The 137270-nt window shown below is 52.5% G+C and overlaps 8 protein-coding genes and 2 long non-coding RNA genes across 13 annotated transcripts; 8 read left to right on the forward strand and 2 right to left on the reverse strand.

Annotated features, from left to right (window-relative positions):
- The first annotated feature begins 24101 nt into the window (after window positions 1-24101).
- HOXC13 (homeobox C13) lies at window positions 24102-31971 on the forward strand. Its single transcript, XM_059081819.2, has 2 exons — window positions 24102-24834; window positions 30391-31971. Exons 1-2 carry the CDS (start codon window positions 24102-24104, stop codon window positions 30645-30647), a joined length of 990 nt encoding a protein of 329 aa, XP_058937802.1. The 3' UTR covers window positions 30648-31971.
- Window positions 31972-40133: 8162 nt separating this feature from the next.
- On the forward strand, window positions 40134-41724 carry HOXC12 (homeobox C12). Its single transcript, XM_059081821.2, has 2 exons — window positions 40134-40743; window positions 41486-41724. Exons 1-2 carry the CDS (start codon window positions 40134-40136, stop codon window positions 41722-41724), a joined length of 849 nt encoding a protein of 282 aa, XP_058937804.1.
- A 16788-nt stretch (window positions 41725-58512) lies between these two features.
- HOXC11 (homeobox C11) lies at window positions 58513-60982 on the forward strand. Its single transcript, XM_059081818.2, has 2 exons — window positions 58513-59197; window positions 60424-60982. The coding sequence occupies exons 1-2, from the start codon at window positions 58513-58515 to the stop codon at window positions 60654-60656; spliced, it is 918 nt and encodes a 305-aa protein (XP_058937801.1). The 3' UTR covers window positions 60657-60982.
- Window positions 60983-68492: 7510 nt separating this feature from the next.
- Window positions 68493-70106, reverse strand: LOC131766969 (uncharacterized). Of its 2 annotated transcripts, none has more exons than XR_010836013.1 (2): window positions 69972-70106; window positions 68493-69119 (listed from the first exon to the last, which is right to left on the reverse strand). It is a non-coding gene; the product is annotated as an uncharacterized lncRNA (long non-coding RNA). The 2 variants fall into 2 exon arrangements; XR_009338605.2 differs by lacking the exon at window positions 69972-70106 and adding an exon at window positions 69197-69786.
- A 231-nt stretch (window positions 70107-70337) lies between these two features.
- On the forward strand, window positions 70338-75528 carry HOXC10 (homeobox C10). Its single transcript, XM_059081816.2, has 2 exons — window positions 70338-71262; window positions 74407-75528. Exons 1-2 carry the CDS (start codon window positions 70512-70514, stop codon window positions 74682-74684), a joined length of 1029 nt encoding a protein of 342 aa, XP_058937799.1. The 5' UTR covers window positions 70338-70511; the 3' UTR covers window positions 74685-75528.
- Window positions 75529-84315: 8787 nt separating this feature from the next.
- On the reverse strand, window positions 84316-85335 carry LOC136792355 (uncharacterized). The gene is made up of 2 exons (XR_010836014.1): window positions 84992-85335; window positions 84316-84563 (listed from the first exon to the last, which is right to left on the reverse strand). It is a non-coding gene; the product is annotated as an uncharacterized lncRNA (long non-coding RNA).
- On the forward strand, window positions 85199-88686 carry HOXC9 (homeobox C9). Its single transcript, XM_059081833.2, has 2 exons — window positions 85199-86019; window positions 87778-88686. Exons 1-2 carry the CDS (start codon window positions 85482-85484, stop codon window positions 88020-88022), a joined length of 783 nt encoding a protein of 260 aa, XP_058937816.1. The 5' UTR covers window positions 85199-85481; the 3' UTR covers window positions 88023-88686.
- Window positions 88687-94628: 5942 nt separating this feature from the next.
- Window positions 94629-97841, forward strand: HOXC8 (homeobox C8). The gene is made up of 2 exons (XM_059081837.2): window positions 94629-95205; window positions 96589-97841. Exons 1-2 carry the CDS (start codon window positions 94770-94772, stop codon window positions 96879-96881), a joined length of 729 nt encoding a protein of 242 aa, XP_058937820.1. The 5' UTR covers window positions 94629-94769; the 3' UTR covers window positions 96882-97841.
- Window positions 97842-102204: 4363 nt separating this feature from the next.
- HOXC6 (homeobox C6) lies at window positions 102205-115933 on the forward strand. Of its 3 annotated transcripts, none has more exons than XM_067010657.1 (3): window positions 102205-102746; window positions 113694-114039; window positions 114773-115933. In XM_067010657.1, exons 2-3 carry the CDS (start codon window positions 113886-113888, stop codon window positions 115078-115080), a joined length of 462 nt encoding a protein of 153 aa, XP_066866758.1. In that variant the 5' UTR covers window positions 102205-102746; window positions 113694-113885; the 3' UTR covers window positions 115081-115933. The 3 variants fall into 3 exon arrangements, with proteins under 3 accessions (XP_066866758.1, XP_066866757.1, XP_058937819.1); XM_067010656.1 differs by lacking the exon at window positions 102205-102746 and adding an exon at window positions 104748-104831; XM_059081836.2 differs by lacking the exon at window positions 102205-102746 and having other exon boundaries at window positions 113562-114039.
- Window positions 115934-118240: 2307 nt separating this feature from the next.
- HOXC5 (homeobox C5) lies at window positions 118241-120470 on the forward strand. The gene is made up of 2 exons (XM_059081838.2): window positions 118241-118750; window positions 119451-120470. The coding sequence occupies exons 1-2, from the start codon at window positions 118297-118299 to the stop codon at window positions 119663-119665; spliced, it is 669 nt and encodes a 222-aa protein (XP_058937821.1). The 5' UTR covers window positions 118241-118296; the 3' UTR covers window positions 119666-120470.
- Window positions 120471-137270: the final 16800 nt, after the last annotated feature.

Genomic DNA, 137270 nt, shown 5'->3' on the forward strand with positions numbered 1-137270 from the left:
TAGAAGGCAGGAACAAAGTAGAGTCCACCCTTCTGCTACTTTTAGTGCTGCTTTTATTTTTGTCAATGTGAAAGGCAGGTGTGATAAAGACAATGAATTGACTCAGGCTTCCACTCCTCTAGCCCATTCAATGATTTGTAAGCATTTAGTTCCCTGATTTCTTCCTGTTTAAAATACCTAGAGAGATTTCTTTTCAGTCCTGAATCCTGACTCATACAATGACTACTGTACTTCACATAACCTAAGATGATATCAAAGATAAGAAGTGCCATTATTTTACTGACATTAAAAAAGCCATTACTGGGCTTCCCTGGTGGCGAAGTCGTTGAGAATCTGCCTGCCAATGCAGGGGACGTGGGTTCGAGCCCTGGTCTGGGAAGATCCCACATGCCGCGGAGCAACTAGGCCTGTGAGCCACAACTACTGAGCCTGCACATCTGGAGCCTGTGCTCCACAAGAGAGGCCATGACAGTGAGAGGCCCGCACACTGCGATGAAGAGTGGCCCTCACTTGCTGCAACTAGAGAAAGCCCTCGCACGGAAACGAAGACCCAACACAGCCAAAAATAAATAAAGTTATTTTTTTTAAAAGCCATTACTGCAATTAAACTAAGACAAATTGTTTCTTTTTCTAAATTAATTAATTAATTTTGGGGTGTGTTGGGTCTTTGTTGCTGCATGCAGCTTTCTCTAGTTGCGGCAAGCAGGGGCTACTCTTCCTTGCAGTGCACAGGCTTCTCGTTGCGGTGGCTTCTCTTGTTGTGGAACACGGGCTGTAGGTGCGTGGTCTTCAGTAGTTGTGGCACGCGGGCTTCAGTAGTTGTGGCAGGCAGGCTTCAGTAGTTGTAGCTCATGGCCTCTAGAGCGCAGGCTCAGTAGTTGTGGCACACAGGCTTAGTTGCTCCGAGGCATGTGGGATCTTCCTGGACCAGAGCTCGAACCTGAGTCCCCTGCATTGGCAGGCAGATTCGTAACCACTGCGCCACCCGGCAAGTCCCAACAAATAGTTTCTTTACACTACGAACTTTTTGCTACTTCAAGAGCCAGTTCAGACTTTGGACATAGGTTTTATAATTTATTTATTACTCTTGTGTGTTCATTAGAAAAGAAAATAAAGAATTCCCTGGTGGTCCAGTGGTTAGGACTCCGAACTTTCACTGACGAGGGCCTGGATTTGATTCCTGGTCAGGAAATTAAGATCCCACAAGCCATGTGGTGTGGAAAAAAAAAGAAAAGAAAAGAAAATATAAGGAAAATAAATGTGTTAGGGCACTCCTGAAACTTCTTCACATTCAGAGTCCATATCTTCTGAATGTCTTTTAAATTCCATGCCTGTCCATATAATGGCATCCTCTGTGACATCAAGAGCATTTCATAAGAGTGCTCCATATATATAGCCTCCAGAATTTGTTCAAAGTCACTGTTATATCTTCTGCAAATTTTGATGCATATGAACAGGCTGTGACAACTACATCAAAAGAGCTGCCTAGTCCACAGCAATTGTAGGAAATATCCTGATTTCAGATATGTTAAAATGTGAACAAAGCTCATCTTAGAACTGATAAAATATGGTATATTTTTCATATCTAAAAATCCTACTAGATTCTTTTTCAAATTAGTCTGTTCTTTCTGATATTTTTTTCTTATTAAAACTTATTCCTTTGTATCATTAATCATATGAACATGCTTATTTTATTATCTGGATCTGGTGATGTATTATCTTCAGTTCTTAGGAGTCCAAATCTATTTGATGTGTCTGCTGACATTTGTTCTTTCTGGTGGTTTCTTTGTGCCTTTGCAATTTTGATTTATGAGTTTATCTTAAGCAAGACTTTATCTGTAGGAATACTGTATAGCCTGGTTGAAGTTTTATATGTTTGCTCCTGCCAGGCAATCAAGCCTGGGATCACTTTTTTTTTATATAAGTTTATGTATTTTATTTTTTATTTATTAAATTTTGGCTGCATTGGGTCTTCGTTGCTGCGCGCGGGCTTTCTCTAGTTGTGGGGAGCAGAGGCTACTCTTCTTTGCGGTGCACTGGCTTCTCATTCAGGTGGCTTCTCTTGTTGCAGAGCACTGGCTCTAGGCATGTGGGCTTCAGTAGGCACGGCGTGCAGGCTCAGTAGTTGTGGTTCACGGGCTCTAGAGCACAGGCTCAATAGTGTGGCGCACTGGCTTAGTTCCGGATCTTCCCAGGCCAGGGCTGGAACCCATTTTCCCCTGCATTAGCAGGAGGATCCTTAACCACTGTACCACCAGGGAAGTCCCAAGCCTGGCATCACTTTTAATATTAATTTCTCAGCTAAAGAATTCCTACACCATGCAGATGATAAAAAAATTTGAACCCCAAACTGGCATGAAGGGAGGCAAAAAAAAAAATCTCATAGGAGAATGTGTTTTGATATGTTGGAATTCTTTTCCAGCCCAGAACCCAGACCAAGGTAGATAAACTTCTTTGTCCTTTCCCTTTACCAGGCAGCAGATATTTTTCCTACTCTTCCTTTTTCTTCGGGCCAAATTTTGATTCCTAATCTGATATGATCATTAAAACCTTAAAAAAATAGTGAGTACTGACTGGAGAAATGGAATACAAATTGCTTAATCTAGTTAAACATATCAAATTAGAAGAAATAAATAAGCTCAAATAAATCTAAAGTTTGTATTCCTGTATTTATAATATTTAAAAATTAACATTCTGATTGGTGTTTAACTTTAATTTTTATTTATTTTTTTTGTGTGTGTGGTATGCGGGCCTCTCACTGTTGTGGCCTCTCCCGTTGCGGAGCACAGGCTCCGGACGCGCAGGCTCAGCGGCCACGGCTCACGGGTCCAGCCGCTCCGCGGCATGTGGGATCTTCCTGGACCGGGGCACGAACCCGTGTCACCTGCATCGGCAGGCGGGCTCTCAACCACTGCGCCACCAGGGAAGCCCCTGGTGTTTAACTTTAAAACAGAGCAAAACAAGACAAAAAAACCCAATCCTTTTGGTTACCAAGATCAGCAACCACTCCTAAATATGACATAAGGAACCTCCAGGATCAGCTCTCTCATTTACAGTTCAAGTTTTCAGTTCTCTTCTTATTTTTGGTCCCTTACGAGTCTTTCCTTTCTTTCTAAAAAGCTCAGCTATGCATTTTAAAATATTTTATATTTTATCCCATATTTCGAAGTGTTTTATAGTAAAGCATTTTTACTTGCTATAATGCTGGAAACAAAAGCCCATTTTATTAATATGTTCTACAAAATTTCCGTTTAATAAATGAGAAAATTAAGTCTCAGGGAGATTAAATCATTTCTCGAAGTTTACATAGGTGACAAGTGGTGGAACCAAGTTTAAAACTGATGTTTTGTCTTTAAACCCACGCTCTTAGCATTGAACCACAGCTAGACAGCCTTGCAATTTTCAATCTGCTGATACTCCAGTGATCATTTCCATACTTCCAGCTAATTGAATGATTACATTCTTATGCATTATAACAGAGTTAATTTGTACTTTATAAAAATGCCACTATGCTTCAGTAAGTGGTATTGGGAAAGCTGCTCAGCCACATGTAAATCAATGAAATTAAAACACACCCTCACACCATACATAAACAGAAAATGGCTTAAAGACTTAAGTATAAGACATGACACCAGAAAATTCCTAGAAGAGAATATAGGCAAAACATTCTCTGACATACAATGGTGTGTTAGTTTCTGCTTTATAACAAAGTGAATCAGCTATACATATACATATATCCCCATATCTCTTCCCTCTTGCGTCTCCCTCCCTCCCACCCTCCCTATCCCACCCCTCTAGGTGTCATAACAATGTTTTCTTAGATTAGTCTCCCAAGGCAATAGAAATAAAGACAAGAATAAACAAATGGGATCTAATCAAACTTATAAGCTTTTTCACAGCAAAGGAAACCACCAACAAAACGAAAAGACAACCTACAGACTGGGGGAAAATATTTGCAAACGATGCAACCAACAGGGCTTAATTTCCAAAATATATAAATAATTCATACAACTCAATATCAAAAAAACCCCAAACAACCCAATCAAAAAATGGGCAGAAGACATTTCTCCAAAGAAGACATACAGATGGCCAATAGGCACATGAAAAGATGCTCAACATCACTAATTATCAATATTAGAGAAATGCAAATCAAAACTACAATAAGGTACCACCTCACACCGGTCAGAATGGCCATCACTAAAAAGTCTACAAATAACAAATGCTGGAGAGGGTGTGGAGCAAAGGAACCCTCCTGCACTGTTTGTGGGAATGTAAATTGGTGTAGCCACTATGGAGAACAGTATAGAGGTTCCTTAAAAAACTAAAAATAGAGTTGCCATACGATCCAGCAATCCTACTCCTGGGCATATATCTGGAGAAAACCTAATTCAAAAAGGTACATTCACCCCAATGTTCATAGCAGCCAAGACATGGAAGTAACCTAAATGTCCATCAACAAATGAATGGATAAAGAAGATGTGGTGTATATATACACAACTGAATAGTACTCAGAGTGAAAAAGATTGAAATAATGCCATTTGCAGCAACATGGATGGACCTAGAGATTATCATACCAAGTGAAGTAAGTCAGAAGGAGAAAGACAAATACCATATCACTTATATGTGGACTCTAAAATATTGCACAAATAAACTTATTTACAAAACAGAAGCAGACTCACAGACAGAAAACAAACTTATGGTTACCAAAGGGGAAAGGTGGTGGGGGAGGGATAAATTAGGAGTTTGGGATTAGCAGATACATATTACGATGTATAAGATGGATAAACAACAAGGTCCTACTGTATAGCATAGGGAACTCTATTCAGTATCTTATAATAAACCATAATGGAAAAGAATATGAAAAAGAATACATATATGTATATATATTTATATATGTATATATGTGTATATATGTGTGTGTGTGTGTATATATATATATAGAAAACTGAATCGGGACTTCCCTGGTGGTGCAGGGGCTAAGAATCCTCCTGCTAATGCAGGGGACACGGGTTCGAGCCCTGGACTGGGAAGATCCCACATGCTGTGGAGCAACTAAGCCCGTGTGCCACAACTACTGAAGCCTGTGCACCTAGAGCCTGTGCTCCACAACAAGAGAAGCCGCTGTAATGAGAAGCCCGCGCACCGCAACAAAGAGTAGCCCTGCTCACTGTTACTAGAGAAAGCCCGTGTGCATCAATGAAGGCCCAACGCAGCGAAAAATAAATAAATAAATACATTTATTAAAAAACAAAAAACTGAATCACTTTGCTATATACCAGAAACTAACACAACATTGTAAATCAACTATACTTCAATTTTTTTTTTTTTTTTTTTTTTTTTTTTTTGCGGTACCCGGGCCTCGCTCCGCGGCATGTGGGATCTTCCTGGACCGGGGCATGAACCCATGTCCCCTGCATCGGCAGGCGGACTCTCAACCACTGTGCCACCAGGGAAGCCCTATACTTCAATTTTTTTAAATTTGTAGAACAAAAAAATAAGCCACAATGAAACTTTGATGAATTTTTTAATATTCTAGTTTTTAAAATAGACAATAGACTTCTGGGCTTGGAAGCCAATTTAAAAAAGTATCTTGTCCATCCTCTTGCTTCCAGACAGAACCATCCTCCAACCATTAATCACAGTCTTTGCTAGATGATAATTTCCCTGGGATCTAAGGTGCTATAGAAGACAAACTATAAATTCTTTTAGTCAAACTCAGGCTTAGCGAGTCTCACTGGCATGGTTTTTCTTCCTTGTCTGAACTCATTCTCTCCTTCTGCACCTTCAGTCACTCCTATTCACAGGGGAGAGACAAAAGAGCTTTCCTTGTCCTCTTTAAATAACATCTTTGCCCTCTCCCCATTAGTGAGTAACCGCAAGCCCCTATGGAATCACTCAAATCCTTTAAGCTTTCCCTTCTTTCTTCCTTTTTTGTCATGAATTTTTTTCTCAGCTGTAACTCCTGGTGAGTTATCTCCCATTAATGATGCTGACATACAGAACCCAGATAAAGTGCTATATAAATGCTAAGTAATCACAGCCAGTCTTGGCTTTGTGATGCAGGTTATCTCAGACTGTTGTGTTATGGGATCAGGCCCCTGTTGACATTCAGGATGAAGTTTACCAACTGCAGACTTTTCTTTTTCTTTTTTTGCAATGGCATATTATGGCAAGTGCCAGTGCTCTACTAGGAGCCCTCAAAAAAGAGCATGCTATTATTTGATAGTTTGTATGTTCAACATGCGTACATATGTGGAACATTATGGCATACTAATAGGTTTTCAGAATGTGGCTGCTCTGGGAGACCAGAACAAAGTCTCTGTGTTGGGTATTGGGATAAGGGTAGAGAGAGATCTAGAGAGAAGAGGGCCCGAACACTAATTCTGGAGGAAATGGGCACACATCCATAACACAGAAAAACAGTCAATCTGCTTAAAATGTTTTAAAAAAATTGTTTTGACTACCCAATGCCAAATGGCCAACGTAACTGATTTTTTCACTGACTTAACTAAAGCCTTCCATTGTGTAATCTACCATCACAATCTCCAACATCTGTGTGGAACAAGTGACTATAGACCTATTCATTCTCAGGTTCATTGTTCATACGACACCAACTCAACTCTTGAAGGGTGAAAATTTCTGTCATTAACCCTTCAGTCCTCACAATATCAAAAAAGTTTGGAATTTTGTCATTAGAAAACAGAACCAAAATTATTTGGGCATTTGTAGACAACTACGATCATCTTCTAATTTTCTTTTCCACCAAATTTTCTGGGCACCTTGGATAACATTGTATGATATATATATATATATATATATATATATATATATATATATATATATATATATATATATATATATTCTGACTATAGCTAAAATATATAAATATATTCTAAGACTATAGTTAGAAGGAAGCTTAGATTTTATAAACAACTTTCACACTTAATGGATGAAGAAACAGGGTCAGAGAGAAAGTGGCTTGCCAAAGGATACTCTGGGGACTTCCCTGGTGGCGCAGTAGTTAAGACTCCACGTTCCCAATGCAGGGGGGCTCGGGTTAGATCCCTGGTCAGGGAACTAGATCCCGCATGCATGCTGCAACTAAGAGTTCGCATGCCTCAACTAAGGAGCCTGCATGCCACAACTAAGACCCAGCACAGCCGAATAAATAAATATTTTTTTTAAAAAAAGAAAATATCTTTCTTAAAATAAAACAAAGCATACTCTGTATTAAGTGATAGACATGGATTAATAATTCATATATTTTGATACCTACAGGATTCAGTGCACTTTCCTCTACAGCATACATGCTAATGCAGGTTAAATATCGGACTAATTTTTTGTAGCTCTTTAAACAGGCACTATGGTGCTTGAAGTAGTTGGTTAGGTGTATTCTTTCTTATAGACAAAATAATAGATAGGATGATTTAAACACCATTTAAAGTCCGTTATTCTCTTAGTATGTGAAGTGGATAACAGTTAATAACACTTAGGTCTCTATACAGACCTGAAATGGTGTATCTTCGAATATGTGCATTTCTAATATATATATGAATGTTATTCAGTGTGTGTGCATGTATACTGAGGGGTTAGTATTACATTTTCCTCCATGGATATATATTTCTCAAACTTTATCATCTATCTACCTACTAATTTAATGCACTAGTCTATTTGTTGGTGCGTCTTTTGTATACTTTTCTAAAGTGTTCAAGAAGAAACACAATCAGAACATACAAAGACATGTACCTGCAACCTTTTTTTTTTTTAGAATACTTTTGTTGTTGTTGTTAATTCATTTTATTTTTGGCTGCTTTGGGTTTTGCTGCATGCGGGCTTTCTCTAGTTGCGGCGAGCGGGGGCCACTCTTCCTCACGGTGCCCGGGCTTCTCATTGCGGTGGCCTCCCCTGTTGCAGAGCACGGGCTTCAGGCACGCGGGCTTCATCAGTTGTGGCACGTGGGCTCAGCAGTTGTGGCTTGCGGGCTCCAGAGTGCAGGCTCAGTAGTTGTGGCGCACCGGCTTAGTTGCTCTGTGGCATGTGGGATCTTCCCGGACCAGGGCTCGAACCCGTGTCCTTTGCACTGGCAGGTGGATTCTTAACCACTGCGTCACCAGGGAAGTCCCCATGTACCCACAACCTTAAACACACACGGAGACATATAAAGAGTCACACGCTACCACACATTCCTTGGCTCTTCCCCGGATACTCCTGCTATAGCTGGAAGATATTATTGCTACTTCATGCTGGAACTGGTGAAGCAATCTGCCTTTTCTGTTGACCTTATGTTTCTGACAAGAGATGACTGCATCCCCCTCATATGCTTGGATATTACTTCTAAAAGGTAGCCAGAACAAAAGCTTCTCCTCTTGTCAGCATTATTGTCACAAGCACCTTTACCCAGAAATTCATGTTTGATTCATCTTATCCTGCCAGATTTATAATTCAACAGTGTCCAGCCTCTTCTCCCGTGACTTCGTGTTGCAGAATTTCTGCTCAACCAGGCTCCTGTACTGCCCACACCAACACATACCTTGTCCTCTCCAGTCTCTACACTGCACAAGCCATTGCCCAATCTGGGACACAAGTCTTTTCCCACTTCTGCCCTCAGCCCCTTTTCATTTCTCCTCCCCAACTCTGAGCAAGCGACCCTCCTTGGGGATTACTCTCTTGTCTGATTCCTTCAGCTGCAGCTCCCGCTCCTCCTCCCCCTGAACTGATGTCCATCACCTCTCCTGTCTCTCAGTCTTCTCATCTTTTTTTCTGGGTCCTAAGCCTATGTTCCATCCCCCGCACAGATGGAATAAGGCTCCCTGTGTGCAGGGAACAGCCTCACCTCTTGTTTTGTGGTGTCTCCTCTCCCAGTGCGGGGAAGTGCCTTGTTCCTGATAAGGGTGTTGACTGACAGGCTGGCTAGGGTAGAAGCTCAGCCTTAATCCCTCTCTTATCTCTTTTCTTAATTAATTTGATGTGTTTGGCATCAGTTCTGATGCTTGAGGGGTATTTTCTAGGAGGAGAGGAGTGTTGGAGGCCTTGCTCCTGTTCTTTCCCTTCCCAAATAGACTAGTATTTCAACCTGACAGCTCCCAGCCGGTCCTCTGGCGGTGGAGCATTGAGTGTTTATTTTCCTGATGTTTTTATTCCAAAGTCTTTGCCAGGGTCATGTTGTTGAAAGTCTGCCAAGTGACAGCAGCCCCTGACCCTGCTACTGAATCTGACACATTTTACAGGTACAGCTGTTGTCAGAAAATTATAGAAGCCAAAAGCAAAAAAGAAGGGGAAAAAAAGGGGTCTTGAGAGGTCATCTTGGACATGCCCCTCTCTCTAGTCTAGTACTCATCCATTTCTGCTCAGGTAAATTAGAAAAGATCTAGTATTCAAAGTGCTACACAAGGGAACTGTACGTCACACTCTTCAATTTCCACTCCATTGTCTAACAGCCCTCACTGTCAGAATAATATGTTTCATTAAAGAGACCCACTACCTCTTCTTTTGAATGTAAGTCCCTTTCCACTTCGACTGTTCCCAGAAAGTGCATGATGACGAATATAACCAACTGTACACTTGAAAAAGTGAATTAGAAGATTGGACACAATCTAGAGAAAGTGGATCAAGTCGTCCTCCATGAGGGATAATTCAATATTTAACCCAGTCTACCATTCTTTCCAAAGACCAGGCTAATTTCCAGACTGATTTGGTTGTTATCTGTGGACATCTGAAATCCCTCCTGGCTCACAATGGTAAGCAGGTTTCCAAGTTTAGATGAGTCTCACCCATAGATTTCAATGCTCTTTTTCTACCCACATCCTGCGCTATAGCTCTTTGCCCAGAGGATGCCACTCAATAACATGCACACTTAATTAGGTCTGTGTAATGCCAAGCAACTGTTTGTAAGCAGGAAGAAGATGTCACCTGGCTAATTGATCCACTCACTACCGTATATCTAGATATTTGGAAATAACCCAATGAAGGATTGAAGTTTTTCCTTTATCAGCATGTAGACAGGCCTAAAATCCTACAGTCGAGCAGTATCCACAGACAAAGTTAACTGCATCATTAACACTTCTGCCTTTGGCAGGCTGTGGCCGGACAGGCTTTCTCCCCACTGGTGACCCCAAGTTTGGCCTCAATGTCTTGGCACTGGTTATAAAGAGGGATGCCAGTGTCTCAAAAATGCCAGAGAGTCTGACAGGCATTCTAACTATCTGACTTAGCTGCTTTGATTTCCATAAGAGAAGTGCAATACATAACAGAACTTCAGGATGGAGAGGGCCCAGTTCCTAGTATTGGAAAGGACAAAAAAATAGGAACTCATTTCCTGAGAGTGAGTCTAGTCTATAATCTAGGGAAGAAGATGGGGGTAATTTGGGTGAACCAGTTCAAGGCAATGTATCCTCATTACCTTTGGAGAAATGCTTTCATACCAGCCACTTTTGCAGGGGACCAGTTGGGGCCATTTCTACACAACCTAGTGAATGAACGGTGATTCTTTACTCAGATCTGGAAATATATCAAACCAATAATTCAGAAAATCTACTTAAAAATCTTAAGTTGTCTAGATCTACACTCTCTTGTCTATATGTCAAATTAAGTAACTAATCGCCAAATTTCTGCTTCATTTGGTGCTATGTAGTTTCCACTACAGTAGCCCTGATCTAGTTAATCTCCACAACTCAAAATCACTAAACATTGTTCAAACCAACCCCCTACTCTCTCCACCTCTTGAACCACTAATTGATCTGAAACAGCAGCTGAAGATGCAGCCGGTGGGGGGGGGGAAGAAACCCAAGGTTAAGAAATAAGCCCAAATCACTCCCTCCCTCCCTCTACAGGCATCTAGGCTGAAGCAATTCTGAATTAGGGAGAGGAGAAGATTTCACATTAAATCAAACTCAGGGTCTTGAAGATACACTGGACTGGACAATCTAACTACAGATCTGAAATTGTGTATATGACTTGAAGCTGTTTTCGGATTGTCACATAAGAAGAGGCAGAAGAGTCTTAGAGCCTCTTAGAGTTTTAATCCCAAGAAAGATTACCTACCATCCGTTGACACTTATAAGGGATGATGGAAGACAAAAATCAAGTTGTATTTTGTCTGTAAAGAGCATGTTAGTCAAGAATAAAATCCAAAATGTACAGTGGAACAAACACAAAAGAAGGTTATTTCTCCCTTGGGTAAAGTCTTAGGCAAATGATTCCTGTCAGTGGGCAGTTCTCCACATGTGATTCAGTGATCCAGGCTCTTCCCATGTGAGTCTCCACTATTCCTTAGGGCTCAAGGTCAGTATCAAATGGAGGAAGGGGACAGAAAGCATTGGGAGAGGGGATGGAGACACATCCACTTGTTAAAAGCTTTGGCCAGGAAATGGCATATACATTCTATTGATTAAAACTTAGTCACATGGCCACATCAAACTGCAAAGGAATCTGGGGAATGTAGTCCACCTGTGAAGAGCTACCAGATTTTGGGAAAACAGTTGCTATAGAGACCAACCTGGAAAATTCTCGAGAAGAACCAATGGTTCAACTACTATAGAGAGCATCTTTGTGTGAGAATACTACTTTCTTCAAAAGGAAGATCATCACTCCCAAAGAGACTTTTTTTCCAGATGGTGTGTGTTGATGAATGGGGAAGAGAAAAGATGGGGAGGAAAAGAGAGGACTCCTGTGAAAGGACAGAGGTGATCGCCATCAAGAGGCCATGAAGATAGATGGGATCCTGTAGCTTGCCTACCTAGACCTTCCACTCTCAAGAGACTGGTTTCTTTTCCCATGGAACTTCTGGCCTCTTGTGTAATGAAGTTCTGCCTGAAACCCCTGGGTCTTGGGGAGCCTGGAAGTGGACACAACCCTAAAAAACTTTTTTGTTATTGAAAAGAATCTAGTAAAACTTACCACTGGACACAGACGTCAGAAAAATTCAGTGAAAGCAGAAGAATTGCCTGGTCTTTCAACCCTAGACAAAATCATATTTTACACTCGATTAATTCCAAAACTGGATTTAACTTTTTCTAAGTGTTTCATTCTGGTACGATCAGAAGACACATCTGGCAGGGACGAGGTCATCTCAAGAAGAGTTTGAATATTTACAATTAAAAACAAACAAAACAAAACAAAACAAAAACCACTCGCTTCTCTCGAAGTCTCACCCCTGGTGGGAGCAGCTTTTAGGAGCCGTCACCGAAGGCAAAGTTTCCAGCAACTTGATCCCCTCTGTTACCTATATTTCGAGCCCCTAGCCCGCTATTAAAAATATAAGGGCATCTCCATTCTCCCCCAGACGTACCATTGTGCAGCGACACTCACTACCTTATTCATGTATGTGTGAAGTGAGTGTTTTCCGGTCCCCCTAGTTGCCCTGGAGTTTTACATTAAGCGCCCTTCCCTGCTGAGTTTCTTGAGATGATCTGGAACGCACGCTGGAAAAACACACTGGGGGAGCGGGGAAGTCTGTCAAATCCCAAAGCAAAGAGCAGCCGAGCCTTGCTAAGTAAAATGAAAGAGACTTAAGGAGGAAAGAATCCGTTAGTGTAGACACTTAGGGGTTGATGCCATAAAGGAGCAGGACGTCGGCGTGTGCAGCTCTGGGGGTTCCAAAGCTGCGAAGTGCGGTCTTTGGAGGCGTCGGGAGTCAGTAATCCCTCAGTTCACTCTCGCCGCCCCTTCTTGCGCATCCACGCGAAAGCTGGGTCCAAAGGCTTCGAAGATCTGGTGACCCTGGTGCTGCGCCCCGCGGGGGCGGGAGACCGGTACCCGCCGTAGGCGGCCGAAGCTCCGACGCTGCCTGGACAGGGGGCCGATCTTCTGGAAAAACGGCTTTGGGGAGCGATCGGTCCTGGAAGGGCGAATGCGGGAAAGTGACTCGGTCCCCTAAAGTGGAGACGTTGCAGCGGGACCCAGCTTCTGGGAAGTTCCGCTAGGAATGTTTGAAAATACGTTTCTCCCCGTTCGAGGTGTTTTGTTTTGTTTTGTTTTTTCCTTTAAATCGATTCCCTTCAAAAAAACAAAGATGTGAACGGGCAGGCGCCACCTGGTCTGGGAACTGAGCTTGTGACTCCTGAAGATTTCGTGTGGTTCAGGTTGAGAAAAGAACCTGACGTCTGCCTGGAACTGTGCAAACCGTCTGGGGCTCCTTCGGAGAGGGACGTGCTCTACCGCAGCCGCCCAAAGCCTCGGAAGGTTCCACGGAGGCCGAGTCGGGACCGCTGGACCCCAGATCACCGTGGGGGGGGGGACGGAAAGGAAACACAAGGCACCACAGCCCGCACCCCTCGAAGTCGCGGTCCCGAAAGCGCGGGCCAAAGCACGCGGCTGCGGGGCGGGAAGGGGAGGGCGAGTTCTCAGCCCAGAGCTCAGCTTCTGCCATTTCCTCCGCCTGATTTCGGCCGGAGGAGGTCATCAGTTTTCGAGGGCAGATCGGAAGGCAATATTCCCGAGCAATTTGAACGGCCCTGGGAGAGAAGAAAAACAATTGGACTGAAGTCTAAAATAAAGATCCGGAGCGAGATGATGACCCCACTGGATTTTCCGCGGAGAATCCCCACCCCTCCGTTAGCGTGTACCTCCGAGCTGGCTCTGTCCCCGAGGGCAGAAAAAGGGGTCTTTTAGGCCTTGAGATGGAGGACTCTCCCCCGCAGCTTTAGATTCTTGAAACTGAAGCTACCTTGTAACCAAGGCAGATTTTGAGGTTGTTACAGATAGGTTTCCTGTTCAATAGCGTGGACCTCATTCTCCAGGTTCACTGTTTGGGGCGGGTCACAGCCTGAAGGCTGTCCGTGTGAGTGGGGGGACAATACTAGAAAACGCCGTCACAGCGAGATTGTGAAAACATTCCCACAACTCTTCCTCTCAACTTTTGATTATTCGTGCAATTCAGGAAGAGGAGAACTCTGATTGCTTGTGGAGGCTTATCGTCCCTGGCGAGGAAAAAAGAGGAAAAAAAGGAAAATCTATAATAGAGACCGGTGCAGTGTGCTCCAAGATGTTGGACCGGGTCCTCTGTGCATTCTTCCTGGTTTAAAAGGACAGAGTCTGCCTTTCTGGGGCATCAGTTCCTCAAAGGATATTGCTTCTGTTGCAATAAAAGGCATAGAACTAGATATAGTTATCAAAATGCACATGTATGAAGGGAGAGAGAGAGAGCGCGCGCTAGAGAGAAAGAAAACGCGGGTTTTCTCCTTATGTCAATGGAAAACATATTTCCTGGCCCTCGAGGTATTTTTTCCAGGACGATCAAAACTGGGGTAGGACCAGCCCATTCCACATAATTCTTAGGCTGAATATGCACTTGCAGAGTGAATTTGGGGCGTCACTCCACTTGACTTCAACTGGCACATTCAGATCCCTATTCCTAACTGGGCAGAGCATCTGAGAGATCCCTGCCGGGTTCAGATCCTAAGGAGTGAGCCTTAAGAGGCCAACATGGAGACAGGAGGGATGTCTCTGGATCTTGCAAGAGGCACTCTTCTGTTTGCACCCAGAGGGCCAGAACCCAGGGACTAAGTGAGCAGTCATCTTGAGGGGAGAAGGGATGGGATTGGCCTTTCTTCTTCCTAGGACAAATCACATTTGGGAAACTTTTTTTTTCAAGGGTGGGGCTAAGCTTTAAAAGGTAGTGAGCCTGCTTTTCTTGCAATGTTTGAAAAGAGAAATTCACCACTGTTTATGAGCCTGTTCCTGCTAGTTAAAGTACGAAGTATTCTAAAGGAAAAACTTAATATCGGAAATTTGTAGAACTACAGTGCATCATGTTTAGAAGTACAACTGAAGCATACCCAACTGTATGGGGATACTGTCATCATGAGTTTCTACATGGAACATGACTCTGCCACTTCATATGTACTATATGAGCAAATGGCAACAAAAACATAGCCACCCAGAATTTAATACTGAGATCCCTAACATCTGAATAATTTGCTTTCCTCCTTTACACTTTCACCAACTGAGATCTAGCCAGCTTTGCAGAAGTCTGTTCTCATGGCTTCCCTGCCTCTGGCCTGCAGCCCATCTACCCATCCACTTCTCCGCACTTTTTTTTTTTTTTTTTTGGAACCAGAGATTCTCTCAACTTTTTTTTTTTGGAGAAATCTTTGTCAGTGTATGATTAAACACACACACACACACACACACACACACACACACACACATACACCTCACTTCTCTATCCCAAGACCGGGCATAAGGAACAGAAAATAGGGCGAGGGTTTCTTTCCCCATTTGGGAGGTACCCTTTCCACAGGAACAAGCAGACAGGCAGAGAAAGAAGGGAAAGCTCGCTGATTCTTGGTCTTGGCAGTGGTGGTTAGCAACAAAAAATCCGCAGTTAGGATGTTTCCCTGTAGATAAGCACCGGAACTCCTGGAGGCACAGGGTACTAACTTCCAAAACCTCCAGATCGGTTCGCAGCTTCACGTCCCTGAATGCCCGGGCACCCGCGCCGGCTCACGCCTCCCCACATGCCCAGGGCTCTCCGGGATCTAATTAGAGTCTGCTCTGCCCCGCAAAGAAAAGTACCCACCTGTGTGCTCAGCTATCAGTGCCCATAGAGCGCACGCCAAGTGCATCAGTCGGGATTACGGATGTGATTGTGCCTGGCTCGCCGGTTCTGCTCTGGCGCCGCGGTCCCTCGTCCCGCCGTCCTCCCGTGTCGGCCATTGGCTGTCCTGTGTGGAAGCGGCTTTCGCCAAGCTTCAGTTTAGTCGAAGTTAGTGAAATCCAATACTAAATAATTACTACATGGAAAAACAAACAAACAAACAAAACAAAACAAACAAAAAAAACCCCTAAAAATCAGCCTGTTATAATTAACGAAAGAACTCTCGAAGACCTGGGATAAATCCAGAAAGAAAAGAGAAAGGAATTAGATGCTGGCGCCGTGAGCCCGGCGGATCCAGGCGGCGCTGACTGCTCTGGCTGCGGGCACTCGCCATCCAGGCTCCGGAAGTGACCCGAATCTCCTAAAAATCTGCGCAGAGAAAAAAAATGCGCTGAAAGAACAGTGCCAACGCCAGGATTCTGCCAGATTTGGCGAGATGGCAGTTTGGTTTCTGGCAGGCGCATAATTCCGCTAATTATGCCTGGGGGGAAATGGGTCTGAGAATTATATACTGCAAAGTCGTTCCTGGATATCCTCAGACATGGTGTCTTTATTCTCTCTTAAATATAAGATTTTTTAACAAAATCGTTAATAAAAAAGAATTTCTGCCTTACATATGCCTGAATACCATGTCTGCTTAATAGCTTTCTGCATCAGAGAAAACACTGGTAGAGGTAGATTAACAAACCTGTGTGTCTGTGTCAACATATATCTTTACCCACAAAACCATAGGTCCACCAAACCCCCCCCACACATCTCAGCAATGGCATAAAGACAATAAAGGTTTTAATTTTTTAAAATTTAAACATGACTATGTTTCATATTCAAGGGAAATATTCTTAAATTTTTTACAAAGATTACCTAATTAGATAGCGATGGGTATCTGAGGGCACAGATCTTATGTTAATATTTATCTAAAGTCCCCTTAACACCGAACAAAGCCTATGTTATATACTTATTTGTCTAGAGATGATAGGTCTGTAATAGATGAGAGAAATAAGTCTGCATTACTTCTTTGGAGAGATATTCATTAATAAACCAAGCACTGAAAAGAGAGTTACAAGTGCTTCAAATCACAAATGAAGATTCTAGCAGAAAAGGGTCTTCCTAAGGCCTCAGAGTAGAAGAGGAATTGCACAAGGTTTCCTTAATGCCTTAGGAATAGCATCTCTGCAAAAATGTAAGGATGGTCTTTTTTCCCATTTTGCTTATAGTGGCTCAGCTGAAAGAGAGAAGGCCCCTACTGCAGAGAGCTGGAGTTGGAGGATTCGAGGGGTCTTCCCCAAGCTCAAATCCTCACTGTATTTCCTTTTCTTTCACCGTCATCAGCCTGCCCTCACCAGCACCCCTGTCATGACCAACCTGTAAATGTCTCCATGCTAGCACAATGCACACCCATCACAATACATGTTCCCCCAGCCTGTGTACTATCCAGTAGTGTACAAAAACCAGGACTCAATAGTCATGCTCCCCAGAAATGCTGAAGGCCATCAAGTGCAAGAAGTCTGAGGTGGTCTTTATACCTTGAAAGATATTTCTTCTTATCTGAGTTACATTTTCTCTGACTATGCAAATGAGTGCAGCAATCTTTGCGAAGAGAGAAAATGGATGTCCCCATCTTCCTTTCTAGTTCTTTAGATTTCATCGACTTTGCTGCATGTATGTATGAAACAACACCACAACCAAGAGAAAAAATTCTTCTAAATACTCCCTAGAGAAGGATAAATTTGGGTGAGAGGGAAGAGACTGTGAGGGAGAGAAAATCTAGCAGCCCCCTCCCTAAGAATATCATAGGGATAGTTTCCCTCCAGTAACTAATATTTCTCCAAATTATATCTTTTTAGGAAGGTGGAATTATTTGCCACCAGTAGGAATCTTGTCCCAAGTACCCAGACATTCAAGCTCCTTCCTGCATTTTTGCTCCATAGATCCCAAGCAAGATTGGCTATTTTAGCAAAGAGGGGTTTTCGCCCTTTAGTTGAGTCTTAGGTTTTCATTTCCCTCTTTTTTGGAGACAGGAAAATTAAATTTTCTTTCTTTTGGTAAGGCATCTTTTGAAGGTCTTTTAATTTCTGGTGTCCAGCTTAATTATTTTCAAATTACAATGATTAGAATGTATCTTCTGCTGTGACTTCTGAAGGTATCTGGTCATGGGGAGAACTAGGCTGTAATCCATTTAGGGTATAATTTTTCTCCTTCCTCATAATGAAATATACTTACATCCTCTACCATCTGCCTCTTAGGACCCACTAAACTCCAGGTCTCAGCATCATGGTGGAATTGAGGGCAGTATTTCACCTAGTTAGAGATGAAATGTCCAGTGCTTCAGCTATGTCTTTTATATTTAGTCATTCTTATATAAAAGGATATATAAGATAAACAGTCCATTTTGATCCAGAAGAATGCTGTATTGAGGTCTACAACCTCCTCTGAGAAAAATGTTATTTTCCATTATCTTCTTTTAAAGTAACTGGAAATCCTAAAGAGACACACAGAAAGAGAGAGGAAGAAAGAGAGAGAGAGGGAGGGAGGGAGGGAGAGGGAGAGGGAGAGAGAAAGGAAGGAAGGGAAGGGAAGGGAAGGGAAGGGAAAGGAAGAGAAGAGAAGAGATTGATCTGTCTCATTTCTAGGAGCCGCAAATTTAAACTTTAAAAGATGGAGGAAATGATTGAAAGTGATAAATACCTTTTCCAAGCATTCGGTTTGTTGGCTTTCTGACCAAAAGGGCCCGTTGTTAGATCTCTGAAAGGAAGCCAAATCCAGCCCCCTGCAAACACTCCTCCACCTCTTCCCCAACCCCCCTCAACTCCCTTGTCTAACTTGAAAATGAACTTGGACTTCCCTCTCAGACAGGCCCTAAAACCAGGAGAGATTTTATTTGTCTGTTTTTGAAGGGCTTCCTAAAAGGAGGAGGTGTCTGGGGTGAGGGGAGGGGAACAGAGGTCCCTCTCCCACTGCAGGGATGGGTAAGGGTAGGGGCTCTGGGGAGGCAAGAAGCCGGGAGAGATACTTCGTTAATTTCTTAACTCTGTGTTTATTCCCGGAACTTCTGTCATTGGGGGTGGGGGGAGGGCAAGTGACTGGCTGAGATGCTGCTGAAAAAGAAAAGGGAGTAGGAGGGATGAGGATTAGAAAAGGGATGGGTCTGGGGAAGGAGAGGGTGAGGAGGGTTGGGAAGGGTCTCTGTGAGGAGCCTGGCAGGGCTGAGAGGACAGCGATGGAAGCAGTGGAAGGGTGAGGGCTGAGGTAGGGACCCTGGAGGCCACTGGAGGAGGCTTCCTGAGACTTCCCCATGGAAGAAGCAGTTACCTGATCTCCCCACTCAAACACAGAGCACCACAGGTGTGATTGCGGGCAGGCTGGAGGAGAATCCAGGAAAAGATTGGTGATGGCAGCCTAAACCCCGACCCTCAAGTAGATCCCTGCAGAACCATAGAGGAACGTTTGATGTGACTTCCCAAACCCTCAGCCAACACTGCAATCCTAAATTGACAGCAGAAGAGAGTAGATTTCCCTGATGTCTAAGAGAGGGAAGTGAATAGGGCCTGGAGGAAGGCACGTTTGGGTTTGAGAGCAGAAAACTCTGAAACTAGGAGCAAAGCGATGCCTCAGCACATCCTGGTCCCATCTTCCTCAAGCTGGGGGCCCAAGGAGGAAGAACAATAAATGTGGAAGATGCCAGGATGGCAGCTGTTGTCCAGGAGGTGAGTCTCAGACTGGGAGGAGAGGCCTGGGTGGCTCTGCTGTGAGTCCAGGCTGTGGGGGTGGAGAGATTAAAGTGGAGCAGGTTCCAGAGGGATCCAGGAGCCTAGCAGTGGCATCTGCATTTGCACACTCCTTGGGCCACCCCCAACCTTTTAGAGCCAAGGGAGGTGGAGGGAAAGGAGGCGAGGAGGGGACTGGGCAGGGCCAGGGAGCCCCAGGATCAGCCACTTTTCTTTCCTTCCCCACCAGTATCACCCTTTGTGACCCAATAGGAATTAATTTCCTCTGAGTGTGTAAGGCTCTCCCAGCTCAGTCACACTCCCAGGGGACTCTCTCATAGTTCCACCTCCCCACCCCGGAACTCCCAACCCTTCCTGTAAGTGACTTCTCTATCCCAAACATCCCTTTCTTTCCTAGATAGCTCAAGCCCTATGTCCTCAATCTTCCACAAATCTCTTCCATCCTGCCTGCAGCCCGTATCCTGGACAGGAAAGGGCCCCCCAAACTCTATGCCCGCCCACCAAGGCCCCAAGTCTGGGCGAGAATCCAGACCCCATGGTGGTAAGGCTCTTTGTTCTCCTGCAGCCTCAACCCACCCCCTCCTTTTTTTAAACTGGAATTTCTCCCATAAAAAAAAGCGGGGGGGGGGGGACAGGAGCTTCAGAGCTTCAAGCTCTTTTTTTTTTTTTTTTCCCCTGGGCAATATGGAGGAAAAAGAGGAAAGAGGGGGAGGAAGGGAAATCAACTGATGTTTGATTTCCAAAGAAGGCAATCTGGGCACTGAATAAGGGGCACACCAACCTCATTTCTCTCATCCCCTTCTCCCTACCCTGGCATTCAAGCTTCACCCAGCCCTCGAGTGTGTACAGCAACCTTGCATGCTTCTGCTGCAAATGCTGCTAACTTACCCCTCCGACTTGGTCTCTAACACAGCGGGCGAGGAATTTCACCCCTCAACTTTAGAAAGACACAGACATCTGCCTCTTCATTTTCCTGGGGATGTCTAAGTAGAGAGCAGGATGAGCATATAAATCAAGTGTGTATCCAGAGAAATAAACAGACCAGCAGAGATCTTTTATTTGCATAGAGAGGATTTCGGTGAGGGCTGGGTATTTTCATGAATACACTTGGGCCGTATCCACAAGGGCATGTGCTGGAAGAGTGCATGGAGCCTGCCCACGATCACAAACCCAGAGGCCAGGCGTGTGCACACGTACACCGTGCAAACACACACACACACTTCCAGTGAGAAGGCACATTGAGTATCTCCTTTATATATTGGTCCCTCTGAAAACAAGAATTTTAGAGTTGAACTTAGCGGGGAACTCAGTCCATAGAGGAAGCTGAGGGCAGAGCGGCTCTCCTGACCTCGCCATCACAAATGTCCCTTTGAAAAAAGAGCGGAGAGCGCAGCCCGGGGCTTGTCGACGGGGCTAGAGGGGCCGTTTTGCATTTTCCTTTGGTGTGATGAAATGCTCCGTCCTTTCCCGCACACATCAACATCACAGCTAGAGACCGAAGGGTCACATTCCTCTCAACCAGGTCCGCAGTCCAGCTCCATCGGCCCACCCGCGAAGGCCCGGGCGGGGCGAGGTGTGGCTCAGCGGCAGGGGCTGAGCGCCGAAGCCCAGGGTTTCAGCGCCCGGCTTTCTAGGGCGGGATCGCCTCATCGCTTCGGCGATGTAATTACTACGTTTCCAGTAGTGCATATTCTCCTGGAGTGTTTAATTTGGTTTTATTTGTGGCTCAGCGAGATCCACATTTTGTTTTTTCGGGGGAGGAGGGAGAAGCGACCCCAGGCTTAAAGTTAATTAACCAACAAGGCTCTACTTCGAGGAGCCCGCCCGCAGGCTCTCGCCTCGTCGCCTCCCTCCCTGCTCCGGGGGCGCCCCAGTCTTGGAGCCAGCAGTTTTAGTCGCGGAAGGTCTTGGGGAACCCAGCGAAATCGTTCAGAGCATGCGGACCCTTCTCTGGCGCTTTCAACGCCCTGAGTCCTGAACTTTCGGCTCCAGCCTTCCCACTCTCAGGTCTCTGGGGGGCCTACATCTTCTTCGGCTGGTCTCCTTGACGAAGGGAACTTTTCCCTCTCTTTCCGCTCGTCGCTGAATTTTGGCCGCATAAAGCCCCTAATAAATGGAGTTGTAAAATTGCTGGGTTAAATCTATATCTCATTGCAATAGGAATAGTTAATGCCCTTATATAAACCTGGAAAAGAACCTACTATTGATTTTATTTATTGCTGGGCTGCCTGCACCCAGAGCCTTTCTGCTGTCCTGCCCCTTACTCCCAAAGGCTGAGGGACCCGTCTTTGGGTTCTGGCCCGTGAAGACGCATCTGGCGTTGAGCTACACCATTCCCGGACCCGGGAGGGAGCCCCAGGAACGGGGTGGCCATTTCAGGCCCTTTGTTTCGCCCGGCTGCCCCACTCAGCCCAGTCCACGTCGCCCCGGGTTCTCCACGCGGAACCGGACCCCGCACTGCACAGGAGGGGAAGCTGCTGCCTCCGCACCACCCCACACCTGCGGAGAGAAAAAAAATGGCAGACCTCTCCACCCACCTACCCCCACCAGGCAGGCGGCAGGCAGACGCGGGGGCCAAGGTCACACGACCCAGTCTAGACTAGCCAGGCTATGTTTGCTTTCCTCCTTTTACCTTGACCTTGGAACTCCGGAGGCAGAGAAGCCAGTTTCCTAGCCAAGAGCCGGCTCCCAGCAAGACCCACCTTCCCCTCCACTCCTCTCTCTTTCTTCCACCATCATCGCCCTCAACACACACTCAAGCTAGCCTGCTCATGTTCCAAGCTTCCTGATATATTTTTCCTCCTACTGCCAGCCCAGCCCAAAGCCTGCTTTCTGGAACTCTGAGGTGACCCTTCCGAATGAAGATCACCCTGATAAAGATTGCGTCTCTTATCCTAACCCACGCCAGGGCGCTCTCCATCGTCCACCACCACCTTGCCCCTACCGGTAGAAGGGAGGCGGCCCGTGGGCCAGATCTCAGTACAGACCTGGCCATTTGCTCTCAAGTTGAAGGGATTCAGTGGGTTCGGCTTAGCCCGAGGCTATTTCCTGGCCACGGCCTGTGCACGGTCTGGACAGGAGCACCCAGCATTTAAAATCTTTGGCAGAGGCAGGAAAGAAGGAGATGCTGTAGCCCCTCTACCCTTTTTCCCCTCTCTCTTTATTACCTCTTCTCCTCAGGGAGGCCCTGTGCTGAAAGGGAACTTGCCTCAGTCCCACGGAGATGCTCTCTGGAAAGGGGTGCCTCTATTGAGGCACCAAACTGAGCACGGGAAGCCCGACAAGTCTGGAGATTGGGAGGAGAGAAGAGGGGGGCTTTTTTAGAAAATTAGTAAGTTGGTGTTAATTTTTTCTTTGAAAAGATTGGGTAGTTTCAAAGCATGGAAACACTTCACGTTAAAAGGGGGTGACCCCAAGAATGCTATGGGAGCTAAAGTTGGGGTTATCCAGCTGGGAACTGCGTTGATCCCGGCTCTGCCTGGCCCCTCAGCCTATGGCCGGCTCAACCCAGGCCGCCGAGGGCGGAGGCGGATCCGCTGGGCTGGGGTCGGGCCTCCTGGGGTCTCCCAGAGCAGCGCCCGGGAAATGTCCCTCCAAAGGGGCAGCGCTGCCGACTCTCCCTCATCCCACGTTTCCTTTTGTACACGGATCTGAGAGCGCGTGCTCTTCTTGTTCGCATCAAGAGCTTTTCAGCTTTCCTAGACCGAATCCCTGCTCCTCCTCCCCCTTTTCTTTGAAAAATCTCACTCCGAGTCTTTTAATTTCTATTGTATATTGAAATACCCGTCTATTCTATTGCCCCCAGTTCTCGTCTTTATTCTATTCTATTGCCCCCATTTCTCTCCTTTATTCTATCTCAATTTTCCGTTGAGAGCATCCCACCCTCCATGTGATGATGTTTGTGTTTGGGGGCTATTACATCCTCCTAGCCTTCTCTGCTCCGCTGGAGGAAGACCTGCGGGCAACGAGCCTAGAGAGGGTCCCTCTTAGACAACTGAGGCTTTGGGGAAAGTGGCTGAAAGTCGGAAATGGAAACACAATCCCGGCATCAAAGTCTTGCTGCTCGGTGTTGGGTTCTTTCCAGCCGGAGCTCCCAGGGAGCCAGCCAAGGCCAGACCCAGGGCTCCCCACGCCCTGCCGGTGCGCTTTCGCCTGCTTTCCAGTTTTTTTATTTATTAAGAAAAAAAAAATTACTGTGTCTCCCCGACCCCTAGCTCCAAGCCGCAATCCAGTCACAGCGATCTTTTTGGGTAGGAATCATTCTGCCCCACACTCCTCCTAAGCCTAGTGGGAGGCGCCCAGGAACAGTCCTGGTCTTGCCAGACCCCTTTGCGTCGGCCAAATTCAGCCTCCCCCTCCTCATTCTCCGTCCTAGAGGCCAGCCAGGGGGCGTTGCCCTGTCCCTTTAAATCTCCCAGCTCCCTCCTCTTTGCCCCTCCTGAGAGCCAATCAGCAGAGATCTCTTCCCTTTCGCCCCGCCCCACCTCTAGGGGTGGGAACCCCAGGAGACCCGGCCAGGGCATCACGTGCACGGGTGGCGTCACGTGGGCGCGGGAGCTTTGCAGAGGGGAAGCTGGCGGGAGCCGGTGATTTCTTAATGAAATGTCCCCGCATGCGTAGAGGGCATGTAGGGAGGGAGGTGGAAGCACCAGGAGGAGGAGGAGGGGAGGGGTAGAGAGAGAAGGGAGGAGGGATGGGGGAGGGGAAAAGGGAGCGAGGTGTCTCCCCAGCTCGCAGCCTCTGGCAAGTGGAGTTTTTAAAAAGCTCGAGCAGATCATGTCATGACGACTTCGCTGCTCCTGCATCCTCGCTGGCCGGAGAGCCTTATGTACGTCTATGAGGACAGCGCGGCGGAGAGCGGCAGCGGCGGCGGCGGCGGGGGAGGCGGCGGCGCGGGCGGCGCGGGGGGTGGCTGCAGCGGAGCGAGCCCCGGCAAAGCCCCGAGCATGGACGGACTGGGCAGCAGCTGCCCGGCCAGCCACTGCCGCGACCTGCTTCCGCACCCCGTGCTGGGCCGCCCGCCGGCTCCCCTGGGCGCCCCTCAGGGCGCCGTCTACACGGACATCCCTGCCCCGGAGGCGGCGCGCCAATGCGCCCCGCCGCCGGCTCCCCCCACCTCGTCCAGCGCCACCCTGGGCTATGGCTACCCTTTCGGTGGCAGCTACTACGGCTGTCGCCTGTCGCACAACGTGAACCTGCAGCAAAAGCCTTGCGCCTACCACCCGGGCGATAAGTACCCCGAGCCGTCGGGCGCCCTGCCGGGTGACGACCTGTCCTCTAGGGCCAAGGAGTTCGCCTTCTATCCCAGCTTCGCCAGCTCCTACCAGGCGATGCCCGGCTACCTGGACGTGTCTGTGGTGCCTGGGATCAGCGGGCACCCGGAGCCGCGTCACGACGCGCTCATCCCCGTCGAAGGCTACCAGCACTGGGCTCTCTCCAACGGCTGGGACAGTCAGGTGTACTGCTCCAAGGAGCAGTCGCAGTCCGCCCACCTCTGGAAGTCTCCCTTTCCAGGTAAGGAAGGGGCCCGAGCGCCGCCGCCAGGGACCCGTCCCAGCCCCGCCTGCCCCGGGGCTCCGCGCCCCAGCCACCCCCGCCGTCTGGCCCCGGCGCGCCGGCTCTGCTGGGCTGCCGATGGAGCCGGCCGGGCGAGCTGCGCTGAGGAATGCGCCGGGGAAGAAATCTGCTCCGACACGTTCCCCGGAGCTGCCGGGCGGAGAGTGAAGCAATCACAGGCGCCCGAGCGCCCGGCCGCCGGCTCCGCTCCAGTCGGGAGCTTGTCTCCTCCTCCCCCAGCGGGCTCCAGTCTCACGCGCGGCTCTTGGCCTCCTAAACCCGCTTCCGGACAGGAATTGGGGGGGGGGGGCTTGGGTGCCTTGGAATCCAAAACCACTAGGACGAAACGCTCAACCCACCGATTAATTGGGGGGGAAAAAGAACCCCCAAACATTTTGTTTGCCTGAATGTCCAAGATCATTCAGGCACTGCAGGCACTGGACAGTTTTTGTTGTTGTTGTTTCTAAATAGGGGTCTAATTTGCCGGGAACTACAGAAATGTAGGATGTTTTCTTTTTTATTTTCTTTTCTTGATTTATTTTAAGAATTTGGCCACGAATTTCCTGATTGTTAAAGGAACAAGAGAGCTAAAATCTTTGGAGAGGGTGTGGAGAAAAGAGAGTTCACATCCCTCTCCTGGATTATAAAATTCTTTGCCTCTCTGGTGTACTGAGCTCAAATCCTGTGGGTGTTCGCACTACCAGCTCCCCCAAATGCGGGGGAGAAAGAGAGTTACCCATGCGTTAGACACAGGGGAGTGTCTCTCTTAGAGGAAAGTGAGGATGAGGGCAGGGTGGGGGAGACCTGCTTTGGAAGGATCTGAGGTCCAGGCCCAGGCGGGGGACCCCTCTGTATTGTCTGGCTCCATATGCGGTGGGGGATTGGAATTTACTGGTGTTCTGTTCCCTTTCCAATTGAGGCTATCTCTGAACAGGAAGGGATCCTGCAAACCACCACCCCCCACTCCACAGGGGAAAAGACCAGTTCCAGGTTTCTCAAAACCACATCAGGAGCTTCGTATTCAGCTTTGTGCTGAGAAATCAGGATTCAGGGTCTAGTGAATCCAGAGCTTGAGTCTGCTCTTGCTATATATAAGCAGAGCTCAGTGGGAGAGAGCTGACTGGCTCCGTTCTGATGCCTACAGGGGTCCTGGGGGCCCAGAACAGCCATATATGTCTCCCCATACTGCCCAGAGCTCCCCCGCTCCCCAGCTCTACATGTGGACCCAGGGACATTTTCATTGGGAAGTATAGACCTGAAGACCTCCTAAGGGTGGGCCTGAAATTCCTCTGCATCCGGGATTGAGGCAAGGGCAGATGGTTAAAAAAAAATTACTGAATGATGTTAGAAAGTGTAGCAAATAACATTCTTGTAAATATTATAAGATGACTTAGTATAACACAACTGACCAAGGTGGGACCCACACTAGACACCCAATTTCTGGCTGCCAGAAGATTTAGGATGATAGAATTTTAGTACATGGTGTCATGTGTTACCTACTCTGCATTGACTATTTTTATATAATATGATTTCTGTTATTAACCACCTAATATGAAACACATAATAACACTTTTCTAGAAGATAGGCAACTCACATGTAGGTGTACAATAATGTGTTGTGAAGATATGGCCCTTTAATTTCCCATCTCACCCAGATGGGAAGCTGCTTAGGAGATGGGGGTTTAGCAGGAATTCCTGGAGCATCAGTAGCTGGTAGCCAACGGGCCATACTAAGGGGCTGAAGGGCAGAGGGGCAGATGCCCACCAAGCCCACTGTGGGCAGAGGCACAAGTCTAGAGCAGTGGGTGGTGGGTTTAGTGTGAAGAGGGGATGAGAGGGAGCTGCTCTGGCATTGCTCTGTATGCATGTGGAGCAAGGTGGGAGTGAGGGATTGGAGAGAAGCTCAGAAATATCTTTGAGCAAAATAAACATCTTAAAGATTCCCAGAAAAAAAAAACTAAAAGTAAGCATCTTTTTGTCACAGCCTCCTAGAGAAAAATATCTTTGACATAAAAAAATATATAGCCCAACTGAGATTTAATACACTTGCAAATTATGGCATGGAAGTGGATATTAAAACCCAGTGTATCTCAACAGCTATGTGCTCACACACTCCCGATGTGGAAATAGAATCGGGCTGGTGTATCTCAGTGAGTGCAGAGGTCCAGGCAAAAGGCAGATGAATAAGAAATTATCTTCAGACACCCTCCATCTTTCTACCCACACAGAGCTCTTTTAAAGTAGTGAGATTTCCAGATAACTCTGTCTATGCAATTGTGGTTTGTTCAGTAGCATCTAGGCATAAACACTACTGTCTCTTTTCAGTGCCTCTGGCTCTGAGCGACCTCATCTATGGCAGTCTGGGCTGGTGTGGGAGATGAAGGCAATTGTTCAGAAAGATCCAGCTAATTAGGGCAAAGATGAGTTGTGGCTTCTTCCTTCACCCAATTATCTAGACCCTTGCTTCTTTGCTCTTTTTTTTTTCTTCCTATAGTGCGTATAGACAGTTTTTAATTTTGACAGAGAGAAACAGAAATTCCAGGAGAGAAGCAGAGAGGAGGGGGCGGGGTGGGGGAGACAGGGAGAGACAGAGATAGATAGGATAGGGGGAGAGAGTAAGAGAGAGAAAGAAATAATGGGCTCTTTGGGCCATACTGGAAGTCTGTACTGACAAGTCTTTGGAATTTGGTTGAGAAGAGTGGCTAGGATTTCTAGCTGAACAAGGTCCTCTTCAGAGGACCAGAGCCCTGTTTTGGGAGTGGGTGGTCAAGAGCCAGTGGGCAGTAGGAACATGTACACAGGACCCCAAGAGAGAGCTATGGCTGAGCATTGATCTGATTTTTATCTGTTCCTCAGAAGTGTCTGTTAGGTTCCCAGGTATGAAGTGGGGTGTGTGTGGGGTGTGTGTGTGTGTGTGTGTGTACACCCACATGCTCTGAAGGGAGATTAGGGAAAGGTTGATTGTAAAATTAATCACCAAGTCCTCTACTTACGTTAGGCAGCATAGACACAACTCAAGGCCTAAGCTTCCAGATGTTTCCACATCTGCAGATCCCACTTCCTTTCCAGACAAGACAGCAGACAATGAAAGGGGACTTCTTTCAGAAGGCAAGACTGAAGGTATTTCCCCAGTTGGCCAAAACAACCAGCCCTTAGGTCTGATCCACGAAAAACTTGGCCAAATCAACACTTGGCATTCTGTAGAGAAAAATAACCAATTTAGACCAGTTATCTGCTTTTTTTTAACTGATTTTTTTAGGGTTTGTTGATTAAGCCTCATTGGAAATTTGTAGTTGGGGTTTAGGAGACCCAAAATTGGGTAGATAATTGTGAGCATTTCCAGAAAGTGAAGTTTAAAAAAATCAGGGACAGTTATCTGGTTAATTCAGGGACCCAAACCCACTTTTATCCCATTTGCTCTCCAGGAAAAAGGAGGTATTTTAAAGCTAAATTGTACCAGGTGGTTTCCATTTTAGAACTTACTGTGTCATTATGTTGAGCCCAAAAATCTGGGTTTAAAATCTGGCTCTGCCACTTAAGTTCTTTTACCTACTCTGAGCCTCAGACTCCTTATCTTGTAAAATGGGTTTAATAAAATAAGACTGGAAAAAATGTTCCGAGGATTTAAAAAAAAAAGCCTCATGGTATCATTACTGACCCTCTCTGTTTTACTCTTATTCCAGAATCATCAATTTCTCAAATCATAGTTACATCTGTAAGAGTAAGACACATTTGAGAACTGAGAGACTTTTAAAAATTATCTTGTGCAAAAAAAAATCCTTTTTAACATAAAGGATCTGCTCTGCTAAATTGAAGTTGTTTTGTTTTGCAGATTAAAAACAAACAAACAAAACTTGGCCTATTCCTACACAGGCAGAGGAAAGTGACAAGTCCAACAATTTTCCTGAAAAATTGTCTTCATGAAGACAGCCAGACCAGGCCATGGAACCCCCTCTCTCCCATATTCTTTCTGCGTACTTTATTCTCCCCCTGCATTTGATGGTGACCTTTTCTCTCCCCATCCTGTGTAGACAAGGGTCCCTGAGAGAGAGCAGACCCAATGAGAAAGGGTATAAGGAAGGTGTTTCATGAGGGCGGGGTGGGGGGCAGTGAAAATAAGCATTTCAGGAGGAGCTTTGTGTCCTCATTCTAGAGTATGTCTACACTTCCAAAGGGCAGTAAGAATGAAGGGGAAATCTCAAATATTCAGTCCTACTCATTAAATCCTGCATGAAGAAGTCTGCCAATTACGTTTTTAAAAATTGAAGGGTGAGTTACTCAGATAATTTCCCTAGTCCCCTACTTCCCCTTGAAAGTGTTGCTATGATCTTTTTATTGACAGAGGTGAGGGTGGAGTGGAAGGGGGGATATAAGTGACACATATTGCCTGTGACATTCTCAGAGCATGAAGAAATTGAACTAGTAGTGGGATGACAGGGTGTTTAGAATTTAGGATTAGGGTTCCTGCATGGGGTGGGGACAGTCTCCTTCAGCCTCAGAGGAATGACAAGGATAGCAGATTGGAGCAGAATTTGCTGTTTTGGTGAGTGGACATTTATGGGGGCAAGGGAGGGGCACTGATTTCTTTTTATAGAAGACTTACATGAACAGCTGGTTTCAACCCAAGAAGGGTTGGTGTCTCCTCTGGTGGGTCCACACCCGGGTGTGTGCCCACACACACCCTAGGGACCTGATTCCCTACATCTCAGTGCTAGGACTTCCCACCTTGGATGTTACTAAGTGGCTCAGAACACTGGAGTCCTAGAGATTGGCTCGTAGGCAATCTGGCTTCACCTGACCACTTTTCTTCTCTCTAGCTGTCGGTGCTGGCCTCAGATTCCTAGTGCAGAGCCAGTGACCACAGGCAACAGGCCCCACTTGGGGGTCTGTGCCCACTGAAACTGTCTCCCTGCCCACCATGCCCTCTCTCAAACATATAAAAGAACACCGTCTGCTGATAATGGGGCAGAGTGTAAACTGACCCATGCCCAAATGATCTAACTGTAGGAAAGAGGGGTTTTCCTGAATACCTGCAATCCTGCAGGCTAGCAGACTAGGGTGCAATTTGGAGAGACCCCTCTAAGAGAACAAGGATTCTAATAAGGAGTGCTGTGTAGAGCCATACAAGCTCTACACAAGCTGAGGCAAAAGGAAAAATCAGTAATACTGGTTCCGTATTTATTTAAAATTTTCATATTTTGTTCATCATGGATTTTTGGGCATTCATTTGTATATTTTAAAACATTGTGTTAAAATATCATTTATCTTGGTTACTGAGTTTTGGGCGCCCCCTCCTTTAAAGTTTGCACCAGAGGCAATACCTCAGGGTCCTCACCTAAGTCGTGGCCTTGCTAATAACAGAGGTGCAAAAGATTTGGGGACAATCCGTCAGCTCCCTTTGAGTCCCTGCCCAGAACCTGCGCCTCCGCAGCCGTGCAGGCTTGAGACCCCTCGCAGGGTCCTGGGTCCAACCATGCAACTCACTTCCTGCCGCCCGCCTTCTCTCTCCCCCCAGACGTGGTCCCCCTACAGCCCGAGGTCAACAGCTACCGGCGCGGGCGCAAGAAACGCGTGCCCTACACCAAGGTGCAGCTGAAGGAGCTAGAGAAGGAGTATGCGGCCAGCAAATTCATCACCAAAGAGAAGCGCCGGCGCATCTCGGCTACTACGAACCTCTCGGAGCGCCAGGTCACCATCTGGTTCCAGAACCGGCGGGTCAAAGAGAAGAAGGTGGTCAGCAAATCAAAAGCGCCTCATCTTCACTCTACCTGACCGCCCACCCAGCCGCCCGCCCCGTCTATTTATGTCGCCGATTTGTACCATATCTGAACACACCCAAGGACGCTTTTCGGGTACAGACAAATATTTAATGTTAACCAGAAAGAGGAACCACTCCGCTGGGAGGCAGAGGGTATCAGAGGGTGTGCTCTGCCGCCCTCTACTCCCCACCCCATCCTCAACCCTCACCCCTATGCAGATGGCACCTACCCCGCCTCAGCAGCTTTGGAGGTGGGTCCGGGCGGGCGTGGGAGGAAGGCAGCCTTCCTCCACTCCCTCTGGCCGTCGCCCCTCGCCTTGCCAGAACGCTGAGTGGCACGAAGAGCCCAATCATTCCAGCCAAAGCAGAGTTGGGGAACCCGGAATGACCCCATTTTTGCCTCATCCTTTGCCGGGGCAGGTAGATGACCCCCCCGAGGGTGCAACCCCGAGCAGGACCTGGCGAGCTCCTACTTTCCTTCCAGTCCTTCCTCCTGTTCCCTGTCCCTCTGGCACTCCTTAGTTAGGCAAGATTTCCCAGTTAAGATTTTTCTGTGCATATTTTAAAAGTCACATTAATATAAATGATAAGTATTAGGGATCTGGCATCGTGATTGGAGTACAGACAGCGCTTAGGTTTTCTTTCTTTCCTGTTTCAACAAAAGCTGGAATTGGTTAAGGAGCCACCTACCCTTCTCCCCCACCTGGACCAAGGAACTGAGTTTCTGAGGAGCCACCTTTGCCCCCAGGGCCTCCTCTGTTCTGCTTCTCAAGCAACATGCGGAAAGCCAGGGAAGACAGAAACTCCCACCATGCTGCTAAATCTGTCTTCTCTCCTTCTCTGTCTCTTTCTCTCTCTCTGGTGAGGCTGAGGATCAGGCCAGGCACAGAAGCAGAACTTTTTTCTAGGGAACGGACAAGCTTCTCTTCCAAGGGGATGGAGAGTGGGTCCCCCAGCAGATTCCCTCTCCAGTCGCTTCTCCATCAAGGCAGTAGCTGAGAAGGCCTCACATTTTCACTTTTACTCATTGTCCAGAGGACAGCAGTTTTTCTTCCAGGAGGCCAAAATAGCTGGCTCCCAATTAGCCAGCTAACGTAGACGCTGCCTGACATTTCCCTCCTCAAAGGCCAACTTGGTGCTGGGGGATGGGGGCTCACCTTCTCCCTTCCCACTGGTGCATTACAAAAGAGTGTTCTTTTGAAATGTTCATCCAAAATAGGCTTTTTAAAAATGTTGTGTATCTGTATATAGTATTGTGATGTCTGGATGACAATGTACTGAATGCAAAAAGGAAAAAAATACCACAAACCTGTTTTTAAAATAAAATCTTTTTTTTTTGCCTTGATTTTATTGCTCAGATTCCTTCTGAAACTCCTTCTATCCACTGGCTCTTGGGGTAGGTTCTGTTGCCCTGACTCAGCCAGAATGGGCATGGGGAAGAGTAGAGAGAACACTCCCAGCTGGATAGAGCCCACGTTTATATTCTGCTCCACTTAAGTTTTTTAAGTGAGGTATTCAGATGGTTGATACTATCTAGACAGGAGAAAACCCTTTCCCATCCTGATGCCCCAAATAGGTGAGTATGCTGGGGAGAGAAGGATGTGATCAGTGACTGAAAAGGCCTGGGAGCAGGTGAGTGGGTTCACTTCAGTTAATAGAGCTCAGAGCTGGATCTCTGTGCTGAGAAAGTGGTGTCCCAGCTGGCGACTGGATGCTGTGGTGGTGGCAGCGTGGCGGCAGTGGGGCGCTAATCTTAGGTTCTTGAGGCTCTACTGCCCCCAGAGGGTCCCAAATCCCTCCAGACAGTTCAGAGCTGGAGCTGGGAAGGGGTCCCCTCAGTCTGCCCTGCTGGGAGGCTGCTGCCAGCTCGGCATTCCCAAACTGCTCCCTTTTCCTCCCCACCAACCTATGCAAGCGGTCGGGCTGCTAGGACCCCATGGGCCCCCAGTTCTCTAAGCCAATCTCACTTGTATTCTCCAGCATTCTTGGGAACCCCAGTCTTCCAGGCAATCAGGAGCCCTGTAGACTCTGCCACTAATTTGTTTTCCCTGCCGTGTCTGTCTGTGCCTATCTCCCTATCTGGCTGAGTTAATGAGATCGTTAAGTTGTCAGGTTAAGAGACTTTTAAAAAGCGATATAGCCTAAAACAATGTTATCTCAGATTAAATCTTTACTGCAGCAATTTTTATTTATATATAATATTTTTTCCGCTCCTGAGACACAGACTGGAGGCATTGGGTTGGAAATCAGAGTTCTCTGATCTCACTTTGCCTGATGGCTGAAGTTCTTAAATTTTTATTTAAATAAATGTTTCAGGGGTGTGTGTGTGTGTGTGTGTGTGTGTGCCACGCACGTGCGCGCGCGCGCGCACACACACACACACACACACACACACACACACACACACACAGAGGATCTGAGAGACAAAGAGCCTGAGGAATTCACCCTCTGTGGAGGCTCCGCTACTGATATGGCTGCCAGTCCTGTTCTACTCCATTTCAACTCTGGGTTAACCACCAAAGAATCCCACACGGGGCAGTACAGATCTAGGAGGGAATAGATGAATCCCCCAGGAATAATGTTCATTCTTAATTCCATCTCTCCTTTCTCTCCCCACTCACCACCTTAACCTCTCTCTACAAAAAACCCTGAGTCTCTCCTGAGATGGGAAGAATTGAAAATTAAATGTGTGTGTTTGGTCAGAAAAAGGAACTGAGTAGACAAGAGACCTGGGGCTCCCTTGATACCCCACCCCTCTTGACTTGGGGGGTACATTGGGTAGTCCCATGACACAGCCGTAGAGTCAGTGGAAGCTGGAGGCTCAGTGGGGAAAGAGAATTCTATAGTTCTCCAAGGCATCCTTCTACCTCTGCACACAAATGCACATGAGGGCAAATGAGCGAGTCTTCCCACATGGAGGGATACGCCCTAAGGCCCCAGAAGGGGGCGATGGAAAAGAGAAGAAAGCTTGTGCAGGCTCACTGGGGTTGCACTGGGACACCAGTGACCCAAGCAAGCACTGCAGTCCCTCTGAGTCCCTGTGAGCCCCAGTGTGCCACAGGGTGTTTCAGATGCCTCCCATGCCTGGATCAAATGTGCCTGGATCAATTTTGGAGATGCCTCTTCCATAAAAGTAAGCAAGCGTGAGAATGGAAACTCCTAGGTGAGACAGGTATTGTGTGAGTATGTGTTCTGGGGAGACACACACTTCCCAGAGTTGGGAAAAAGTATGATTCTTTCCCTGATTGTGTTGGTTCCTTACCTTTCCTTCCTCTGAGAGTTGGCATTCTCATTGGGGAACTGTGAGACATTCCCGTGAAGGTGTGTGTGTATGTGTGTTTGTGTGTATGTGTGTGTGTGGAGCCTCTGACCAGTGCAGAATTTCCTCAGCCTTTTCTGCCTGTGTGTGTGCACGTTTAGCAACATTGTCAGCCGGCACTGATCTCAGGGTGTAGAGTGTGTGTTCTTTTCTTTATGCAAATCTATAAAAAGCCTTTCTTTCCAAGGCCAGTCTCCTAGTGTCTGTGTGAGAGTGAGGATGCAATAAATACGCAAGGGGACAGAAAATGTCTGAAGGATTGGAGGCATCCCCGGGAAATGGACAGCTCTTCTCTGGGACTGACCTCAGTCCTGCTATCTTTCTCATAATCCGATGACATCCCTGGCTCCTCGTGGCTCCCCGTGGCCAGGGCTGGGCGACCTGGGTGAGCTGGAGCCTCACAGGACTCTCCATCTGGAGGTCTCTCTACCAGGCTGCCAGGGAGGGCTGAGTTAGATCTTTTCCTGAGCTTGGGGAGAAAACCCCTTTCCCACCCACATCTTAGTCCTCAGACCTAGGGCTAGCAGAATGGGCCTTTCGGCCGGTAGTCAGTCCCACAGCCAGGAACCCACCTGAGGGAGCAAGGCCAGCAGTTCTCGGGAGATCCCTCCACGACTGTCTCCAGACCATCTGCTCCTGAGGCTTTTCGACAGGCGGCTCGGTCAGCAGGCCCGTGTGGGTATAAGGCGGGGGCAGCCCCTGGGACACTCTCCGTCTCTCAGAGGATTGAAGCTGGGGACCCTGCAGCAGCCCCCTCTGTTCAGAAGAGAACTCCCCACCCTCGGATCCACCTGGGTCTGACTTGGATGGTGTCAGGAGCCCACTCCTCAAAAAACTCCAAGTGCCGGATCAGGCAGATGTGTATCTAGACCTGCGCTGGTAGAGGATTGAGGGGCCCTGGGGAGCCAGGGGCTTCTGGGAGGAGGAGGGGGCCAGAGCCTTTTCGCAACCAACCAGGCTCTTCCTCTTTTAGCCTTGACCGTGACTAGGTCTTTCTGACCTTGACATCACAGGGAGCACAGGGAAGGGGGGAGGGTGGAAAAGGCCTTGATCTTCCGGTGGCCAGAGAAGGGGAGGGCCACTCACCCCCTTGACGCGCCATCCCCCTTCCCGCCAGAGCCTACCGCCTCTGTTTACACACAGAGGTGTCGTCTCCAGTCTAGACAGGGGCGCTAATAACGCCCATAAAAGGCGGCCTCTCCAGAGATGCTCTGCAACTCGGCTCCCGCGCGCCTACCGCTGGCTGCAGCCTCCGCCTCCTCCGCCCCGCCCTCCTCAGATACCTCGGCTGGGCTTGCGGGCCGCCTTGGGAGGGGGGGACCCAGAGGGTTTCTAGAGGCTGAGAACCCCCGCCCCGCACCCTTCTGAACCTCTTCGGTCTCCAAAGGTAAGTGGACCCCCGCTCTTCCAGCCCAGCCAGCCTCGGAGATAGCGCATCCTCCCACCCCCACCAGCATCCCGGGCCCGTTGCCCTTACCCCAATCCGCCCGTGCCCAGCGCCACACCCGCCCCCGCCCCGAACTGGAGGCTTGGATTTGGGTAGCAGTTGGGTAGCTGGGCAGATCAGACCCCAGGCAGAACTCCGCCCCTCCCCAGTGCTAGGCCTGGTCAGAGGCCATGGTCACAGGGAGCGGCTGGCTGTGGGGCAGAGGGCACTCTGGGTAGTCCTCACCCCATACTGAGCTTCGAGGTCCACGGAGACCAGGCCCTGGGCTCCCCATACTTTGCTGGCAACTGTAGGTGTGGCGTTTGTGGAGAAGGTGCTTTTTTTTTTTTTTTTTTTAAATAACTTGGTCCCCACACCTTTCCTGACACTCAGTAATTCACTAGGTGGAGGAGATCCTCTGCTGGCGAGGGGGGAAATGTCAGAACCCCGAAATTATTTAACTATTAGTGCGCCGAAAGGACAGTGAAAATGGGGGAAGGTGGCTCACTTAGGGATGCTCAGGTGAGAGGTGGAGGGATGGTCTCCCAGATGTTCCTGCCTGGGACCACCCCCATCCCTTCCCCATTTCCTGAGTGGTAATCGGGCGGGCTGGGATCTTGTGGTGGGAGGGGGCCAAGTGGAGCCACTGAATGCTTGGAGGAGGTTAGGACGCTGCTGACCCCAGGCTGCTTGTGTGAGCCTGAAAGCCTGACTGGACCCCCTCACCCAAGGTCCCTCTCACACCCCTCTCCTCCAGGCTGCAGAGCCCTGGAAGGCAGCACAGGGGAAGGGGCCTCCTAATCTTCTCCTTAAGTCCTAGGCACCCGTAAGGGGGCCTGGGAGCCAGGTGGGCTCGGATCCCTGGATTGAGCTGGTGAAGCGAAGAAAGAGGAGTCTGAGCCCCCTACCTCCACCCGTCAGCCTTGGCTGAACCCGACAAAAACCTGCCCCAAGCCTAAGATGCCCTAAAGGGGCGACACAGAGAGAGCCGAGGGGTCGGGCTGGGGCCCAGACCTTCCCCACCCGCCGCTTTTCATCTCGCCTCTCGCGCCCAGCCCAGCGCCTGCTCACCTCCCTTCAGAGACCCAGGGCCTGCCTCATGTGCCTACTCGGCCGAACCCTTTTGCGCAAACTAGGCAGTGACCTTGAACTGGGCCGCCTTGGCCTCTCGACTGATCCGGGAGAAGGCAGCACCGCGCGGTATAATTTCGACCTCGGTTTGTCTGGGGAGCCCGAACACTGCGGCTCACAGCCACTCCGCGGCGGCCTAAGCCTCCCGCAGCTGCTCTGCCCCTGCCACCAGAGCCGGTGTAGATTTTATAATAACTCCTCTCGCCTGGCTCGGCGGTGGTGGGGACTCGAGGACCAGCGCAGAGCCCGCGAAGACGCAGGAGGGACGGAGGCTTAGACAGAGTCGGTGCGGGAGAGGCGGCGGCGCATCCAGCTGGTGGATGCGAGGAGGCAAGAGGGCTGCCGCGGGTCTTCACGGAAAGCCTTGGACCACATCCTGGCCTTCAGTTTTAGTTAACCCCTGAGTTAGTGAGCGGGGCATGGTTGAGCCAGGCCAGCTGCCGCAGGAACCTGTGGTCCAGGGGCCAGCAGGCAGTCCACCTCTTTTAATCTCGTGATTTGATGAATGTGCGGAAGAGTGGGCGCAGAGATCGCTCCGCGAGTCCGGAGCCTTGCCAGGCCATTACAGTTTTCCATGTGAACTGCGAAGTGCCGGCGGATTAAACCCAGCTAGAAGCCGCTGCCCGGAGCCTTCGGCTGCTGCGAGTCCTAAGCATTCTCCTCACCAAGTCCCCCGTCGGCTCCTGGAGAGCGGCTCTCGCCGAGGCTGGATTTAGATCTGAAGCTTTGCACCCGAGCCTCCCGCCGGTCCCGGGGACCCAGGCTGGGAGCGGAGCTCTGCAGCCAGTTAGTCCGAGTAGGGTTAAGAAAGGGGCGCCTGAGCTGCGTGTGCGGCGGGGAGCCTTAAAGGCGCACAGAACCGCGGTGGTGCACGAGGAGGCTGGGCGCCTAGACTGCCTGGGTCCCCGCCGGGGTCCTGATAACCCCTAGGTTCCTAGTGATCCTCGAGTAGCAGGACACTGGGGATGTGAATTTTGCTGGTGGTCCTCGGCAGCTCTCCCCTAGAGGAATCAGGTCGGCTGCACGGAAGGAAGAGGGGGAAGGAAGAGGGGTTTGTGCTTGTGCCAGTGCCCAGGGTCCGAAACCTAGGGAAAATGGTCTTTTTTGATGGGGCCAAATCGGACTGGGAGAAACTGCGTGTCTGGAAGAAGGAAGTCCTCACTCCATCCTCATTTCCCCGGCATTGCATCTGCCGCCCTGTGGCCGCCTCTCTGCGTACTCAGCGGCCTGGCCGGGAGGGCAGCGAGCACAGCTCCGGGCCTGAGATTTTCGAGCTGGCGAGGGATGCGAAGAGGCTAAGACCTTCTTCCTGGCGTCTCCCTTCTAGGAGATTGGAGTCATCTGGGAGGGAAAAAGAGAATGGGGAGAAACCTCCACCGCACAAGGACTAGTGATTATCTCGCAAAGCTCAACTCGGCCTCCCCCACACCAACAATAGCGGTTGAGCGCGAGGCCTGGAGGCCTGGAGACCTCGTCGCCGGCGCAACGCTCTGATTGAAAACAGCAACGATATTAAAGTCACACCCTGTTTATCTTTATGACCAAAAATAACCCCCAAATAAATTTTTTAAATTAAATATTCAGTAACGCTCATTAATGCATCTTGAAGAGAGGGCATAAATAAGATGTTGGAGATGCTGTGACGTGGATTTTGCAGCCCAGGGATGCTCCTCTGTGCAGCCGCGCAGCCCCTTAATCAATTAGGCACGAAAAGGCCAATTCAGGCTGTCTCCTGCCCGCTCCTCGGCGCCCCGGCTCTCGTGGTTCTGACTGAAGGTGACTGCGCGGGGCTGGCATCCCACCGCTTGGCTTCGGTTCTGGCAAGTGGGCCCGGCGCGGGGCGGGCTCCTGGGGGTGCGGGAGGGACCTTGGCCGGCCAGGGCCGGGAAGGGGAAGAGGGGCGAGGCGCGGGTGCCGAGCTGCGAGCTGTGCGGGCAGGGCGACGCCCGCGCGGACACATTTCTGTCCCAGCTATGGTTTGGGATATGAAATCGCCCGGGGAGCTGTGGAATTCGAAGAATCTGCGTTTCTCTCTGCCATGTCCTGCAGAAGAGAGAAAAAGAGGGAGATGAGAATCTTCTGCTTCGGTCTGCTTTTGTAGCTTCCGCTCATTCTCAGATATTTAACTTTCACCCACATGGGTTTCTTTCTCCCATATTCTCTCTGACTCACGTCTCTCTAATTTTCTCCAGATCTTCTGGTGTTCTCTCATATTTAGACTTTTGCTGAACTATTGATCTCACCTGGTATTACTTAAAGCCACGCTTTTGCTAGGAGCCCAAAGTAATCACATAGAAATCTGAGTATTTTGTCTACTAGAGCCCAATAGAATACACCTAGTTTTTGAGGGTTTTGTTTCCTTTTTCATTTTAATCTCTTTGGCTGTGTCTGTGGACTTGGTTGAGACCGGATTGTGGTTTCCAGATGTCGATTAATTTCGCCTACGGCCAGCGTTGGGTTCTCAGCCTTCTGTGGAAGGAGCTAATGAGGTTAGCACCATAAAAATAATTTTAAACCCCCAACAAGATAATTCTCTGGCATTCTTTCCCTTACTCCCAGCACACCTATTGGGCTGGGCACTGTTATTTGATGGTCCCAGTGGTATGCTAGGCTGGTTCTGGGGTGTGAGTGTCTCCTCCACAGTGGGAATCAGGAGCCTCTTGGGCCAGCCAAGCCCTGCTGGGAGCCCAGAGCTTCTTGCTGCAAAGTCTCCAAGAGACCCCCCCAGAAGCCCCCATGACCCACAGAAGTCATGGGGAAGAGTAGTTCAGCCCCCAGATTTTCAGGAGCAGGCAGGCAAGTCCTCGTGGAGCTGGGCGCTTCCTTTTTCTACTGCTTCTGCCTCTCTTCTGCATCCCTCCTCAGACGGTGAGTGAAGGTGTGTGGCTGGGTGGCTCCCAGCTGGAGAATGGGGAAGACCCAGCATTAGTAATCCTCCCTGAGCCCTTCCTGGAGGAGAGGACCCCAGTGTCTCCCTAAATTCCTGGGGAGAAAGAGCTGAGGAAAAGGAGCGCAGCAGCGGCAGGGCTGGGAGAAACAGCGGCAGGGAAACCTGTCTTTACCCCCACTTCGCCTCTACTGTAAATAAACCCCGAGCCAGAGGGCTCATCCGTCTCCTTAAACAGCCAGTAAACTTTATATGACACAATATCTAATAGTAATTTATTGGGGAGATATTGTAAATTCCAACGGTTTTAGTTAATAAAGGAGCTAATTAAAGAGGAACGGGCTGTGTTCGGCCAGCTGTTGGTGAGAAGATAATACATCTGGGGGGGTAGTGTAGGGTGCAGAAGCGTGTATGTGCGGGTATTTTTGGTGTGGCTTTTTTCCTCTTGCCCCGTGTCGGGCGATTGCCTCGATCTCTGCGTTAGGTTTTATATGATTTTTTAAAAACCAGAAGCCAGCGAATAAATCTGCCCCCGCGGTTCGTTCCCTCCCCCCCCCCCCGATTGGGGAAGGGGGAAGTTGGAGTTGGTGCGGGGTGGGGGGATTCTCTGTCCCCACCCATCCCCCTGGCGGCGGCGCCCACGTGAGGTGGACGGCCAATGGGTGGCCGGTGCAGGTTTAACTATGTTTAATGTCAGATAGCAATAAAGTAGAAGCTGCCGGTCGGGCCCCGCGGAAATGGGCGAGCATAATCTCCTGAATCCCGGGTTTGTGGGGCCGCTGGTGAACATCCACACGGGAGACACCTTCTACTTCCCCAACTTCCGCGCGTCCGGGGCGCAGCTGCCCGGGCTGCCTTCGCTGTCCTACCCGCGCCGCGACAACGTGTGCTCGCTGCCCTGGCCGTCGGCGGAACCGTGCAATGGCTACCCGCAGCCCTATCTCGGCAGCCCGGTGTCGCTCAACCCGCCCTTCGGCCGCACGTGCGAGCTGGCGCGCGTGGAGGACAGCAAGGGTTATTTCCGCGAGCCGTGCGCCGAGGGCGGCGGCGGGGGCCTGAAGCGTGAGGAGCGCGGGCGCGACCCCGGCCCAGGAGTCGGGCCCGGGGCAGCGCTGCTGCAGCTGGAGCCGTCGGGGCCGCCTGCGCTCGGTTTCAAGTACGACTACGCGGCGGGCGGCGGCGGTGGCGACGGTGGCGCGGGACCCCCGCACGACCCGCCCTCGTGCCAGTCGCTGGAATCCGACTCCAGTTCGTCCCTGCTTAACGAGGGCAACAAGGGCGCCGGCGCGGGCGACCCCGGCAGCTTGGTATCGCCTTTAAACCCCGGCGGCGGCCTCGCGGCCAGCGGTAAGGATCCCGGCCCATTCGCGAGGCTACTCCGGACGAGACGTCTGACGCGGCGGGGCGGGGGGCAGTGTAGGACTGAGCTAGGGCCTCCTGGGGTGACAGACTGTGTGGTGAGGAAGCGCTTCTTTAAAAAAAAAGGAGTTGCGGGGGAAAGACCTATAAACATGTAAATATCCCCGTGAAAGAACTAGAGATTCCCTTTTTCCTCAGCCTGCGGCTGGAGGGGGCAGGGAGCTCCGGAGAAAGGGGATTCTGACAGATTTCCCCAGGCGTGGGGGGGTGGGGACCCAGAGCCTGGTCCCTGCCCTCCCAGGGACTCTCTTTCCACCTTCCCACAGGTCCCCATTACCTACTTTTTTAAAAAGAAAGGCCAGCGGTTGACTCTTGTCACTCGCTCACGTCTATTCTAACTAATCAGGACCCCATCCTGGAGGATGTGAGAGGAAGGGGCCAGGATATCGTGGAGAAGAAGAGGTTTGGGGAGAAGTGAGAGGATAGGAATTTAAAAGGTTCTGGGATACTGCAGTGAGAAGTAGGGGAGGAAAGGAGAAAGAGTGAAAGGGGGAAAAGAGATTGATGAAGGCAGAGGAGTTGGTGGGGATGGGAATCTTCCTAAGAGAGGAGAGGAAGAGCCTGGGGTCGGGTGTTAGGCCAAGATGAAAGGGGCTGGGGAAGGACCGACGGTACTGGGCTTGTCACCTCTTGGTCCCCTGGCCAACCCTGCTGGTTCGTCTCCACCCAGGCGCGCCCTGGTACCCGATCCACAGCCGCTCACGGAAGAAGCGCAAACCCTATTCGAAGTTGCAGCTGGCGGAGCTGGAGGGCGAGTTTCTGGTGAACGAGTTCATCACAAGGCAGCGCCGGAGGGAACTCTCAGACCGCTTGAATCTTAGTGACCAGCAGGTCAAGATCTGGTTTCAGAACCGCAGAATGAAAAAGAAAAGACTTCTGTTGAGGGAGCAAGCTCTCTCCTTCTTTTAGGGGCAAGACACGGGCACCAGCCCCAGACTGAGCCTGTCTCTGGCAGAGAGCAAGAGGGGGCACTGCCTGGGACACAGTCCCCGCTTAGAACGCCAGGCGTCTCTGGCAGGTCCTCCTGGGACTTCCTCTTGTCTGTTTTGTTCGTGGTTCCCTCCCACACACCCCCAGCAGACCCTGCCACGTCCCAGAGAGAAGGGAAGAACCCAGCCAGGGAGAGAGGAAGCCCAAAGCTGCAGGCAGTGGGTAGGGGCAGGGAAGGCTGAGGCGCTGGGGAGGGGCTAGTTTGACGTGGGACTTGGGCGTTGGGCCTCCGTCTGAAGATCTGGAGGAAAGGTGACTCAGGCGTCCCCTCCCACCACTTTCCTTCCGTGGTCTTAGGTCTGTCTGCCTGCAGGAGTAGGCGAGGGTGGGGACAGTGGGACCAAGGCTCTCAGAACTTGCAGTTATTGGGGTTAGGAGAGGCTGAAAGGAGGGAGCAAGAGTGCAGGATGGGCGGAGAGCAGGGAAGGGGTCCGGGTAGCTCTGGGAGGGCAGAAGGAAGTGGGGGGGCCTAGGAGGAAGTGTGGTTTGGGAGAACAGAATGATCAGCAATGTCCAAGTCCGCTGGGGTCTGGGTCCTCCAGGCCTGGACGCAGAGCAGGCCGAGGCATAAGCATTTGGCAGACTCGGCTGTGGACAAGGTGATGATCAGGCTTTTGTCCCCTCTAGGGCAGGCTACCGGAACCGTCTCCTGGTCCCCAGCCCTCTCCCGAGCCCCCTGCGCCCATTCGCTCACAGGTGTGCTGCCATCCACTCTTCCTGCCGCTGAGGCGGCTGCCGACCGGAAGCCGCAAGCGGGGAATTGAGAGCTGAGTGGACGCAGCCTCAGGTTCAGTAGCCACCCCAGGGACCCCCCACCCGGCCCAACGGGAAGCCCAGGAAGCTGTAAAAGGAGCTGCGAAGCGCGGCATTGATTGGCCGAGAGAGTTTCTGGCAGCCGCTGCAGATTCTCCCTTCGCCGCTGGCGTTCATGGTCACGGCCGCCGGAGGCTGGACCTGCGTAATTTACGAGGCGAGAGGGGAATCCGCCCCCACAAGGGGCTACCGGCCGCGGAGGCCCCCCGCTCAGCCCGGGTTTCCCAGGCTGGTGACAATGAAGGAGGGCGCGCTGCAGCCCCCCACCCAACTCCTTTCTCTCTTTTACCCACCCCTACTCCACCTGCTCCCCACCGGCGCCCTTTGTCTCAGGATCCGCTGTCTCCGCCCCCAGGCCAGGGAGCCGCAGACTAGGAGGACCAGAGCAGGGGGAAGGGCACATCCCCAAAACCCATTGGAGGCCAGAAAGTGGCTTCTCCAGCCGAGGGCCTTTTATTCATAGCCCCCTTCAGGCCCCAGCCCCAGCCCAGTAGATCCCAGGCTGGCTTCCGAAAGAGAAGCTGTGAAGGAGCCCCCCTGCCTTCTTGCACTGTGTTTTGATTCCCCTTGGTGAGTCCCCCAACCTCCCATCTGCTGACCCACCCTTGCCAGGAGCAAGAGGGGGAGAAGCAGGGGAATGATGGGAGTTAAGCCCAGCGTGGACAGTGTGAAACTGGCCTGCCAGCTTGGAGTTCTTCCCACCTGGGGACGGTCTCTCCTTCCACACTCTGGAAAGGCAATCCACTCTCCCACCAGCTTCAAGTCCCTGTGAAAGATTGTACAGAGGCATGGGCAAACATATAGGCACACAGTACAGCACTCGGCCCACACCATTCTCCTGACTGTACTTGCAAACAGGCCGCCTCATATCCCCAAATACAGTCCTGCAGAGTAGCAGTACAATCACATACCCTCATCCCCCACTGGGCACCTGACACACTTCCCCACCCACATTAACCTACGTACAAGTTTGCAGAAATCACCACCGTTCCAGCTGTCTGCACACTCCCCTGTGGGCTGTCGCTGGGTATGAGGCACTCCCCTCTTTGCCTGGTCACCCATGTACCACTTCATACAGCCCCTCCTGTGACCTCTTGGTCTCTGGGGTGCTGGATTTGAGTTTCACCACTCCAGCCTGACTCTCCCAGCTTAATAAAGGAGACCAAAACACTCCAAAAGGGGTGGGGGGACAAAGATATGCAATATTCTCTTCCTGTCGCTTTAAACTTGATTTCCTTTCGTGAGCTTCTCTGTCAATCTGTGTCCTGTTCTCTGTGTCTGTTGCTAGTACCTAGTGTGATTCCTCTGGGTAGATGCCCTCCTTTCCTCCCTCCCTGGCTCTCTGTAGTGTGCCCTCCTATGCAAACGTCTGTCTCTAGCACGTTTTCCCTTTATATAGTCCTTGTACAGAGTTGCTTCATCATATTAATATTAATAATAATAATTAAAACATGATGGTATGATGATGTGATTTTTTTGAGAGAAAAATTTTAAACGGGCTCCATACACATGGTCTCCTATGCCCAGAAAGAATGGGATCCCCAACCTCCTAGCTGTTCCCCCACTTTATTTTTTCCAGCCCAGGTGAATAATAAAAATAATAAACATATAATAATAAAGGAAGAGCGGTTGCAGGGGCAACAAAAATGTACAAGCAACCAAGATCTGTTGATGAGCTGCCATCTCCAGTCCCAAGCAATTACTAGCAGAGAGAAAATTGGGGGGGGTGGTAGATTAGTGGGGAGGAGAGGGATATCTGAGGAGTCGTGGGGTTGTAAAAATAATGTGGACAGCCCGGAGGAGGCTGAAACTACCTTCAGGACCACAAAAAGGAAGTCTGAGCTGCAAGATCTCCAAGAAGTGAAGCCAGGGTAGGGGCAAGAGCTGGTTGGAGCTGGGATGGTGAGATTGCCATGGGGTAGGGGCAGGGGTTGGTGGGTCCACACTTCACCCTGATGGTTCTAACCCTGTGGCTTCACTCTGAGAGCACATTTTGTGCACTGCAAGATGACTGGAGAGGGTACTAAAGACCCCTTGAAGCTGGTGAAATAGGCTCCGCCTCTGTCAGCTGCGGCCCCTCCAGGCCATGACAGAGAGAGGCCCAGGTCCAGGCCAGAGTCTAGTCTCAGCTGAGCCCATGAGTCCTCTGCAGCTCCACCTCACTCCTTCCTTATGGATGGGATGCCCTCCCTCTGCCTCCACCCATGAGCCTCTGATCCCCGAGTTTCCCTTTCTCACAGCCAGGCTCCAATCACGGAGTCTCCTCCAAATTCCCCCTCCACCCTCCTGGGCCTGCTCCGGGATAACAAGAGCCCCCCTCTGAGCCCAGCCTCCTGAGCCACGCCTCCTGCCCTGAATTCTTTCCTTCTCTTTCTCCCCTCCTTTCTTTACTCCTGCAACTAGGAAAAGTAGCAGATTTAGACCAAATCCCATCCTCCCTTTGCCCCAATCCCCTGCTGAGTATGCATCTGAAGGATTCAGGCAGGAAGGAGATCCCAAGCTTTGGGAGTACTCCTATAAAGGGCCCACAGAGTTTAGGGGAGGCTGGGGACTGGATAGCTTCTGGCAGCCTTGAGCTGGTGGTGTAGGGGAGGGACTGAGTGGCTGCCCTTGAGTCTGAATAAAGGTGGGGGGAGGTCTGAATCCCAGTGAATCCAGGCGAGAGCCTACCCTCTTCTTAAGCCACATCTATACAGGAGGAGTTAATAGTGAAGGCATTTCTGACTAAATAGGAAAGAGGGAATTTAGAGAGGTCAGGAATAACTGGCCTTTAATTTATTCCCTTGATTTATTCCCAGAGACACTGCAGATCTGAGAGAGAAGGTTCCTTGTTGGGTTTTGTCTATGCAGGTCCTGAGACTCAATAACTGGGGAAGCTGTCAGAGAAGGAAAAACACTATAACCTCCTCCCAATGGCTGAATAACAAGTCCTTGGGTCTCCTGGCCAAAGAGAAGGTCATGTCTGGAGCCACAACCCAAATACCCAGGACGTGGCTGAGCTCTGGATCTGGGCAAAGATTCCATCTATTTTGCAAGTATGTGTCTGGCTTAAGCCCTCTAACTACAATTTACTCCACTGATTTAAGACAAAGCACCCTGTGTCTCTAATTGGGTCTTCAGGAACAAGAAAAGGAGAGAGTTATCTGGATAATCCAGGTAGAAAAATAATTTCACTGTTGTGTATGTGTAAGCTTATGCTATTCAAATGAGTTGTGTATTTGGCCCTGGTTATCACCCAGTTCTACTCCACTCTGAGCTGCGTAGACGCAGCTAGGGTATTTAAAGCCACTATCGAGCGGGCGGGAGATGGGCCCGGCAGCCCGGGTTCTGTGGATGCTAATGCAGCCGGAAACCCGGCGCGATCGATGGCTCAGACCCAGAGCGGGGCAGGGACCGCCGGCCCCGATCTTCGAAAAATCAAACCCCCGGGACCTTGGGTTCCGGACCGGCCGGAGCTCTCGTCCATCCTCCCCGCCATTACCAGGAAAGTAGGAGCGGTTTTTAGGCCCCCGACCCGTGCGGGAAACGCACCCCGGAGTCCCCAACCCTCTCTGCGCGGCGGGCACAGGGAGGCGCCGAAGGTCCCGGTGTAATTTAGCGCGAGGTGGGCTGCAGGCCTGGGATCCCGCAGCCGCGTATAAGCCGAGCGTTAGGCCCGAGCGGCCGCCCTTCGGTATCTGCCTCCGTCGAGACGGAGCTGCCGGTTTTCCGCCGAGAAGTGTGCGTCCTGGGCCCTCCGCCACCGGAAGCCCATCACCGCGGCAGCCGGGGGCCGAGCTCGCGATCGCCGCTCAGGGGAGGCCCCGAGACAAAGGCCCGCCGGCCGCTGGTGGCCGACGCGGGAGCCTGGCCGCTCGCTCCCCGCCCCGCGCCCGGAGCGCTCCGTGCCCCGGCTCGGCGGACAGGGTTCCGGGGCCTCAGTCCGGTTCCCCGCCCGCCTGGCCCGGCCTCGGCTCCGGTGTGCCCGGGGTCCCGGGGAGAGGAAACCCGGCGCGCCTCCCAGCCCTGGCCCCGCCGCCCGAACAGAGCCGGCAGCTCGGGTCGCCGCGCGAGGGCCGCCGGCTCCCGCGAAAGACCGGATGACCCCTGCTGGCCAGATCCGCGGAGGCCGCCGCGAAGACCCGGACCCGCCCAGCCGCTCGGCCCTGAACCACAGCCCGGGGGCGGGGGGACGCTCCGTGGGTTTGTGGGTGACCTCGAAGAACAGCCCGAGTCCGAGGCGCTGCCGGGCTGCGGGAACCAGGCCTTTCTCCCAAGTGCCCTCCCTCTGCTGGGCACGCGGCGTCCCCACAGCGGCGGCCCGCCCTCCCGCCGGGTTCGTCACCGCCGGCGGCTCTGCCCCAGGCTCCGAAAGCCTGTGCCGCCCGAGGGAGCCTGGCACCGGAGCCGAGGAACTGGGCTTGGATGAGACCAAACGCAGTGGACTTTTAGCCAGTGTGACCCAGCAGGTTGCCTGGGGGTGATTTCTCCTCTCTGAGCCGGAGCCGCTTCCTGGGGACTCCGATATACGCCTTCCGTTTGTCAGTTTCCCTGACCCGGAGTGGAGAGCTTCCTTCAAGGACCGGTCTGTGCGGAACTCACCGGCAGTTGCTAGAAAAGCTCCCTGTGAAAGACGCATAGTCCACATTCGGAGCATGGAAAAGATGTTCCACAAAATGCACGCTTGGCCACACTGCCGACATAACCGATATATGGAAACAGTCTAAAATGCACAGAGATCTATATTACATGTACATTCTGGGCATGGAAAATATATTTCTCTAGAAAATATACATATGGAGGCACTCTTATCTATTGTATGGGAAAACAACCTCCTGGGAAAAGATTACATATAGCATGTATACCCATCACATGTAAAAATTCATTTACATAGATTAAACAGTACACTTGCACACATCCTGCGCAGGGAAGGTACAGTCCTACATCTATTTAGCTACATGGATGTATACACTCCGAAGGGCATATAAAATCAGTACATGGACAATGCATCCATATATTAATATATCCACGTTAAAAAACTGCATGGAAAATATACATCATGTTATTATATATACACAAAGTGCCTATCAACCCAGTGTATGAAAAATATATTCTGTGAATTATGTTTGTATACATGGTATATGTGTACCAAATACATTGAAGTACATACTTTGATTTCACATATTACTATATTTATAATACACATTTCTCTGGCAATCTTAAAAACAGTAGCAGGAGGAAGCTCAGGCACTGGCAATGACATTCTCTATCAGCTGAACCTCTTTTCTGTCCTGTATTTCTATTATTTCTGTCTTTTACAAACCCTCTTCTGTGTCTACATGGATTATTGATATGAGTGGTCTTCTATCTCTATTTAACTGTTGCTTCTCTTGTCTGAGGTCAGGGTCTATATTTAGAGCCCTAGGTCCTGTTTGACAGGGTCTGACTGCATAATCACTCCTGTATGGAATTAGCATTGTATAATTATGTTACTGCTTCTGTCTCAGGATGTGTTCTTCTAGATCTAATATAAATATAGTTACTCTGAGCTGCCAGTTAGGAAAGGGGGAAAGAAGGAAGCGCAGCAGCCAGGTGAGGTGTGTAACAGGAAGGTTCCGGCTGTGTGCTGGGCATGCAAGGGCTTCTTGAAAGCTAAGGTTTGTTTAACCTTTTTAAAATTTACTTTAAAAACTCAAGTCCAGGGAGCAGTATGAGGTAAAGGCTGGACCTTGTCTTCTATGCTCCTCTCAAATCCGAGAGCAGCCCCACTCTGTCCCAGACGACCAGGAAGAGGACTCCGGCCTGCCCAGCTCCTCGACTCCAGTTCCCATCCTTAACCTTGGCCGGGTCTACACAAGCAACTGGGAAAGGTTATCCAATAACCCAAGTTTTTCTCAGCAAAACCCATTCCCAACGCTTTTTCAGAGGCAGTCATAACTTAATGTATTTTGTGGAGCTGAGCTAACTCCGATCTGGCCCCCTAAAAATGAGTCCCACTTGGGTCTTTCTTTAGCAGCTAAAAATCCTGGACTACATGACACACGCCTATAGAAAAATTCTTTGAGAGATAATACATTCACACCCAACAGAGATATTGTTTATGAGTCGATAGGTTCCATGTAGATGCGGCCATGCTTTACTGTCCAAAGAAATCAATTAATTAGTGCCTCACCAGTCCCCCCCCACCCCGCCCCCGCCGGCCGCTGCTTGGCTGAGCTCGAGCCGGCAGAGATAGATGTGCGTGGCCAGCTCGCTGGTCTTGTTAACAAGCCTCATCATAAAGATGGAATGATAAGGAGAGCGAGGAAGCCCTGGTGGCCGAGAGGGGGGCCTCGATAGCCCAGCCCAACGGGCTGTGCCACGGCGGCAAATCGGAACCAGAGCGAGCCCAGTGCTGCTCCAGCACCAGCACCGAGGATCACCGAGGATCTGGTGTATCCAGTGTTCTCCCCTTCTGGGGTGGTCACGCTGTGACTCGAATAATTCCCTCTCCCCTCCCCTTTCCTGAGTTGTCCCTTCTCTTCACTGAGCCCCCAATTTTAAAAAATTGTTTAATAAAAATACATAAACCTCTGTCCATGAGTGCCTGTCTTGCCCTCTGCCATATCTGTTCCGGAACCTGCCACCTCCTTCTTTCCCTGCATTTCTCCGCGTGGTTCCTTTTCATCTCCATCTGGCGCTCTCTTCCCTCCTTTGGCTCTCTCTCTGGCTTCATGGTTGCTTTTTCTACCAGGTTGGTACTGGCTCAGGCCCCAATGAGCTTGTAAAAATAATACAAATACCCCCTGGTTATCTCTTGGCAGAGTAAACACCCCCAGATAAGCCCAATGGAAAACAAAAAAAGAACAAATAACAACAACGAAACACTCCCCCCATAAAAACCCTTGGATATAATTGCTGGTTTGGGTTGCAGCACTTAATTCTGTTTATTCTCACCAATGTGCATACTTAACAGAGAGATATTGATATTAAAAGGCAGGGGGGGAATTAATTTTACTTTTATAGTCATCTATTAAGAGCAGAGGATGATCTGGGTCTCCTTTAAAGGGACCGGAAAAAGGGAGGAGGGAGAGAGAGAGAAAGGGAGGGGGAAGGGAGAAATATGACTGAAAGGGAACAAAGATCTTTGCCTGAAGAAACAATGTAACACTAGACAGAACTATAAAGTATGGGAATGTAAGAACACAGGGCTCTCTCGGCTTCCCCCATTTGGAATCCTGTCCCTTGCACTTCCTGCTGAAATCTCAACCCTGACTACACAGCAATATTAAAGGAAGAATTCATGCAATTATCTGGATAATTGTAAGGGGAGAGAGAAAGAATTTCCCTTTGATTTTCTGATCCCCTCTGGTGTCTGTGCAAAGGAGGAGGAGAAGTGGGATGTAGGGGGGAAAAGGAAGTAGTAGGGTCTCCCAATATGACCCTATCCCCTACAAGATGGCTACTCCTAAATCAAGGAAGTCCTAGGCAGGCTTACGGATTCTGGAACATACTCAAGAATGGACACAGATTCACTTTCGTTTTCCAGGATATTTGCTTGGCTTTACATTGCATAGATCTGCCTCATCCAGTATTGTAATTATCACAAGTAAGTGAATAATAGATAATTATAGGGGTGTCCATAATATCATTTATTTTATAGCCACACAAGATATGATTAGAGTTAATGTCGGAGGCCTTGTTGGAGCCTGGGAGGCAACAAGAGGCAGAGCAGAGAGGCCTGGATAATTTGTCTCTTTCCTATTTTCATGTGTGTGGGAATCTCCAGAAATCCCTAATTCTCTAAATTCCCTCCCCAAAGGTCTTAAGTGAAATCTCTAGGATTTTAGGGGCTGGAAGCTGAGAGAAGGGCAAACAACAATTTAGTCCCTAAGTCTCCCCCTTAGTCTCAAGAGCAGTGGTCTCTGCTGTCATACCGCCACAAACAAGGGCGTCGTCCTCCATTCAAGACCACTAGGGTCACAGAGACTTGGCGGGTGAGGCCAGTGAGAGGAAGACAGAATCTTACCAAAACCAAATTCACTGCCATCCTCAAGTGGGCACTGGGCCCAGAGTGAAGCCCCTATAATCCCAAATTGGCCTTCTTTCCTGGACCATCTTTCCCAGGGATACCTGGATGGGGCAGAGGCCAGGCTAGGGCTGTGGAGGTCAGCTGGGGTGGGGATGGGAGAGTACTGAAAATATTTATTCTTGTTTCCAGGATTCTAAAGATCAGGAGAGAGAGAGAGAGAGAGATTGCAATAGAGAGCTGGGCAAGAGGGAATCGAGGGAAACCATGAAACCAGCAGGCAAGAATAAAAGGAATGAGTGAAAGGAAAGGGGCAGGAAGAAGGAAAGCGGGGGGGGGGAAGAGAAGGAAGGGAATAAAAAAGAAAAGGTAGGGAAAAGGGAAGAAAAGGACAAAAGAGAAAAAGAGGAAGTGAAAAAAAGGAAAGGAGAGATTTGACAGAGAAAAAGAAGCAGGGAGGCAGAGGCCAGGGTCGCCTGGGCTCTGCCTGGCTGCCTGCAGTGGTCTGGGTGGGCGGGGGGCGCCCTGACAAAGTGAAGGTCAAGTTAGCATCGTACCTTATAAGGAAGGCGTCAGTCCTCCATTTCAGCCTTTCTTTCTGCCAGGACGTGGCCGTGGCATTTTTGGTCTTGTAAACATTGGACTCTTTGGGGCCTTAAAAAAAAAATAAAGACACCCCCCCTCCTTCCTTTATTAGGGGTGAGCTCGGCCGGCTGGGGGAAGCAGTGGACAGAGAAGTCAACTAATGAAGACTCCGGGAAACTTTTCTCTCCTTTTCTCTCTCTCTGGCTCCGCTCCCGCCAGCTGGGGCCCCCCCTCCCCCCTCCCCCCCCCCTCCCCCCTCCCCCCCCCTCCCCCTCCCCCTCCCCCTCCCTCTCCCTCCCTCCCCTCCCTCCCCCTCCCGCCCCCTCCCGCCCTCTCCCCACCCCATTGCCTCTTTTTCTCTCCGTATCTCTCCGTCTTCCGTATCTCTCACCACCGTCTGTAACTCTGGACTCCATCTCTCCACTCCCCACCCTCCCATACGCAGACTTCTAAATCCATTCCATTCCACCGCGAAGCGGAGCAGGACGTAAGAATTGGAGAGAAAATTAGCCGTCACAAAGAAAAAAATGTTCATTTACAGCTTAGATGTCTGACTATTAAGATTTTCTTCGAAAACAAGGCGGTACACTCGGTAAGGAGGAGGGGAAGTGAGGCAGCAGGAGTGGGGAGGGCTGATGAGGCAGGAGCCTTGGATTTATTTCTCATCCAGAGGCGGAAAGAAAGGGGGAAGAAGCGGCAAAGCGAGAGAGAAGCTGTTGAACCCGGCAACTAGCAAAGTAGGAGGATGCAGCCGAGGGACGGGGAGCGAAGCGCGCCGCGCTAGGACCCTGTATCGCGGCTGCGATCCCCGAGCGTTGAGCCGGCTCAGCCTAGGCCTTGGGTGCGGAGAGAGAAGTATATTAGATATCTGTTGGTCTGAGACGTGGGGGAAAGGCAGGGATGGAGGGAGGCAGGGAGAGAGGCGGGGTAAGGCGACGCCGCAGCCTACCCGCTGGAGGGAAAGCGAGTTCCGGAGTGGAGGCGGCGGCGGGCTGGGCTGCGGGAAGCCTGCAGCGGGCAGCGGGCAGCCGGCGGGCTCAGGCGAAGGAAGGCGGCCGAAGAAAGGAGCCTGAAGTGGAATCATTGGCCCTCTCCCTCCAGGGTACCAGGGTAGCACCGGGAGAGAGAGAGAGAGAGAGAGAGACAGAGAGAGAGAGACAGAGAGAGACAGAGAATGAATAGGGCATGGAGGTGTCTGTGAAGGACTCACCTCTTTCCAGGACCTCACAGCTTGTTTTCGCCCGCTCAGCCCTTTTTAGGCCTAATCATTGCTTTTGAAATGGGAATTCTAATGGCAAGGGAAGGGAGGGGGGCACTGATGTGGGGCTTCTTGTTAAATCTGATGCCCCACAAACCCCTGCTGGTTGTCACCTACACCCTTCTCAACTGGAAAACCGGAGTCTGGGATCAGTCCCCTCCCACTTGACCTACCTGGTTGAGGGTGCCTAAGAGCTATCTGGGACCTGAAGTGGGCTGTGGGGCCCAGGTGGGAGCTGCCAGGAGCAGTGGTGGGGGCAGTCTGGGAGCTCCCAGGCCTGTATGCCTGGAGCTCTGCCACCCTGTGTTCTGATCATGAAAAACAAAGGGGGAGGATTTGATTATCTCTTCTGGTGTTAAAGGAGCCTGGCTTTCAAAAACAGCCTCTGACCCTGAGATCTAAGGTGATAAGTGTCTCTCTCACTGACGTTTAATCTGGGCAAACTTCCTACTGCCTGGGTTCAAGGGGCTGAGCGGGTGGCCAGGGTGAGGACAGATGCTGCCAGGAAGCTCCAGGGAGGGAGTGGCAGGCCCTCTCTGGCATTATCTGGAGTTCTCTGGAGAGTATCTTTAAAGGTCAGAGTGGACTGGGGAAGCCCTTTCTGATGTCCCCCTCAGCCCAGAGAAGGGGAGCCCCAGGAAGGGAGGGAGTTTACTACGAGCTGGGACATTTCCCCCTAGTGTGGGAAAGGCAAAGATAGCCAGACCTCATCCTGCAAAAATGTATTTTGTGTCTGTGACAGAAAATTGGTAGTCACTTGGGAGATGTAGGGACTTGCAGTGAGCGGAGCAAGGCAAGACGCGGTGAAGGCAGAGGCTGAGGTGTGATTTCGGGTGGTGCAGGCATCGAGACTGGAAAGGTATCACCCAAACCCATTTTCTCCGAGAAGCCAAACTCACACACACAATGGGCCCAATACTGAAAAACACCAGATGATCTGCTTCCAAGGGACATAACAGGCCAAGCGGATACAGGTTAATAAAACCCGCAAAAGCCCAGACAGGAGCACTTAAAATGCCCGAGAAACAAAGCATACCGTGACAAATTCTCACCCAACACACAAGTACATGCACCAGAATGTTCCCAGGCACAGAAAGACCTTCCCCATTTCGAGCCCTCACCCTTGGACACTCAGGTATACCTGCCCAGCTCCAAGGGCACACACACACTCGAGTCCCCTCCTAAACCTACCCACAGAAACCCCTGGGGACAAGGGGGCAAGCACTCAGCTGCACGCACACCCCACAGAGCCAGCCCCGTGTCTCCTGAGCCTCACTAATGCACGATCCATACCCGGAGATAAAAGTCTAGACAATAGACGGTTGTTTATGACAACGAGGCTTTCCAAGTTTGGGGCCGGGCGATAAATCTCTGGCGAATCTTCTTGTAACTCAACTTCTGGCTGTAGTGACCGGAGAACCACGGAGACCGCAGAGAGGGGAGCAGCCAAATGGGAGACTTTTGAATCATGAGCAGAAGACGACTTCCCCACTGGGCAAGGGAGCGCAGGCGGCCACATTCTGCCCCACGTGGCAGGTCCACACTGTGGAAGCTTTCGGATCAGGCTTCAGAACACAGGCGAGTCAGGTTTCCAGGCTCCCAAAACCGGGGAGCAATGGCAGGGCCCGGAGGCTGGGACTGACCCACAAACAATTCTTGCTGCAGGCAAAGGGTCTTTTTTGTGGGTGACTGGAATCTTCTTGCTATGGGTCACCTGAAGTTTTTCACCCCACGCCTGTGCCCTCTCTCTCTCTCTCTCTCTCTCTCTGTCTCTGTCTCTCTCCTTTTCCTTTTTGGGTTGATGGGCTGTTCCCTTTTGCATTTTCAACTCAGGCATCTGATCACAAGTAAAGAGCCACTAAAGTTGATCTCATAAAAATGCCGCCAGCTCACTTTGATCTGTGCAGACTGGGTCCGAGCCCAAGTAGGCGCTGAAGCCGGGGAATGGTGGCTCTGGCCAACCCGGCCTCCACTGGGCCAAGAGTTCGGAGATCCGGGTGGCTCAGCACTGCAGTTCTGCCCAGAAAAGGCACTTTGTGTGCGTGTGTGTGCTGTTGCAGCTGAGTTTGGAGACCAGGGTCCAATGGTAGTGGCTCTATTTCCAGACTGCTTTTAAGACATTTCCTTGATTTTAGAGCATTTGGTGAGGGGCCAGTGAAACTGGCTCGTAAAATGGGACTTTTATTGGGAGAAATGGGGTCGCGTTGCTAGCCTCCCGGGACAATCCCTCCGCTGAGGAGGAAAGGGGGTGGGGCCGTGGGGGCAGAGGGGCTGCCCTTCTCCCTCCTCCTATCCTGTCCACGGGGCCGGAGGAACCTTGGAACAGCGTCCTCTTAGGTGACCTGACTTGGGGCCTTGGGCTTGGGGCAACGGCCAGGGCTGACGAGAGATGGGAGTCTGAGAACTGGTGGTCCCCATCCCTTCTAGTTTCCTGGCTGGGGGTGGGAGGTGTCACGGGGTGCAGGATAAACCGCTGGCCTGAAAATCCCCAAGCACATTAAAGGGATTATTAAACTCAGTGGCATTGCAAGGGAGAGAATTTGTGCAAAAGGATGCAATCCTCGCTGGCCCAGCCTCGGATCCACTGAGGGTGTCCATGTGCTGACTGCCTATCTCTTTATTGACCCCACACAGACTGAACTTACAGACCAGAGAGCTCTAAGAGCCCCCTTTCTGCAAACTGGGGTTTCCTCCCAGTTCTTGGTCTGTGGGGTGGGCCCCTTTCCCTACCGCAGTCTGCTCTCTCCAGAGCAGCATCAGGAGGTGAACAAGCTCGAGGGGGCCCAGTACTGTGTGTGGGATGCAGGGCTGGGACCTGGAGATACTGCCCCCTTCTGAAGCCACCTCTGGTGTCTGTGTGTGAAAAGGAAGAGTCTGTCGTGGCCCTGGCCAGAGTACCGAGGCGGCTGCCCAGACCACATCTGCCTGCTAGCCGCCAGGCAGGCAGGCAGTGCTGAATGAGGCCGCCCAGAGCCAGTGGGGCAGGCAGGATGGCCCTGCTGAGGAGGATTTCAGGTGAAAGCTGCGACTCCAGTAGGTGGAGAGGCCACAGGCACCCAAGAGATGAGGGGGGAAAGCCGCCTCCTCTCCACGGCGTGGGGCTTGCCAGGGCTCCTGGGAATCAATTTGGGAACTGATTTTGGATTTTGGGTCTCACGTCGGGGGAGGTACTGATGCTCAGGGATGCTGGCTGGGTCAGGCAGCTCAGCCTATGCTTCAGGGTGGCCTGGACCTAGGACTGGGCAGGGAGGCCACTCGCCCACACCATGGGCACTTTTGCCAATCAATGTCTCCCTGACTTCAGCAGCCAAGGCCTTCTCTCCTTGACCCCAGCAGCAACCTCCAGTTGTTGGGATTTTTTTAAGTTGTTAAAAAATTAAAAGTCAAACAAAAAAATTGTTTTTGAACTTTGTGCCTTAATTTTAGGGGGAAAAATATTAATGTTCAGAAGCCTCTGTTGGGAGACCCTAGAATTTCCTGAACATCGACTCCTTTGACATTCTTTCTTGCCTTTCTTTTTTGTTTCAAGGAAATAGAGCCGCCAGCAGCTCCTTGTAGCAGCCTGGCTCACTTTTATGGCGGCTCTGGAATAAACTTTGGTGGTCAAATTCAAGTGCTCAGGCCCACAGCTGTCTCCTCACAGGAAGTGAACCCCCTCCCCACTGTCGGCCCTGGCGGTGCAGAATTTGCCTTGGGGGCTTGGGCCCCACAAGGCCCAGGAGGCCAAGATTGAGGGGGAAGCAGGGCCCTGGGGGAAAGTGGAGAAACCCAGAGCAAAGACTCTGAACACTCATCCACACCTCTGCAAGGGATAGGGGTACCTCTCAGCTCCCTCTTACCAGTTCCTATCACTGTTTGGGGAGCATTTTGCCTCCAATAAACTCGAGTTTAATGAGGAGAGCACGAACCCCATAAAAGCCATAGTCCATAGTTCCCCATCATTATAATTAAAAATGCCGGCCCCAGTACACCCTATAAAAAGAGGTAGGGGAAAGAGGAAAAGCAACAGATTTTTTTTTTCTTGCAGCCTTCTCGTTAGCAAACCCCTAATCTAGTTCCTTTTTGCCCTTAGTTAAGATCCAGCCAGGACTAAAGGAGGGCTCGGGAGGCAGTGCCCAGCAATGAATGGGTAGAGGGATGCCAGAGACCTATCCCTGGGTATGCCAGAGCCCCCCCCCAAGAATGGGACCCATGGCCAAGGCTGTTCCAACCCAGGTGTTGCTCTAAAGCAGATTTGAGGAGACAGGAGGGTTGGGAAAGAATGATTTGGGGAGGGGTTGTATTTGGGGTCAATGTACCATTTTTTGTGTCTTCCCCATCTACTCTTGGGGCCTCAGTACCTTGTCAAGTTCAACAAGGAAAATCAAATACAAATAATATTTTTAAAGTGGAAACCAATTTTAAACAAGAGTTAGGGGTTAAAAGAGGGTTTGGGCCATTACTGGCTTTTCCTAAGGGTGCAGTGGACTGCGTTCCCGGGGGTTTCAGTTCCTCCTGCTGATCTGAACAGAACGGATCATGCCCTGGTGGCTCCTCCTTGGATGCAAGGTTGCTTTCTGCTTGTGGGCAGTTGCTCTGGTACCCAGTCTAGAACCTTTCAATAAACTGATTTTCAGCTGCCCAGATGTGTCCTGTGGGAAGAAAGGCAAGGGAGTTCAGAACCGCTGAGTCCACCTCTGGGGTCACAGCCATCCAGGAGGCTGGCAGGGAAGGGCAGGACTGAGAAACAGGAAAGTGGCATCCACCAGGGCCTGGTTGCAGCCCCCCGGGGAGCGGGCAGCGGGGCTGGGGGTTTCCACTAGAGAGTGACCCCTGCCACTGCCCAGCCCACCCAGGGTCCTCAGTTCCCTTCCACTGCCCTGCTGGTCTATTCCAGAGACCTGTACCTGGCCCCACCATACACCTCACAGCCCCCAAATCGTCCAAGGATAGGAGCCCCAAACCCAGTCCCCCCACCATATCCTTCCTAGAGCCGACACTGGGCTTCTTTTCAGTGAAGAAGCTGAGACTGAGCCCCCAACCCAAAGGACCCGTGACAGAGAAGACACAGGACTCTCATTCCAACCTTTTTCTTGTGGGTTTGAGACTTAAAAATCCACAGTGGATGTAGCTTTCTGTGCATTGATTGACAATAAAGTCAGGCATGAAATATTCACCCAGGGCCACTCTCTCATACTAAATATTTAACACAACATTAGAGAAGGTTTTTCCCAGACTTCGCCAGGCACCGGCTGGGCGGCTGGCTCACTGCTTACCACTGTTTATGACTAATCTGAGTCCCTAGCTGCCAGCAGCACAGAAAGCCAGACAAAGTTGGGACACTGGCTTGCTGCTGGGCCGCCTCACCTTTGGGAAACTTCAGATACACTTCCAGGGAGTCTCTCCAAAGGGGAAAGGGAGCCTTGTTACCCAGCCCTGGCCAGGAAAAGAATTGACTTCTTCAAACTCTTGTAAACAGGCGCTGTGACCCTCTTCAGATTGGTGGGGTAAGAGTCCCTGAGAGTTGGGAGAAAAGATTCACATCTCTGGCAGAATCAGGCAGTGGGGGAAAGAGGTCCTCATCCCTAGCCCTGTCTTGGGCTGATCACGGGGAGGAGGCAAGACCCCCCCCCATACGTGAGAACCCTCCTCCTTCTCCCAATCCTGGGGGGGGGGGGAAGAGCAGCAGCTAGAAAAAAATACAATTACCCCCTCCTAGCCCCCGCCCCCGCCCATCCCACCCCCCACCCCACCCCAACCCTCTCTCTCTCCTCCTTTGCTCGCTCTGTGGAATGGAGAGGAGGGGAGTGTCAAGAGAAAAACGAATACAAATCTGCAATTGATTTTCATAATGTTTCTGCGGTGTTTGCAAACCAATCGCCTGAACGTCCCCATCTTACCTAAGAGAGAACCCCTCCTACGACTGCGAAGTGCTCCGAACTGATATATGACAATATCTACTTTGGATCACGTGCTCGGGGAGAGAGACTAAGACGGATAACGCGTCATCTCGCCTTCCCAAATTTTCCCCCCTCGCTAGATCAGGTCCAAAACCTCCATCTGGAGCCGGCAGGAGAAGAGAACGATGTTTAACTCGGTCAACCTGGGCAACTTCTGCTCGCCGTCGCGCAAGGAGAGGGGCGCTGATTTCGGCGAGCGAGGGAGCTGCGCCTCCAACCTCTATCTGCCCAGTTGCACTTACTACGTGCCCGAGTTCTCCACGGTCTCCTCCTTCCTGCCCCAGGCCCCCTCTCGTCAGATCTCCTATCCCTACCCGGCCCAAGTGCCCCAGGTCCGGGAGGTGTCCTACGGCCTGGAGCCCTCCGGCAAGTGGCACCACCGGAACAGCTATTCCTCCTGCTATGCGGCGGCCGACGAGCTCATGCACCGGGAGTGCCTGCCTCCTTCCACCGTCACCGAGATCCTCATGAAAAACGAAGGCTCCTACGGCGGCCACCACCACCCCAGCGCCCCGCACGCCGCCCCCGCCGGCTTCTACTCCTCAGTCAACAAGAACAGCGTCCTGCCCCAAGCCTTCGACCGTTTCTTCGACAACGCCTACTGCGGTGGCGGCGACGCGCCCGCCGAGCCCCCCTGCCCGGGCAAGGGTGAGGCCAAGGGGGAGCCCGAGGCTCCCCCGGCCTCGGGACTGGCGTCCCGGGCTGAGGCGGGGCCCGAGGCGGCCGAGGCCGAGGAGGAAAACACGAATCCCAGCTCGTCCGGTTCAGCCCACTCGGCGGCCAAGGAGCCGGCCAAGGGAGCCGCCCCCAGTAGGTAGCAGCGGCCGGGAAACAGGCGGGCAGGAGGGAGGGAGCCAGAGAGGGAGGGCGAGAGTAGGGGGGAGGCGAGGGGAGCGGGGACGGCCTCGTGTTTTGGGTCAGTCCGATTTTATGTGGAGTTTTATAAGCATTCAAAGGATTTTATTATAACCTACAAAGCCCTCTCTCCCAACGACTCGACTTTTTACGATGGAGAAGGGGTGGGGAGGGAGGGAAAAGGGCTCTTTGGAAAAGCTGGGTGAACCCCCTCCCCGTTATCTCCCTCGGTCTGTGAAATTTTTAAAAGCGCCACCATCGCGGGCTATATTAACTTTGATCGTGAACTTAGAGGAGCATTTAAGGAAGGATGGGGAGCCCGGCTGCCGGGGGGCGGGAGGGAGGGGAGGGGTGGAGGGGGAGAAAGGGGAGGGCAAGGGAAAGACAGGGAGAAACTCAGAGAGGGGGAGTGGTGGGGGAGAGAGGCAATGGAGCAGAACCTGAGGCCGGGGAGGCCAGCGAGAGCCGCTCTGCTTCTTTCAAAAACTATTTTCCAAATGTTCAAACTGTGTTCGCGTGTCCCTGAGCAGACCCCGGAGCAAGCCGGGGGTCAGCGGCGACAGGGGGTGGGGACGAGGCGGCTCAGGGCTCCACTCTGCTCCAGGCCTGGGGCTCAGCGTTTCTCTGCGGCCCGCGGCCTGTGCGCCGGCCTAGCCTGGCCGCGGGGAAGGCGCGGCCCGCCGGGCGTCCCGGGGCGCCAGGGCCCCCGGAAGCAGCTCTCGGGTGTCTTTGGTGCCTGCTCGCTCGCTTCCTCCCCGCCTCCCCACGACTCTCGCCCGCTCTCACTTTTTCGCGCCTGTTCTCCGCGGTTCCCCCAGATTTCTGGGGGAGGGGGGGCGGTGGGTTTTCAGAGTCACTAGGAGGGCAGCGCAGGAAGGGGCAGAGGAGCCCGGCTGAGCAGAAGTGGGGGGGGGGGTGTCCGCGGGGACGCACTTGGCCCCGGCTGGCTTCCTTCTCCCCCAGACTCCGCCAGCCCCGGCCCTTGTCCGAGGAGGGGGCGGGCCGCGGGTCCCACGGTGGCCCGGGATGGGGGACGAGCTCGCCCTGCCAGGGGCTCGTGGCTCGGCCCAGCGCTGCGCCCGCGGGAGGGCTGCCCGGCGGTGGGGCTGGGGTCGCCCGGGTCTCACGTGTCTCTCTCCCCCTCTCCTCGCACTTGCCCCCTCCCCTCCCCTCCCCTCCAGACGCCCCCCGCACCCGCAAGAAGCGCTGCCCTTATTCGAAATTCCAGATCCGGGAACTGGAGCGAGAGTTTTTCTTCAACGTGTATATCAACAAAGAAAAGCGGCTGCAGCTGTCCCGGATGCTGAACCTGACGGACCGACAAGTGAAAATTTGGTTTCAGAACAGAAGGATGAAAGAAAAAAAACTAAGCAGAGACCGGCTGCAGTATTTCTCGGGAAATCCACTGCTGTAACCGCAGACCCGGCCCTTTGGGGGGGAGGGGGAAAAGGGGGAGATTATTTTATTTTATTTTTATTTTTTATTTTCTAACTCGCCTTCTTTCCGCGGGTGGAAAACTGGACTGTGGCCAGGGCTGGCCCCCACTGCCGTTGCCCGCACTTCTTTCCGGAACCTCCTTCACCTTGGTCTGACTCAGTGTGGGACAGGGACCGGCCCTGGAAAGGGGGGTGAAGGAAAGTGTCTGATCCACGGCGAGTGGACACCGTTGGCGCCAAGGCCAAGAATCTTTATTTAAAAGAAAACACACCTCGCGACAATGTCTTGCTGCTCGGACTGGGTGGGGGGAGGGGCGTGAGTAGTGGGCGCCTGAGCCGAACAATCCTTGAACTGAAAGCCTTCCCTTGCCCATGTGAGAAGATCTGCTAGGGCACCATCTCTGCGAGGGGAGACTTCCCGGGCTCCCCGTCCCTACCCCACCACGCCCCACTGCTAGGGGGCAGCTAAATGTGATCTCGCCTTGCTGTGAAATTTCTGTTTCTTTGACCTGGTGTTAGGTGTGCAAAGTCGTGTCCTACCTCTGTCTGCGCCCAGGCCCTGCCCAAGCCTAGTTGTTCTCCCCCTTGAACGTGTAGAGCCCTCCTTTGAAATTTCTTAACTGGTGCGTTGAGGTTTCCTAACCTTTTTCCAAGCTGTGCCCCACTCCGCGAATTTATAGTTATAGTCTATGCATTTGTTACCTTCTTTTTAAAAAAAAAAAGATTGGGTGGAAGAGGCAGTAGGGAGATGGGATTGGACGCCTCCCCCATACTGAGGCCTGAATTTTTGTAAATAAATTTCACAAGCATTTCTTTCTACCCGGAGGGGATATGGGGAGGACTCGCCTGGAATGAGATTTGAATCACCCATCTCCGTGTGTGTGAGTGCGTGTGTACGTATGCAATCCCCACCCGGCTCCTGTCCCAGAGGGATTGCTGTGAATTTTTTTTTTTTTGGTGGCAAATAAAGATATTTCATTCTGTTCAATATTATGATTTTATTTGACCCTTTTATTAGCCCCTCTCCTCTTAAAACCCTCAGTGCTCCCAAGGCGGAGGAGGTGAAAGCAGGCGGGCAGAGCCCAGCAGAGGAGGACAGGCGTGTGAAGGTGAGGTAGGCCGGAGCTGGCGGGCCTGCACCCCTCTCTCCACGGGCAGGGGCAAGAGTGTGGCGGTAGCTTCCTCCCTCTCTCAAGTTAAGGACTTTCCACTGCGACTCTTAAAGCTCTCATTTCTCACGTGCAGCTCGAGCTGCGTCCAAACGCCCGGCAACGCTTTCCGTTTAAGCACACGTTTGTTGTGGAGTTAATTGTAACCATCATCGAATTTAAATTTATAGGAATTTTCTTGGCTCCACCGCCCTCCCACCAGATGTCTCCGTCTGTGGCAGTTAAATGTGTAGGGTTGAGAGTAGGGCTTTCGTTTTTTCTTTTCTTCTTTTTCCCTCTACGAGAAGACTGTACTGGAACTTTTATATACAGTTTTGAGGGAGGGAAGGGCGAGGGGGAGAAACCAGCCCCCTCCCTTTCCTCACCGCGCCAGCCTGAGGGTGGGAGGGTAGGGCTGGGGCCCTTCCCCTCAAGCACAAATGGCCAGGCTCCTCCAGACACAACAAGACCCTAGGCTGGGGCCACCCTGATGTTTATACTTTGGTCTCCCAGCGTAGAAAGACCCAGAGATTTGTTGTGTAAGGGGTTGGCTTGGGGTGGGGCGCTGGGGAAGGAGGTGACCCATGAGGATGGTCACTATACCCATATATATATTTGCGGCATGTTTCTTCTGTATAAAGATAACCATAGTCCTTTCAGCGCATTCGTTGAGGGCACTCTGGCGATCTGTGTTCCAAATTCATTATTTGGGGGCAGAAGTTTAGGACCAATTCTCTCATCTTTCCCTTTTCTTTGGAACTGTTCTTCCGTAATTCGAAGAAAATGTTTTCGTCAATATAATTCTGTTGAGTGAAAGAAAAAAGCACCACGACTATGGACAATTGCATCTAGGTTCCGTCATTTTTGATGACAGGGGTATCTGAATCTCTAATTTGTAAATGTCGGTCTTGAGACAAAATTTGCAAACTGGGGTGTATATACAACCCCACAATCGCCTCACGTGCCCACACACAAATATTTGTCGGATGCCTATGGGTGCACATGAAAAGGAATATTATGTGTACGCTTTTGCCTATAGTATGGAGTAAAACTGACCACATACACATCTAGGGCTTGTGTCCTCTGAGGTGTGTAACCACTGTCAGTGTGTAGTGAGTGTCAGAAGGAATGTAGCTGAGGATCGTCTGTGTGTGCGTGCACTTGTGCATGAGAGATACCTCTAGGTATGATGTTTATCCACTAGTCATAACAAGGGCTATTGGCCTGCCAGCCGTGCTTCCAATAAAATAGGATGGTGATAACTATATAGAATGAACCTGTTTATAAAGCAAAATACTGATCTCTAAATGGCTCTTGATTTGGGGGAAAAATCTTTAAAATCCAAAGCTACCACTTTCCCTGCAATGTGCAGCCCAGAAAAGATCCCCAGCTCTAGAAGGGATTTCTGAAGGAAGGCGGGGTGTCATGGTGAAAGAAAAACAAAAGCTTTCTATGATCCAAGCCCAGGAAGCTGCCAGTCCTCGGTGACCTTCTAAAAATTAGAAAAAAGAGGTCTCTGTCCCCCCAACAAACCCACCTTCGGGCCCCCAGGATGTCCGACCCCCCTTGGCGGTCAGGCGCACTCTGGACTCAAACCTCTTCGGGTAAAATCCCCTCCAGCCGTCGCGCTGCCCGGGAACAAAAGAGCCTCGTCTAGACGCCGCCATAAAGTGCCCCCACCCCACCCCGCGCCTCTAAACCCAGTTTCATTTCGCCCTTAACGACCCAATCTGGCCTGTGTTAGAAAACGCTTCCGCCCTAAATAGTAAACAAATCCGCAGTGGACAGTCTTGGCTCCCCCAACACACCCCATACCCCCACTCCATTACCCCCTTGCCCGCAACCTCCTTCCCCCCTCTTCTCCTCCAGCCTTCTCAGCTCCCACTCCCCCAATCCCCCCCCACACCAGTAAATAAACCCGAGGCCGAGTTCAAAGTTTCCCGGAGCTAAGGAGGAATGTTGGTTGTAAAAATCCAAGTTTATAGCGCACGTGGGAGTTTACAAGGGTATTAAGTGGTGTGGGCTGAGAGAGCACTCTGGGCCCCTCCCCCTCCCACTATGGGCTTTGGGGGTGCAGGGGGAAACTGGGGGACTTGAAAGGAGAAGTGGGTTTGGTGTTTGTCACTCAGACCCCCAGGTTGCTGGGGGATGAGGATGAGAGGGCGCCTTGGAAGTCGGTTCACAGAGCGAAGCCAAGCGCCTCTGAGAGAAAGCCCGCAGGTTCTAGGTGTCCCAGATGGGGAAGATGGGGAGCTCTGCTTCAGGCAAGCAAGAAAGTTACAGACTAGGTGTCTGAAAGGTGAATGGAGTTGGGGATACCTGGAGCCATTTCTCAATCGGAGGAGGAGAAACTACCTGGGGAATAATTTCTCGAGTGGATTGAAGGCAGAGAGGGTTTTTCTCACCAGGACAAAGAACTTTGAACTTCAAGGGAGTCAAGGGCGCCACCCCTTCCCTCTCCCCGCCCCTCTCCGGAATCTGTAGGGCAATTCGTTTCTGGGCCAATATTCCCTCAAGGGGGCAGCCCCTGGGGTTTCCTGTTGCCCCAGGGCTGGATAATGCTGTTTGTTGAACCCTCCCAGCTCAGAGCCCGCCAGAACTGTGTGCACGCGACTGCACTCTTTATTACATATAAACCTTTGGAAAAGGCAACGCCCGGGAAGTTTTTATAACTTTGTTTGGCATAAAAGTTTTACAAGATTCTTCCTCTCTTTTTAAAAAACTTAAAGTTTTGGTCTTGCCATGGAACCAAGTCTCAGGGTCTCTGGGAGGTTGGGGAGAGAGAGGTTCAGGGGTCCTGGTGGGAGGGCGGGTGTCTGGAGCTGTATCTCTGACTAAGGCAAAACAAGGCTTAAAGGTTGGGATTAACCCTTCCTGAGGTCCACCTTGGATCCAGCTTTGGGGGCTGCTAGGAAAGTCCCAGCCACTCTGCTGTTGAGACACACTCTTACAGAACCCCAAAGTTCAGACAATGTCAATTAGACCAGGTCTTGCCCATCACATCCTCTTGCTCTCCTGTAGGCACCTCTCTCTCTCTCTCTCTCTCTCTCTCTTTCACACACACACACACACAGTCCTGCACACACCTCAACCCACTGCACAAAGTGGAAACCCATAACCTTGACTCAGACTGTTAAGTTGGGGAGAGTCTCTGCACACACAGCCCTGCAACCCTGCCTCCTGCAAAGTCCACAAAGGGTTTGATGAAAGACAGAATTCAAGATGACAAGAAATGCCTGCCCAGAGGTTGCAGTGATTGTAGGACCGAGAGAGAAGGAAGGCCAGCGGGCTGCAATCCAGGAGCTTGAAGAACAAAGGTGACTGTATAGGGATGTGGCCTTGGACTGCTAAGCCTGCGAGTGACCCCTTGGATCTGCCCCTCACCTGGGACTGACAGAACCCCATTTATCCTTCATTTCCCCTAGCTCCAGCCTTGGGGTATCAAGTGGGCTCAAACAGGGACTATTTTAATGTTCATCTCTGGAAGTCAGGACAAAGATGGAGCAACTTCTCCAAAGACAGGCCTGGTGGATGAGGCTTCTTCGGGGTGATGGACTTGAAGATACCTAAGCCCTGGAGCTGGGCACTTCAGGGAGCCAGCAGAGTTGGTCAGGATGTGCCCCAGCGCCTGCTTTTCCTTCCCTCTGATAGTGACTGCTGAGCCCTGGCCGCCAGCGGCTGACAGCCCTACACTTCGCCTTGTGAGGAGCCGAGTTAAGGCTGAAGGCCAGTGAAGGTCAACTGCAAGCTTGAGCAGTAGGGCTGGGAAGGGATGCTACTGAACCTGGTGCTCTCCCCCTCACGGTGCCCAGCGCAACAGAGGAAAACAAGAAGAGCTAGGGGAGAAAGTCAAGGGGAAGGAAAGCATTTAGGAGGAAAGAAAAGAGTAAAGAATAAATTGTATAACAAAGAAAGAAGGAAGAGAGAACTAAGGAAGACAAGAGAATCAGAAAAAGAGAAGGAAACGAATTGCAGAGAAAAAGAGAAAGAAACAAAGAGAAAGAAGGAAGATGGAAAAAGAAAGAAAGAGGGGGGATAAAAAGATGGAAAACAAAGATCTTCGAAAAGGAAGTTAGCCAGTAAAGGAGGAGTGGGATTTTCTCCGAAGTAAGCCGGCAGACCACAGCCCTGACTCCGGCTGCAAACACGACCCACTGGGCAACTTGGGCGCAAACCATAATATGGAGCAAGGCTTCCCCCACCTCCCGCCCGCCAAGGACATCATCCCATCCGTCCTCCTCCCAGAGCTTCTACTGGATGCGTTTACTGTCTGGTTTCAATTCAGGAGGCAAAGTTAAATAACTGGTTGGCTTCGGCAGGGCAAGAAAACAGTTGTGCTGGCTATCAGACTTCGGGATGCAGGGATCGTAGGGAGTACATTTTTGGGTAAAAGTGAATACTTGTGGCCGTGTACATACAATCAAGCTCCAAATCAGATACCGGTCTAGGCGGTAACCTCAGAGCATCTGGGTGCAAACGTGTACAACATCCAGATGTGAGAGCGACTCTTGATGGCCAGGCTGCCGCCAGGGTGGCAGTGAGATCCGGAGTAGACCGGAGGCCCCTCCAAGTGTCCTCAGCCTCCCACTTTCCTCTTGTACCTGTTTGAAAATCCGTTTGGGGGGCTTCGGTGCATTCTGTCCTTTGCCTGGGATTTTTCTGCTCCCAATTCAGCCGAAGCAGAGCCTGGTGTTAGCGAAGAAAAAGAAAGCAAATCTCTTTCCTTCAAGTTTTGAAAAGAGAATGATTTATTTGGGCCTCCAAAACAAGAGGGAAAAACCCTGCAATTTTAACCACTGGTGTGATTTTGTTTTCCGTTTCACTTGAGATTTCAACACACACACGCGTGCACACACACACACTGTATAATTATTTTATTTTATTATTTTATCCCAAGGGGAAAGACACTCTTCCTTCTTTTCACCTCACCTTTGGAATTTCCTAGATGACGTCCTTAGCCTTGTGGGGAAGCTCCACTAATTTTCCTTGGAGAAATCAGGGTGCCTCTGGGGTGCCTTGAGGGCTAGAGCCTGGAAAGCAGCCGAGGTTCCTTTTCTGTTCATTGAGCACTAGATATTCCTTCTGTTTTCACATGGGGACCCCATGGGGACCCCTAGCGCCCCAGTCCTCAGCCTGCCATCTGGAACCCGCTGACCACCCTGAAGTCTGGGGGGAGCACCCTCCACCTCTCCCTTGGTCACAGTCCCACTGGCGGCAGGAGGCCCAGCTGGTCATCCTTGCTGCACTTCCAGGGTCTAGGTACCGGGAAAAAGGGCACAGGGGGCCAGAGCTCTCGGGGTAGGGGGCGTTGGTCAAAAGGTAGGTGCAGCCTGAGCCCGCTCTGGCCTGAAGCCCCTGGATTTTCACATCCCCCAAGTTGAGGCAAGAAGAGGGAGCCCCGGGGCGTCAGGCATAGATGCAGCACTCCCGGAAAGTTGGGGAAATGGCTTAAAAGGGTGATTTTAGCAACACAGACTTCTTCTGGACCCCAATCCAGTTCCCTTGGGGTGCAGGCCTGAGGGTCTTGGCCCGGTGGGGCTTGGCCGGTAGGCACCCGGCAGTGGCGGCAGGAGGCAAGTGGGACGGCCCGTAGGATGGCCGTGGCAGCCTGAGTGTCTTTGAACACCAGGCCCGGACAATAGGACGGAAACAGCCTTTGCTCATGGCCTCGGGAAAGACGGAGCCCAAGGGGGAAGGGCTGGGACCCACACCTGACTGTACTTTCCCAGACCCGCACGAATGCTCGCCTCTCCCTGTCCTCACCCTCACGTCTTCCTTCCTTTCGTCTCCACTGGTGCAGAATCCCAAGTCTGCAAAAACCCAACAAGTTATTCAAGTCGGCGTCTTCCGGTTCTTGTTTAACAGCTCCGGGGTTGCGCTTATCCTGCGTAATTAAAGGCAAACATTTGTCCCACTGGGGGTCCCACTTAGGCTGATGAATTTGATTTCTTTTTTCATTAATGGGCCATGTTTATCATACTTCTAATTATTTCAACTTTAAACACTATTCGTTCTTGTGAGGAGATGGGAGTGGAGGCGCGTCTCCTTCTCCCAGGGGGATTATTTCCATTAAAAATGGCAAGGATTCTGAAAGCGACTCCATCCCCACCCAGGGCTGACGTAAGGAGTGAGTTTGGGATGGGGGTCAGGCTGGTAGGGGAGACAGGTCTCAAAGCCGAGTGACTCTGCTTCTCTCCTGCTGGTTCCCCAGGTTAAGCGGTGGGGCTTGATGTTTTTGAGAGGTTATCTGGAGTTTGTCTCCTTCACTCCGCCACCTCCCTCAACCCCTCCCGGGCTGGGCTCAGACCCTTCCCCTTCGAGGCTCTTGGAAACCTTCCGCAGCCCCAGCCGAGCCCAGCCTGGCCTGGGCAGAGAGGCTCAGGGAGTGTTGTCCCGGCCCCCAGCTCCTAACACGGAAAGAAAGACCAGTAATAGCTGAGGTGGCCAAGAGGCACCTGGGTCTGGGGGAGAGGGCCCAGCAGACCCCAAGATGGGGGGCAAGGGCAGGAGACTGGGATGCCAAACTCCAGGGACAGGGACACCAGGCAGGGAAATAAAGGAGATGTGAAAGAGCGGGGAGGGAACCCCGGGACCCCCCCCAAAGCCATATAATTCTCAATTGCTTTGGTCTTTAATTTCATCGCCCCATAAATGAGGAAATATCAGTTCCCATACTAAATTTTTATCCTCGGCTGATAAATATGACGGGGAATTTTCGTTGGGTCCTCGTAAAAGCGAACAGTTTCGATCAAACTGGTGGGGAAAGACTTACGGAGATAATACAAACAGAGTGGCCATAAAGTCTCCACGTTTCCCGCGGGGTGGGACAAATGGCTCCCTGGATTGACTGCCGCCGGGGCTGTCCCAAGTCTCATCTGGGGCCTAAACAGGCTAACCTTGCCGGGGCCAACCCCTTGTGCCGAGCCCATGGCGACCTCTGTAAATGGAAACACGAAAGCATTTCAAATCTCCCCTGGCTGGCCCTGCCAGCAAGTCACACATTACACATTTTCTTCCAGTTTTCCCGGGGTTCGGGGACCCCTGCGCCTTGTCTCTCGTCCTCTGGATGACAGATTTCAGCGGATTTCTTTCCGAAGGCGTCTTCTAGCAGCCGCGCGGACTTGGGCCTCCCTAGAAGCGATCCAGCCTTCTCACTCCTCCGCGCCAGGACGTATGGAGCTCTGGTCTTTTCCCGGCCAGGCTCCAGCCCTTCGGAAAGTCGAAACCCATGGCTCGGTCCAGGGGAAAATGTGGGGCGACCGGAAAGACAAGTTATACTCCAGATTCCGTTTCCTAAGGAAAGGGTGGAGAGTTTAGTTCGCTTTGTGAGAAAGGCGATGAAGAAACGGAAAGAACTATTTGAAACATACCTTGTCCCTTATTTCTCGCTTCCCTTTACTAAAAATATAACCACAAAAATAGACTGGTCCGTCTTCTCCTCTAAAAGCTCCCCCAGCTCATTCGCTCTGTTAAAGGACACTTCTCTGGGTCGGATTTTGTCGCGTCCGTTGCCCTGGTTTCCCGGTTGATACGTGACTCCCCCAAACCGCCCGAGGCCCCGCGGGTTCCCTCCTCTCTGGGAATGCTCCCTGTTTTCGTGGGGGCAAGGTCAACTGGAAAGCGAGGGCCGCCAGGACCTGGAGCAAAGCAGCCGAACCGGCTCCAAGGCCAAAGCCTTCCTGCCCCTGAGTTGATAACCCAGGAGCTGCCCACCCAGCCAGGCCCAGGCTGCACTCCCTGTTCGGGGAGCCGGTGCCTTTGGTTGCCGGCTTCCTCCTCCCGCGACCCCTCAGTCCCCTCGGAATCCCCCTCTCCCAAGCAGCCCTGAAGTCATCTTGACCTCCTCCCTGGCCTGCCCCAGACACTGGAGATTCCCCGTCAGTCCCCACGGGGAACTTGCAACTCAACCAACTTCCGTGACGGGAGGTCCCAAGCTGAGCTCCCAGCCTCAAGGGCCGAGCCCGACGAAGGAGGACGCAGGAGAGGAGAAACTTTAGTTCCGTTTGGGATTCCTTAACTTTTTCCTCTCCCTTTCTCTGCCCGCAGGATCCCTCCCCCAAACCTCACCCCACTCCCATCCCAGGGGAAGAAGTGGGGGCGGGGGCCAAGGCGAGGAAAAGAGGAGGTGAGGAGGGGAAGAAGTACCTGAATCGTGTCTTGACCTTTTAGTTTCAATGTGACTGTTTTGAGCCCCAAGCTGCCTCGCTCTCTCACTCTGTCCCGCATTTTCCCCCTCTCCGCTCCCCTCTCCCCAAGAATTACAGTCTGCTTCCCGGGTAAACAAACCCCATTCTCCCTAGAACCCCCTCATCCCCCTCCACCCCGCTCCTGCCCCAGTCGCCCCGGGGGCCCTTCCTTTGTTCGCGCGGAAGGGCTCCGGCGCCCCTACCTCAAGGCGGCTGCTAGGTGGCGCTGTTACTCCACGCTGCGCGCTCCGCCTGCAGACAACTTGACCCCGCTGACGTCACGGCTGTCTGAATCATCAAGGCCATTTTCAAATCCCATTGGTCTAGCCGTCACATGGTGAGGGCCGAATGCGCGGATAATTATGGAGCTGATGTTTCCCCCCCTCCCCTTCTTTTCCCTCCCGCCCCTCCAACTGCCCCCCCTCCCGGATGGGGAAAAAAAAAAAGATGTCAGCTCCTCCGCAGTAGTATTGCTCCTTAAAAACCCCTCTCTCTGAAAATGACATGCCCTCGCAATGTAACTCCGAACTCGTACGCGGAGTCCTTGGTTGCGCCGGGCGGAGGAGAGCGCTATAGCCGGAGCGCAGGCATGTATATGCAATCTGGGAGTGACTTCAACTGCGGGGTGATGAGGGGCTGCGGGCTCGCGCCCTCGCTCTCCAAGAGGGACGAGGGCAGCAGCCCCAACCTCGCCCTCAACACCTACCCGTCCTACCTCTCGCAGCTGGACTCCTGGGGCGACCCCAAAGCCGCCTACCGCCTGGAACAACCTGTTGGCAGGCCGCTATCCTCCTGCTCCTACCCACCTAGTGTCAAGGAGGAGAATGTCTGCTGCATGTACAGCGCAGAGAAGCGGGCGAAAAGTGGCCCCGAGGCAGCTCTCTACTCCCACCCCCTGCAGGAGTCCTGCCTCGGGGAACACGAGGTGCCGGTGCCCAGCTACTACCGCGCCAGCCCGAGCTACTCCGCGCTGGACAAGCCGCCCCACTGTGCCGGGGCCAACGACTTCGAAGCCCCTTTCGAGCAGCGGGCCAGTCTCAACCCGCGCGCCGAACATCTGGAGTCTCCCCAGCTCCGGGGTAAAGTGAGTTTCCCTGAGACCCCCAAGTCCGACAGCCAGACCCCCAGCCCCAATGAGATCAAGACCGAGCAGAGCCTGGCGGGCCCAAAAGGCAGCCCCTTGGAGAGCGAAAAGGATCGGGCCAAAACCGCCGACTCCAGCCCAGACACCTCGGATAACGAAGCGAAAGGTAAGGCCGCCTGGGCCGTGGCCCGGGTGGGACGCTCGGGCACTTGGTCTTCGTGGCCGGGGCGGGGGCAGGGAGAGGGTTGGGCCGAGGAGGCCCTGGACGGTCTTGAGAATGCGACCCCGGCTTGAGACTCGTGCCTGCTGAGCGCCAGGCTGGTGGCGCCTCATTTGGCTAGGGAAGGTAAGCGGCGAAGTGGAGGTGCCGGCCGGCAGCGGCCGTAGGCGCCGAGACCGGGGTGGTGCGCAAGGCGGGCAGCCTGCGGCGTCTTGTGTTGCCCAGGGCGGGGGACCGATCCCGGGCGCGTGCTGGCTTTGGTTTGCTTGCTCTGCGTTCGTGTCCTGGGAGGCTGATGCCCCCCCCCACCCCCCGCTCAGGTCAGAAGCATGCAAAAAGCTTAAAATGGCGATCTTGGGCCAGGGACTAGGAAAGGCTTGGGAGAAGGGGGATTTCGCTTTACTGCGTTTTCCCAGTTGAAAAGTGTTTCCTGCGAGGCGCGATTTGTTGTTTGTGGGCCTGATTTGTGCGTGTGGCTTGGGCTCCTGCGGTTTTTGGCTCGGCCGGGGGCCTCTGGCAGCCGTTCTGGGGCCGAAAGAGGTGGAGGTGAAGGGCTGCCCGCCACGTCCCTCTCTCCCCCAGACGCCCAGGCTGCGTATGGCGTTGGAACAGGGCATTTGGAATGTTGTAAGTTTTTTGTCTCCCCTTTGAAATTTTGTTTCCTTTTTTTTAGAGTTACGTTAAAATTTTTTTTTCCCGTTGGTTTCCAAAAGCAGCTTACAAATGAGTGGCTGGGAAATTTCTGTGTGCATGGTAAGCGGTTTTCTCCTGAAAGGGAGTGAGGCTTTAGTTAGACTTTATTGTAATTTTGGTGGCGAGGGAAAGCCTAGCCAGAGTTCAAGCTCGGGGTTCAAGATTCATTTCTGCTGCAGGTACTGGGGGCCTTCAGGACCCTTCTCTGACACCTGGAGAAAATGTGGAGTCAACGGGAGCAGTGGAGGGAGGCTGAGGGGACTTTCCCTGAAAAGTTGGAGCAAAAAGCATCAGAAAAGGCCCAACTGGCGGGGCGGGGTGGGGGGTGGGCAGGGGATAAACCTGCTCCCCACAGCACTGGCTACTGGAGGCTGTGTGTAAGAAGGGCTCTTTGGGTGCAGAGGCAGATGAAACAGTGAAAACTGAGCAGACTGGGGGCGGCCTGGGTCTTATGGCGCTTTGTATATGGATTTGGTCCACACGTATGCCCGGAGGCGACCTGTGTCACACTCACACACACTCACGCATGCCCTCTCATACATGCACACGCACTCTTTTGGCGGGTGAGGGCACACCCTCACCCTCTTGGGTCTCCTCTGCAAATCAAAGATGGCATTGGCAAATCAGCCCATGGAAACCCTAGCCAGAAGGTGGGCACGGGTGTGTTCATGAGGGGGAGGGGGAGAGAGGCATGCATACTCACGAAGCCTTAGTGGTGGCACGTGTGCAGCACAAAAGTTTAATTTTATACCATCTCCCCACACCCCGAGCTTGGTTGGGGTACAGATTTAGGGTAGGAAAAGCTGCGTTCTAGCCTCACCAAAAGCAAAGTCAAGATGAACAAGCCTACCTCCTAGCTCAAAGTGCCCCCATTCTGGTAGGCTCCCCTTTCTCTCCTGCCATCCCCATACCATCTAAACCCTCCCACCCCAACTAATCCCTCTGACTCTACCTGCTCCCTTCTTGCCTGCCCCCCTCATTTTGGTGCCTCCACCAGGCCAGAGGCAAGAGGGCTTTGGGCCAGACTCCCCATTTGTAATTTCTCCCCTTCCCCCAGACCCCAACAACCCCAATAAAAAATAAATGGCACAGAGCTAGATGTGGAGAGCCTTTAAACAATTTGGCAGGAGGCTGCAGGTGCAGAGGTGAGAACAGAATTAAGGACATTCAAGTGTTTTAAACTGCAGCCTCAAGTTTGCATTTTCTGATTCCTCCTGATTCCCCTAGGGCCCCCACCCCACTCCCCATCAAGCTAAGATCCAGGAACCTGGCAGTTTCATTTGGCATAGAAGGGGAGATAGAGCACAGAGCCATCAGCAGAGTCCTTTGCTGGATGTCCCTCTCGCGTCTCTGGACTCTGGGTTTTTCCCTAGAAAAGATGGTCAAGGTCTCTTCTGCTGCTTGAGGAGCAAGGCTGGTTCATTTCAGCAAGAATTTGTGCCGGGGGGAGAAGCTGTAGATAAGGGAAAGGGAAATACACACCACACTTATAGCATCTCCTGATATAAATAGACACATGTGTACATATCCCTGTGTGTGTGTACATATTGTAGGAGTGTGTATCTCTGCAGAAGTACACATGAACATGTACACATACATATCTACATAGACTAGGCAGGAGATTTCCAGGAGGCTGCATTTCCTCAGGATCTCTCTTTCCCTTGACCTTAGGTCTCTGGCCAGGGCAGTTGTCTGAGGACTCCTCAGCATGCTCCAGAGCTGTTGCCCCTGACCTCTGCTGCCTGCACAAGCTCCCTGCCTCAGTTACTCCTGGGGGAAATGGCCGGGATAGGAAAAGTTGGCAATGGGAGATCCAATGGGGTAGAGTCGCTCTGTGACACTTCAGGTGGGAGCCAGGGCTGGGGATCTGGTGCAGAGATGGCTGCAATGGCCTCTGGCTGCAGAGTCTGGGGCGACATCCCTCTGCTGCGTTGAAAGGGGTCAGAGCTCTCTGGAAATTGCTCTGGGCAGCGAGGTGGCCTCTGCCACCTGGTCTGAGGCCTGGAAAACACTTTTCCTTCTGGTTGGGTTTTTACAGAGCTGGAAAGGAACAGAGAGGAGGCGGGGTCTGGTGAGGCTTAGAGTGCACACCAGGGTCAGCAAGCCGAGGGAGAGCAGGAGTACTCAGAACATGCTAGGTCAAGGTGGATTGGGTGATTAAATTTAATAGACGCATTGGAGGCAAGTACTTTCTGTCTTTTTCCCCTGTAAGTCTAGACCCCAAAGAAATTCTAAGAGCCTTGAGGCCAAGATGACCCCACCAGCCAGGCCTGTGGGGCGAGAACAGCTCCACTGTGCTCCGTCAGCTGCCCCCCACTGCAAGCTGGCCAAGGCTGCAGTGCTGCTGAGAGTTGCCTCTTCGAGGGATACTTATGTAAATAATGTTATTTTTAACAGAGGAGATAAAGGCAGAAAACACCACAGGAAATTGGCTGACAGCAAAGAGCGGAAGGAAGAAGAGGTGTCCCTATACTAAACACCAGACGCTGGAATTGGAGAAAGAATTTCTGTTCAATATGTATTTGACACGAGAGCGCCGCCTGGAGATTAGCAAGACCATTAACCTTACAGACAGACAAGTCAAAATCTGGTTTCAAAATCGCAGAATGAAACTCAAGAAAATGAACCGAGAGAATCGAATCCGGGAACTGACCTCCAATTTTAATTTCACCTGAGCGAGGGGCCTCCCCTCCCAATCCCCCTCTTCTCCGCCTTCCCTCCTTTCCCCGCCCCTCCTCCCTTTGTGCCTGGTGGTATATATATTTTTCCCTCCCTGAGTGTAAATGCAACACGCCTGCAAAAAAGGCAAAGACCTCAGACACTCCTTTCAAGGGACCTATGGTTCGTGCTACGAAGATGTGTCCACCTAAAGCATAAGAAATGGGGTGCTGGTTTGTGGGGTGTGGTGTGCCCGCATAGACGAGGGTGGGAGAGTGGCTGGTGTGTGTGTCAACTCCTCACTCACCCACGCACTCACACATAGCATCCCGTTCTCCAGGCAAAGTTAAGGTCGAATCCACCCAATTATAGGGAAAAAAAGAGGAAAAAAAAATCAACCAGAGAAGGTCTATAATCTCGAAGAGCACAGTCAGAATCGCTCCTTCCTTGCTGCATCTCCTCCTTAGAATAATAGACGTTTTGGAAAGTTCGGCTAGTGTTTGTGTGTTTGTCGTAGCGTCCGGCGCCTGCACCAAACCCTCTCTGTGTCTTCACCTCCCAGTCGTTCTGAGAATCTGCTTGAAGTCTCGTATTTGTACTGCTTTCTGCTTTTCTCCCATTCTCCCAGCACCTCTACATCCCCCATGCATTGGCATCTCAGAAATTCCATCCAGAGGAGCAAAAAAATTTTTTTTAATTTAAAATAGAACATAGTGAAGAAAAGACAGAGTGCCCCTCCCCCAAATATCGCCCTGTCCCTGTCTGGGGGTTGTGTTATTTAAAGATATTCTGTATGCTGTATCTTTTGCATGTAGCTTCCTTAATGGAGAAAAAAATCCTAATAAATTTCCAGAATCATAATCCTCAAATGGGTGGTTTTTTGTTTTTAGTGTTTTTTTTAGCGACACCCTCACCCCAAAGAGGCTGAGTGTGTGGATGTGTGTGTTTTGTGTTTGACTCATCTCCTAGAGCCTTTCTAGAACGTCTCTTGGCGGGTTTAATGTAAGTGAGAGACCATAACGTTGATTTAAATATTATCCAGGTGACCACAATAAGTCAAGGTCATAAAACAGTAATGTCAGGACGGTCTTGGTGCGCGCGAGAGGTGGATTTTATGATCTGCAAATATAATGTGGTGCTGCAGTAAAAGATGCATTTAAAGGTGACTGGAGGAGGGAAAGAGGCAGAGAGCAAACTGCAATCTTGAGGAGCAGACGGATCTGATTGCCTGGGGTGCTGGGCCAGGCGCGCCCCACCGCTGCTCGGGGGAACCCCAAGAGCCCCCCACCTATCCAAGGAAAGGAATAACCTTAACCGCCGCCGGAGGGGGACAAGGAGCTCAGCCACCCCCCTCGACAGCAGCTGCAGAAGCACAGGCAGCGGCAAAAGGAGGAGGAGGACGACGAGGCAGCGACAAGGTAAGAGAAGCGGTTTCTTGTTCTTCTCTTGGCGGTGGAGTGGGGAATAGCGGTGTCCCCAGGTGCCCAGCGCGCCGTGGGCAGAGCAGGGTGGAAGGTGTTTCGTGCATCCGCGCTTGCTGAGAGCCCAGGCTTGCCTTGTGGTGGCTCGCAGTGGAGGGCAGTGGCCGTGAGCTCCCCGTCCCCAGCCCGTTGCCGTGGGGTTTGGCGGTCAAAGGGGTAAATTGGTGGTTTTTGGCTTCTTTCTTCACTCGGTCACTTAGGGTCGCCTTGAGTTCGACACATGGGTCTAGATGTCTCTCATTCTGGCCGTCTGCTGGAGGAAGCAGAGGGGAGGATGGGCTAGAGAGTGTTGGAGCTTGAAGCTTAGGTTTTCCTGCTTTCTGCTGGTTTGGATGTGAGCCTTAGCCAGGCTCTCAGTCCCCACTCTGCCTGGCCGTGGAGCTTTGCCAGGCAAGTGGCCTGATTGAAAGAGGCTCTGGAGTGGTTCGGCCACACATAGATGAAGGGAAGCCAGAGTCCAGCTGAGAGATGGAGAAGATCAGAGGGAATCTAGGAGGAGAGCACAGGAGAGCCAGGAGGGCAAGACAGGGGACCCAGCTGGAGAGTGGAAGGACACTCCAGCTTCCCCCAGGGCCAGGGCCAGAGGCAGGGGGGGTAGTAGCTCCACTGCGGTGCTGGGGGCGGGGCGGGGGTTTGGCAGCTGGAGGTCCCATTTCACCAGAGTCTCTCTGAGCGATTTGTTTAGACTAGCAGCTGATGAGGCAGTCAGATCCCCTACCCACCCAGCCACCCAAAGTCTACTCTCTAGTCTTTAGGGAGGTCGTGAGGGCGGAAAGGGGGATGGGGCTGAATTTCTTCCTTCCCCAACCCCCTTCCCTTCTCCTCCTGATAGATGCAAAGCTGAATCTCCCGCCCTGTTCGCTCAGCTGATCTGTGGCTTAGGTAGTTTCATGTTGTTGGGATTGAGTTTTGAACTCGGCAACAAGAAACTGCCTGAGTTACATCAGTCGGTTTTCGTCGAGGGGCCCAACCCACCTATCCTGCTCCTACCTTCCCCAGTGGGACTGCCCCCAGCCCCCCTCCTAAATAGGGCAACGTGGGTACAGACTGAGGCGGGCTAGCTGTGAGTGGGGCTACACCACAAGTCTGGAGAACCCCGCTTTATCCTGTCCACTTCTCAGCCTGTCCCCATCCCCGTGATTGAGGGAGAGGAGTTTTTCCTGCAGCTATTGTTTCCTGGGCCCAGCTGATGGAGACAGACAAAGAAGGTCTAACCAATTCCAAGGAAATTCAGGAATTTGAGTAAGAGGTGGCCTGGCGGGCCAGCTCAGTTGGGTAGCAGGGTGGGGCAGGACGATTAGGAGAGAGAAGACCACAGAAAGAGAAGGGAGTCTCTGGAAGAGTTAGCTTCTCCTACCTTCCACCTCCAAGGAAAAAAAAATCTGCCTCCAGTCGGCTGGGGCTGGAGCTTCTCCTTAGAAAAGTGGGGTGCCTGGGGTCCTAAGAGTTGGGGAACTCTGAGCAGCAGCTCAGCCACCTCGCCTTCCCCTTCTGTATCTCCGTCGCCAGGAGAAGGGCATATTTAGGGTGTTAGTAGGCTGGAGGAAAGCCATCCAGTCCAAGTAGAATCCCCCCACACCTACCCTACTGGGAAACATCAGGGCAAGAATCTGGCTCTGGTCTCTTTCTAGTTGTCTGTTGCCCGTAGGCCTTGGTGTGTTGTGTCTGTGCCTGTCAGGCAGCTGCTTGTCTTTGCGCTGTTTGGAAATGTCTGGGTGAATGGAGGCTGCCAGCGCCCACCATTACCATATTGCTGTGGAGGTTGTTGGTTGATGCCAAGGGGAGGAGGGGAGGGTCTGGGTTAGGGAGAATCCAAGCAGTGTGCAACTTTGCAAAGCTTCTTCCCCTCCTTGGCCCCTCTGGTTGCCCAATTCTGGTCGTGGTTACTAGAGAGAGGACTCTCCAGGGAGGTTTCTCTGCCTGCAGAGAAAACTGGGGAGGACCAGGGAGAATGGGGAGATACAGCCCTGTCCTCAGAGAGACTGAGAAAGAGAAAGCCAGGTTTTTGGTTCTCTTACTTTGGAATTATTATGATTATTAAAACATTATAAACTTTCAGACAAGGGAACAAAATCATGTCGCCGGAACACAATATATACATGAAGTTCTGTATTCACGCAGTTGTCTGCTGGGGGCTTATATGTAACCTTGGATGAGTGTGGTTCTCTGTTTCTATATCTCTATCTCCTCCAGGCTCTCTCAGATCCCCTGTATATATTTTTGTGCACACTCGTGTATTTTTCTCTCTCTCTTGTATGAAGAGACCCCATGGAGACTAGAGGAGAAAATGGGAATAGGGCCTTCCTTCTCCCCAGCTGAAATTGTCAGTCTGTCTTTCTGTCTGTCCACCCCCCCCCCCCGCCCTTGGTAGGGGAAAAAAATCTCTTGCCTTGGAAGGAAGTGCTCAAGTCGCCCTATGGCTCCTGGGGAAATGGGGAGGTTTTCAGAGAGGAAGGCCAGCTGGTGTGAGGCAGGCAAGGGCTTCCCCAGTTTGGGAGCCCCTAGCAGGCTCTGAGTTTTCAAGCTGTCTGAAGCCCGCGGCCGGCTGGGGTGAAGGGAGTCCCAGGCAGGGGCTGGGTGCTCAGGAGTGCCTGGCTTGGAGACAGCATCCCTGATGGGCCGAAATTCACCAAAGAACGACTTCTGTGCTTTGGGTCTCTCTGCCCCAATATCTGTTTCAGAGCTGGTGGGCTTATGGGGTGGGTGGCCACAGAGCTATAGGTCTGGGTGCCCCCCCATATCCTGGGGAATGGGGTACATTCTCACAGGGCCAAGGTGAGGGCCAGTCTGGTGGCCAGAGTACACCAAGGGGCCCTGGGGCCGTAGATCATGGCTAAGGCAATGGTGATTATTTATTCGCTTCGTTGGAAGGGAGTCTTCAAAAGAAACAGCGTGAAGAGGAGGGAAAAAATTATCTCTCATCTGCAGATATTAAGATGGATTTTTATTTCTTAAAGGACCCTCCCCGCCGAGAGTGCATAAGCGTAAACTTAATATATGCTCCGCAGCCCAACTCCAGAAATCGCAATAAAAGTTAAAACCTCCCCTACTGGTTTTTTTTAATTATGATATGGGAAAGAGGAGCAGGATTTATAGAGCTGAACTCTCGGCGTGTGAGTGTTTAAGACTTGCAGGAGAAGGAGGAAAAGGCAAGAGCTCGCCAAGGAGAGCCTTGGTCTCTGAGATCTCTCGCCGCCTGCGGGGTCTCCGGCTTAGCCGGCCGAGCCTCTGGGGCCTCCCTGGGACCTCGGCTCCCCAGCACCCTCCGCCCGGGCCCACCCTGCCTCGGCTAGCTCGGAGATGCAGCCCTTCTCGGGAACAGGTGAAGGGCAGCGGGACCAGGGACAGGGGCTGCAGGTGGGAGCGTCAGGACACTGGGCTTTGTGTGGGTCCCGTGCAGGGGAGGAGGTTTGCAGCTCCGGGCAAGGCCGCGGCCCGAGGGTGACCAGTGGGCGCCTTGGCTAGGAAGAGTGTCCGGCCGGGCGCGAGAGCACGAACAAGGTGGATTGTGTGTGGACTTTGGCCGCAGACGGAGCGGAGCGGGCTCCCGGGCAGAGGCCAGCGGCGAGGCGGGCGACCGGAGGTTGAGTCTGTAGTAAGGACCTTGAGGTCTGTTTGGTGTTTGGGCTGCGGGGGCGGCGGCCCAGAGTGTGCAGCGCACAGTGCGCGGGGCGCGGCGGCCAGCGTGGGCGAGGCGGCAGGCCCCGCACACCTCTGCAGCTGCAGGGCCGGGCCCAGGACGTCTGAACTGAGGCCCACCAAGGGTCAGAGCGTGAAAAATAAATGCAGTTAAAGGTCTTTCTTTCTTTTCCACGTAAGAGGTCCTTTCTTTTTTGTCTCTTTCGGAGCTACCTGGATTTGGTCCAGAACAGGTTGCCCGCGGGAGGGCCCCGCGAGCGGCAGCGCGCGAGGGAGGGAGAGAGGGAGGGAGGGCGAGGAAGAGGGAGGGAGGGAAGGAGGGCGGGCAGCGGCGGCTGCGGTGGCCGGGGCTTCCCTCCCCCGGCGGAGGCGGCTTCCCTGCATCTGTGGCCGTGGGGCGCCGAGGAGCAGGTAACGAAGGCGCTTTCCGAGGCGGGATTGGACCAAGCCAGAGGGACCGAGTCTTCCGGGTCTCTGCCCAACGCCCTGGAGGGGAGAGAAGGTAGGGAGATCGGCGCTCACCCGGCCTGGCACAGGGGCCTGGGAAATGTTGAACCTGTATTCGATTTCAGGCTCACACTCATGTTGTGAGTCTGTCTGCCTCCGGAGATGCGGTTTGCCTGCCTGGCTGCCTGTCGGTCGGTCCATCTGAGACGTCCCAAACCCTAGGCAGTCCTTCCAAAGGCTGGAAAAGATCGGGCAAATTCGTCGGAACGTACACTTTCATTCACTGGATTCTCTGCAACTCAGTGGAGCTGCTTGGTGCGCGCCCAAGTTGGAGGGAGCTTTCCTCCTGCTTTCTGGCTGCCGGATCCTCTGGTTCCCTCCACCATGGGCTGAGTTTCCGGCTCCAGGTTCGTGGCTTGCCCTGAGGTTTGAGGCCAGACAGCTCCTAGTCTGGCAGGGAAGGCGGGGGAGAGACTAGCGGCTCTGGCCCCTTAATTGTACTTCGGACCCTTATTGTCTCTCCTTTCGCCACCTCGACTTCCTCAGTCTGGGCTCCAAAGTCACTGCAAATTTCCTTGCAACACACACATCACACAAAGATCGGGTAACCAGGCGCCCAAGGCCACGGGGGCTCCAAGCGCAGAGCACCCCTAGCTCTGCGGCCGCTCCCCCTCCAGCCACTCCCCAGGCGGGGAAACCGGACCGGGTTGGGGGAGCCGGAAATAGCCCCGTTTGCTGTGGGGCGGCTGGGCTGGGGGCCGGTGGGAATGTAGGCCGTGGCGTTGAGAGGGCCACGTTCACAGCCCCTGGGGGTTTCACTCCTGCTGGGTTTAGCGGCTGGACTCCTAGTGTGTAGGGATCCCGGGTACCCACCTGGGGTGGGTGCAGGACGCCGGTCTCCTCGCTCCTCGCCGTAGGCCAGGAGAATTCAGTTTCTGCTTCCAGCGCAGGCCTGAGCTAGGAGGAGTTGTGTGTGTGGGTGTGTTTTTCCCAACAAAGAGGGATCAGGAGAGAAAAGGGGGGAAAGTAGAGGGGAACCAAGGAGGGGGCGGGGAGGAGGAGAGGGCAGCGGAGAGGTGAACTGAGCCCATTTCAGGGGGAGAAGGAAAATGAAAGCAAATGGAGTACACACAGCCTCCTCCGCGCTGACGAGCCGGGAGCGGGCGCCCTGCCTGCGGGCGCGGGGATGACCCGCTGGGGGACCGGGAAAAGCCTGTTTTAAATTTAATCCGAACTTGGCGGTGTGGATTGAACCGGAGGGAATTTATATCACTAAAAGGGAGGTGCAGGGCAAGGGGAGGGGATGAGTCTAACCTGCCTGTCTTTCTGTGTGTCTGTCCTTCCCCCGGTGGTGCTAGCTTGATTGTGGTCCCAGCTGTCCAGGTCTGAGGTGATGCAGTAAGGGTGCTCCTCCCCCTGCGGGGCCTCTCCTGTGCCCAGTGCCGTCTTTTGGGGTCAGAAGAGAGCGCTAAGAACTAGAGTGGATGCACAGCTGCTAGCTAAAGCTGGGGTCCCCCCCGCCCATCCCCTACAGGGACTCCCAGTGGCCTGCAGTCCCTTGGGTTCCCCATCGGTGATGAGGAAAATTGAAGGCAGTGGTGGGGCGAGAGGGAGGCTGGGAACCGGGCAGGAGATTCAGCAGGCATAACTGAACCTGGGAAGACAAACCCCTCCTTCTTGGTGCTCCCACATCCTTTGTGCCCCGACAACTACAAGCCTGGATCTGGGGGGAGCCTGAAGGTCTGCTTCAGAGCCCTGACCTGCCACCCCATCTCCAAATGCAGAGAAGCGGGGTACTACCCACATGCAGTTGTGGAACCCGAGGAACCTCGGCCTGGTGGCCTGGTGAACTCAGGGACTCCCAGCCGCTTCCAGCCCCCGTCCTCCTGGCTGCCTCTCTCAGCAAGGCCTAGGCAAAATGGGGCATTGGTGGGGAGGGGGCTGTGGGCGAGGCCTGCTTCCTGATCCACAGCTGTGTCTGTGCCTGAGTGAGGAGGGTCTGAGTTCACTCTCCGAAATGAAGGCGACAATCTCTCCTCCGTTTGACAGGGGATTTGACGCAGCAGAGAGCATGAGCCTGGTGATCCAGGCTGCCCCACTGCTGCTGCCTCTGCTGGGTGGGCAGGCTGCTCAAGAGTTGAAAAGAAGGCCGTAACCGAAGTGGGTAGCAGAGAAAGGGGCATCTGTTTACAGCCAGTATGTCTGGGGGGCTCTCCCAAATAGTAGAGGCCCACAGGAGAGGGGCTGTAGGCGCATCTTTCTTCTAAGACTGAGGTTGGGACAGATGGGCTCTGTTCCCTGGCGAAGACGCAAAGAAGGAGCGGGTGTGAAACCTTCTCCTTCCTCATGTCTTCTTTGCTCCTTGACGAGTCCGTGGCTCAGCTCCCAGCTGCCTGGGCGGTTGCCTGGGTCGACATAGGGTTCTGTATCCCAGAGGCCTGGTGTACCCACCTCAGCAGGTCGCCTGGGAGAGGCAGGAGAGAAGGCCTCTTCCTCCTTTGTGTCCAGACAGAAGTGGCCGCCGCGCCCGGAGCTGGTCCCGCGGCAAAGCCCGGCCAGCCAGCGGGCTGCACAATGCCACGGCTGCTCGGCCAGCCCGCGCCCTGCCCCGTCCTGCCTTCCTGTCACCGCCCTTCCTCCGGCTCGCTCTCTGCACGCCTTCCTTTCCCTGCTCTCCCCCCTTTTTTCATCCTGCCTCCCCTCTTTTTTGTAATTCTCCCCTCTTTCTTTCTTTTATCCTAATCCGTTTTCTTTTTTCCTTCCCTCCTTCCTTCCTCTCTATGGGCCTGGCGCCCTGCTTCAGTCTTGTTGTCTCAGGCTGTCTCGGGCTCAGTCTGTCTCAGGCTCTGTCCTCTGATGTCCCCTTGGTCGCAGTCTGGCTCCAGGCCCTCTGAAGGCTACACAGCTCTGCTCAGCATTGCCAGCAGTCACCCAAGAGCCAGGCAGGGTCCCCAGCCACCTGGGCTGGGGGAGGTGCTGATAGCGCTGGGGATTTGTTGGAAGCCTCGGCAGGGCAACGGGAATCTCCTGTCTTTTCCTTGAACTAGTGAGGGAGAATTTTTGATTGACAGCTAACCCAACTCCATCAAGGCCAAAAGAGGTATGCTGTTTCTTGGTGTAATTTGGATTTCCCAGACCAGTCCAGTCCGGGGCAGGAGAACATAATCAGAGCCGAGGGTAAAGAGGCTGAGGTCCCGGGTCATCTCTCCCCAGCCGGGTACTTCTCACGTCACGCCCCCCACCCATGCGTGGAAATCCCAGCCCTGCTAGACCGAAAAGGACATAACTGGGGTGGTGGTGGCGGGGGGAAGTAGGGACTGGGGAGGGGGCCTGGCAGGCTGGGGTCAGTGCTTAGAGCTGCAGAGCTATCCTTCTCCCTCAACTTCCCCCCACCCCAAACACACATATTACACTCTCTGGGACACCTCTCTCTAGCCCTTCTCCTCCCCAGAGGAGACAGGTCGACAGAGATGTGCGGTAGGGGGGAAGCAGCCTCTGCCCCCCACACCTGGCATTTGGTCCCTTCCTGGGGACAAGAGGGGAAAGAAGGGCAGGCGTCTCGGATCTGGGAAAACTCATCCTTCCCTGCTGCCTCAGAGCCTGTGTCTTAGCCTCAGCTCCTGCCCATTTCCCCTAGCATAAACTGGACTCTTCCCTGCTGACCCTGAAATTGTACCCCTCCTTCAAACTCATTCTGCCCTGCCTAGGGTACATCTGTCTCTGGGGACATCACCTGCTCTTCTCCCCCGCCCCCAGCCAACTTCCCTGCCCCCTCTCTTGCACCCACACTGAGAATTTCCTGCTTGCCTAAAGCCCACTTTTGCTAAACCACCATGGGACAATGTGATAGAAAGCAGAGGGCTGGCCACTGAACCCCAGATTCAAGGAGGAGGGTAGCGACCAACCTATTGGTGGGAGGAATCCAAGTTGTGTGATCTTCCTTACAATCACACTATCCCTCCAGAATTCCTGTGTCTGACTCCAAAGAAATTGCTTTCTTCCATTCCTCTGTAGCTTTTTTCCCGTTCCAAAAACAGCCTACAATTTTATTTAATGAAAGACACATTTATGAACAATCAAATGATCCTCATAAAATTTTTATTGAAGGACGTAAAAACAAGCTACTTGCCCACGACCGAGGTCGCTCTCTCGCCTTGCCCGCTCTCACCCTGGCTCTCTGCAGACAGAGCCCTGGAGTGACTTCTTTTTGGGGGGCGGGGGAGGGCAGGATGTCTCAGAGGTGGAGTTGGGGGCAAAGGAGGGCGAGCAGGAAGACGGGATGGGGACACCCCACTGAAGTTGTGTAGGTCTCTCCTCCACTTCTTCAGGCTGGCAAAGAAAGATAAATAGATACAATAAATTTGAAATAAAGCCGTTTGCATATCTGTGCCAAAGCCAAGAGAGGACTTCTCGGTGACAAAGGTGTACGAGGTCCCGAGGTCCTACCCCTCCCACCCGCGGACCACCTTCCCCAAGCTTCCCCTGCCCCAAATTTGGGGGGCTGAGTTGGCCAGTGGCAGAAGGACGTTCCCCTTCCCCTCCTTCCCTCCCTCCACCCCAGCTTCCCCAGTCCCCTCCCACTCTCCCTCCCTCGCTGCCTGCTCTTGAAAGAAATACATACGTACACACTGTTTAAAAACGTACTTTTAAAAGCCACGTTCAGAACTGACAATCGCTGATCTCGGCTCACGCAGAGACTGCGGGAGCGTCGGGGCCGACAGAGACGGATTACGTCAAGAAATAGTTCCTCCACCTACCTCGGCCGGCCTCTCCGCCCCTGCGGGGCTCCTGCGCCCAGCTCGGCCCTGGGGGTCCGGAAACCCTGGCTTCGGGGAGTGGCACTTGCACCCCATTAAGAAATCCTCCCGGGGGTGGGGGCGGAGGCCATCTGCTTAGGGGTGGACTCGAGCCAGGGGCTTCTCTGCTGAGACGTGAGTTGTCCTGAGGGGGTGGCCGGGTCCTTGGGTCCAGAGTTGCGAACCCCCAGGAAAACGCAGGTCGCGGGGATCAGCAGAGAGAAGGGGGTGGGAGAAGGTTTAAAAAAAAAAAAAAAGCCAGGAAAAAAAGCCCCTGCGCATTGATCCGCGCCGTATTTTTGGGTAAATACGATCACGTGGGGGCCGGGGAGCCAATGAGCTGCGGGGAAAAGGCTGGAAAAATAATTACCTGCCTTGATTGTTCTGTGAGCAGATAAAAAGTACATATACAGTTCATACAATAATCTTATGTATGTAAAACCCTGTTACGATGTCGGCGACGGGGCCCATCAGTAACTATTACGTGGACTCGCTCATCTCTCACGACAATGAAGACCTCCTAGCGTCCAGGTTTCCGGCCACGGGGGCTCACCCCGCCGCCGCCAGACCCAGCGGTTTGGTGCCGGACTGTAGCGATTTTCCGTCCTGTAGCTTCGCGCCCAAGCCGGCCGTGTTCAGCACGTCGTGGGCGCCCGTGCCCTCGCAGTCGTCCGTGGTCTACCACCCGTACGGCCCCCAGCCCCACCTCGGCGCCGACACGCGCTACATGCGGACTTGGCTCGAGCCGCTGTCCGGCGCCGTCTCCTTCCCCAGCTTCCCAGCCGGGGGTCGTCACTACGCCCTCAAGCCGGACGCCTACCCCGGGCGCCGCGCCGACTGCGGCCCGGGCGACGGCCGCAGCTACCCGGACTACATGTACGGCTCGCCCGGGGAACTGCGCGACCGCGCCCCGCAGACCCTGCCCTCGCCCGAGGCGGACGCCCTCGCCGGCAGCAAGCACAAAGAGGAGAAGGCCGACCTGGACCCCAGTAAGTTGGGAGCAATTTTCCTTTACAACCCGCGCGGGAGGGGAGGGGAGGCCGGGCGGGGGGAGCCGGATTACAGCCCCTCCGAGGCGCAGGGAGCGCGGGAGAGGGGCGAGGGCGAGGGGGTGAGGACTCAATAAAAGCGAATTACCTTGGGGAGCTTTCAGGGGCAGGAAGGTCTGAGAAGGGGGCCCAGGGAGCCAGGTTGGGAGAAGGCTGAGGGGGGCTCCTCTCCCAGGAGCTAGCTTTGATGAGACCCCCGCCCGCACACCCCCGGCCCAGGCTTTTTGGCTCAGTCGCTACTTTCGAAGAAATGCAGACAGGGCCAGAGGATGGGGTGGGGGCAAGGATTATTTTATGCTTTGGGGTGGGATGGGGGAGAGATGGGGAGGAACACTGGGGCCAGAGAGGAAATAACCCCAAAGAAAAAAGCCACCCCCTACCTCCCAGGCAGTGTAGGGGTCCTCACCCCACTAGAGATTCATAAAACAGAGGGTCCATGGGCTTCTCCCCCAGGAACCCTGGGTGAGGGGTCTGGGGGCTTTCCCAACCTGGGAACTTGGAGAGATCAGGACTTCCAGAGTTGGGGGAGAGAAGTGGGGTCCCAGTCTCCTTAAACTTGAGAGCTCTCTTCTAAGCATCTGCAGGAGAGAGGGGTGGGAATGGGGGTCAGGGAGCTGGAAGCGGTATCTCCCCAGATTAGAGAATTGTACACACAACACACACACACACACACACACACACAATCAATCAATCAATCTCTCTCTCTCTCTCTCTCTCTCTCTCTCAGGGAAACAGGAACCTTCTGAGTATTGCAAAGAAAGGCAGGGGGAGGTGAGGTGAGGTGGGGTGGGGGGACAGGTGAGAGCTGCAGGTCCAGAGAAAGAGGAAAGAAGGGGAAACAGCAGGGGAAGGGGTGCAGCCCCTGGGTGTGAGGAAGTGTCTGGGGGAGTCCCAGGAGGGGGTTGCAGGAAATCCTTTCCTGCAGCCCCATGAGGGGCCAGGGCCTAATTATACCCCTCTGAAGGCTTCCCTCCTTGCCCTCAGCTACTCCCATAAACCTGAAATTGGAGGCTTGACTCCTGCAGAGCCTGTCCTGGGGCTGGCAGGAGGAGGGGGCACTGGAAGCCAAACAGGGAAGCTAAGATATAGGGGAGCCTGTCCCCAAGGCCAGCAGCTCCCTGGGGAGAGGAGAAAGGCTTTTCCCATACGAGCATCACTCTGAGAATTCGCCTCAGCAGGGTTGAATTCTGAGAGAGCCGAGATGGGGCGCTGGAGAAGGTAGTGAGGGGCTTGGGGACTCTCAGGGTCAGGAAGCAGAACTGCTGAAATTTCAGGACTTGTTCGTGGGCTGGGAGGATGGGAGGGGGCAGAGGAGGAGGGAAGTAGGGAGGAGAGAGACCTCGCTATAAAAATAAAAAACAAGAGAGAGAAGCGTTTATGGGCCTATGAAACGGTTGGGAATTTGGACTTTTTATGGGGATATTCTCGAATTACTACTCTTGAAGCTGAGGACCAGACTGTAGAGGCTTTGATAGCTTCGATTTCCTATCATTTTAGGTGCTGGAAACCGAGGAGGGGGAAGATGAGGAGGGGGGAGAATGCAAAAGGAGTAAGGGGAGAAATTCCTCAAGTAAAACGTGCCCAAATTCAGGTTCAATTATTGGGTTTGGGGAGCCTGGCTGAGGCTGGGGGTGGGATGGCAGGCGTCCTGGACTGGAAAGGGGCTCCACTGACCCCTGCCTGTGTTTGGCCCTTCAGGCAACCCCGTGGCCAACTGGATTCACGCCCGCTCCACAAGGAAGAAGCGCTGCCCCTACACCAAGTATCAGACGCTGGAACTGGAGAAGGAGTTTCTCTTCAATATGTATTTAACCAGGGACCGTCGGTACGAGGTGGCCCGGGTTCTCAACCTCACCGAGCGGCAGGTCAAAATCTGGTTTCAGAACCGGAGGATGAAGATGAAAAAGATGAATAAAGAAAAAACCGACAAGGAGCAATCCTAAACCCTGCCCCAGCCTGCTGCCTCGGCACAGCCAAGGGAAAAACAAAAAACCCACAAAAATACCCCAACCCAGGCGGGAGACAGCACGAAAAAGAAAAGGAAAGAGCAAGATAGAGAAAAGCCAATCGGCTTAAAAAGAAAAAAAAAGGGAAGGGGAGAAGGAAAACTCTTGCGATTTGGGAGGGTTCAGTGTTGAGAAATTGGTGTTTTAGTTAGTTCTACCCAGCAAGGAGGAGGAGGCCCGGGAGAGAAACCGCGTTCTCTTCTCCCAGCGCAACTGAAATAAATGACACACACAAATGTGATTTTTTTTCTCCTTTCTTCAGAGAAGCCAGTACTTGAATCGCTATATTTCTATTTTTTTCTCCTGTGTCGTATTTGGTCCGGGGCATCCTTCCCCAGGCGTGGGGTGCTCTGCGTGCAGATTTTGTACAAAAAAAAAGACACACACACATACACAAGAATGCTTCCCAGCCCAGGAGCTGAGGGGCGAGGGCCGGGGACCATGCCGCAGGCTGGGTCCGGCGGCTCAGGCCAGTGCCTCTGGCATGTACATAGCAGTGTCTCTTCATCCCCAGAGTCCGTCCTGTAACGTGCTTCTGTTTGTTATGGTAGAACAGCTCTGTGTTAATATATCGAAGTCACTTAAAAAACCAGAAACTCAACCGTATCCAGTTCTCGTTATTTCTCCTCCCTGTGGCTCCCAGGCTTCTGGTGTGGAAGAAGCAAGTGCTTAGATCCTTTGGGGGAGGCGGGAGCCAGGCAAGGGGCTGCCTCTGCTTCGGAAGGGCAAGTCCCTGCCGCTTCTCCAGGCAGGGTGCAATGGGGCTGAGGGCTCCCGGGGTGCAGTGGAGGCTGCCGAGGCCCGGGTGCAGCTTGTGCCTGCCCAGGCTGGCTGCCTGTGAATCTCCTGGTAGCTCGATGGAGTCCCTGGGGGTGGGGGGCACGGCGTGAATGGTTTTCCCTGGCTGTAATTAATTGTAATAATTTATGAGTACATGAGATCAGAGAGAAGATATAGGTAAAGATGAAAGTTGGGTGCTGGGTGAGGGCCCGGGCTGGATTCTTGCCCAGCTGCATCGGTGCTTGCTTCGAGGGATGGCTTGAGGTGGGGGGCAGTGCTAGGGAGGGTGTGTGGTGCATGGTGAGGAGGAAGGCCCAGCAGGCCTTAGGGAACCGGACAGGCACTGGGCATTGAGAGAGAAAGAAGGAAGATGCAGAGAGAGTAGGGAGGGAAGAAAAGGAGGAAGGAAGGAAAGAAGGAAGGGGGGGCAAGGGAGGAAGGAAGGGTGGGAGGAAAGAGAAAAAGAGGGAAAGAAAGAAAAGGAAGAAAGGGAGAGAGGGAGGAAGGAGAAAGATGGCAAAACCAGAATCAGAATTAGATTTAGTTTCTACTTCTCAGTGTATTCTCAGCTCCTCTCTCTCTCTCTCTCCCCACCTCCTAGTTCTCTTTTCTAATCAATCTCTCTCTGGTGCTTAGTTTGAATGTTGATCTGTGGGTGATGGGGTTATGCTGAGCGGCTGCAGCATTTCTGGGAGATGGCGCAGCTAGGGCCCAAGGAAGCTGGTCAGGGATTAGCCAGGAGTGGGGTGTTCTCTGGTGGCTGTGGGACCCAAGGGGCAAGGATGTGGGGATGTGTGTGTAACAGCCCAATGGGGCTGGTTGGCTGCATAGCACCCCAGAGCGCCTTCCCCAGAACGGGCAGTTTTCATCTGCTAATCAGAAGCAGACTCAAGCTGCCGGGTACGACTCGGGCCAGCGCCCCCATTCTCGGAAATCCCCCAATCTGGAAGCTATTAAACTCAGGCTGCTTGAAATATAGCCCTTTAATATCTCGGGCTGCCCATTCTGGCGAGGGTGCCGAGTGTTGCTCTGAATACTTGGGGAATACCACCGTAGATGAAAATAATTGGGGACCCCAGTCCCTGTGCAGCTCCCTCCATGGCATCACCTTATAGGACTGGTGAGGCACTTGTAGGGACCAGCCCCTTCCCCATCATTTGAATCTCCTACCCCCTCCTTCTACTAAGTACTCCAATTTCGGGGGCTGGAGGAAGGTGGGAGGAGGTGAACATTTTGTTTTGATACTATTTCCTCTCGTCTTCCCCGCTTAAGAAGAGACCTTCCCAATTCCAGAAGCGATTGTTTTCTCGGTCCTTTTGAAAGGTTCTTTGCCTGTAGTTTTCTCTCTTTTCTCGCTTCCTCGCTCCTCCCCTGGGCCATTTCGCTGTTCTGGGACCCTGGCCTCAGTTCTGCACCGGGCGGAGGACAAGACACCCGTCTTCCTCGGTCCTGACCGCAGGGACTCGGGCTGCTCTCCGGCCCGAGCTCGGCGGCGTTTCCAGGCCTCCACCCCGCCCCTGCTCCAAGGCCCTGTCGCCTCCCCTCGTCCGTCCTTCAGCGCGGCCTGCTTCCTGCGGCCCGCCTGAGCCGGCCTTGCTCCGGGCAGGAAGGAGGGCCCTGAGCAGAGCGTGGGATCCAGAGCAGGCCCACCCGGTCCAGCCCACTGTTCAGTACCAGCTCGGCCTCCAGCCTGCAGGTCAGGATTGGATTCTAGTTTTATTTATTGTCATTTGTGAACTCAAACCACAACAACACAACACACATCTGGGGAAAGAAACGAAAGCTGGGGAGGAAAGAGGGGCTTGCAAACGCCCCCCTGCCCTAATCTTCTCCTCCCACCTCTCCTCTGCTCTTTTGTCAGAATCACAAAACCCTAAAGGTTGTTCCACTTGGGAAGGCAGAGGATAGGTACATTTCCGCGGCCCCGAAATGCCTCTTTTATGGCGCTGTTTGTCTCCGTGCGCTGGATTCTGAATGGGGCCGAACAAAACAGCAGCGCGGAGCTGGCTAGACGTCTGGGCTTAATTGTTTTATGGTTTAAATAAGGTGGACACTCTTTCCTTTGAAATCGGATTATAGGAGTGTTTTGTCTATGGTCCACGGAGAACAGGACCTCACTGGCTGGGAGGGAGAGGTGGAGAGAGCGCGCGCGTGAGAGAGGGATGGGCTACAAACCAGGGTGCAAAGAGCCGGGAGAAGTCAGAATCCCACCCCAAAGTCCTCCAGGCGTTAGCGGAATAGGCGGTGCGGACCAGCGGCAGAGTAAGAGGAGCGAGGAGTTTAGGGTGCGCGCCGCGGGCAGGCGATCGCAGGAGCTTCGGGGCGTGCATCTGCGTGCGCGGAGGTGTTCCGAGGCCAGAAATGCGCCTGAACGCGGGGGAAATCGCGGTAGTTCCTTTGCACAGTGTCTCTTAATGCGGGAAGGGAGGGTGACAGAAAGAAAAAATAGTGTGAAACCTTTGACAAGGTTTATTTCGAGAATTTAGAAAAGATCAGCGGTCCGGAGGGAAATCCCCTCCGGGGACCCCTCTCAGACGCACCCATTTGGAAACTCCTTCCTCCCACCTCTCACCTCCCACCTTTGGGTCAAACCTCCGGACACGCTTGCTATAGCTGTTGGCTTTTTCCCGGCCGGACTGCATTGGAGAAAGTGGACGCGAGGTGGCGCTGTTGCTCAATGTTAGAGGCGGCGGCGGTGCCCCCGGCCGGCCTGGCCGCACTGACGTTTGAGGCCCGGCCCCGAGGAGCAGCGACGAGAAGGCCCGGCGCCCCGGCCCAGCCCGGCCCCTCTGGCTCTGAGCAAATCAATCCTCTCACCTGAGGTGTAAATAAATCGCGAGTGGCTGCGGGAGATGGGCCCTCGCTCTGGCAGCAGACTCGGGAATCTCAGGAGGGCGGGTGCCGAAAATAATCGCTTTGCGGAGGAGATAAGCACGAAGCAGGCAGCGCGTAATTAATACGAAAAGGCAGAATGACCCGACAAACGAACATAAATCCGTGGTACCTAGAAGGGCGGTGCAGGCCTCGGGGCGAGGGACAGAGACGCCCCAGCAAGGATGGGGGGCGAGGGACAGAGATGCCCCAGCAAGGATGGCTGCTTGAGGTTCCTTTATTTCCAGGCTCCCAGAGCGAAATCAACCAGATACGTGTAAAAGAAAAAAACCAATCAAATGAACGAAAGAAAGAAAAGGCGAGGGACGCCCCCCCCTCCACCCCGAAAGGGGAAACCAAGTCCAACCAGGACTTTCGGAACTGGTGGGCTCTTGGAGCAGACGCTCTCTCGCAGCACACTCGGGACAGTCTCATTCCAGGACACAAAGGCCCAGAAGAATAGCTCTGTGGCAGGGTTTTCTCTGGACCATAAAGTGTCGAGATATCCCCCCAGCCCCTAAAAGATAAGGCGCAGGCCCCAGAGCGGATCCGGCCTGCCCAGCCTCCTCTTTCCAGGAGGGGAAGAGAAAGTATTTATGACAGTCCCCAGTGACCTAGAAGCTGGGATCCCGGAGTCTGTCTCGTTCAGCTCAGTAGCCACAGAACAGGCTCAGAAAAGGCAGGGCCAGAACCAAGGCTGCAGCGTGCTCTGGTAGTGGAGGAGACCTCTGTCATGTCCTCTACTGCCCTGAACTCTGGGGAGGCCTGCAGCCCTGGCACGGCCCTCCGCTGACCCTCCCCTCCTGCTGCTCCAGGGCCAGAGTTCTGGGTGTCACAGAGTTTGGGCTGTCCCTAAGTCAGATGGGGGTAGGTTCTTCCAAATTCAGGGGATCCTGGAAGCGTCTCATGCTGGGCCACCAGTGACTCTCCTTTGGAAATTTGGCTGAGAGTGGCCATTTCCTCGGCAATTATTTAGATACAAAAGGGGGAAGCTCATTCTCTCTACACAATCCTCCCCTGCACTTTCATTTCTTCCTCCATCCCCAGAGCTGGGCTCTGGACGGGGAAGAAAAAGATCTGGTTTTCTAACCACCTCCTTCCTCATCCAACCCTGAAACCCCAGGATGTGGAAGGAAAATAAGTAGCATTTTTTTTCCATGATGCAAAGAGCTAAAGATGCATGTGTGTTTATCAGGTCTTATTTTCATATGTGCCTGGATGTGCATGTGTGTGCACAGTGTCTGTGAGGTGATAGGGGTGCTTCCCGGCATGTGTGATAGCTGAGTGAGCATGCATTTGATGTTTTTCAGAATGGAAGGTAGCACATACAGTACGTGTGGATCCTGAGTATGGCCCCGCGTTGCCCTGTGTATGACAACCTCACACACTGTGGAGGGGGAGGACCGGAAAAATCATTCTTATTGCTCTTCTTCATTCACCTGCACACAGCACACATATCCACAGCTCTCTTTCTCCCTTTTCTCTCTGTCTGGGTTAAGTCCACATAACTGTACATGTTTGTGGCCAGGAAAGGGTGCTGATGGAATAAGGTTCCTTTATCCATTAGAATTAACTTGAATTTACCCAGTCTTGGGGATGGGGGAAGCCCCCCAGAGAAAGTGTGGGTAAATATTTAAAGAGTGTCTGTTGACAGTTCCCATCCACATCCTGGCCTGGGCAGCCTGCCTGGGGAAGTGTAGGGTGTGTGTGTGGTGAAGCCAGGGGGCCCCTCCTAGATGAACTGGCATTTCCTATGGGGTTAGGGTATGTGGGGACAGCTAAGAGGCCTGCTTTAGTCTCCTCCAACCCAGATACAAGGGGTCTCCTAAGAAGAAACCTCCTGGATCAGCCCAGCCAGAAGCCAGGGACCCACCAGCTGCCCTCTCCTTCTCTGTCCCCACCAGCAGCTTTGCTCTCCAGCAAGCTCATGGCTATTGCCCGGGCTTCCTGCCTCAGGCAGGAGCTGGTGTCTGAAGGGTCAGTGCAAGCCTTGACTGGGTATGTGGAGTGCCCCCTGCCTCTGGCCCTCTCCACTACCCACAGCAGGCAGGCAGGCAAGAGAATCCTAAGGATCTAGGGAAGACAGGGCAGCTTCCCACCCTGGGGAGGGGCAAGAGTCATGGAGGGTTCTGATGCCTGAAGTGTTTGGGGATATGATGCGTTTGTTCCTCCTCAGAGTCCCCAGACTTAAGGACCCGCCTGGGGACCCCATCTTTGGGGGTTAGGGGAGCAACTATTGCTTGTTGGCATTCAACTCCTCGGGGGTCTTATACCTGTTGAGGTAACCTGAGTTGACCTGCTGGCTCAGGTATCTCTCTCTGAGAGGAAGGAAAAGAGAAGGGGGGAGAGGCACCTTCAAATCTGAATGCGCACCTTGGAAAAGCTGGCCCTAGTCATTAGCTAGGGCTGGCTCACCACCCCCCAACATACCACAACCCCATCCCTCCCCCTTCCTCCCCTGCCCTTCTTCCAGGTCCCCCCCAGCCCTGAACCCCTCTACCACCCGCCCGCCATCCCTCCCTTTCTTCTCTCTCTCTCTCTCTCTCTCTCTCTCTCTCTCTCTCTCTCTCTCTCTCTCTCCCTCTCTCTCTCCCTCTCTCCCTCGCTCCCTCTCTTCCTCTCTCCCTCTCTTCCTCTCTCCCTTTCGCCTGTCTTCATGTCGTGGATTGATGAACGCGAATCGCGTGTAAGCGCCGCCACCGCCGGGAGTCTGAGGAATTGAGGAATTCGCCTGGGCTGTTAAAGGAAAGAGCTAAGTGCGAGAGCGCGAGCTCTACCTACCGACAGTGAAGAGAGCCGCCGCCGCCGTCGCCGCCGCCGCCGCCGCCCGCTCGCCCGCCGCCGCCCGCGCCCAGCCCGGGAGCTGCGCCGCCCCGCCGGCACCCAGGCGCCCCCCACCTGCCCAGCCCGGCCCGCCGCCCCGGGTAGCCGGCCGGCCTGGGGATCGCTCCCGGGGGGAGGGCAGTTTCGGGGTCCCGGGAGGGGGAGTCAGGAGCCAGAGGGGAGAGGGCGGCGGGTTTTCATGTGCCCAGCATGAGCTCCTACTTCGTCAACCCCCTGTTCTCCAAGTACAAAGGCGGCGAGTCCCTGGAGCCGGCCTATTACGACTGCCGCTTCCCGCAGAGCGTGGGCCGGAGCCATGCGCTGGTGTACGGGCCCGGCGGCTCGGCGCCCGGCTTCCAGCACGCCTCGCACCACGTCCAAGACTTCTTCCACCACGGCACCTCGGGCATCTCCAACTCGGGCTACCAGCAGAACCCGTGCTCGCTGAGCTGCCACGGAGACGCCTCCAAATTCTATGGCTACGAGGCGCTCCCCAGACAGTCCCTTTATGGGGCTCAGCAAGAGGCGAGCGTGGTGCAATATCCCGACTGTAAATCCTCCGCCAACACTAACAGTAGCGAAGGACAAGGCCACTTAAATCAAAACTCGTCTCCCAGCCTCATGTTTCCATGGATGAGACCCCACGGTGAGAAGCCTTTTCTCTTTCCCCCTTGGTCTCCCGCGCTCCGGGGTCTCCCCCCCCTTGCCTCCTTTTTGTCTACCCTCGCTTTACCTCCTGGCTTGGGGCTCTCTCGGACCCCACCCCCGGGCGTGAGTGGGTTTCTGGAGGTTGGGAGGTTCAGCTGGGGGTGGGGCACGGAGTTCGCCTGGGAGATTTGGGGGATTGGGGTGAAGGTGGGGGAAAAGGTGGTGTCTGTGTGCAAAGGGTTTAAAAAAAAACGTTTTCTCCACTTCTGTCAGTCAGTCAGTCTGTCTCTCTCTCTCTCCCCTCCACCCCTCTGTCTCTCCCTCTCACCATCTCTAGTCAGAGTTGGGGAGGTGGCTGGGAAGGGGCCGGGGACCCTGAGGTTATCAGCCTTTGGAGCAAGCCAGTTTCTCCATAAGGCAGACAGCCTCAGTCCAGGACAGTGGCCAGGCTGTCTTGGGGTGAAGGGAGACCCCTGCTTCCCTCCCCTAGCTGGGTCAGAGGATGGCGGGACCCCAAGGACAGGTGCTCTGCCTGTCTGTGGCACCCACCACCTCCTCTCAGAGAGCTAGCCTTAGGGCCACTACCCCAACTTTGCTTTACTTCCCTCAGTTGGAGAGAAGAGAGAGAGAGCCAGGGAGGAGAAAAAAAGAGTCCCGGAAAGGATGGAGGCCATGCAGATTAGAGAGCTCTGAGGTCTGGGGGACCCTCGCCAAGCTGTCCCCAATCAAAGGCTTGTGGGGTCTCCCTGAGACCCTCAGGGCAGCTCAGGTCATGAGCCCCTCCACGGGTGGCCCCTCAGAGCCCAGTTTCGAAGTATAAGGGGACACGAGAAGGCGACAAGTTCCAGTAGGGATGGCCCGTGATTTATTTGCTGGTCTCCAGTTAGCAGTCAGGCCAAGCAGTGATACATTCCAGGAGATCAATTATTTTTCTTCTGGAAAAGCATTAGGCAGAGAGATCTGAGGAAGGGCAGTGAACAGAGCCCCACTTCTTCACCCCCAGCCCTTATGCCTCCCTTTTGGAAACAAACTCTGTACCCAGCCCTGCTCACCCAATGCCCCTCTGCACTTGTGAACAAAGCTGCAAGGGCCAGTTTTCTGGGACTGCAGGCCTGGGGAGACTCTACAGTGCCCCCCTGGCCTCTGCCAGCCCCTACTTTCCAGACAGACCCCAGTCCCTGCCCCCCCACCTCCCAAGGTGAAGCCAAACCAAAACAAACCCCCAAACTTTCCTGCCCTTGCCTGATTTCCACTCTTGACTTTTCTGCAGGAGGGAGGGGAACTGGGCAGACCACAGGGGGGACTTCAGGGGAGGAAGAGTGACAGGGGAAAGCCAGGCCCCCACCCAAACATAACCAGACTGGGCTTCTGTTCTGTCCAGCTCCGGGGCGGCGCAGCGGAAGGCAAACTTACAGCCGGTATCAGACCTTGGAACTAGAAAAGGAGTTTCTCTTTAATCCTTATTTGACACGAAAGCGCCGGATTGAAGTCTCTCACGCCCTGGGACTGACTGAGAGACAAGTGAAGATCTGGTTCCAGAACCGAAGGATGAAGTGGAAAAAGGAGAACAACAAGGATAAACTGCCGGGAGCCCGAGACGAGGAGAAGGTGGAGGAAGAAGGAAATGAGGAAGAGGAGAAAGAAGAGGAGGAAAAGGAAGAAAACAAGGACTGAGCAAAAAAGAGAGGACCCCCCCCCCTTTAGCAACTCCCTTGAAGTTTCGTTTTATGGTAGCGGATAAATTGAGAAGTTTACGACTGTCATTTGCTTTTATAGAGAATAGAATGACACTCAAAACCCCAACTACCTGTCAGATACTTGCAGCTCGGGTTTTATTACCTTTGGACTTCCCCGGATCTTTATTTGTTTGGGGACTGGAGCGGGGAGACCGAGACACAGCAAAAAGTTCTGGGTCTCTGTCTCAGTCGTTGCCCCAACACACACACACTTGTCCGTCCCCCCACCCTTCTTAGTCCTGCCTGGATATTAAGGTCTGAGACCTGGCATCTTTGCCCCTTCTCCCGGCCCCGTCTTGCCACCCTGCCACCTCCCTGCTTCTCTGGTATTTATTTTAGAGGGGAACCCCCTCAAACTGCAGAAGAAGACTCGTGGCTTTGTTTTCAAGCTAGGATTAGTATATTAGATTGACTTTTTTTCCCCCAAAGGACAGAAAATTGAAGGAAGGAAGAAAAAGAAAGGGAAGATGTTCAAAGACATTTTAAAAATGATAGCGAGGAATATCCCCTCTCCCTCCCTGGGGCTCCCCGCTTAGAAAGACTCCCTTGACTTTCTCTAGGAACCTGATGGAAACGTGAAGCAGATGGGGGTCTCCCCCTCCCCCCTCCCTTTCCACGGGGTAGATAGGAGCCTGCAGTCACCCGCTAAGATCCTACCTAGCCATCCCATGGTCACTCGGGCCCATGCCTTCCTCCCCTTTCCTGTCTAATTTCTGTTGTTGGGCCCAGCTTCCTCTGAGCTGCATTGGTGAGCGCTCAGAAATCACCATAATCATGAAAATAATAATAATACTGATAATAATGATAATAAATCTTTAACATACTACCTAAAGGGAACCTGCAATAATCTTGAAAAAAATAAAAAAGAGAGAAATTTTTAAAAATCCTAATATGGGAGAAAAAAAGAGAAAAAATTTAAAATAAAAAAAAAGAAAGAAACCTTCAACGTATTTTATCACTACCTATAGGAAGAAATCCCGCTTTGAGAGTATTTGTAATGCTGTTTTGTTGTCGTTTGTTGCTGCTTATTTCAATAAGAAAAACCCAACAACTGAGACTGCCTAGCCCGCCGGTCCTGTGCGCTTTTATTGTGCTTCTAACCCCAGTAGAGTAGAACTAAATTGCACTGAATGTATAGTTAACTCTGTCTTGAATTCTCTGTTTATGCAATGTGCTCGAAAGAAAAAAAAGTTAAAAATATAACTATAATAATAATTTTTTGTCATTTGTCTTTATGTCCAGCTATGAATGTAGATTTTGTGTCCCAGCAGCCCTGTTTCTGGTCCAAGTACTTTGTATTGTATACGTGAGTCATAATTTAAAAAAAAGAGGAGAAAAATAGTTGAAGCTGCAATGACTGACTTGTTTTTTCCCCAGCAGACCCCCCCCCATTCTCTACCCCCTCCCCTCCTTATCCTTCTTTTTCAACACTCTGGTAAAGGTTTCCTACACTGATTTGACTTGGGGTTGGGAGCACTCACGTGGAGAGGAGCAGGAGAGTTGAGAGGGCAGGCTGGACTGGGAGGACAGGTGAAAGGGGGGAGGTGAAGAAGAGGAGGAGGAGGAGGAGGAAGATACTCTTGGGAGAACCTTGGCTCCAAACAAAGTGGGTTTCTGGATGCCAGGATCCCAATGGGAAGTAAGCATCTCTTCCCCACTTATCCTTCTTCTTTCTCCTCGTCCTGAGCTGGGCCCAGACCACAAATCTGCCCTTGTGCCCCTCTGGCAAGTAGGCCTTTTTCTTCCAGGGGCTGGGGCCGAGGATGAGGATGAGGCAATGGAGTGCTTTCTGATCTCCACATGCCCCTCATGGCCAACCCTTGGTACTCAGCACCCAGCACTAGACCATGAACAGGGTGGGAAGGATGTGAGGCTCAAGGCAGTCTGGAGGGCTTGGCTGGAAGAATCCTGAGTGTGGGGTCTAGGAAGCTTAAGCTCAGGGGAGAGGAGAGAAGAAGAAGGTGAGTGGACCGGCATGTCAAGCAGCATGGCCCACAGTCTGAACTGCGAATGCAGCCAGCACAGAGCCATCGCTGTCACCTAGCCCGCTTGCACTTACTCCAGCCTCTGTTCTGGCTATTTCAAGCCCACTCCTGGCTTCACCTTGGCAGTTGGGCAGCCTGCCCTGCCCTTATAATGTGGGTCAATTGGCCTGGGGTCCCCCACCCCAGCCACAGCAGGGTAAGGACAGTCTTCATTGGACTCCTCATTCCCCAAAATAAAGGGTTGAAGGCTAAGGGACTCAGGGGTCAAGGTGTCTCTCACTCCTCCCTGGAGGGTCCTAGACTGAGAAATCTGTTTATGCCAGTAAGATCCTGGTCAAATAATACCAAATTCCAGAGTTACAAGTCGTCTGATTCAGTCATGAGAGGGGGAGAGGGGAGGGGAAGGGATCTTCTGGTCTTAAAAACCAGACCCCCAAAGACTGAAATATTTTTGAGGCCAGATCCCTCTCTCTGTCTCTCTCTGTTCCCTGGTCAATGATTTTCCCAGACTTAGGCCCAGGTCGACTCTAGTTTTGTGTAATTTCACCCGCATCTGGGTGCCTGGCTCCCACTCAAAGTGGTCCTGAACACAGGATTGGATCAGGCATCATTAATGGGGGACTCCTGCGGCCCCAGCGAGGCTGCCGATTGGAAGCGCAGGCTGCGGGCGGCCGGGAACAGCTTTGAGCAGCTCTGGGGGAAATGTTTCAGAACCTGGAGTCCCTGCTGCCAACCTCGGGGCATCCAGGTAACCCTGTCTGCTGCGGGAAACACCGGCAACCCGCCGGGGAGGCCTGAAAAAGAGAACATTTCGCTCCGACTTCAGGGCGTCCAGACTCCAAGGGCCGGCGAGGGCCGTTTCATTTTTAAATGTGGACTTCTGATTGCTATTAATACAAATCGCTGGCTCGGTAGCCGAGTAGGTTGACCCTACACTAAGTGGCTTCGAAGAACCTCGCCGAATTTTCCCCACATCCAATGCCCCCATTCAACCCCGGCCGTGCAGTGCCGGTGGCCCCAAGCCCGGTGTCGGAGGGCTGGGTGCGTCTGGCACCCGGCATCGCTTGAGATGCGAAGCATCGGGTGGGCCAGACCAAGAGAGCTCCAGACGCCCCCTCTTGCAGCACCCGACTCTCGACCCCTGGTGCCCACCGCCTCTGTCTTCTCGTTTGGAGAGAAAAGGATGCAAAACCCTTTTTATGGGGGAACTTAATTGCGAGCGGGTTGCACTCTCTTTAGAAACGCGTCCTCCCAAATGCTCCCGCCGTCCCATTACGGGAATGGGGACCATTCGGCTGCAGCAGATAGGACTTCTCCCAATCTTTATTTGTTTATTAGCCAATCAAAGTGGCTTCCGAAAGCTATTTGTGATTTGTGAAAAATAGTATCTTTCAAACTGCTGAGTTGAAGCATCTCGCTCATTTCGCCTTGCATTTATTATTCTAATCCCAACCGTAGAGAAGGGATAATGCAGCTATTAAGTTGGGGGGCAAATTCGTTTCTCTGGCATTTTTGAAAAATTTCGGCATTTTCTCTCCCTCCCCACGTCACTGCAGAGGCCAAGAGAGTAGCGGGCCTGCAGGGGATCTGGGGGGTGAGGGAGGTAGTGAGTGCCCTAAAGGGTTCCTTGGGAGAGATGGGAGAGTGGATTGGCCTCCCCAGCCTCAGCTTCCTTTAATGAGATGCCCCAGCGGCGGTGTGTCGGCTAAAGAGCATCACCCTGCCCCAGTTAAAGCAAACTCAAGACAGGTTATGCCACAGACTAGAAGTAAAATTTCCCGCGAACTGCCCGCAGTGCTGCCCTATTCTCCCCTCGGCCCATTGTGAGAAGCTGGGCCAGCGCTTCCTTGTCGTAATTTTTAACTACCTGTTATAAAATTTATGGGTGGGTTTGTAAAAGGAACGAGGTCTCTGCATCCGGCTGAGGCAACTGCTTCTCTTACTGTGGAGGAAGTTTGGGGAGGGGATGAGAGACCCCCTGTTGGTTGGGGTGGGGCACCCAGCCACGGAAGTCCCCAGCTTAATTTGGGACCAAGGGAAGAACTTTGCGCCTTCGGATCTCCAGCTGGTGGGGAAAGTGGCTGGGTTGCGACTGGTTGGCAAATAGTCTCTATGGGGGAATTTATTCTGGGCTCCCCCACGCCGGATTCATTGCCAAAATCAGGGGTCTGGAGTCTTGGGTGCTCGGTGTTTAGCATGGAAAGTGGAATCTAGGGAAGAATTGGTTCTTTTTTCAGAGCCTCCAAGGTGTGTCCCAGCTGCCCAGATACTGGAATTTTTCTGAAAAAGGCAGGCGGGTGTGGGCCACCTGATAAGACAGAAAAGGCTTCACATGACCATGCGCCCAAAGGAAAAAGAAGTGGGAGCCCAGATCGTGGGCCTTTATTTTATTTTTAATTCTAGAAAGATTAGGAGGAAGCTGCCGTCTGAACCTAGGAACTGAGGAGACCTGACACTAGGGATGGTCTTGGGGGAAAACGTCATTCGTTTTCTCTGAGAAAGGAACCTGGGGATGACGGGCGCTTTGGGGGTTCTAGAGGCTGCCCCCCCTTCCCATCCCTCCTGCTGCCTCCACAGGACTGCCCAGGACCCGTCTCAACTCTCTCTGCTCTTCAGACCATGGCCAGATCAGGCTTGGTTATGAGGCCTCCAGCCGCCTGCCCCTCCCGTTCCCAGCTGGGGTGGAGTGGGGGGGGGGCTTCCCGGACGCCCCATTGGGAAGGATGTTGTTCTCTTCCTAGAAAAAACAGGGGTAGGGAGGGAGCAGGAGTAGGGAGTGAATCCCTTCTCAGTCCCTTCACGCCGCCGCCGGCACTGCCCCAATGCCACAAACCTTTGCAAAGCTTTGGTTCCGCCAGAGCCAGCCTTAATACCCCATTTATTAAGGAAAACATGTAAAATTCGGTATGGCAAAGGGAGGCAGCCGACTCAGCGGCCAGAATCCTTCCTTCTCTCCTGTCACGTCCCCCCGTTGCCCTTGCCGCGCTAGCCAGGAGCAGCCTGGCCCGTGGGGAGTGGGCGGTGGGTGGGGATGGGGTGGGGGTCTGGGGATGCTCCCTCTGCGAGAGAATTGGGTAAACATGGCGACCGTGGCGCCCATTTGCACACGCTACACAAATGCATCGCATTCCCGGTTGTTTGCAGAAAATTTACAGCTGAGTAATAAAAGTTTACGATCGACTCACAAGTTGGATTGGCCACAAGAAGTCATGTGGATTCCATCCATGAACGTGAACTTTTTATTGTGGTTTGTCCGTTCGGAGCGCTCCGCAGAACAGTCCTCCCTGTAAGAGCCTAACCATTGCCAGGGAAACCTGCGCTGGGCGCTCCCTTCATTACCAGTATTTTTTTTAATTAACCTGATTAATAATTATTTTCTCCTCTCATTTAATTTCTTTCCTCCCAGATGGAGTTGCTGGAAGCTGGAAGCACCTGGGGAGGGGGGTGGGGGGAGAGGCAGGAGTAGAGGGCACCCCTCTCTCCCTTCCCGACCCTCTAGCCCCCCAAGGGGCAGGAGGAATGCGGGAGCAGGAGTTGAGATAGGGAGCTGCAGATGCCTCCGCCCCTCCCCTCTCCCAGGCTCTCCCTCCTGCCTCCTTCTCGCAACTCTGCTTAAAATTTGTTTGGCTTTTTGATTATTGGGACTACTCTTTTTTATTTTTAAATTTATATAAAGTATATATATGTATGTGGAGCTGAAACAGTCTCGGCAGCGGCACAGAATGAGGGAAGACGAGAAAGAGAGAGAGTGGGAGAGAGAGACAGAGAGAGAGAGAGAGAGAGAGAGAGAGGGAGAGGGAGAGTGACAGCAGCACCCGGTAAGTGTTTCCTTATTGGTTCAAATATGTAACTAATGGTCCGTAACTGGGTGGCGGTTTCAAGATAAGGACAGCAGCGGCTTGTCTTGGTTAGAGAGGAGAGGGGGCTGGCGAAAGGGTGAGAGGGTGGGCGCGTGGGCAATTATGGGGGGGGAAGGGGAGGGAGGAGAAGAAATTGGGTTAAGTTGGAATATGGTAGTGGGGGAAGTGTGTTGTCCTTATGTCACTATGCGCTGAAATTGAGGGTCGGTGGGGGGGCAGAGGACTGCACCGGTGGGGCTCAAGGCCTGGGTCTAGTGCGCGGACCACGTCCCTACGTTTTATAGATCTGCGGCCTCTTGGCTAATGGGACTGGGACAGAGGGGGCCCGGAGCTCAAACTCCAGGGCAGGAGAGAGAACCTGTAGGCTGTAACCATTGCTCCCTGAGCAGAGTCAGCCCCCCAACCCCCAAACAAACTTTCCAGCGCCCCCTCCCTGCTCCGCAGCCCCCTCCCTGTCTCCGGGAGAGCGCGACCGCTAGAGCTCACACATGCGCAGTGCGGGCCCAGGGCCGGGGAGATGAGCAGGAAGAGAGCGCAGCTAGGCTGGCGGCTGGGCCTGTTAATTGGCAATTAGGGGGGAGGCTGGTGGCTGGTGCGCGTCGGCGGAGGGGAGAGCGTCTGCCCACCCCTGCTCCCACCCCCACTCGAGCGGATGGAAAGATGGGAGGTGCTCTGCACTGCGGGTGGACGAGTGGGGGTGGGGCTGGGGCTGGGGGACTCGGTACTCGGTACTCAAAAGCCATCTTGTTCTTGGAGAAAGGGGGCCAATCTGCCTTCTCTCCCCGCGGCCCGGAGTCCCCCACCCCCAGCCGCCGCCACCCCACCCAGGATACCCACTGGGCTGCTTCACCCGCGTCGCCTGGTTGCTCTGGGCTGGGATCTGCCCTGTCTGGGGCGGAGGTGGGAATTGGGGAGGCCCCGGGATGGGTGGGGACAGGACCAGGCCTTGCTGGCGGGGCCTCCTGGGCGAGCGGAGACAGTGAGGACTCAAGGCACGGCTGGCTCATGGGATAGGGACGTCAGAATTGGGCGGCCTGGAGGGTCCCGGGCGCTCAGGAGCTTCTTAATAATTGGTGCTAATGGCGTGTTGTATAGTCTTAACCCAACACACATGGTTTCATAACACAGTGGCTTAATTTCTTCCAAATGTACGTAGCCCTGAATGTGTTGCAGCTTGATATATGACCCCGCCCTGCTCCCTGGCCTGGGTCCGAGGCGGCACCTATATGTATGAGCTTCTGTTTATAAAGGGCGGTGATGCACACACAATCGCTTACACACCCAGGCAGACACACCCCAGAGCTGTGGGAGGGGGGTGCATATTCCTGGAGAGATCCGAGAGTCTGGGGGCCAGAGTCCCCTCCAGTCCGAGCCAAGAGCACCCCCCCCATCCTCTTCCAACTGCGCAACTGGGCTTCTCCGCCAAGCCCGAGTGGGGGAGGGGATCACTCCTCGATTTCCTGTTTAAACCCCGACCGGTCGCGGGGAGGGAGGGGAGGGGGTGGATAACCTGTTTTTATCAAATTCTTAAAAATATAATTCGACTGCATTCAAATCAGACCCCTTAGGCCCGAGTTGACGGTGAATCTTCCCTCCCCTACCCCCACAATCCCCTTCCCTTCCTCCCCTGCCCCCCCAAAATTCCCCTTTCGCAGCCGACATAAAGGCCTCGGAGGTATTCTCCCGGGGGAAGAAATGGCATTTTCTCTCCCCCTTCCACCCCCCCACCCCCAGTAGGACTTGTGTGTGTCGGCAGAGGCATCTGCCGAGGCGCTAATTTCGCGTTCCTTGTTTACGATCGAGAAAAGCGCTTGGCTCTTCCCAAATGGGCCCAGCCCGCCGCCTGCTCCGGCGGCCGCGCGCTCTCCCGCCGCTCCGGCGCGGCCCAGGGGCTGACGCCCCGGGGAGCCAGGCTGCGGCCGCCGAGGCCCCGAGTCCGTGCGACCTGCAAAGGGCAAGGGGAGTACAGTGGGCCATTGGAGGGGCCCCGGAAGCCTGAAAATGGGAGACTTTCTCCTGGCGTACTGTGGGAACCGCCGATCGGTGAGGCCTCTATTTCGCTTTCGCTGTATTTTGTCTGCCCCCACCCCTGCAGATGGCCGCACTGATTTGCGGGGGGACTGGGCGGGGGGAGTATGGACAAGTTTCCTTTGTTCACCCCTGAGGACAACAGTTTCCGGAGAAGGCCTCTCAGGCCAGTAGGGTTCACCTGGAATACTAGAGGGGCCCCCTTCCTTCGGAGGGGTGGGCCTGGGCAAGGCTGGGGTATTCGCCTCGGCCTACAGGGATCTAACCGAACGTGGCTGGTGAGACTTCAGCGTGCTAGGGTTCGTGGTTGTCGGGTTAACAGCACCGTCCTGAAATGTCCTTATGTAATATTTTTATCAGTTGATTTTCTGTCCCTTCCTGGCTAGGGTCCTGCAGGCCCTCACTCTCTTCATCCCTAGACTCCTCCTCAGGACACAGACAGATGCAGAGACAGCATAGCAACAGTGACTGGCCCTGGTTTTCTGTGTTCTAGTCTGGCCAGGGAAAAAACCCAGCCCCAAATGCCAGCCCCTTCCTTCCCTCCTTACTTTCGATTTTCTTTCCCTTCTCTCTTTCCCTCGATGGTGCTCAAACTGAAACGCAAGAGGGGCCACCCTCTTAGCAACCTTCAGCCTCCTTGCAGGCCAGATTCCCTGTAGACAAGGTCCTTAGAGAGGGAGAGCACTGCTGTGATTGTCTAATAATAGCCAGGGCAGCTGAGAATAGCATCAGGCTCAAGGACTCTGCACACCCAGAACTAAGGCTGGGCAGAAGCCCTGAATCCGTGGGTCAGGGTCTGGTGACACTCCCTGGAGCCCAGCGCCCCCAGCAGTCTCCTCTGAGCCCACTCTTTTGGGCACCTCAGGCCTGCCCCTTACGCGGCTTTGTCAGTGCTGCCAAGGGCTGTATTTCATGCGCCAGCTCCTAGCTAAGGAGAAATGGGCAAAGCAAACCCTTTCTCTCCCTGGTGTGACAGTTGTGATCCCCACGAAGAATGAGACCTTGTTTGGAGAAAGTGGCCTTGTTGGGTTGGCTATTGTGTTCCAAAACCAGGCTTGGTAGCTTTGTACATTTATTAGATAGAGGCCGAAATGTACAGGCGCAGACTTATGCGTGAATATATACAGACTCATATTTCCTCAATGGTTAATTGTATATAACCATACCTATATTCGCTCAAACACTGTTTTATGTGCATGCGAAATTTTGTTAGCCCTCACTAGATGGGCATGGGCTCAAGGAGGCACTGGGTGCCCTCTGTGCGTGCTCTGATGAAAATGTGTTCGTGCTGGAATCGGAGTATGCGGGTATCAGTAACCAAGGGATGCCACAAAGGCTTTCTCAGACCTTATTGCCTTCGCTGTCCGAGTAGCTGGGCTGGGGAAAGACTGACTCCCTTCTGCTTTCTCTCCACACCTCCCTGCAATTTTCCCCAGCTCAGGACCGTTTTAGCAGGGGAACCCGGTTGTGTGAAAGTGAGTTCGGTGGGAAACTTTCATGGGTGAGGTAGGCCTGTGAGCAGTTCTGAGCTGGGCCCTGGTGCTTGAAGACTTGCTGAGGTGGCGGAGGGGATTGGAGTGCTTAATAAGGTGGCCTCTGGGCGGTGGTCTGGGGCGGCTGCCAGCTAGGGTGCCTGGAGAGGCCGTGGGGTAAAGCCAGCCAGACGGGTAGGGGTGTGGTGAGCATCTCTCCCCCGCCCCTGCTCGCCCTGGCCGCTCACGCGTATGGGGGCCCCAGCTTTGCCTGTGTCATCTGTGGGGCAGATTAGGGGCTCTCTAAGTTCCCCAAATACCCAGATCTGGTTACCGGTGGGACTTTATTTTAATCCTCTCTGCTACCTAAGCCGGGGAGATGGCTGATGGGGCAGAAGAAGCTGGGTCTGACTGCCTGCAGGCTTAAAGCACTGAGTGTGGGCCAGGGCTGGGAATTAACCAGCCTTCTTTCTCTCTTCTGGGCCCAGGGAAAGACAGAGCGGGTGGTGGGGGGGAGTATAAATGTCCATTAAAATGCCCAGGAAAGAAAGTAAGGACGGGAGAGGGGCTGGTGGGTGTTTTTCCTCCACTCCCTAGGTGATCAGATTTCTCCCCAGAATCTCCTGTCCAGACTTGCTGCGGGTCCTGAGGCATGCAGCTCTGTCCCACCTTCTCTCCACCGGCACCAAGGGCGGCCTTGAGCTTTTAGGCCTGGGCGGCCCCCGGGTGCCAGGGTGACATGACCCCCAAAGTGTGCTCCTCACCTGGACCTGGCCTATGCCACTATGCCGCAGCCGCCCCTGTTTATTGTGTCTGTGAGTTGTTTACTTGTTTTGTCTGCTGCCACCCTGCGTCAGAAACCCGCCAAACCAGCAAACTCACCCAGGAGAACAAAGTACAGCGCTATCCTGAACTCCCTCCCCTTTCCGGCACCCTGCTCCCGCCATTACCACCTCCCTCACTCTGCCTTTCCGAGGGGAGAAAGCAGAAATCGTCCTAAAATAGGGCAGCTGTTTATAGGGTGGGGGGAATTATGGGGACACCATAAACCTCCGGGTGTCCTGGTGGTGGAGAGACAGAACAGCCTCCAGCTTTTCTTCCTTCCCCCTGGCAACTGCTTGGTTAAGGGGGCCACACTCATTGAGTAAGCTGAGTCCCCCTCACCTCACTCCTTTCTGCAGGAGTTTTCCCTGAGAACATAGGTTGTTGGGTTTCTAATTCAGGGTAATGTTGGCGGATTCATAAAGCTAGATAAAGCATGTCGCTTTCCCCTCACTCTCCCTTCTCCTCAGCCCCCCAAAATAGCAGTGAATTTAAGCAAATCCTACAAAATTAAATTGCCCCTTCACTAAAGATCCTATAAATCTCCAATCCCACCAGGTATAGAGGGGGAGAGGCCGCTGTTCGCCTCTAATTTTGCTCCTGGCTATCAAATCTGAAAGAGTATCTTTGAAGTAAGTAATATTCTAGTTTCTGAAATTAATTTCCCCCCTCCCCATCTCTCTCTCTCTTTTCGCCAGTGCAGATTAAATGGTTCTTTTAGGTCTGCAAACAATAAAGGATAAAATTATTTATAGGGAAATGAGGATGATGTTTCATTGTTGGCTTATTGTTCTAGAACATAATAACATTTTATTTTCAAGTGGGAAAACTTAGACCAGGGGAAGAAGGGGAAAGCGAGGGAGAAAGTGAGGGGAGGCAGGGAACCACACACAGAACCTAGCCGTACATAACTTTTATGACATTTACAGTTTCCTCATGACAACTCGCTGTGACGTCATAAATGCCTTGTTCTTGAACTTTACAATTTTCATAAACCTCCAAAAGGGGTCCAAACAGTGCTCGGTGTGGAGGGGTATAAGAGAAGCCAGGAAGTTGGGGATCCTTTGTCCTTATTCTGGGGGCCAAAAATATTCTGAATATTCTGGATTTTCATTTTCCCTCCTGGGCCAAGCACGGCTACTTGCTTTCCCTCCATGAAATGTCACTCAGGGTCTGAGTTCCCTCCCCATTCCCAGTGGGGATGAGATACTATGTCCGAAGTGTCTCTGTATGCCCCCACCTCAGCTGATATTCAGCTGCTTGGAATAGAGGTGGGAGGCTTGGGGGCCAGGCCCCCAAAGCCAAAAATGATTTCTTCCAGAGGGAGCTGAAAGGGGGCTCAGGGCTGAGTGTTATGGGACAGAGATGCTGAGGACCTATTTTACTTTTTAACCTTCAACCAAAGAAGTGAATTGAGAAGCCAAACAAATGCCGGTGTGGGAGTTTGTGTCTGCTAGTGGTAGCAGCATTGAGTGGAGTGGTGATAAGGAAAGGTCAGGCAGAAATCTGGACAGAGAGAGGGAAAAGAGAAAATATGATGTGAGTTAGCGTCCCTCCACGTACCTTTCTTCTCTGTTTAATTGCAAATAAAGCAAAAGCAGCTTGGGCAGCCTCTCAACCTCTCAGCTCAAAAGCCCAGGCCTCTGAGTTGTTTGGGGGCAGTTCTCAGGCACTTGACATGCCCCCATCTGGCCTTTCCTTCCTTCCCCCCTCCCTGCTGACCCCCAACTCCATTCAGCTAGCCAGCCTGGGCCCTGTCCCCAGAATATCAGCACCCCCAAATGGGATCCATTTCCGTGTTGGGTGAGTCAAATTTCACTTTTCTCCAAGTGTCTCCACGCCTGAACTTTGAAAGAGGAAAGAGCATTCTTTTTTGCAATGCAATGTGTGTATGGGGAGGTATGAGCTCAGACAGTTTCCCCACTGGATCTTTGAGAAGCTGGGGGCTCCTTGCGTCAGCTATGCTTTGGTATCCCCAAGCAGACCCAGTTCCCCGTGTTCAGGTTATCTGGCAGACTAGGAAACTCTCTCTGCAATCCTTTTACTCCAGATTCTGTGGAGATCAAAGGAGCTCGTACACAAAACACTAGGCATTTGGAGTAGGATTTATTTTTTTTAATTTTTAAATTAAAAAAAATCCAATCATAAGTCAGTCGGGCCAACTGAGCAGTCACTCTAGAACAGCAAAGCCTTAACCAAACAGTGCTTTTGTGAGGTGAGCTGAACAATTATTGAAACTCAGCTTTCTCTGCAAGAGGGATTTCAGCCTTCACCCAGTGGCACAAAAGGGACCAGTGGGGCAACGGCTCCTCTCCCGCCCTGGAAGTCGAGGATTGAGGGGGTGGGTCGGCAGCTATAGTGGCTTCCAGGCAGCCAGGCGCTCAGGCGGAGTGCTGAGTCCTGCGGCTCCAGTGCCCACGTCCCTGAGCAGCCTCCAGAGGTGCCGAGCTGTAGTTGGTGGCGCCGCCAGGAATGGAGTGTGTGTATCTGTGTGCGAGGCTGGGCGAGTCACAGACATCGGTGCAGAGTTGGGGGATCTGGGGAGAGAGAGAAGACTGGCAGAATACAAACTAAGCAGGACCTCTGGAGAAGATTGTCCCAAATAAAAATTCCAGATCTCATCCCTCTCACTTCAGATACCGTTACCCAAGAAATTAATATATTTCCCAGAGCAGAGTGGAAAGCAAAGGCAGGCAAGATGAGGCCTGCCCATGAACCCCTCCAGGGCCAGCATCCATCCCAGCCACCCTCTCCCCAGTTCAGAGCTACACAGGCCCCCAGCCCCCAGCCTGGAGCAGGGTAAGGCTGGAGTAGGAGCCCTATACTTGCCCTGGGAAACCCTCAAGTCCCCAGCCTCCAGTGCAACTTTGGGGACTCCAGACCAATGACTGGCCCCCACTCAGGCCCAGGGCACCTACAGTAAGTTCTCTCCTATAACTAGCACTCATGAAAAGCATGTGTTTTGGATGCGGGGGGGTGGCTGAAACAGGGAGCGCGGCAACTTTCTGTCTTTATTCCTTTTCTGTGTTTTTGGAATTCTGTTTTTGAATCCACTAATTCCAGCTCTGAAAGCCCGCTCTTTCCGCCAAACCCCCTGATGCCTGATTCTGGAGGCCAAAGGGGGCAGACCAAGTCGGAGACCTACAGGCCTGATGGGGGGTGTTCTCTGATTTCTCTAGGCTTGTTTTATAGAAACAAAGAACAAGTTCTCACCCCTCCTTCCCGGGACTTGTGCATATTTACAGAGCTCAACTGCAGTTTTAATAAAACATCTGTTCTTGCTTCTGCTGATGAGTTTCCATAATTGTTTTCAGACAAATTTAACAGGAAAATATAAATATATTTAGAAAAACTCAAGTCCCAGCTTTCCCCCCATAGACAGTTGTTCTTTCACCAAAAAAATAAAATTATCATGAAATGAAAAAAGGAAAATATAATCCAATGGAGGGAAGATCCGGCTCATCTGACCTACTCTCCCCCCTTGGAGCGAATCCTTCCAGCAAATTTCAGCTGCATAATTAAAGATCCAACTGAAAGAAGAAGGCTTCATTCCTCAGAAATGAAAGGTGATGGGAGAAGAGTGTGTTGGAAATTAATTTTGCCGAAAGTCTTTAAGCAGTAGGGAATTTATTTCTATTTCTGCTTCCCCTTCTCCCCACCGTCCAGCATTTCTGCCTTTTTCCCCCAGCAGCTGGTTCCTGTTCATTATAAATCGGTGAGACCTTTCAGTCTCTGCCCTCTGTTTAGGGACGTAATAAAACACTTAACTTTCCGGGGCTGAGACTTACATTCTGTTCCTCAGGTCGCCCACCCCCGCGCCCACCGCTTTTAGGCCCTAAAGGAGACTCTCCCCAACTTTGGGGCCCCTTTCCCCTCCAGACTTGGTTTAGGAGGGGCTCAAGGAAACCCAGGCATCCTTGCTGGGGAGCTGCAGCACATGTTTCCCCAGAAGCCCCTTCTTTCTTTCAAGGTCCTTTCTTCCCCCACCCACCCACCCATGAAAGAGATTTTAAAATACGTAGAAAATCAACACTCATTGAAAGCGAAACCTCTTTAAGACATCCTATCTTCCATCATTCAATTTGTTGTACATTGCAACAATTTAATATCTTGAAGGAAATATCACTGACATGATTTATCCCTCTAGCAATCTCTCTCTGAAAAGGAGGTGGGGGTGGGGAGGGAATTTACTCTCTCTTCTGGCCTCTTTTACGTGTTACACTGCTACCCTTAGGGCAGAATTGAGGATGGGGACTGAGAGCAGCTACTTGTATCCAGGGGTGCACTGACTTGCTCCTTAATTCAGCCCCCTCGGTCTTCCACCCCTTCCCCAGTTCTCTCTCCCTCTCCCTCTTGCCCTCCAGGGGGCCTGGAGCCCCAGCCAGCTGTTGGAAACCACTGCCCAGGCATGCCACGAATTCAATTCGAGGACAGCTGGATTCTAGAGCGAAAAGCAGCTCACGCTGGTGTCTGTTTGTGTACCTGCCATGGCACCCCAAAATGAGACAACTCATCTCAAAATTTCTTCCTCAATTTAAGAATCCTCCTCTACACTTCACCTTCATCTCCTTGGGGAGAGGAAAGTATGGTCCAAGAGGGGGAACCTTAATAACTATAGGGGCCTTCCCCCTGCCCTTCTAAATACCAACACATTTCCCTCCTTTCTGAAGGACTGGGGCTGTATTTTTAAAAGCCAACACAAATTGTCTCGCAGGAAGACTCTTCCATCCCGTAACGAGGTTCATGTATTAACTAACATGTTGTCTCCATCAGCTCCTACACAGTCTGCTTTTGGGTTCGAAACTTTATTTTTCCCCCCTAGCGACACTCCAGGGAAACCTTAACGTTACAGAAGATGAATAAACGAGTTTTTTTCCCAGCGTAGTCCCGTTTATGGCTTTATTGCTACCCATTGATTACTCCGCTTTGTTACACAGAAGGAAAAGATCATAAAATCCGGAGACATCCGGGTTCTTGTTATAGCCAGTTTCCCCCCACCACCAAAAAATGGTGAGCCGAAAATATGAGCTTCCACTGCTCCCTTCGTTTGCCCCACTGACCCCCCTTTGTCAACTCAAAGCATTTTTAGCCTATGTTACGATATCAAAATAAGTTTGGATTAATCAGGGGGGGAAAAAAAGAACATCTGCACACCTTCCGCTCTTTCTGTTTGCCCACTGCGGCTCCCTCAGAAGCCTCGGACACAGCCGCCTTTTCCTAACCTTCTCTTCCTTTTTCTCAGCCCCCAGGTGGGAAGAAAATGGAGGTAGGGGGCTGCTGAGAGGCCCGGCCCCACTAGGTGTGGCCGGCCCTTGGGTGAGAGCATCCCGGGAAACCTTGGCTGGAATCTCCAAGCCCCAGAGCTCAGGTCCAGGGGCACCTCCCTTGGCAGGACAGAGAGTCCGAGGGGGCAGGGGCTTCTGACCTGGGCAGGGGCTTTGAGCCTGCAAGACACTCACTGTCCATGAGAACCCCGCCGGCCTTCTCTTTCTGGCTGGATCCTATGTGAATTACCCCAACGGCCCTGGCTGGCTCTAAATCATAAATTCTCACCAACATAAACAGGAGTTGATGTGTCTAGAAAGACTCTCAGAGTTCTTTCTTCTTCCTTTTTTTTTCTCTCTCTCCCACCTTTTACTTTTCTCTCTTCCTTTCCTATTTATTTTTAAAATAAATCTTCCCTTTTAGGCAAAAATGCTTCAAGAGTTTCCCCCAAAAGGGGTCCTGAGGAGGAGGTAGATGGGGGCGGGGGGCTAGGAGGAAGAGGAAGCAGATGCATGGCTACTTTGCACACCTCAGCTCTGCCACTGCACCCTGAAGTCTCACTCTTCCCTCTTTAGACTTAGGGACTCCCCACATGCTCCCTCCACCCCAGACTCTCCTTCCTCTGAAAACCATGTTTTATGCAATTTCTTTCCACTTTTGATTTTTTAAAAAAAATTATTGGGAAAAATATATTGGTTTAATGATGTGGACTCACTCCATGGAGTATCAAACCAGGATTTCCTGTAGGATTTCTGGGGATCTCCCTGAGCTGGGAGGGAGTTCCTCCCATGGAGAAATCAAGATGTAATTTTAGAAGGGGGCAGATATAAAAGATGAAATCAGATTGAAAATACAGGGATTTCTCCAGCCCTGGCTGTGGCTACAGCACAGTAAAGTTAGCTGGAGCTGAGAGATTTCCTGGGAGTGCAGCTCTCCTTTTCTGGGCCCCAAGGCCCTGCTCGGGGACATTCACCCTTCCTTCACCTTCAAATCAGTTCCCTTACATATATATTTTTAAAAGAAATCCAAGTCTTACTTTCAAAGCACACACTTAGTCTCAACTAGGGAATCAACAGAAGCAGAAGCGATTTTTTTCCCCCTTCTTGACATCTGGCTTGCGATTGGCTGGGAGGGGGTCAGCTGACTTTGTCATTTTGTCTGTCCTGGATTGGAGCCGTCCCTATAACCATCTAGTTCCGAGTACAAACTGGAGACAGAAATAAATATTAAAGAAATCATAGCCCGACCAGGTAAAGGCAAAGGGATGAATTCCTACTTCACTAACCCTTCCTTATCCTGCCACCTCGCCGGGGGCCAGGACGTCCTCCCCAACGTCGCCCTCAATTCCACCGCCTATGATCCAGTGAGGCATTTCTCGACCTATGGAGCGGCCGTTGCCCAGAACCGGATCTACTCGACTCCCTTTTATTCGCCACAGGAGAATGTCGTGTTCAGTTCCAGCCGAGGGCCGTATGACTATGGATCTAATTCCTTTTACCAGGAGAAAGACATGCTCTCAAACTGCAGACAAAACACCTTAGGACATAACACACAGACCTCAATCGCTCAGGATTTTAGTTCTGAGCAGGGCAGGACTGCGCCCCAGGACCAGAAAGCCAGTATCCAGATTTACCCCTGGATGCAGCGAATGAATTCGCACAGTGGTGAGTTTTACAGCTCCGAGATATAAATTAAATAAACTGAACTGGCTTTATGACCGGCTTCCCTAGAAGAACGGGCGGAGAGAGTTTTTTATGGCCCCATAAAAACAATCACGCTCGTCTCCTCGCTGACGCCGAGACAGGGCCCCCTCTTCTGCCCCCTCTGCTCGCCTCCCGCTTGCTCGCAGGGGCCTGGCCCCCTCGGCTCCTGACGGATTGGAGGGCTCCAAGGCGAGCTGAGGGGGCAGGAACAGGGCAGGGGATGAGGGGAGGGGAGAGGGTGGGGGAGCCCCCCCAAAGTCGAGTCAGGCTGAGGAGAAGGGAGGGGGAGAGAAGGGGACAGAGAAGTGGGGAGAAGTTTCCAAGGAGCTAGGGCGCTTGGGGAGATGGGGGAACCCAGTCGTTCAGAAATGGGGCCCCATCCCCCGTGTTTGGGATTTTTCAAAAATCAGCTATTAGACTTTCAGCTTTCTGCCCGGTTCTGTCCCCCACCCTACCCCCACCTTTCTTTGGGACCCACCTACCAACCTGGCGGGGTGGGTACTGAATGAAGTTGGGATCCTGGCTGTAGTACCCCCAGTGGGGCTGGAGACAGGGCAGAGAGGAGAAGGCTGGAGCCCGAGGGGGCCCGTGAGTTGCTGGCCAAGTTGGGAGGGTCAGGGCTGTGCTAGGCTAAATCGTCTGCGGAGGATGCCTTGCTGATTGTTTTTAGTGTATTTTGTGCCCGGATCTCTAGGGGTCGGCTATGGAGCGGACCGGAGGCGCGGTCGCCAGATCTACTCGCGGTACCAGACCCTGGAACTGGAGAAGGAATTTCACTTCAACCGCTACCTAACGCGGCGCCGGCGCATCGAGATCGCCAACGCGCTCTGCCTGACCGAGCGACAGATCAAAATCTGGTTCCAGAACCGCCGGATGAAGTGGAAAAAAGAGTCTAATCTCACGTCCACGCTCTCAGGGGGCGGCGGAGGGGCCGCGGTCGACAGCCTGGGCGGAAAAGAGGAAAAGCAGGAAGAGACAGAAGAGGAGAAGCAGAAAGAGTGACCAGGACTGTCCCTGCCACCCCTCTCTCTCCTGCTCCCTCGCTCCCCCCAACTCCCTCCTAATCACACACTCTGTATTTATCACTGGCACAATTGATGTTCGGACTTCCTGAGACAAAATTCGGGAGTCAAATATGGACCTGAAAAGTCAGCTCTGGACCCCCTCCCTCACCGCACAGACTCTTTCACAAGGCGCCTCCTCCTGCTCCCTCGCTAGTTCGTTCTCGGCTCGTCTGCAGGCCCCTTCCCTCGCCCAAGCCTTGGGGCTCGTGCCTGAACCTCGCCTCAGACTCCACAGATCTCCCTCCAAACGAGGACTTGACCTCCCACCCTCTCGGCGCCCCCCACCCGCGCCCCCGCGCAGAAAGCCGGCTCCCGGGCCCGGGAGCCTCCGCTCCCAGGCCTCAGGGCCCGGCGTGGCAGCCGGGGAGGGCGGGAGGCCCAAGTAGGGCGCGTGGTGGTCCCACAGCAACCCCCAGAGCCTGCCCGCAGCCCCCGCCCGGCCCCTCTGCCCCAGCAAATGCCCAACCCAGGCGAATTGTATTTAAAGAATCCTGGGGATCATTATGGCATATTACAAACTGTGACCATTTCTGTGTGAATATTTTTAGCTGTATTTGTGGTCTCTGTATTTATATTTATGTTTAGCACCGTCAGTGTTCCAATCCCATCTTAAAAAGGAAAAAAAAAAGAGGGAAAAGTACAAAAAGAGAGAAAAAATAGTGAATGACGTTTGTTTAGCCGGTAGGAGAAAAAAAATAAATTTAAAAAATCCCGTCGTGTTACCCTCCTGTATAAATCCGAACTCTGGATCCGTTCTCGAATATTTAATAAAACTGATATTATTTTTAAAAGTTTATATCGGGATTTCTGTTACTTCGCTCGCCTGCCGGCCTCGGGGTGAAACTTGGAGCAGGCTCCGAGCGCTCTCGCGTCTGCCCGCCGCCTGCGAGCCTCCGGCCCCCTGCACGCGCCTCGCCCGGCCCGGCGCCGAGCCCTGCCTCTCGGTTCTCCCGGGGATCGCGCTGGTGGCTAGGAGACCTCTCCGGGTTCCCCACATAGAGCAACAACCTCGCCCCGCAAAAAGGGCCGCACGGGGTTTCGCTGGGGGTAGAGTGGGAGCCCGGGTTGGTCGGAGTGGTCTCGGGCCCCACACAGGCCTTTCTTCCTGCCTTTGGTAGTCTGGGGTCCTTGGCTTCTGAACCCCGGGCCCCAAAGGCCAGAAAGAACGCATTATCCAGGCCTCAGGTCACCCCCGCCCACTCCCCGGAGCGAGGAGGAAGGCGCCGCCGGAAGCCAGCAGGGCAGCCCCCAGCCCGCGCCAGGCCGACTCTTGCGAAACGTGGCGGAGGCGGAGAACCGAGGGAAAGAGGAGACCGCGGGACCCGAGCCCTTCGGCAGAGATTGAGCGATTCAAGGACATCTCGGAAAAGAAAGCCTGGAAACTGAGCTCTCGCCTGCTCTGGGACTCCTGACGTGGCCGAGACCAAATTCCTTCCTCCTTACAGCGCCAGCCCCAGTCTGGTTCCTTACTCTTTCTTCTCCCTTCAAACTAGGCCGGTGAGGAGCGTAGCCAGACCCTAGCCCTTCCCCTGCTCAGGCCTTCTCTCCTAAGCCCAGCCAGAGAAACCTGAGTGGACCTAGGGGGTGAGGTAGTGAGGGGGTCTCCCAGAGGGAAAAAATCCGCCAGTTTTCCAGACCTTCCAGATCCCCCACCAGCGCCCCCTCCAGCGCCTCTGCCAGCGGGGGCGGGAGGGGCGCTTCTCCTGGCCGGGGCGGATATTTCCTGGGGAGAGGCAGGCAGGAAAGAATAAGACTTGGGGCTAGGGGAGGGGGGATGTAAAGGGGCCGAATGGCTGCGGAGCCTCTGGTCACAGGCTGTGAAGGTGGCCCAGGCGCCTGCCCTGCCTACCCCCATCCCCCCACCCCCAGCTAGATCCTTTTGGACACCTCCAGATAGCTCAGAAATTGCTCTCCTGTGGACCTTCTGAACCCAGGTCCCTGGAAAGCCTGGTCCAGAGGCCTTTCCTTCAAAGGGCACAAAACAGGCCTTTTCCTCTGCCCTGCTCATATAATATTTGTGGAAGCTGGAATCTTGCTTCTGCATGCCCTCAATTAACATCTATTTCCATCCAAAATACCTGGCATGGTACCACACCAGGGTCATACCCAGGGATGCAGAGCAGTCCTCCAGTTCATTGTGTCTGGTTCTTTACCCACCCAGCTAGCCATCCACCCACTCACACAATTGAAAATTGCCTTGTTGCTACTCTGGGGTCCCTGGCATGATGAGGAGGCCTACTCATATTCCCCTGGCTCCTCACCTCCAGCCTCACCTGCGTCCCCAGCACTCTCAGTCCCATGAGCCCCCTATCTAGTTCTGCCCACCCGGGACCCCTCCTGGGCATCCTGCCTACCTCTGCAGAGGCTGGGTTCACTTTCTCAGGCTGACAGGCACCTCCTCAACAGTATCAGGGCCCTGGGGCCTCAAAGGAAAGGGACCTCGACCCTTGGTTTAGAGAACCTGAGATAAGCCCCCTCCGGCCTGGGTAGGGGCTCTCCTACCTCAATCCCCTTCCCTCAGCCATTTTTGAACATTGAAAGGCCCTGGGGTTGGGGAGGATGGGGCCATCCGTTACCCAAGAAAACCCCGAAAAAACAGAAAACAAACCCTCTGTGCATCCTAGTGAAGGCTCATCTCCCCTTAAGATTAAATACAATTTAAAAGGCCATTTCAGTGGTTTGTTGCAGCAACACCCAGCTTCCCCTCTACAGCGTGGAAAATCCAGTCCTGAAGGCCAGCCAGCGAGCCAGGCTGCAATTCCTCCAAGGAGGCACCAGGTGTCGCTGTGGGCTCGTTGTCCCGCCTACCCCCCAATTCCGAGAACCTTTTTTTTTCCTCCCCCTTCTCTCTCTTTCTCTCTCTCCCTCACTCCCTCTCCCCCTTGGTTGGGCTTTGCCAACATATCAAGATGCGTTTCGCCGGCTTCCATCACTAACCTCCCGGAGGTCATCAAGCCAAATTTATGAGTGGCCGCTCGAGTCACGTGACTCTATTTAAGGCTCCCTTATTTGGGAAGAGCGCATAGGATAAAGAAAGAGATATCTCCACCTATAAATTGTGCACTTTGGAGAACAAAAAACCCCTCAACTTCAAAGAGTCACAAATCACCCTTAATCAAAAAGGGTGCAGAAATTTTTTTGGGCCCTCCCCGCCATGAGCTCCTACGTAGCCAATTCATTCTATAAGCAGAGCCCCAATATCCCTGCCTATAACATGCAAACTTGTGGGAACTATGGATCGGCCTCAGAGGTGCAGGCATCCAGGTACTGCTACGGCGGATTGGACTTAAGCATCACTTTCCCACCGCCTGCGCCTTCCAACTCTCTCCACGGGGTAGACATGGCTGCCAACCCCCGGGCTCACCCCGACCGCCCCGCCTGCAGCGCCGCGGCCGCTCCGGGACACGCTCTGGGCAGAGATGAAGCGGCTCCTCTGAACCCCGGGATGTACAGTCAGAAGGCGGCTCGCCCAGCGCTGGAGGAGCGAGCTAAGAGCAGTGGGGAGATCAAAGAGGAGCAGGCGCAGACAGGGCAGCCCGCCGGACTGAGCCAGCCACCGGCCCCGCCACAGATTTACCCGTGGATGACCAAACTGCACATGAGCCACGGTAAACTTTAGGACTTCATTTTGCGCTCTCGGGTCCGCCTGGGTTTTATAGGCCATGCGGGGCAAATAAAGAAAAAAAACCTGCGGCCATAAATTTTACGATCCAGGCATCAATGGCTCGTAAAACTGTCCACTAAAAGGCTTAGAGGCTGTGTGCGCCCAAATTTACGACGACATAATTGGATCATAGGAACAAAACGTGTATAAAAGGCAATATTCAATTTTGGGGGGAGAGGGGGGGAGTTAAAAAAATAGAGGGATCTGAAGGGTGAGGAGCGCGGGGCTCCAGAGCGGGGATCCCCCCGCGGTCCCTCCTCCCTCCCCTGCGGAGCCGGCTCGGCCGCCGCTTGCCGCTCCGGAAGATTCCAGCGACTTGGGAGGGGCGGGAGGGGGGTCCCCGGTGCTCGGGTCTCGAGGGTGCTTATTGTTCGGTCCGAGCCTGGGTCTCCCTCTCTCCCCCACCCCCTCAGCCCCTCCGGCTGCTGAGTGAAGGCTGCGGCGGAAAGTTTCCTGCCTGGGCGGAGGCGCCTCTCCCGGGGTCCGGCTGGGCTGGGCCGGGCCCGCCTGCGGCCCGCCGGGCCTGTCCTGCCCCGCTCGCGTCTTCTCCCTCCGGCCGCGGGTGGGGGCCTGGGCCTGGGATGGGGAAGCTGGGGCGCTGCACGTTATTCACCCCTTCCTGGCTTGGGGGGTTTATATTCCAGAGACTGACGGCAAGCGGTCCCGAACCAGTTACACGCGCTACCAGACTCTGGAACTGGAAAAAGAATTCCACTTTAACCGCTACCTCACTCGCCGCAGGCGCATAGAGATCGCCAACAACTTGTGTCTCAACGAGAGACAGATCAAGATCTGGTTCCAGAACCGCAGGATGAAGTGGAAGAAAGATTCCAAAATGAAAAGCAAAGAGGCTCTCTAGAGGCAGCGGGGAGGCCCGCCGAGAGCACCCCGAGCCCGCTTCGGTCCCTGAGCCTTTCCTTTTCGGTTTTCCTCTCGGTGTAGGGCGGGGGCTTGGAGCATCGGCTCCCCGGCCTCACAGACAAAAGCTCTTTCCCTTGGCATTCCGCATCCCCACCGACCCCAGGTTCCCGCGTGGCTGCCCGCGCTGCCCGGACTCCCCTCAGTTCTGCTCAGCACCGAGGTCCCAGGGCAGGCTATCCGCAGGATCCCCAGAGGGCTGTGGCATAGGGGCTGGTGCTGAGCGAACCCGGCCTGGGCCGCGTCTCAGGATTCCTGCCCCAGCGTGGCCACCGGGGTTCAGGTGGGCCCTGCGGGCGCCTCAGGCCCCGCGCGCCGGGACCCTCCGGCCTCGCCCTCTCCTTTGTTTCCGGCTGCGGGCTCGGTAAGAGGATGGTTGTGCCTGGCGGATGCTGGCACCAGACTCGGGGTGCTTCCTTGTAGCTACTAAACTCGATGTTCATATTTTTAATGATTTGCATATGAAAGGGGGAAGATGACTGACTGTCTGCCTAGGGCCCCCTTGGTTGCCCTATGCTCTCCCAACCTGCGCCCCCCACCCCAAAGCCCGGGAACTTGTCCAGCCTGCGCTCTCTGCATGCCCTCTCAGGCCCCCAGCCTCAGACCGCTAGCTAGCTCAGCTATTGGGGTTCCCTGCTACTGGACCCCCGCAAAGGTCCCAGAGGCTCCTGGCTGCCCCAGTAGTCCCTGCCACGACTTTCGGTGTCCTGCTCATTGCTGTTGCCCAACTATTTATTGACTCCAGGTCTTTCCTGAAACTATATTTTGTCATATCAAATAAAGACAAAGAGAGAACAGGACTAAAGATTCTGCGGCTCCTCTCTGTTTGGGGGGCATGTAATGGGGAAAATTGTCTAAATGGGCTATGGGGTGTTGGGGGAGGCCCACAGCCTTTAAGCCTCTCCTTTAAAAGAATTTTTAGGAGCCTCTAGGAGTATTGAGAAGAGGAAGGTCAAACTGAGCTTTTTTCCCAATCCCTGGCTCCAAGAAGGACCTCACGGGGAAGGGGAGGGGCACCCAAGCCGTCTGTACTGGCTTTTCCCATGCTATGGCTGTCCCAGGCATTCAGGCCTCTGTACCCACTCCCAATTTGGCTGGGTGGATCTGAGGCCTCTAGACTGGCAGCGGCCCCACAGCATGCCAGAGCTGATCTGCAGGGACCAGGGACCCATGGCTCCACGGTGCTCAGACTCAGGCCCTTCTGGACCTGTGCAGAGCTCTCTCAGGGCTACATGGTCCCCGGGCCTCACTGGACATAGAGGAAGGGCTGAGCCCTCAGCCGAGGGGCTATTTGGTCCCAGAAGGATGCTCAGAAAGCATTGGTACTGCTCAGTAGAGGGGCGCTGTGCGAGGAGGTGTGTGAGCTTTCTAAGGTGGTGGGGAAGCAGTGAGGCAACCTGCAGTTTGTACCTGCCTGGCAGGAAATGTTCAGATTGTCTTCCCCACCTCCTAGGGCCTAAGGCTATGCAGGACAATTAGCTGGGAGAGGAGCTGCATAGACCAGTGCCTGAGTTGGGTCTGTTTGCCATCATTTATCTCAGTCTCTGGGATTTTGTGTGGAGGGGGAGGGGGAGCTAAAGGGAAGGGGAAACGGCAGATAATTCAGGTGGTGCCTGAGGCTCGCCTAGGCCAAAGATCTGCTCCGCCCCAGGCTCCTGGGATGGGATGGGGGAGGAAGTACTTTATAGGAGAAACAAATGCGGGAAGGGTTCATAAAACTTTACTGCATTTTCTTTCCCGCCTCCCACGACGGGGTGATTTCCTGGAGCCGAGCCTAGGCCCCCCACACTGGGGGCGTGGGCCAGTACAGGATCTGGGCTAGAAGTCTATTCCAGCAGCCAAGAGGGAAAGGGAGCAGAGAGGCTTGGGGAGGGGCAAGGAGAATATTTATGATTATTAATGCTGATGCTCCTTGGATTTATTATAGGGACTGACTTCTCTGCATCCCACAGCCTAAACTGCCAGTCTTGTCATTTTTTTTTCTGAAAGGCCCAAGAACCTTGCCTCACCCCATGCTTAGCATGTAGGAGGTCTCCACACATGTTTCTTGAACTGCACCCATGGCTACACCCTTCCCCTTCTCACTGCACTCAGGCCAGGTTAGGGAACCTGTAATGTCTCTCTTCCACTAGCGCTTAGCAGTCAGCCCAACCCTGCACCAACTCATCTGTCTCCTTTCTCTCAAATAAAATGTGTAATTTTCTTCAGGGAGTTATTTTAATTTTTTCTCCGTGCTGAGTAAAACTATTGGGCGAGCAGTGAAGCGTGGAGAAGCACTGGCGTCTTCAGTGGGTGACAGTTAACTAAGAAAGAGGTCGTGGTGTCCACTGTCACCCACCCCAGCCTCCCTGACTGCCGAGGCCCTGCGCTTCCTCCCGGGGGTTGAGGTGAGGTGGGGTGAGGGGATGCATCGCCCCGGGGAGCTTGGCCAGGGGTGGGGACAGTGTGGCTCAGACCCGCTGGGCTGGGCAGGGTACACCAGCCCCGCTGTGCATTGATGCCTCCTCCCCACAGGGTTTGGGTCTCTCTTTCCCTGGAGGAGCTGGAGTAGTGACTCCAGTCGGCCAGACTTGGGTAGACACAGCTGTGCGTGCCTGCCAGTTTTCCACCCTCTGTCACAGTCCGCAGACCTGCGCTCAGGGCCCAGCCTCTGCTTCAGCGGCATCAGCGACCGCAACCTAGACAGAGGCCTCGGACATACTCCCTTGCACTGAGAGTGGATGTGGCCCAGACTCTTGCTTTCTCCCTGAGCAGAGGCTTCTGCTTCACCAGCCGGCCTCCTGGAACAATCTTCAAGTACCAGGGTTTGGCATTGCTCTTGAGGAGATAGTGGAGGGGCTTCTGGGTCCCAAACAGAGACCATGGAGCCTGCTTCTCCACTTTGCCCTGGAACCTACCCCCTCTGGCAGTGAGAAAGAAGGGGAAGAAGCGTGACTTACCTTCCCGGGGGAGTGGGAAGAGGGGGACACGGCCCACTCTGAGCAATTAGAGGAGAAAACAAAATAGGAGGAAAAAAAAATCAACACGACCTCGAAGGCGACAGGTCCTTATGGAAGGAAGGAAGTAAATAAATAAATAAAGACCCACCTCTCCCCTCTCCCCACCCTGCAAGGGGGGTATGGGGGTGAGGCCAAGGAGCGACACAAGGGCTTTTTAGTGTAACTGAGCATTAGAGAAACACGCACTGCTTCTATGTGAATTTAGGAGTTTGAAACTTTTGGAGGTTATTTATGTGAATGGCCTGAAGGCAAGCCCATGAGTGGCTCTTGGGGGACCACGTGATGTCATTAAACCAAGTTTTATGGTGTAGGGAGAGCTGACAAACCCACAATATATTTACATCATATATAATCTTAACTGTCCAGCCACGCAGCTGCTGGTGAGGTTTAATGCTAGGACAGAGGGCCTGGCAGTTAGAGGGGATTACGGCGCTGGGGATGATGGTGAGAGAGGTTACATCTTCGCAAATGAATCCCAGACGAACGCTGTAAGTTAATTTTCTCTCTCTCTGACCCTTTCTCCCATTTACCTAATCCCCCTCCCCAAAGAGGAGGCAGTTCCCACTCATGAAGGGAGGGGAAGAAGGCCTCCCCAGACCTCCCCAGGCCGGGGTGGGAGAAGAAGAGGAGAAGCCGCTGGGAGGTAGGAGGATCGGGGAGCTTGTCTCCCCAGCCCAGCCCTCCCCACCCCCAGCCCCTCAGTCCCTCCAGCTGCAAGTCAACTGGGGTAAAGAGAGACCTGTTCCTTTAGAGCTTTGCCAGGTCTCCCTGACCCCCTCTCCCTTCTCAGTTGAGAAGAAAGACAGCGGCAGACACAAGGATGTTTGGTGTTTGTTAGGTGTGTGTAAACTCTAGATGCAAGTGCAAAGGGCCTCTGGGGCCCTTGTTGTGGGGAGGGGCCAGTTCAGCCCTTGGCCAGTGGCCCAGAGTCCAGGCAGGGCAGGCAGCTGGGGAGGGGGACAGGGAAGGAGGCCTTTGGGACTATTGAGCTCACAGGCTGTGAACTGAAATGGCGGAAGCATCTTAAAGTTGGCGGGTGGAGCCCAGGGAGTCCCGAAACATTCTCTCTCTCTTCACCACCAGGCCTGGGTGGGCAGCTGTCCCAGTCTCCACAGTCTGGGGTCTTAGTCTGTCTGGGGCCAGTGTGGTTTCATGCCTCCCCCTCCCTCTAACTGTCGGGGTCTTTCCTGGCATCCCTAGCGCTGGCCTGAGGTAAAACTAGGCCCTGGAGGCCTAGAGGCTCCTGCTGTGAGTGGAGTATAAATGGGCATGGGAGTGGAGGCAGTGTCTTTACTAGGCTGGCAAGGAAAGTCCCCTAGCTCCGAGGGGAGAGTAGCCTCTGGGCGATGGAGCCCTCAGGACCCAATATGGGCATGGTACCCTGGGGCCAGTCTCGGGCTGGGACTCCCTTCAGGTTTCTAGGAAGGAACAGCAGAGGCATTGGGCACGGAGGCACGACATGTCCTCCACACCTGTGTGTGGAGGACACGTAGTGTTCACCTCCCCGTGCTTCTCTGGGAGCTAAACCAAGAAAATGACAACATAGGAACGCAGGTTCTCTGAAGGGGCCAGGAATTCCAAAGCAGAGTGGAAAGCGGGTCCTTAGAGGGCAAGGTATCTAGGCTAGGGGAAAGGGGGAGGGGAGCGAGGGGGTGAGCCGGAGCAGAGGGGGAGGGAATGTTTTGGGGGCAAAGGGCTCTGGGCACCCACTGGGTGGAGAGGTGCAGTTGGGGGACAGGAGGAGGACGCTGTTACCGTGCCCCTGTCGCCCAAAAGACTGAGAAAGAAGAAACAGGAATCAGGCAGAGGCAGGGAGCTCAGGCAGACTCTGGCAGGGTGGGGACAGAGACCCAAGGACACCGGGGCATCAGAGCTGGAGACCCATCCCTCGCTCTAGGGGACTGTCGCATGCTAGAGGAGCTGAAGAGCGGGGCGCCCAGGTGGAGAACTCTCCAAAGCCTCCCCTCCCGGGCCTCAGTCCCTCAACACCCGCCTCCCCCTCCAGCCTCCCACCCCTTTATTTTCTGGAGAGGCGTTAGGATCCCAGCGGACTCTTCCCAGTAACCCATTGGAGAATTAACTCTCGTGTTCTCCCTTTCTCATTACGGGCCCTCCCCGACTCTACCCCTCCCTCCCAGTCTGAGTTTGAGGATTTCTGGAAACTTTCCATCCAAGCAGCAGGGAGATGGGAGTTTCCCTTGGTCTATAACTTGACTCCCCCCCTCCCTCCAGCCTCCCTTGGGTCTTGGGGAGCGAATCTAATGGTCTTCAATCAAGAATTTAACCAGGGCCAAAGTCCCACACCCAGGCAAGACTCGCTGCCTTCCCCCACTCCTGGCCAGATCTCAGTCCCAATCCCTTCAGCTCTGTGTAGCAGGGTGAGCTAGTGTGTTTCTGTTTTACAGATTTACACAGCGTCTCTTGGAGGGTTTCTATGACTCCCTCGCCCCCTTTTCCTGTTTCTTAGGCTCAAAAGTTCCATGTAAATATCACCCCTTCTTCCCACCCCAGTAATTGCAGATTGTCTTTCCTCTCAGATAATTTGCCACGGCATTGCTGTTGTTTGTTTTTTGTTGTGGTGGGGTTTTTTTTAACATTTATTTATTTATTTTGCTGTTTTGTAGGACTAATACAAATGGAAATAGTACAAACACAAACGGGCCTTGAGATTCTTGGCTTTCCCACCCCTCCCCCATTCTGGAATTTGAGGTTTCTCTGGAGTAGGGGGATGGGCGGTCCATCAGGTGCCAAGGTGCACCAACTAACCCGGAAAGCTTTTAATTTTGTTCCTAGGTCTTTAACCCTAGAAGAGGTCAAGCAACCAATCAGAAATGCGCTAAGCAGGGTCACATGGCCTTTAGCAACCAATCAGCCAAAAGGTAGTGGGGTCTCAGTCTCAGCCTTCCCCGGACTCCTCTTCCTCCCTCCTCACCACCCTCTTTAGTTCTTGGGTCCTCCATGTCTCTGATGTGAAAGGGATAAGTGATGCTGAGAATATTCTAGCCCTCTTTCTCTGTCCCTGACCCACTCTGGGGAGTCTTTGGCTTTCGTCCTCCAGTTCTAACAAAGTTATACCTCGAGATCAGTCTCAACTGTACTGGGATCTGAGGTTGTGGGGCATCCTCTGTATTATTCTCATGTTCTCCTGTGTGATCTTACCCAATTCCCTGGACTTTATAGATAATGCACTCTAGATTAGGCTGTACAGTGGGTGTGGGTATGAACTCCAGCCCTGAATTCAAATTCTGACTATGATTATTCCCTATACACTTACCTCGCACACCTTTTTGCTTTCATTCTCTTCTGATCCTCTTGGGGACAGGTGGAGTGATTAGAAGAGACCTCTTTTGATTTATCTTTCTGGAAATGCTCCAGAAGCCATTAGCTTTATCAAAGTGTCTCTGGCACGGTTGGGGAAGGGAGCAAAAATGGAGACTTTTTGAAAGTTGTATTTGGTACCTTTGGTGTGTTGAATAACTTCAAGTCAGTTGAAAGAAGCATTCTGGAAAAGGGAATCAGCACAGAAAACCAGGACCCTTCCCCCTCCCTGCCCCCATACTAAACAGGTGATGGATTTAAGTCCCTTCCTTTCCATTATTTTAACACGATATGATGATGATGATGATCCTTTGTCCTGGCCAATGGTTATCAAAGGACACAGCCACTGAAGGTGTAGATTTTGGTGTTTGTGTTTATACATGGGTTAGGGCAGAACAAGCAATGGCTGATAAACTATTTCTGAGCAAGACCATCTGATGGCACAGAGAATGTGCATGTATGGCAGAAGTGCTTGTCCTCATGTCTCCTGAACACTTGACTTTCAGGTCCAGACCCAGGCGTTTCTCCCCCCAGTCTCCAAGGCTTTGTTCCAGGGTTAATTTTCTGGTTGAGTTCCCCTCCCCTCCCCTTCTCCTCCTCCTCCTGAACTCCTGCCCTCCTTGAACTGACTGAGGAGCAAGAGTTCTGATGGGCTGTGCCACCCAGACCTCTAAGCCCTCCTCTGGGGGTGTCAAGGGATAGCCCAGATTGAGCTAGGCTTTGTCAGCACCCCCCTGTCAGTTTGTCTTCTGGGTGGGGCTGATTTGGGGCCAATGCCACAGGTCAGGTGGGAAGGATTAGAATGAGAAACCAAAGGGAGGGCAGCTCTTCTCAGAAACCATTGAGCTCCCACTTCCCAAGTCACCTTCAATCCCACCACTCCATTGACCTCTATCATGAATTAGAATTAGAGCACACAAACTTATTTTTCCCTGGTAGATGGTGTGGTAGTCTTGTCTGAGACCAATCCTCACCTCTATGTGGATATCTCATGCTGGAGTTTCCAGACTCCAGGAAAGTAAGGAAAGAAAGGGCAGGAGTGTTGGCTCATTCTAAGCAGGCACTGGGAAGAGAGATTTTATTGCCTCAGCCCCTCTTAATATCCAGGTCAACTTTATCTGTGTCTTTGACTCTCCCTCTCTTTGTGTAGTTGCTTTGGGCTGAGTTTCTGAGCTGAAACATCACTGTCCTGGGCTTTAATTCTGTGCTTTCCTTTCCTGGAGAGACAGGCACTGCTCTGAGCCTCCTCCTCAGTGGGATTGGAGACCCTGGAGCCCTTAGAGGTGGAGGAGGGACAGAATCTGGATTCAGGACCCCAAGCTAGGGCCTTTTGGCTTTTTGAAATTCAATTTAAAGAAGAGGCTAGCTGATAGAGGGCCAAGAAAATCACATCTGTTTTGTCAGGTCTTTATAACCCAGAATGGTGTGTCTGTTGTGATACCTCCCTTCACTGCTCTGATGGGGCCCCAGGAGCCCAAGGAGTCTGGACTGAGGAACTGAGGTGATAGAGATCTCTTTGTCCTTGAGTCCTGCAGAAGAACCCTGGGATCCATTTTCTTCTCCCACTCCTAGGAAGAGTCACTGTGTGGGGGGTGGGAGGGAGAGGAAATTTGGGACTTAGGGAAGTTGGGTTAGGTTATCCAGGACCTTGTTCAGCCTCTGATGACCAAGCTTTAGAAGCTAGAATGAGAGGTTGACCAGAAGGCTCTGGGCATGCTGGGGAGCCTTTGCAGGATGGAGGTTACTTCTCTACACCTGACACAAGTGCATAGAAAGTGCCATGATCTGAAGCCCCATATTGTGTGTGGGGGGGAATGTGTGGGCTCAGTTCCTTGGGATCCCTTCAGCTCTGCATGTGCCACAGCTCTCAGAGAGGTAGAGGAGGCTGGGTTCTGCCCTTGAAAGATCCCCAGTTCTCTCAGTCCCCAGCCCAGAACACCACACCTGAACAGACAAAGTATATGTATGTGTCCAAGTGTGTATGAAAGAGGTCTGAAGGCCAGGCTGGACACAGTAAACCAGCCTTAAACTAACTTCCCATCAGCCCAGCCTGAAGACCATTTGTCCTCCCCTCCCCACTCATGCCCTCGAGCCCTAGGCATCTGTTAAGTTTCTTCCCTTCTGCCTCCCTGGAAAACCAACCCCCTGGAGCAGCCCCCACAGATGGGGGCAGCCAGGCTCTTGGTGACCTTTAGTGTCCTGTTGGCCTGTTGAGTTGTAAGGGGTTGGAAGGCAATGTGGGACTATGAGGCCAGATCCTTATCTGATCAAATCTGCTCTTCAGGCTCAATTCCAAATATCTTAGGGCTGCTTCTCTGCTCAGATAATGGAGAAAATTCTTGTCTAGTAAATACTTCTTTGAAAAGTCAACTTTCTGGCTGGAAAACCGTGTGTGTGTGTGTGTGTGTGTGTGTGTGTGTGTGTTGTGTGTGTGTGTGTGTGTGTGTGTGTGTGTGTGTGTGTGTGTGTGAAGTGAGTAAGGGTCAGGTCCCTCATTTTAGATTGTGTCTCTCCCCCTCCTCTGGGTGGAGGATGGGGGCATGGGCTGAGGTTTTATTGAAGGTGCTTTTCCTGTTGGGAGTAGAGATTGGGTCATAAAGCTTAGAGGAGGCTGTTTTGATCTGGTGACTTCTCAGGAAGTAGCATTTGAGCTTTTGCTTTGTAAATCACTCTCCCCCAGGCTGGCCAACTAGATTGGATTGCACTTCTCCAAGCCCACCTGGGGCCCTCCTTACCTCCCTTTCCCCAGTAAACCAAAGCAGAAAATTCAAAGGAAGTCCAGGTCCCCCCCAAATCCTCTGCCTCCAATAAGAAAAGGGCTCATTGGTGATTTTCCCCCCTCAAAACTCCAGATTTAAAAATCATGCCATCTTTTATTTTCTTTTGCCCACACAGACCTTGGTTCCCCCAACCCCTTAGTTAAAAAGGAACTAACGTGGAAAGCAATCAGCTTCTGAGCCTGGTGTTAGATACCATGGCTCCTGGGGGCTCTACTCTTTTCTGGGGCCGCTGTCTCCCTGTGATGTCTTTCCTGAGCCCCAAACCCCTTCTTGACAGGGTGGGAATTCAAGTCTGTAAGAGAGAGCTCATGAAGAGAGGAGATGGGAGGGGGGCATATAGATGACCCCATCTAGCATTGTATGAATGGAGGAAACTCTCTGCAGTCAGTGACTGGGTTTAATGTAATTAAGATGGGTGCAGGGTTGTGTGTGAAAGCCCATAGCCTTCTCACAATTCTCTCTAACCAAGCTGTTACAAAAAAAAAAAAAATCATATTTTACCTGAATGGCTCCAATGTTAATGAGCCTTCCCCTCCTAAAGACACCCCAGCTTCCCATGGATCAGTCCCCCAGCTTTGGGTTAGGGAGCTAAAGGGAAAAGAAGTAAAGAGTTCTCCACCTCTGTCTCAGTTTGGGCTACATCAAGTCAGGATGCTTTCAGACCCAGTTGTCAGGGCTCCTATCCATCGCCAGAGAGATGCCCCATATGCTGGAAATAAGGCCATAGATTATATGAGTCCCTGGGCCCTCTTAGCACTTATTTGCACAGGCTTCAGTTTACTCTCATTTATTTCCCAGAGAAATCTGGGCTGGGGCATCCCAAACCCACAAGCATCAGAGAATCTCCCTCATTCCTAAGTCTCCATGCAAATACATGTGTCTTTATAGAGAGCTGAGCAATCCCATAGCTGTATATGTGAAAATGTATTTATAGATTGCTCTGTGTATAACAGGATGTATGTTTTACATCCCTCTCTACTCCACATTTAAATGCAGATTTATAGATATTTAGATTTATAGATACACAGTGAATGTAACAGTCCTCTGTCAAATTCCTGTGTGAACGTTACCAATCTCTCTATAGTGTTGGATGTATAAGCTGGGATGTATTGGTATAGCTCTCCTTAAATATCTGGATGAATAATTGGTGAGTTTTTTCCCTCGGTTAGAAAGAACTCTGTGTGTGTTGCTCAATCTCTATTTTGAAAATTTTATCTAGATTTATGCAAAAGTCCCAACTCATAAAATAGCTACATATTGAAGCTACATATTTGGAGATCTTTATAGTCTTTGCAGTTTTGCTGCAAACTTAAATATTTGAAAGTATGTTTAGAGATGGTTCCTTAATGCATGTATCTATATGTAGGGGCATAGATCTCTCTCTAGAAGGACTGAAACTTACTGCATCTCTCTGTCTCTCTATCTCTGTGTCAATAAAGACATCAGGTGAGTGGGGATCGGGAACAAATATCTTTGGGCTGTTCTGCTTATTAAAGGGAGTGATTCTGTTGCTATCTCCAAGGCTGAGTCCAAATGAGTTATTTGCCCCCGAAAACCCGCTCTAGGGACCACAGCCCTCTCCAGGCTGTCCCTGTGACCTGAAATCCCAGCCCAGGCTCCCCAACCTGCAGTACCTCCCAAGACAGTCACTAAGAAGGGAGAGAGGGCTTCCCTGGTGGCGCAGTGGTTGAGAGTCCGCCTGCTGATGCAGGGGACACGGGTTCGTGCCCGGGTCCGGGAAGATCCCACATGCTGTGGAGCGGCTAGGCCTGTGGGCCCGTGAGCCATGGCCGCTGAGCCTGCGCGGGGGGGGGGGGGGGGAAGAAGGGAAGAGTCCTCTAGCTCCGCTCCTCCTCTTGGCTCCCAGGGTGGAGGGGCTGACGGAGGCGTTGTCCCCCCACGCCAACTGGGCCTTTGAAATTTGGGGAAAAGAGCGTTCAAGTCCCCCACTATTTTTGTAGGGTGCCCAAATGGTGCCAGAGTCACTGCCCGACCCATAGATGCCTCCTCCCCAATTGTTCTTGGTGCCCAGGGCCCAATTAAGCGGCCGCCTCACTCCCGGCAGCCGAGCTCTTATCGGCCGGGATTGATGCCTCCGCAGCTCCTGTATATCATTTCCAAGATTTTTTCTGTCCAACTCCTCGGCTCCTTTAGCTTGCGCGGCTTTGACTAATGATTGCTACAGATGCCAACGTCTCCAGAATCCTAATAGCCAGGCAGGCGGACTCTTATTTACCCGGCAACATTTCTGCGGGAAGGGGTGGGGGGAGAGGGTTTGAGGGAGCTGGGGCTGGGCTGTTGCAGGTGGGGGGGGGGCAGGGAGAAGGTTGTGACCAACTCACGTTTCACTGAACTTCTTCCCCAGTGAGAAGGACATTCCCGACTCCCTCCTCTCCCTGAGGGAAAAGCAGGATCATAAAATAGTGCTAATAGTAACTTAGAGCTCGCCTCATTGAAAAGGATCAAAGAACGAACAGGACATGGGGAAATAATCAGAGAAGAGTTTATTAGTTGTAAATAGATGAGAGATTAAGCAGGAGACCAACGGTTTAGGGAGGAAAAGGAGGGATTTTTTTTTTTCTTCCGGAGGAGAGGAAGGGAAGGTCAGCCACGGTGGGAGAAGGGGCTCCTTTTTAAAATTTCACGTCTTCCCTGTCCTCTCCGCACCCCGCATCTAGTCTTCCCATACGTGGAAATGCCTCCCCTCCTTCCCTTACTTCGCCTCACCTTCGGTCCCTCCGGTGTGGGACCGCGGCCACTTCCCAGAGGCTGCTCCGTTGCCCGCTGGGGCTGCCCGGGTGATGGGGCCTCTATCTGGGGCTGGGGAGCAAAATCAGACCCAACGGCCAACAGTGGGCCGGGGGCCGCCGGCCCTGCGGTCCCACTCGCGCCGGAATGGTGGAAAGTTGCGGCCGAATTCGCTTCTCTCGGCGCTTCTGGGCCGCCGGCGGGGCCGCGTCTTTGGGGGAAGCGGCTGGAGCTCCCCGCCGAGCCTGGAGCCGGGCGTCGCGCTTCCCGGGGTCTCGATCCAGACCCTCCCATACATACACACCTCATTCGGGTGAAGAGAAAACAAAAACGCTGAGCAGCCCGGCTCCGAGCCCAGGCATGGAGTGCTAACTCCAACGCGGAACATTTCTCTATCAGAGAATAACGGAGCACAAAATAATTCAGCAAGGCGGATGGGCAGGAGCACGGTGTGAGATCCCCGCGCGGTGAAGCGGCTGCAGAGCGGGCCGCGCCGCACAGCCCGGGAGGACCATTTCGTTGGAGTGTAGGGCGAGGCCGCAGCCCGGACCGGGACCCGGACCCAGCCGCCCGAGGGCCAGTATCTAAATTACAGCCCATCAGGAGGACTCGGAAATGCAAAACAGGGAGCCGAAAGATTTAAACAGTCGAGGCGGAGGCGTCCCGACGCGGCCAAAGCGAAAATCAATCACGTAATTAAAACGGGGAGAGGGCGAGACCCGAGCTTGGGGGTCCGGGGTTCGCAGAAGGCGGCCAAGGTGCGGGCCGAGGTGGGCGAGCGGCCTGAGGATGGGGCTTTCCCGCCGCGGCCGGAGCGCGGAGGGGCTGCGGGGAAGTTTATAACAGATCGCTATTGATTCCCGCTTGGCTGGAAAGAGCAGGCTGTGTGTCCTCTTCTAGGCCGGACCCTGAAGCCGCCCGATGGGCCCTTCCCGGGCTCCCCCATTTTCATGGGGTTGTGGCGATCCCTGGGGTGCCCCGATCTGTTCAGGCAGGTTTGTCTGAGAGCGCAAGTGGCACCAAGACGTTGCCTCTGGGTTTAAGGGGATAGAGGGAAGTGGCACCCTAGTTTCAGGCACTTACATGTTGCCTTCGGACTGGATTCTCCCACCCCAGGAATCAAGGCTTGCCTTTGGAATGACTCTCATCTAGGGATCCAGGTTTGGAAGGGAGGTGAGTGGGCTTATTAAGGGGAAACTTGGGGCCTGAGCTAACTGGACCCCTTTGGGCAGGGAAGGAGAAGGAACAGTTCCCGGAGGAAAAAAATAAGGCACGCAGGGAGCTCTGTTTGTGAGGGAATGATGTTCTTGTTATTACTGAGGTTAATGATGGTAATGATCGGATATGGCTGGGTCAGCCTGGAGAGAACGAGCTCTCCACAGCCCTTTCTCACAGAGGCTTCTCTGGAGAAGTCACCGGCTCCCCAACTTGGGTGTGATTGGGGTGAATAAAATGAAGACCTTTCTTCCCTTTCCCTGCCCTTTCCTCTCCCACTCCTTAAGAGCTCCAGAAAAAAAGGGGAAACCTTATAAAATCTTCAACTCCCCCCCATCATTTTCCTCTGCTCTCTCCAGTTCAGTAAAATGCATCATCTTTGGGCACTGGGCTTTTGCCGGGCACCCTTCTTAGGAAGTTCAGCAAGCAGTTACCGAGCCAAGTCCCCATGAATTCTGTTTCTGACCCTGGAGTAGACCCAGGATTCTCTTGCCCGCTGTATTGGAATTCTCCCTCTATCCTTAGCCTTTCCCAGTCTCTGCCTTCCTTGGTCCTGGGTGTCTGATCCCATGGGTCTCTGGCAGCTCAGAGGCCAAGAGCATGTTGAGATGCCCTCATCAGCTCCCAAAAGAGGGATCCCACCTTCCTATTGGCTTCTTAATTTTGGGAGCACCAGGTCAGGGAGCTCTCTGTAAGCTCCCCTAAGCCAGTCTAATTCCTAGATCTTTCAAAACCACATTTAGAGAGCTTTAAAAGTAAAAGTCCTTTCCGCCTCTAACAGGAAAGTTCAGGTTACAAATCTTCAGCAGCGCAAGCTTCCTGCAGCCATAAGTCAGAATTTTCAACAACAACAAAAAAGAAGAATTAAAGCTTGCATCAAAGGGAAAAAGGGACACCCCAGCCCCAATTTTAAAGGGGATACAATCCAGCAGCTTTGGACAAGAGTGGGGGCCTCACTTGACAAGAGTCAGTGAGGCCAGGATGGGCAAGGAAGGGGGTGGGGAACCCAACCTCTAACAATTTCTCCAGCATAAAAATGAAACATCAAATTTGTTAGCCCAGGGCCTTCATTTTTACCCTTCCACATTATAACTAGTTATTGAACTCGTTGGAAGATCTAAAGGCCATTTGCGAAGAGACAAATTTCAATGGAGTTTCCCCATCAATAACCCCATGGCAGTGACCTATTGGAACAAGTCAAACACCCGAGGTGAAATGCAGGTCACTCTGTCTAACCAATATTAAAATGCAGCCACTTTTTAAAAAGCCACTTTAAACGAGATTTGAGGAAAATTGAATTCCAAGAAGGCAAAGCAAGGAGGGGGAAATCCATGAGAGGACCTTGCCTATGGTCTCCGAACAAACAAGAGAGATTCATCTTTAATATTTAAAGGGGGCAAATTAACATTCCATGATTGCTTTTTTTTTTTTTTTTGAGACTATAAGCAATTCCAGGAGAAAAAAAAAGGTTGAGTATTTTCTGGTGACACTTCTGGGTTATTAAAATCATTTTAGACCAATTCATTACTTTTACTGACAAGAGATTTAAGAAAAAATCAATTAAGCATTTGCATATTCTTTTGCATACATTAGCCCTGCCTGCTGGCATTAGAGACAAAACACATACATATATACATATACACACACAGGGGGAAAAATGGGAGCCTTGCTTTAGTTTGGGGTTTTCAAGTTGCTCAGAGAAAAAATAGAAATGAAATGAATTACTTGATTGTATACCATCTAAAAGTCAATTGATTTGAGGAAGAAGAAAGAGACATGTTGCAATTTTTAATCTCTAAAACAACAACAAAAACCACACACACACACACACACACACACACACACACGGGCGCGCGCGCCCCGCACACACCCACATCCTGCACTTCTGAGAGTGCGGAATGGAATGACCCCCATTTTCCTTCTCTTTGCCCTCCAAGTCCTGAGTTGGTTCTCCCACTTATTTTTCTCCCCAGGAAAACCCAGGGATTCTGAGAGGTGAGATTTTAAGGCATCGCAGAATCAGTGGAGCCGCTGGGGTCTCTCAGCCGGCAGCTTGTTACCGGGGAGGGGAGGAATATGGGTTATCCAACGGTCAGTATGGTAATCCGGGCACAATAAGGCCTCACACACAATGGACACATATTTTTCTTCAGCGGTGTCAGAAGGGAAGCGCTTTGTACTGAAACATGTTTCCGAAAGAGAAACCAGATCAAGATTTAGAAAGGATATGGGGTGAGGGGGGCATTCAGACAGTGATTGCTTAGAGGCTGGCAAAAGGTGATCAGAAAAAATAAAAAATAAAATTGGGGCAGAGAGAGGTGGAGGGCAGAGCAGGGGTTGGAGATCCCTGGGCTGAGGAGGCAGGAGGGCGAAGCACAAAAGGAGATACAAGGATTCATCACGGGCAAGAACCGCTTTACTGCCCCCCTCCCCAACCCGTTAAGCCAGTGCTAAGTACAGAAGCCCTCCGAAGGGATCTTATTTCTGTGCTTGCAATAATATCCTGGTGAAAATGTTCTTATGTGTGTGTGTGGTAGAGTCTGGCTTGTTATTTTCCCCATAGGCAACTTTCTTGCTATTAAGATATAGGAGCCCAAAGAGAGGGTTTTGGTAAATGATGTAGATAAGTGTGGGCGTACTTGGGGGAATCTCCCAGATTTCACTTTCTGGATGTGCATATCGAATTAGCTGTGAAAACCTGGAACGAAAACTCCACAGATTTATGGCTGCATAAGGAGGCATTTAATACATTAATAAATATTAATAGTATGAATGCATATATATTTGTTAGCAGTAATAACCAAAGATGGATTGGACATGTGGTTGGAGGCATCTGAACTCTCTGGATCTACTTACACATACTGGCCTGAAGTGGGTTTCCTGCTCCCATTCCCTCGACCCACCTGCAGGAACTCAGAATCCTGGGGAGTGGTGGTGTGAGATGTGCAATGCCTTGGGAAGGACTCCCTAATAAGCCCAAGAGGGTGAAGAGATGGAAGAAAAGCGAGCTGAGGCGGGGGCAGGGCTGGTAGAAGGTGAATGTGAGGACTGGGAGGAGGGGAGCCAGGTGGAGCAGAGATTCTTCCCTGCCAGGATGAGGTGGAGCAGCCAGATCCAGGTGCAGGCCTAGAAGGGAGGATGGGGGTGGGGCTGGGAGGCTTTCTCCTTCAACAACCTTCCCTCCACCCTACCTGAGCTCTCAGGAGCTTTGCCTCTCCCCAGGCAGCAGTCTGGGGCTGGGTTCAGAATTTTTATGTAGATCAGCAGTCAGCATTGGTTTCCCTCTGCCACTTCCAACAACTTATATTTAACCTGCCCCCCTCCCACCAATAATAAAACCCTCGCGCACTCCAAATCACTGTCAACCAAGCAGCAGCCTTCCCCTTCTCACAGTCTCAAGTTCCTCTTCCAACCAACCCAGCCAGTCCTCACCCGCAGAGGGTCCTGGACAGGAGTGGGCAACCAATTTTGGAAATCTGAGAAATCTCAACCAACTTTGGAAATCTGAGAACCTCTTCTAAGAGATGGTCAACCTCCAGGGAATTCCAGTTCTCTCACCCATCTGGTGGCAGGGGTCGGGCACTGACCTCTTGGGGAGAGGGTATCCAGGGACCCCCAAGCGCTGGCTCTTGGTGAGCCTGGGGTGAGTGTGGGGGTCTTGAGCATTGCAGAAGGGAAGGTAGCCAGGGGACCAGGCAGGGTGAATCAGTCCCTTTGGGCATCGGCTGTGGCCCAGCTCTCATTCCAGCCCTCAGGGTGAGCCCTAATTTGGAAGTGGGGACCCTCTCTGACATCCCAAAGGTGGTGAGAGACAGATTGGGAATCTCCCGCCTTCAGCCTCCCTCTCACAAGGGTTTTATTTTTTTTCCCTTTCCCCTCCTCATTCCCTTAATTGCAGATGTTCTAATTAAACCCTCAAATAGTTGTTATGCCGTTTTAAAAGGTACTTATTCAAGTGTCAACCAGGCTGGGCTGGGAGGAGGCAGCGTAGGGCGGCGAATTAAAGGTAGATTGACTAATCACAGCGGCGATCATAATAATAAAATCAGAGGGGAAAAAAATCACATTACGACTTTTCGTGGAAAGGAGGGAGCAGGCAGCCAGCGGCCGCCAGCCCCGCGCTGCCTCCGACACAAAGAGTGCGGGCGATTCCGCGAGACTGATTTATGACGTTTTACAGCCCTATAAAAGCTGTAGCGACGAGGCAAGCGCTTCTACCACCGCTGGCAGATTTAGTCTAATAAATAAAACATAAACAGTTAACTTTATGTGTCACTTTTATTGTTATCAAGTAAAATATAGCCGAGCCCCGGCAAGCTATGATTTTAAACTATAATTGTTATCAAGTGCAACAAGGGGACCTGGCTCCCTCCCTGGGCTCTCCCTTCTGCCACCTCCCTCAACTCTGAGTTATGGGATCAGTTAATTGGAATTGGTGCAAGACGTGGCCACCCCTAGCTGAGGGGTGTGTGTGTCAGAAAGCAGC

This window comes from Kogia breviceps, chromosome 12, assembly GCF_026419965.1.
Source record: "Kogia breviceps isolate mKogBre1 chromosome 12, mKogBre1 haplotype 1, whole genome shotgun sequence".
Lineage (NCBI taxonomy): Eukaryota > Metazoa > Chordata > Mammalia > Artiodactyla > Physeteridae > Kogia > Kogia breviceps.

Coding starts and splice junctions, on each gene's coding strand:
- HOXC5 (XM_059081838.2), top strand. CDS start 118,297: ATGAGCTCCTACGTAGCCAATTCATTCTATAAGCAGAGCCCCAATATC. Junction 118,751..119,450: donor CAAACTGCACATGAGCCACG/GTAAACTTTAGG, acceptor TTTATATTCCAG/AGACTGACGGCAAGCGGTCC.
- HOXC6 (XM_059081836.2), top strand. CDS start 113,640: ATGAATTCCTACTTCACTAACCCTTCCTTATCCTGCCACCTCGCCGGG. Junction 114,040..114,772: donor GCGAATGAATTCGCACAGTG/GTGAGTTTTACA, acceptor CCGGATCTCTAG/GGGTCGGCTATGGAGCGGAC.
- HOXC13 (XM_059081819.2), top strand. CDS start 24,102: ATGACGACTTCGCTGCTCCTGCATCCTCGCTGGCCGGAGAGCCTTATG. Junction 24,835..30,390: donor CTGGAAGTCTCCCTTTCCAG/GTAAGGAAGGGG, acceptor CTCTCCCCCCAG/ACGTGGTCCCCCTACAGCCC.
- HOXC12 (XM_059081821.2), top strand. CDS start 40,134: ATGGGCGAGCATAATCTCCTGAATCCCGGGTTTGTGGGGCCGCTGGTG. Junction 40,744..41,485: donor CGGCGGCCTCGCGGCCAGCG/GTAAGGATCCCG, acceptor GTCTCCACCCAG/GCGCGCCCTGGTACCCGATC.
- HOXC11 (XM_059081818.2), top strand. CDS start 58,513: ATGTTTAACTCGGTCAACCTGGGCAACTTCTGCTCGCCGTCGCGCAAG. Junction 59,198..60,423: donor GGCCAAGGGAGCCGCCCCCA/GTAGGTAGCAGC, acceptor CCTCCCCTCCAG/ACGCCCCCCGCACCCGCAAG.
- HOXC9 (XM_059081833.2), top strand. CDS start 85,482: ATGTCGGCGACGGGGCCCATCAGTAACTATTACGTGGACTCGCTCATC. Junction 86,020..87,777: donor GAAGGCCGACCTGGACCCCA/GTAAGTTGGGAG, acceptor TTGGCCCTTCAG/GCAACCCCGTGGCCAACTGG.
- HOXC8 (XM_059081837.2), top strand. CDS start 94,770: ATGAGCTCCTACTTCGTCAACCCCCTGTTCTCCAAGTACAAAGGCGGC. Junction 95,206..96,588: donor TCCATGGATGAGACCCCACG/GTGAGAAGCCTT, acceptor TGTTCTGTCCAG/CTCCGGGGCGGCGCAGCGGA.
- HOXC10 (XM_059081816.2), top strand. CDS start 70,512: ATGACATGCCCTCGCAATGTAACTCCGAACTCGTACGCGGAGTCCTTG. Junction 71,263..74,406: donor CTCGGATAACGAAGCGAAAG/GTAAGGCCGCCT, acceptor TATTTTTAACAG/AGGAGATAAAGGCAGAAAAC.